The sequence below is a fragment of the Lytechinus variegatus genome, chromosome 18 (genome assembly GCF_018143015.1).
Source record: "Lytechinus variegatus isolate NC3 chromosome 18, Lvar_3.0, whole genome shotgun sequence".
NCBI classification, from domain to species: Eukaryota; Metazoa; Echinodermata; class Echinoidea; order Temnopleuroida; family Toxopneustidae; genus Lytechinus; species Lytechinus variegatus.
The window spans coordinates 7,088,394-7,232,547 of NC_054757.1; the positions used below are offsets into that span (position 1 = coordinate 7,088,394).

Here is a 144,154-nt window from a genome sequence, read left to right on the forward strand (position 1 = left end):
CTGAGGACATAACCGAATCTGAACAAAAGTTTATATCAAACGTCTCTAAACTTTCATCATTAAAAGTGGGTTTAATTTCATTTTTCCTTTCATATTTGTTTTTCCACACTTTTCCCAAGCTTGACAAAGATTAAAAAAATCAAGCCTAAGCCATTTCATGTAAATCACAGCTCAGTGTAAAGCAAACATCGTCACGATGGCTTCGTGACAGTTTCGACAGTTATATAATTTGCTGATCCATTTTGCTTAAATGGATCAGTACCAATGTTAAAATGTGGAAAAATCTTCAGGATATTACAAATGTATAATTTTACAGGATTTTTTCTGAGTGTAAAATTTTTTTGATACGCACTGTATAACACACTTACTTGATTGGTTTTACTTCACTGCTACAGAAAGTAAGATTGTGCTTTTCACTAAGCAACAATATTGCCAACAGCTTTTGAAGAAAATAATTCTACATAATGAATCAAAATCATACTCTACATGTGGAATGTCTGTGTATTTCACAACCATATCGATCACCTTACAAAATATATTACACCAATGTTGTATGCAAAAATACTCCATTCCAAAAAATACCTTATCTATCCCAGAACTGCAAATAAAAGACAGTCAGAAATGGCAAAAATAGTTATATTAGTGAGTGAACATATATTTTCACCGATGAATAAATAATTTACAAATATATTTACATTCTCACTCACAGCCGATGAAGTAGACAGTGCTAGTACAATAAGGCATGTATCACAAACATCAGTACTTTGGTAAATACTTGTGAAAGACATACACCTACATTAGTATAAAAAGTTCCTTCTGTGTCTTCTTTGTAGCATGAAGGGTATATAGCATCCTAAAAGATTTTGTGATATTTTGTGGTCCATGAAGGGGGGGAGGTGGTACAAGATGCCACTTTCCCACTTTCCCTATTCGAAAAAAATCAAAATTCCAGGACAGCCCTCACACCATCATGATCACAGAGAAACGACTTAATTTCAAAATCTAGTGCAGCTAATTTCCCTTAAAGCCACAAGAAAAAAAAATAACAGTACCATAGACTGAATAAGTTGATAGAACACCGTTTGCAAAATATGCTGAATTTTGATTGAGGCAAGAACTTACATTAGATAGTGAGTAAATACATGGGCGGATAATGTTACAAAGTTGTTTGGAATGAAATATTCATATTCAAGAGTGAGTAATAGGATAATAATAAAATGATATATTAAGACGTGTTAATATATCTGGACTTATTGAAATGAATGGGTAGCACACTTCAATATACAATATAATAATACTTGTTTCATATATAAGTTAACCTTACATTTCTCATATGATACTAATGATCAATGCATGAAACACCAGTGTAGGGGGTGATATTTAATACACATATTTGACAATATTTGTCAAAATGATTACATACACAAACATGGCCAAAATTTACATTTACTTTCATTCTTCTATTTCAAATAGTCACTTCTATAAAAAGATCCTTATTGCACTAAAATGAATGGCACTAAAATGTGAACAATGCAAACTTGAATGTAATTATTCCTCATAGGAAATGTCTACTTTTCATTTACATCTGGAAGGGTAAAATGAAAAAAAAATGGATGGTTCATAACCATGTTTATAGTTAACCCACTAGCTGTTGTATCATATGTACAACATCTAAGCATTTTACTTAAGCAAATAATAATACCAATACTTCCTTAAACACAGAAGAAATTTTTAGTTCATATGGTGATAAAGCATTTGCTAATTTTATGCCCAAATTATGGAATAAACTGCCTGTAACAGTAAAATCTCCTGACAAGTTAAAAACCTTTAAATCTCTGCTTAAAACACATTTATTTGCTCACTGATTTTTTTTCTCCTTATAAGATTTTTTTGTGTAACTATAGGTTTAAATATTCATGTTTAGTTCTCTTTCGTAAGTTGTTTCTTTGTTAGGGTTTAGTTTAGGCCTGGTGTTTTTAGAGCCCTTGTGAGATATGTACCTGCCAGATTGCCTTCTGGGCAAGTTCCTTAAACTGCGGGTGAGCAGGGCATTAGGATCAGGCACCAGTCCCGTAGATATATTTAAATTGTTGTTTAATGTAATTATTATTATTAGTTATTTATTGTATAGCGCTTTGATCATATTTTTGGTAAACCACTTTTATAAGTACCTGTTATGTATGTATGTATGCATGTATGTGCGTGTGTATGTATGTATGTAAGGGTGCGTATGTATGTATGTATGCATGTATGTATGTGTGTATGTATGTATGTTTGGGTGTATGTATGTATACACAGAGCAAAAATATTACTGCTTTAAACATGAACTTCTCTACTAGTTTCTCTTTACGAGAGGAGGTATAATTACGTGTAACATCTGATTAAATAAAATGATTTTTTTCCCCTCACACCATGCATACAGATTATCACTCTGGCCATTCCTTATAAATCAAGTACTTCTGGGGAGCGTTTCATGAAAGGACTTGTCAGACATTTTATCCGACAAGTACTGTTTTATCCGACAGTTACCATAGTAACAGTGCTTCTCAGCCAATCAGAATCAAGGAAAGTTGTAAGATCTGACGACTTTTCGGACAAAAATGTTGATGAAAAGCTCCCCTGAAGTTTGGATGTGAATGAGGAAAGTCTTATCAGAGTTCACAAACATGTGTATTTGCAACATTGCAAAAATAACTATAATTGTTGACGACCCTGTGTCAATATTCACCACAAAATATGCAGAGTTGTCCATATTGTAAGTGTGTAGTGTGCCAATGTTGGCAAGGATAATGCCAAGTCATGCGATCGTGCTAATATTTCATGAATAACAATATTTGCGACTGGCGACTAGTCTCCAATCTCTCGATTGAGGTATATGCAGTGGTGCCAATATTTGCAACTGTGGATTTTCAATCATGAATATTAGTGAGAACTATTGTCCTATTTAGGTCATCATGTGTCATGTACTCTACAAAGAAATAAACTAATTTTCAGGCACTCTGACCAATGTCCTTTAATCATCAGGGCCTCCGTTTCAGCAAATAAAGAGCCAACTTTATCCAGAGTTGCTTAGAATGTATTAAGATTAGATCTTTTGAATTGCTGCATTTCAAGGATTCTGTTAAAAGAGCATTTCCCCATGAACGTGCAGCATATTTGACAGGTAACAACTAGAACATTTGGCTTTTTTTATAAAATTGTTGTCATGACATCACTGGCTTCCCAATGCTCAGACGAAAGATCATTCTCTTGGGATCCGCTCGTTCCAGAAATCCCCGAAACATCAATGTCTGCATGATTCACACCATGTGGAGCAAGCATGGGTGCTGCCCTCTTGGGGTTCGGGGGTGTACTGGATGGCGAGTTAGTGTAGGAGTAGGAGGAGATCTCAGACGCTGGGACGGGCGGGATGGACAGGTCGTCTTGCATTCCGTTCAGGATCTCATCACTGACATTCTCCTCATCGCTGTTTGGAGGGATGTTCCCGAAGGCACTTGGAGTGGCGATCTTTGGGGCAACCGGAGGGGGCACTTTGATGGGAGTCCCGGATGCACTACCCGTCTTGGCCCTGCGATCTAGAGACTGGTGTCCACTGTCGATGGAGCCTGGTCGGGAGTCTGCCCGTCCCATTCGTAGGAGGTGGACTTCGTTGGTGTAGGAATCGGCGAGACTGCTAGGGTATGGCTTGCGAGGGTCAAAGCTTCCTGATGGGGAGGTTGACTTAGATGGGTTAGATGAAGCCTCAGATTGTGTGTAGGACTTGTCCTAGTTAAATAAAAAATGAAAAAAGGAAATTCATAGGATTAGAAATATATTGAACAGCCTTGTGCTGTTGATTCTTCAAAATATTTTATCATAGATAAAAATTATGTTCTGCTCTCAAATACTGTCTGAAAAGTAGATCAGGACAAAATATTTAAAGTGCTTTCTTTTTCTTTCATCTTTCATAATGGTTGAAATCCCAAACATTATCTACTATTTGAAAAGCACCCTATTCGATTGATGAACTGATTACAAATATATTGCACAAAAAAGCATGACATAATTTGAGTGTATGTGAGACAATTGTTACTCGATCCACACAAATCAGCTACAGATGGTAGAACAGAGCAAGTGCAAACACAACTGTATAGTCTATTTCCATCCTTTTTTCTACAATTCTTATTAAAAAAGTTGATGGAATGAAGGATCAAAGATCACTCTGCAGAAAATGTAAGAGCTGAAATTTATAGAAATTATGAATTTAAAGTATTAAAATTGAAGAAATATAGATACTTGAGTAATAAATCACAAGTGTTAGTTTAAGGTAAAAAAGATCTGACTTAAAGATACAAATATAAATCATAGTAATAGTAGTGAAATTGAAACTGGAAATTGCTAAAGAGATGCAAGAAATGGGTCTCAATGTATGACATTAAAATTGATTTGTACTCTGCAATTTCTTTTCATGATACTTGGTCACCTCATATTTCAATGAAATAAGTTGCGATAAGGAGAATATTATCTTTCCCAAATATTGTTGTCTTCATAAATATCTGACTTAAACTAGCCTACTATTTTAAAAAATGTATTACCTTAAATTGTTTCTGTCTGAAGGCTTTGTGATTCATAAATTTTTTTCTCAATTATTGGAAAAGATATGCTGTAATACATGCTTCAGTAATACCTTCTACAGATTTTTTTTAATACATCTTTGTTTTATATGTATACTTTACTCATAGTTAGATAATAGTTTATAGCTTCCAAATATTGGAGAACTCAAGAATGGGTAAGAATTATTTCTGCAACCCCCCCCAAAAAAAAAAACAGATGAATATTGCCAGAATTGATAAAACCACATTCCCAAATGGATCTGAAATACGACTGTAGCTTTTTATTGAGACATGGTGTAGTAGTACATGAAAGTGCAGAAAACTTACAAAAACAGAAAGTTGAAGCTAAAAGATCAAGATGATGGGAGGTAGTTGACCTAGATCAGCTGACACGTGAATGACCCCCAGAGAATGACGATGAAAGGTCAGAGGGTGGGTATGTGTGTAAGATTAATTTTTTGGTGTGATTCATATTTTTAGCAAATTTAACATATTTTTATTTGTGATGATGATGAAATTAAAACAAAAGATTTAAAAAAAGAAAAAAAATGAAATGTCAAAGGTCATTGGGCAAAGTAAATTTAAAATTGAAATATTTACAGTATAAGTAAATGTGAAATATAAGTTTCAAATATTTTCATTAGGAGAGTTTATCAATGATAAAGATGTAGTAAAAAAATTTGAATGAGTAAGAAATGACAAGTTATAATAAGCAGAATAGATGGAAGTTACATGATAGAAGAGAGAGTAATTATGTTAAATTATTAGCAGAAATGTCAAAGTTGCATTATGTAAATTCAGATTGAATCAAATATTTCGAATAATACAAGAGAGAGAAATAGATAAAAAAGAATTGTATGCAGAAACAATGATTTGTGTATGTGAGTGAGAATGCAGGATGGTATTAGGGAAGGATGGGAAAATAAGAGAGAGGAAAAAATAGACAAGATTAGCAAATTTCCCCAAATGCCCAAAGAACCAGAAAAACATGGATCATTATAACAGAGCTCTGTACATACCAATTACAATTTCACAACATGGATATTATGCATGTAATACATATATTTTACCCGGCCATCTACAAATATATTGCACATATATTTTTTCACAGTGCTTCTATACATATTATAATATATGTAATAATTGAATAGTAATATTCAAAGGGTACGTTATTTCACTATCAAATATCTGAAATCTGTTTCTTAATTCACTGGTTGATTCTTAAGATTACAGCACCCAACTAACTCCAATACACAATATACTGTAAGTCCAAAGAATGCACACATTTAAGATCTTGATCCAAGACATTCAGAGTGAGTGAATTATAACTACACAGAATGATGTTATCATTGCACATATGTATAAAGCCAAAGATATAAAGCAGAACAAATGCAAGATACAAGAACAAAGGATACATATATGGACAACCCCAACTAACTTCAGTAGAGTTAAAGACTAATTTGATGAATATATATACATGTATGATCTCTTACTACATATTATCAGATTGAATAAAATGCAGAAAATCTGAAGTTTTTTAATAGTTACAGAAGAAGATTAACAAGAAAAGACATTCTAAACAATCCATGATATTTGCTCAACATTATCATTACCATTTGTCACAATTGAAATCAGATCATCTAGCATTTTAACTTCTGAAAGTGTTTGTCAAAACTATTTCACCTTTAAGATCTACCCCATACTCAAAGTAGATTTAAATTGCATGCCCTCATCAATAAACACATTTTCTTTTAAATGAAATTATTGTTTTTCTATAGAAAAAAAGAAAGAAATGAGTGAGAGAAACAATGAAAAAGTAAGAGAAAAAGGAAAGAATAGATGGACCTTTTGGGTGAGATTGAGGTTAGGGTACAAAATAGGTTAGGCTAGACTAGGCAAGAATAATACTAAACTACACTATACTACTCTAGGAAGGTCTCCATTAGGATCGACTACACAAGAACCTGGCCTACCTCATCCCTTCCCATTAAGGGATTAGACTTGGTCATGTACGGAGAGGAGGAGAGCTCCCTCTTGAGGTCTGGTTCATCATCGACAGAGAGGGCGTGGTTCGTGTACCCGGTCCCGGGGGTGAAGAAGGTTGAGGGGAGTTCATCAGTCCTGGAGTAGGCCGGGAGGGTTCCTTGGTTGCTGTAGGACGGGGAGGATTCAAGATCAGCACTGCCGGGTAGAGTGGCTGTCATAGATCTAGAACAAGAAACATGGGAGATATGGTACAAGATTTAGATAAGTCTGCCAAACCTTAGTGAGAAAAAAAAAATTTGAAGGAACTTTGTTGGGCTACGGATTTTTAAAATTGATTTTAACCATAAGTAAATCACCTCTCGGATACCTATCACCATGCAATTTAAAGTTTAAACAGGATGATTTCAAGTTTGGTGCTAACCTTTTGGCGTTGTTGTTAACTGGTCCAGGAATGAATCTCAATAGGTGTTGTGCTATTAATGTGATTTAGCTCAAATTTGTAAACTAAGATTTGGGGTTGGAGCTTGGGAAGGTGATCTCCATTGTGCTTCTACACTGAGTTATACTTTCAGCTAATGTTTCATTATTCTGAGTCATACTAATTTGAGATCTGTGTCACTTGAACTGTGAAGAACTGTTGCCCTACTGAGCCAAATTTGACACCACACAAAAAAGAGTGTAACACTAACACTGAACTTAAGATTAAAGAGAATCTACCTCATGAGATTATCTTCAGGCATGGTACTGGTTCCAGCTAGGATGCTGTCGGCTACAGCTTGGGCTTCCTCATCTTCAGGCCCAAACTCAAGGGTACGTTCCTAAAGGGAAGAGCAACAAATTAAGTTTGGATGTTCAAATATTAAAATAATTACAGTAAACAAATATATCAGGCTTTGCCTGAGAGAGAGAGCTCGCTGGCCAGTGTGCCCGAGAGTTTATACAGTTTTCTGAAATAATGACGTCAGAATATTAGTAGGGCGAAAAATATATCGAGGTCTGACTTCACGCAACATCATATTTGAAATATATTCGGTCACATGATGCTATTTGAACCAATTACTATACAGGATTCAATCTAATCTATCTTATCATTTAAATAAATGTATGTCAATAACTTTAAAAATCATACATAGAATATTACCCAAAACACAAATCAACCAATAGATATTCTTATTTTGATAATATATCATAAATTTTTGACAGATTGTTTGTTCATTGCAAAAGATTGCTTTTATAACTCAGTCTATCAATTTCAACCCAACACATAATCCACCCACTGATCCACACACCAACTCAACTAATCAATCATTTATCCAACCTCTCCCTCTCCCCCTCTCAGCTAACCAACCAGGCGACTAGTAAAACAACACATCCCATCCACAGACACACCATCCAGACAACTAGCCTATCAACTCAGACATGTACCCACCATCCTTCTTGCCAACTGTCACCACTTTCTATCTGACCAACTACCCAACCCACCCCATCCACCCACATAAGGTTCAACCCACCAACTCTCAAATAAACCCACTCAGGAACTCATCTCATTTTCTTATCCTACTAACTACCCAAAGCACCCAGCAACTCACACCACCATACTAACCAATCCACACCATGTTAACATAATAACCATCAAATAAACCCACTCAGGAACTCATCTCATCCCTTCTTATCCTAATAACTACCCAAAGCACCCAGCAACTCACACCACCATACTAACCAATCCACACCATGTTAACATACTAACCATCAAATAAACCCACTCAGGAACTCATCTCATCCCTTCTTATCCTAACTTCGCAAACCACACAGCAACTCACACCATACTAACCAATCCACACCATGTTAACATACTAACCATCAAATAAACCCACTCAGGAACTCATCTCATCCCTTCTTATCCTACTAACTACCCAAACCACCCAGCAACTCACACCACCATACTAACCAATCCACACCATGTTAACATACTAACCATCAAATAAACCCACTCACGAACTCACGTCATCACTTACTATCCAGCCCAGCTTCCCAACCAATCCATCCACACCATCCTACCAACTAACATCAGGTTTACTCAACAATGGCAACCCACACATAAACTCACCACACCACTTACTTATCATGCCAACTACCCGATCCACACCACCAAAACTTCAATCCCACATCAGGTCAACCCACCAACAACCAAAGAAACCCACTCACAAACTCACAAACTCACATGACCACTTATCCTATCTAGTAATCATCCCACCCACACTACACACCCACATCAGGTTACCCCACCAACCGTCAAACAAACACACTCAGAAACTCTATCACCTGACCACTGACTGTCCAGCCTATCCACCAACCCATCCATCCGGCCACTCACACCCACCCCCAACCCACACAACAACATCAGGTTAACCAACCGCCTGTCAAATAAACCCACTCACACAATCACCTCACAACTTACTATCCTGCCAACTACCCAACTCACCCCCATCCACTCACACCCCACCCCAACAAACATATTGGTTATATACAACACCTGTCAAATAAACACACTCACAAACTCACCTAACCACTTATCCTACCTAGTCGTCATCCCACCCATCCACCCACACTACACACCCACATCATTTTCCCTACCAACCGTCAAATAAACACACTCAAAAACTTGATCACGTGACCACTTACTATCCAGCCTATTCACGGACCCATCCATCCAGCTACCCACTCCCAACCCGCACAACCACATCAGGTTAACCAACCGCCTATCAAATAAACCCACTCACACAATCACCTCACAACTTACTATCCTGCCAACTACCCAACCCACCCCCATCCACCCACACCCCCTCCCCCACAAACATATTGGTTAAACACACCACCTGTCAAATAAACCCACTCACAAACTCATCTAACCACTTATCCTACCTAGTCGTCATCCCACCCATCCATCCCACACCACACACCCACATCAGGTTACCCCACCAACCGTCAAATAAAGACTCACAAACTCACCTGACCACTTTCTATCCAGCCTCTCCACCAACCCATCCATCCAATCAAACCCCCCTCCCACACACATACTCATCAGATGAACCCACCACCATACCCACACACCCACATCACGGTAACCCACCTACTGTCATAGAACCCCACTCGGGGACTCGACCACCACTTACCACTTACTATCCTACCAACACACAAACCCACCAATCCACCCACACCACCTTCCCAATTAAACCACACACACACACACATCATATTACCTCACCAAACAATAAATGCACTAATCAATAACCACCTACTCACCCACTAACACTCCCACCCACCTGTTACCTTACACACTCATCGACCACACACCAATTCACAAACACCTGGGGCCCGTAACACAAAGCTATAGCAATGATCGTAGAACATTTTCTTACGATCGATTACATTGACTACACTGTACAATCGATCGTGAAAATCAAGCGTACGATTAATCACTAACCTTTGTGTTACGGGACCCAGATCACCAAATTACTATTTCAATCCTTTTCTTTTCTATCATATTAATATAAAAAGTAAAAATGTAAACAAAAAAGGGACATACATAAAAATAGGAGTAGATTGTGAAGTACTTCCTCCAAACTAAACATACCTGTGTTTCCCCGTCAAACTGCCCATCAAGCTGATCACTGGCTAGGAAGCTGGGAGTACCACTAAAATTAAGAAATAACATTAAATGTTCTAACCAATTGTCATTCTATATATATATCCAAATACTTACATCAACAATTATAAAACATAAGATTGATTTATGAATCAAATAATATATTGTTCATACATTTTGAACTCCAATATTATGGTCATGATTTACTTTCTAGGGCATGGTAACCCCCCCTCAAAAAAAAAAAATCAACATACCTTGCCATTTCTCATAACATTTTAATAAATGAACTATATTACACCCTTCCCATAAAATCAATCATATTCATAATCAACCAAATGAAACAATATATAAATGCCATAAAATCACTACGCTTTATAAGATCCACATATGTACACATAATATATGATGATCAGAACTTCACTGCAATACAATGATTAAGAACGGGGATTGGACAGGATGAAAGGGCAGTTCATGCACATGCTCCAAAGCCTATTAGATTAAAATATTACTTAGTATTAATTTCATAATAAACTATGATAAAAATATTAAACTAAAATTTGGCTGATAAGTGTAAACTATGTTTTCCACCTATGACAATTAGCTTTGTCAAAAAAAACTCACAATTTCTTGATATAGCTCTGCATTACCATATTTAATACCTGCATTTGGACAACTTGGATTCTATTATCAAAGTAAAGTAAAACTTATAATTATCTAATATAATTACAAAACAACTCTCAGCAGCAATTATAGATGCAGAATATGTATTGCCAGCAGAGTATATTTTTGGTAATTTGTTTGAATGGTGCACTTACTTTGGAAACATATCATCACCGCTGCAAACCAGAAAAGATCAAAGAAAGCAAATATCTTGTTTAGAAAGAGCACAATAATTCCATTTCATAACATTTTAAAAGTTTTAAGGAATAAAAAAAAAATGCTGTAAAAACAGATAACCACTGCCCCCTTTTATCAACCATATCAACCATCTCATCTTGAAAATTAATGCTTTCAATTCATTTACAATCATCCATTTGAGTGCAATATTTGAGGAAACAATGGAAAAACAAACATTTATTGGGGAAAAGAACGTACACAAGAGAATCATTAATTTCAGAAAATAATGTGGGAGCAATCATATATCACAAAAGATTTATAGGCATGCATTTATATAGATTTGCAAGAAAATGCAGGAAGATTGATACATGGGAGAGATGATACCATAAACATACATCATAAACTATCTACCATGGTCATATGAGAAGCAGAAGGTCATATGGGAAGCAGAAGGTAATTAGACAGCATGCTTATTATTATTATATAGAAGGGACAGATTATCTCTTATACCAGGAGGAAATATCATGCATACATTGAAAGAAATCCATTTAGATAACACTACCCTTAACTACACTTCATTCAATCATGCATTTTCTGTGGTATCTAATACAGGCCTTCCCTTTTATCTATTCTCCATTTTTCAATGAAATATCGCGGCAACCACTATACTAGTGCTTAGCAAAATATTAGGCCTACATATTAGAGGTATGTATTTTTTAATGTTTCCTAACTTGGGTTCTGAGCTTTGGGTCAAGCAATGCATAACTAGGTAGTGTCACGCTACTGAATGCATTTGGGAATATCTCCAGGCTTCTACTATTTTTGTTCAAACAAACCTTTTCTTCGAACCCTTGGAATTCTTTTGCTTTTTGAATCGTCCTCCTCCTGGTTTCTCACTTTGGTTATATGATAAATAATACAATTTTCTTTATTTTTTCAACATTATTAATAATTAGTTATAATCACTGTTTGAATCATATTCTATTAATGGACCATTATAATACCAAAATACTATTTCCATGTTACAGTCCAGTAAGTGCCATAAAGTTTGTTGCCACTTGGAATTAAAATCTCTCATGAACAATTTTGTAAGTTTTGGTTAAATGTTAAATACCAATCATCTCTGAATAACCAGACTGTTAATTGATGAATATTAATGAATAAATGATTTATGACAAGCTCAATAATGAAATGATATGAGCTTAACCCATCTAAAATAATTTATATCCCATAATGAAAGAAAGAAAAGGAAAAGTTAAAACCTTTTGGAAAAGATGTTCATGTTAGTAGTAAAACACTGAAGGTGAAAATGATTTCAGTTCCACACGTTATGGATGAAAAGTACATCAAATGAAAAGATAAAAAACAAAAACAATTTGGAAAATATATTAATAAATGCCTACTCACGCTTGAATTGACTGATCATCATAATATACAGGATTTGATCTGTGAAAATTATACAAAATTCATTTTATGTTTTATATGAAAAAAATATGATGAAGAAAAAATGCTCCCAGGCCGGTTTCTGTGGATGCAGCTGTAAGCAGATTTTTTTATACATGAATTACTAACTGAATGCAGGAATGAATGAATAAATCAATGAATGTATGGATGGATGAATGAATTAATGAACGAGTGGTTGAGTGAGTGAATGATTGAATGAATAAATGAATGAATGAATATGTGAGTACAAGTGAATGAATGAATAAATGAATATGTGAGTGCAAGTGGATGATTGATTGATTTATTGATTGATTGTATGAATGAATGGCTAAAAGAATGATTGAATGAATGAATGGATGGATAAATGAGTAAGAGTGGGTGAGTGAATGAATGAATGGATGGATAAATGAGTAAGAGTGAATGAATGAATGAATGAATAAATGAATGAATGAATGGCTGAACAAATGATTGAATTAATGAATGGATGAATAAATGAGTAAGAGTGGGCGAGTGAGTGAGTGAGTGAATGAATGAATGGATGGATAGATGACTGGATAAATGAATAAATAAGGAAATGAATTAACTATTTGATAATTGAATGAATAAATTGATGGACGAACTCATTATATGAGAAATAATAGAAAAGTATAAATGTGTAATCAATAACTTCATGCTTCATGGATATACAGTGTAATGGATTAATAAAGGGTTTAAAATATGATGTCACTTGAAGAGAATCTTGAATTTCCCATTGGAAGATCAAGTAATAATATATTCTCTAAAATTTTAAAGAAAGAAGATAAAAGAGTTGTGGTCTTTATTATTCTACTATGATTTCGGCACAAATGACTGTATCATCGAAAACATTTTCATCTCAAATAAAATTCGAAAAAAATTACTCGACACATAAACATGCATTGGATATCACAGTCAAGCTCCTATGTGCTTTATACAGAACCATTTGAACAATATTGGCCCAAAAACGTTTTTTAAAAAATGCTGAAGAGTATACACAGTTATAATTGTGTATAAGTGCATATTGAAATGATATTGTGAAAAATAGAGAAATATACCATACGAAGATTGCACAAAGACAATATGCAATAAAGGAAAAAAAACATAGATCTATGCAGCTACAATATACGATATGGTCTGGAATCACAAAGGAGATTTTGAATCTGTGTTTCAAATCATACTTTATGCAGATTTCATTAATTTTTTAAAATTTAGAGCAATTGGAAAGGTTTCAATAATGTAAACACACTTTTATAAAGATAATTTCATATTTCCTAAACTCATGCTCCTTTCTCTTGGTAAGAGTCTAGTGTCTATGTAAATTGATGCAAACAAAGAACAGGCTCATTAATTCAAAACATGTGGGCACTTTGATACCCAAACCACAGTTTGAGCTTAGCACACTGTGACTTAAGTGCACTATCGTCATTAGACCCCTTTTCAATATTTGTGCTGCATAAATCAATCTCATGATATCAGAACACAAAATCAAAATTCCATTTGTGTTTTTCAGCTAATATGCATGTATATATTGCAAATCACAATCATAAGTTTGGAAGAATATACAGTATATTAATATCAAAGATTGTTGCTTCATCCACACAATCTTTCACAGATTAAAATACATATAAATATAACAAAATAGTGTATACAGACTGACAGCACAGTATGAATGATATGGACACTTGCATGCAGATGAAAGAAATAATGACCAAAAGAAAATGAGTATAAAAATAGAAGTGATGAAAATAAAAATCAATGAATAATATCTAACAGGCAACGAACACCTTACGACTGGTCCACGATCCCATTTTGGAACAAATTGCATTTTGTTCATTTTCTGAAAATGTAAATGAAAATTATCTTTTTATTTGAGGCTCAAATTAACTGAAGGAATACTAAAATAACAATTTTGGATGATTGCAAGCCTTTACTTTGAAGTAAAGTCCAAAATAGTTTCAAGTTGTAGCCAATCGTGCGATTGCTATGACGTCAATACTACTGGATATTAGATTCACCTTTATTCTAATGGATGATAAAAGGATGATAGCATAGTCACAGATTTGAAAATAGGTATTTGTACCATGATGTACTGTAGAACATTACACAGAAACATTTTCCATGTTTCAATATTAGTATCAAATTCTATGGTTTATTCCAAAATCAAGTCGCAGGACAATCATAAGGTGTGCGGTGGCCTTTATTATAACAGATATTTTTTATCCATTTCAAAAAGATCAATGATGGTAAATTTCCAAGGTTCCTGGAACAATTATACAAATGAATGATGAAGCATTAAACTACACTACAATATTCAAGAAGTTAATATACATGTATCTCTTTCATTTGTTTTGGATAATCCCATTTTCATAGAAGATAGTAAGGGAATGCGGGGGATAGGGGAATAAAACTTGGGCTGATTACAAATAAGACAGCCAAATAAAATAATGAAAAACATGGGAAAATGTGAATTCAAAAAGATAACTTGAATACACACTATACTACAGACAAAGGTCCATTCAGAATGTCCTTGTATTAAACAAGATTATATTTTCAATATATTCATTTTGAAACATGACAACACTTTCATGAACATGTTGTGCAACCATAATCGTGACTACTTTTCATTGAATTTTAAGAATCCAGGAAAAGTAAAGGAAAACACTGAAAAGAAATTACGCATATCTGAAGTTGTTCATTATGTATTACCACTATAAAATTACACATCTATATGAATATATCATTTATTAGATGAAATAAATCCTGGATTTCAGTGCCAAATGGAATGAACAGAAAACTTGACACATGATCAGAATAAGCTTCAGTAACAAATTATTAATAATTTGTTCTGGGGTCCGTTGCAGACAGAGTTGAAGTAAAAAAATCAATTGCAAGTCCCAAATACGCGCTGTTGATTGGTTGAAAATCAAGTTGCGCATGATTTTTAGAGTTGCGATCGATTGTAACTCTTTCTGCAACGGGCCCTGAACAGGTAATATACAAACATGTAAATAAGCAATGAAATTACACAATACTTAATTCACAAAGACTTCACATTGGCCAACAGATGTGCATTGGTGTGAAATGATGTTGACAGAATATAAGGTGAAAGGGAATAAAAGGACTTTACTCGTGACAGAGAGACTTACGTGGAAGGCAGAAAGGCTTTATCAGGACACTGGGCCCTGAATATCATGAAGCAAGCAGAAGAAGTGAAGATATGCAGAAAGCAAAATAAGATACTCAACCAGTCCCTCCAATACAAACTACTCTAGAACTACCCTACAACTCTTATGGAATGATCAAATCTATCACACATTAATATTAACAGAGTTGATTCCAATGAAGAGAAGTGGGGAACAAAATTTCACTTTATCAGGACACTTTTCCCTGAGTTTGAATCAAGCAGAAGAAGTGATCAATGTGCAGCGAGCAGAGGATACGCAATTAGTCAATTCGATATGAAAAAAACTTAGAATTACCCTATTACTCTCATGGAATGGTCTAATTTATCCCACAAATGAATATCACAAGAGATGATTCCAATATATATGTAGGCCGGACTCAAATTTCAATTCATTGGGACACTATGCTCTGAGTATCAGCAAGCAACACTAGTAAATATAGCAGATGGCAATGAGATACTTCACCAGTAAAAGTCCCTCCCTACAGCATACACAAATGACCCTACAAGCACCTCTAATGGAATGGTCCAAATTGCAACACAGAGGAACAGCTAGTCCCTTTGATATAGATGACCCTTAAGACTCAAATGGAATGGTCGAGTTCACAACAAAAACTTGTCTGGACCCAAGTAAAGATTATTATTTCGTATTGGCCTGAAATGATATTAACAGGATGGTAATAATGTAGAAGTATATGAAAGAAACACATACCAATGTTTACTGATTTCCGTAATAATGCATAAACCCAAACTCAAATTTTCCTTTTCCTCAAGTTCTCTTTCGTGCAATGATATTTAATCAAGGCAATGTTTTGTTTATTTACAATATGATGTTACTTTGTATATTTATGCACTTCTAAATTTCTAATTATTTGCATTGTTCATATATTTTCTTTTGTTTGAATGAATAAAGAATTTAACTGAAGAATTGAAAAAACTTATATAGAGTTCTTCAAATAGACAGACATTCATAAGAGGTAAATATTAGAGGAAGTAGATTTAACTGCATGATCTTTGGAAAAGGGATAATCAGTCACTTAAGATGTTGTAATCACTTCTAATAATTTAATCATTTCTTTTGACAGGTGTTGAAATATGAAATACATCATTGCTGCAAGGCCACAATTAGTACTAATTGACATAACTACTAGAACTGGTCGTTAAATCTTATTTTATTTTATTTGAGTAGTTTGATCAGATTCCAGTTTATCTAAGAAATAAATTTTTAACATCAGGCAAAAGTATTAATTTCTTCTAAGATTGCCTGCAGATTTCTACAAAATAATATTCAAGTCATATAACGATGATTATATAAAATGAATAGAATATGCTTACAAAAATTTTCTCTATATATATACATATTAAAGCAGGAGTGCTAGGATAGCTGCAGAGAATCATAGGAAAACTCAGTTTATTGATCTCAAAGATGATGAGCGGCATAGGGCAGAGAAAGTGCATAGAAATATCAAAAGATAGACAAAGTGTGTCTATTTTGCTGTGCTACAAATAAACACTACTCAAGAAAATAAATTTCCTTCAAAATGCTTACAGAAAATTATATAGAGATTTATAAGATCTTTAATGAGTACATGATTACCCTAATCATTTTCTTGTATACATTAATTTATTCAATTCTAATTTCCAACCTGCATATGCTAATCGAATTCCGTAGATAAACCCCTTCAACCAAGCATGATGCCATCATGGATACTCAACATTTAAAAAAATCAGGTGGTATAAATTTATGCTCTCTATGTCAATGATAGAATTGTTTTTGCTATGAATAGAAGCAATATGATTCAATTAAAGTGAAATAAAATATGTATACTACTTGGTTGAAAACATTATTGCTTGAAATGAAAAGGCATTTTCTGCCCAAATCAACATAATTAACTTCATATGGCAGGGAACCTAGAGAAATTTTCATGAGAATTTTATGTGTTCTTGTAAAATTCTGTACTAAATGTATATATAACTATGAACCTGTGAGTCATGCTCTTTAGACTCAGTTAAATATGAATCATACAAGTCAATCTTAGTGCTATGTATCCAACATTACAGAGGTTTTCTAAAAGATTAAATAAAAAGAAAAAATCAACTTACATTTCTAAGTCTTCCCCATTTCCATACGGATTGAAGGTGTTATACATTGCTGGGAGATACATTCGGCCTGCCTTCTCCTTCTCCATTTCTCGTCTAGAATACAGAGGACAAAATGTTTAAATGAATGATATGTTAAAATTGCTGTGCAAAATCTAACTTTATTTGCTTAATAATTATTATCATCATCATCATTATAATTGGTATCATCATTAGCATCATCAGTAACATCATCATAATATAATCATCATCATCATCATAATTTTCTGATTATCTGATGATCATTATCATCATCATCATCATTATATTATTATTATTATTGTATCCTCATCATCAAAATCATCGCATCATCATCATCATTAAATTCATCATTTTAATCACGACATCAGCAAAATAATTAATATTATCATCACTATCACTTACATCATCAACATCATCATTATCATCATGATCATGATCATCATCATCACCATCATCATCATCATCATCACCACCATCATCATCATCATCCTCACCATCATCATAATCATCATCATCTTGATTGTCATCACCATCATCATCATCACCACCACCACCACCATCACCATCATCATCATCATCATTATGACCATTTTTACCACCTTCATCACCACCTCCATCAAAACCAACGTCCAATACCTTACTTCTTCCCAAATTACATATCCTTCCCTCTACTTTCTCGCCACACTCCATCCTCTACCTATATTACCATTCTCAACTTACTTCTTCCACGATATGATGACCACACCTATGGCTATGACCACACAGACGAACAGCACACAAGCGAGGCATATAAGAGCGATGGCTTCCACCGTAGGTCCACTGGAGCCAGGGAAGACACCAGGGCCCGTGCTTGTACCGGTGGGTGTCCTGATATCAGTGATGGTCTTATTACCCACGATGGAGGAATAACGCTCGTTGAGTGAGGTATTTTGCGAACGCAAGATTCTAAAATAAATTAGGGAGCAAAAATTGATATAATCTCTGAAAAAGGATAATTTAAGAATGAATCAGCAACTTGTATCATCTTGTAGTTCTAGTTAAATAGCACATTTACTGTGAATTTCATCATCACTACCATGTCCTATCCTACATAACCATATATAAAACTTTGCAATCATAACCCTAAGTTTCAGAAAATTGAATACGGTTAAGTTACAAGCTCTTCTTTTAAGCTACTTTCCTGTCATTTGAATTGTGAGAGCAAATCTCTGCATAATATTTCAACAGTCTATCCAAGAAAACCTTATGAAATAGGGTACCAGTTTGAATAACTCATTTTTAATTTCTCAAATTAAAAACTTTGCACTTTACTTTTCGTAATTTGACAATCTATCATACAATTCTGTATGATATATTAACAGAAATAATGTTCATCAGTATGTTAAGATTATGGTGTTCTAGCGATGCATTAAAAACGCATATTTTGGTCTGCATCAATTGCCTGTGCAGTATCAGAGCGTATCCCTGAAAGGGACAGAAATCAGACAAATATCCCATAGGCTCCTGTAAAAAACTAACTATTGAATATGAGAGCATATTCAACAGTTTAGGGCACGTGAAATATACAACGGGTACAACAATATGAAAGCAATGCAATGCGCAGCATAGAACACAACGCTCAATGACATCATAATGAACTATATGCAACTCGAACGTCAAGGACCAAAATTGATCCCATGAAGTGATAATGCCATAATGTGATAGGTTATATGACTATTTAAATCAAATTGCTCCCTCTTTTGGGAGGAGGGGGTGGGATAGATGATAATAAATATTAGATGGCTTTATTTCATGAAATACCAGAAATGTTCCACTCATTAGGGCCAATATTCCACACATCTGCGATTCGTGGGATATTTTCCTGAACTCTTGGAATATTTCTGGTATTCAATTCTATGCCATCCAATATAATATAAATATTTCATCGCATGAAGGATATAACACTGCTTCCTAATCATCCATTGTTTTTCATACTCCAGAATAATGGATAAGAAGGAAAAGGCACGGTAATGAATTCTTGCTAAAAAAAAACAGCGAATAGTGGCTCACAATTTGTCAATGCTCCTAACCAACAAAGTCTAATAAATCAATTCAATTAAATTTAATACATCCATAAGACAGTTTGTATTGGGATTTACAAATTAATGCATGCATTAAATGACAATATTAAAAAAATACATGAATGAAAGACATATGTATGGAAAATAATCATACATAAATGGTGCATCATTAAAAAAAACATGTAAGCAGGACACCAAGAAAGTGAATTTCATACATATGCATTCGCTTCACTCCTCCTCCACCAAAGGTCACGTATACTTACTCAACCATGTTTTTCCCCGGTATGGGGTTCCCTTCAGCGTCCAAGGCATAGAAGAGAACGTCTGATCCCGTTGTGTCCAGACTGTTCTCGACCTCTCTTGGGCTCACATACTCGATGGTCACGTCTGCGTTGAGGACGTCTGATAGGATTTCACTAAGAGCGTTCTGGTTCTCTCTCATGACGTCTGGATCGATATCACCCGCCAAGATGGCACGATGAGAGTTGTCGATCAAAGATATCTAAACAATAGGATAGGAGATATAATTCGCTATGGTTAGATTTTATATTTTGTATTTCAGTGTGGCTGTGACCAATAATTCTATAAATTTGTCTTGATTAAAATAAATGTATAAAACATAAAATATTATTGGGATATCTACATTACAGTATTATAATTTATAGTTCGTAGGCATAACCAGGAAAAAAGAGAGCAAACTTAATGAAACTTGATTACCTTTGTTCTCTGTCTCGACTAAATATTGCACCATGAGAACTGGTTACGAATGTCAGGTAGGGGTGTATTTGACTTCCAAAGCAAAACGCGGTACTAATAAAATCTACCAATCTTCCTTTAAAATTTTCAGGAGGATTCTACTTAGAGCATAAATCTAAATCGAGGCATGACTAAGTATGAAAAAAATGAAAATGAATTACATGAACGTCATACCTTGAGCATCGTCGTATTTGTTTGGAAGCTATTGCTTGGATCATCGGCAGTGACAACGTATTCAAATTGGCTCCCAGCGGCTTCTCCCTCAAGACTCTGGTTGGTAACGATCATGCCTGTCCTTTGGTCTATCCTGAACAACCATTTTCCTTCTTCCGTAGGAACGATGGAATGATTCGATATAGCGTACTCTCCCTCGTCATCATCAAAGGCCTATCAGGAGACAAATTGAATTGATTTATTTTTCCATGCACTTATGTTGTCATGGGGATTATACTTCACATATTTAGAATCTTGCTGTCCGATTGGAGAAAAGATAATCATGTGATGAATTGTAAATTAAGTCACCAAACACAAGGTGGTTTTCTGCCTTTCACATGTGGAATATCCCAAATAGATTTGAAATATATTGTCTACTTTAATTGTTGTAACAAGTATCATAAGATCATCATAGAAACTACTCTAAAATAATATTTCCTTTATTACTATCGTGTACAGGAAAAGCATACATTTTATGTTGAAATGTGAAATTTTGTTAAATTCAAGGTCTCACAAAAGGGGAACATTTTCATGAAATAGAGAGTGATTTTCCCTTAGTATTATCATCATTACAAGCTACTGAAATCCTAGCATCTGATTGGCTGAGAACAGATTGGTCATTGAATATCGCTGTTTCATGAAACACCCCCCTGGTGCCCGTTTCATAAAGAGTTACAACTGTTGTAACTTTGCCATTATGTCAACTACCATGGTATAACCTTGATTGTGATTGGCTGCTGAGCCCTGTTACAACAGTTGTAACTCTTTATGAAACGGGCCCCAGTTTGTCTATTTTATATTGTTTTTACCTCGACTTGAATGACTTGTGTCCCAACCCTGGCTACAGTGGAGACTCCAGCATAATAATTTGTCTTTGGAAAGTAAGGTCCGTTATCATTGATGTCAGCAACATTGACGTAGATATAGACAACGTTGGGTTCCGAAGGCTCCGCTACTTCAGAGTTCTCTGTGATATCAAAGAAATGAAAAGCCAAAGATCAAAACACTTTTATATCAATTTATGCCACAATCCGGCTTAACAGTAGTAAAGAAGGCAATGTATAAAATCTTCTTATGTACTAATCAAAATGTGTTATGATGCAGAAAACTGTTACTAAAATTGCACAACGCAAATAAGGACTCATTCACAGCCACTCTGACATGAAAAGATATTGCAAATGCATGAAAAGTTGAAGGCAAAGGAAGAAAAAATTTATATGGGGGATCAATATGCATGGAAATATATTCTTTAGCAGCTACAGGTGTATGTACAAATAGTAATCTAATACTGCTAATAACATGCAACATGTTTATCATGCTTACTACACTTTTTAGGTGCTACATGTACTACCTAGCTTAATTTAGCCCTCCTACGCCAATCAGGTGCTTGAGCATTCATGGAATAACTTCCTACACTGTTAGAAAATTTATCCCTAAAATAAAAGAAGTGCCTGCAGCAGAGTCTCGAGAACACCTGTAATCTTACCAGATTGCGTAATCTTACAGGAAATTGGTATTTGGTGTATGAAACCTTACAAATTTCTTTTAATAAAACACTCTTTTCCCCTTTTTAAACAGACCAGGGTCCCGTTGCAGAAAGAGTTGCAATCAATCGCAAATCTAAAAAGCATGCGCAACTTGATTTTCAACCAATCAACAGCGCGCATTTGGGACTTGCGATTGATTTTTTGACCTGCGTTTGATTTTTTGACTTGCGTTTAAACACAACTCTTTCTGCAACGGACCCCTGTTCTGTTAAATTGCAAAAACATTCCTGTTTTATGAATTCACAGAATGATTCTGTTACTGCTTTTCGCAAAATCTTCTTTCATTTTTCTGTAAAATCAGGTTTTTTTCAACGGTGTACCTGCTTGGCGCTTCCGTCTCCTGTTGGTCTCCTCCGGTAGGGTGTTTTCATCAGGCTCAGCCCCCTGTATGTCGGCCTGGACCTTGATAGAGTAGTTGTTCACCTGCTCACGGTCCAGAGTCTTGGCGGTGTAGATCGTAGCCACGTTGTTACTTGCATTCATCGTGAAGGCACCTTGAGAGGAATTTAACAGGATGAAGGAGAGTACATGTGACGAAGTATGAGAACATCAATGGTAATAATAACTGGTAACCGAAGCAGAACAATAGACCAGTTCGTAGTTACTTCATGGACAATTTTGGTCAAATGACCTTTCATTTCTTTCATCATGATAGGCAGATTTCAAAGCAAGATATTACGTAAGCTTGCCTTACATAGCAGGATGAAGAAATTGAATAGACCAGGTGACTAGAATAGCACACCGATGAACACTTTATGAAGGTATTTGTTGCATTCCTACTTTGAATGCATAGCATGTTGCACAATGTATTTGGCAAACTGTGAAATACCAGTCGTTCGTGGGCGCATTGTTGTTTTTTGTGTAATGTAAATGAAAACCCCAATTCAAAAGAATATATAAATAATCAAGACATCAAAGTTGGTGCTTATCTCATCAGATTTTAAAGCACCATGTCACTTTAGTACAAATGACCTTCCTCTGATCATGCGTAGAATATTTTGATCATGCACAGAAAGGAACTACGAACTGGCTAATAAATTCATAGCCATGTTTTTTAAATACCAAGTGTCGCTATATCAAATTATCACTTACTTTCAGCATGAGGGTACCTGAAAACCCAAATATAAACACATGCATCAAATTTTTTATACATCAATTGCTTTTGAAATCTCATGCTGATGTTGACTTATTCGAGTTACATTTTGTGCGGACTCCAATAGAGCATTTATCTTTTTGCTTGACACCTGTAGTCAAAATATTTTGATTATTTAGATGTGTTTGTTGAAGCATTGCATTAGTTGAAATTTGGCTACTGGATTCTTGAATTCTCTTAGCTCCATTGATCCAGAACATGACAATCCAGCTGGGTGGATCCAGGATGGGGGGTCTTTTTCTTCCAGATAATTTGTCAACCACCCCCCCAAAAAAATAAAGGGTTATAACCATTTATGGGGAGCATTTCCCCCTAAAAAAGTTTTGGACAAGCAAAAAACAAAACAGAAGGGTTGGGGGTTGCCATTGCAAGGTTGGCCCCTTTGGATCCATGCACGCCTGAAATGATTTGAAACCTTGTATTTAATCGTCGTTTGGAGTGCTGTTACTTATTAATCCACTATAATTTGTCTTTCAGTCTTAATAGAAGTAGCAGATATCAAGCAAGGCCAAGGCACTTGCAAAACAGTGTCATAATGACTTACTAGGGTCAGTTGAGTTGACTATGGTGTATACAATGACATCTCCAACATTGGCCTGGGCTTCGATGACAGCCACTAGTGCACCAGGTTCCTCTTCCTCCATCACATCATCCACACTGTACAATGGACATAATATGACAAAACAACTGGTTACAAACCTACAAGATATTTCTTGTGAATTTTTCTATACTATAGGCTGCACAGGCCTAATCACAACTGGAAGGCAAAAGATATTCATTCGACTTAACCCATTGCTCAATTTTTGAATTTTATATTGCTGATTGACAAAAATTAATGAATATGACAGACAATCTAACACTGATTCTAAGTGCCACTTTAACACACGAGTCTATGAGAAATTAATTAGGCCTGTGAGCCCTATATCTGCATTTGCATGTATCTTATCTATTTTCATTTACTTCACATTTAATTTTTGGATAGACATTATACATGTATGAAAAACTTCATTCTCTAACTTGACTAGAACTGATCTTTTGGGCAATGCATCAATGCACACTTTGCCGCTCTCCACCCAGGTGTTAACTAAATATACCCAGCCAACTGCTCATTGCTGGAATACTCCCAAGGGAGCGGAGATTGTGCATACATGGGCAAGACAGATACCAATATCTGGGGTAATATTATATCTCTAAAGAGTAAAGAGACTTTGTTCCAATGTGAAAAGCACTGTATAAAAGATGATTTTTATTTTTATCATTTATTTTCTTAGATTAAATGCAGAGCTGCCAAGTTGTATTTTGCATTTTCAGTATTCTTATCTCCCAAAATCAGTATTTTGACAAAAAAATCAGTATTTTTACCGTGAGATAAATATGCATGCATAATGGCAAAGTTCGATCACTTCTTACATTATTTTGCGCCCCACACCGTCGCACACGAGACCAAAAGCTTCAGTCTAGATTTTGGTTGTTCCGCTGAACTGCGTTGGCTCATTCACCAATACATAGACTGAAGAATTAGGAGGCCCGTACGTACAGACAACGTATTAGCAGTAACGTTAGATCTAACATTCGACGGAAACCTGATTTTTTTCCGATCGTTTTTGCACATAAAATCATAAAATGTCACTTAATGAAAAAGAAATTGCATCCATATTTACGGAAAAATGTATGAAATTCAGAAATATCGTACCTTAGACCGCAGTTACCGCTAATTCCTTTCAAATGATGATCGAAACATCGTCATCTTCGATCCTTCCGTCGGTCAACGTAAGTTGTCATCTTGGATGACGTCATCATCCTTACAGACGTATTTACCAGTCGCAAAATATCGCGATTTGAGCTGCTGCTTTGCGCTTACACACTTCGTGCGTGCGCTCAGAATTTGTCACCCGCATTGATTCGCCAGGATATCGAAAATTCTAATCGGAAAGCCTTGATGAAAGCACAACTCATTGAACGTAGAGGGCAGCAACACACGGCTGCCATTTTTTCATCTCCGCCCGAAAGCTCCCAGACAGGTCTCACGGGCCTAATTACTAGTGGTAGGCCATAGATATTCATTCGAGCCAACCCATTGCTATTTTTTTTATTTTGATATGGCTGATTGACAAAGTGTATGCATATGATTGTACATCTAACACTGATTCTATTTTTGGTAATTACTGAACTTCCTTTTCCCTAATTGGGAAGAAATATCACCAATTTTGGACTATATTTTGACTGGCGGAAGGATTAGGGCCATTTTGCTGTTTGAGTTGATGAATCTGCTCCCCCCGACGGTGTCTTCAAACACGCCAATTTATTTTTGAAATGAGCCGGTCGAGGGACCCTTTTCTGGTCAGATATGGATTGCCAGATATAAATCCTATCCACTGGTAGTAAACATTCGACCCCCGAATTTCATCCTTATTTTTTATGAATTTTTTAAAGTGCCAATTTAACACATGAGTCTATGGGGAATGAATTAGGCCTGTGAGACCCAGATGCTATAGTGGGGAGAACAATACCTTTTCTTATCTAATTTGTTTTTTCCGTATTTTATCATGAAAAAGCGTAGTGCCGTATTTTAAATTGATTTCCGTATGAAATACGGAAAAATCGTACTACTTGGCAGCTCTGTAAATGGTATGCATTGCAAAATGAGAAAAAAATGATATACTTACATAATGACATTTTGTGAAAATATAGGTTTTTCCACTCTGAGAAGGATTGAGAGAGGAACTGTTGCTATGTTGGCTGGATCACCATTATCACTAACTACTATCGTCAACTGAAATAGAATATATTGAAAAAACATAATAATAATTATAGTCACCATTGTGTTACAATGTTATGTTCATCTACTACTATTCTTAATAGCAACAACAACAATTGCAACAATGACAATAATAAAAATATCAATGATTATCAATTATTATATCAATGATGATAGCAATAACAATATGATTAAAATGATAATAAACATAATGTTAAGCCCAAATGTACAGATAAGTTGGTTCTTTTGTAGAATACAAGCCTGGAATTGAGAATAATAAAAGAACATGTCACAATAGTTAAACTGAAAACAAAATCCAAAAAGAAAACAAAAGTAATAAGGAAACAAGCTAAGAACTGGACACTGAATAAACTTGGCCCATCTCACAAAGAATTGGGATACATTGAAATCAAACTAATTGCAATAAATCTAAATTTGTGGCATTAAGAAAATTGTCAATATACTGCCATTTGATATACTTAATAAGCACTTGACCCAGGTGAGGTGAATGGGTATATGGTAGGATTTATTCCTTGAACGCTTATAGCGCGTATTAATATGGTGGCTCAGCTGCAGCCGGTGTAATAATATGTATCCGAGTATATGCACATAATTACTGTGCTATATAAATGGACATATCATTTATTTTTATTATCAAGCAGGATTACAGTGATACATGAAGTATTAATAATAGTAATAAGAATAATACAGGGTATTTATATTGCGCACATATCTACCTTGCTAGGTGCTCAAGGCGCTCCTATATTACCCGGCTAAGCTAGGCATTCAGAGCGCACACAGCTTCTTAAGGAATACTTTCTACCGGTACCCATTTACCTCACCTGGGTTGAGTGCAGCACATTGTGGATCAGTTTTTTGCTGAAGGAAATTACGTCATGGCTGGGATTCTAACCCAAGACCCTCTGTTTCAAAGTACGGAGACTAATCCATTGGGCCACAACGCTCCACAAGCAGAATAAACAAAATTATTACAGCAGAATAAACAAAAAAATGTTCACACTACTTACATTATGCCACATTGATGTATTGCTAATATCACCTGTGACGTAAAGATTTCCTTGGGTTGGGTCTATGAATTCAAATAACTGTGATGGTGGTTCAAGTCGGAAGGTTAACTGTGAATTAGGTGTATTCTGCAGAGTGGTGAAAAACAATGAAATCCATGGTAACCATTCTATGTATGATGATGATAATTATCAATATAATATTATTTTTTACTATTCTTATTATCACCTCAATAATTATCAATTCAATCATCATCACTGTACCACTATCAATATCATCATCACCATCATCATTACTATCAAACATCACCAACATCAGCAGCACTAACATCATCATCATTATCACTGTCATCATCATCATCGTCGTCGTCATCATCATCAACACCATCATCACCACCATCATCATCATCATCATCTCATCTCATCATCATTATCCATTATCATCATCATCATCACCATCATCATCATCATCATTATCCATTATCATCATCACCATCAACATCACTATCACAGTAATCATCATTATCATCATTATCATCACCATCATTATCATCATCACCATCATCATCATCAATAACATCATTATAAACAGCATCACCATATCACCATAGTGTAATTTTTTTAGGATTCTAGGTAAATTTGTAGTTTGTTCATATTCCTACATGTATTTGTTTATATAAAAGAAAATTGTCGCTGAGCAAGTTTCAAGAGTGTCTTTGAATGGTCTACAAATCTACACCATTATTACTATTATCAATATAATCATCACCTTCCACATCAGCAGCATCACCATCAATTTCATCTCCACAAGTTTTGCAACAAAATTAGACTGATGCACATGTTGTCAATACCAAGTTTCTGTTTGTTATAAAAGTGAATTGCAGTCATTTTATTGTAGTGCCTATTTAGCCTTTTATCCATAATTGTTATCAGAAAGAGTGATGTAAACCAAAATTATGCCACAGCCCCTTACTATACATTCAATTACAGAACAATTGCAAAACTCTCTTGAATGACTTACTTCAAGATCTTCGTCTATGACAGTAATGTTTGCAAGGACTATATCTCCTATTTGGTACTCTCGTAGAGCGATGACATCATAACGAGGCTGTTCAAACTCTGGAACGTTGTCATTCACATCCTACACATCAACATCAAAGGTGAAAGACTTCTTGATAAACATCATTCTAAATTTCATAAAGTTTGAGATTAACTTGGATTGTACTTGCTAAAATCATGTTATAGTTGAATTTCATTCTAGAAAGAAGAATTCCATATCTTAAGTTCAATATTCCTCTGATGATATTCGCTTGGAGGCAAATATATAATGACCTAGCCCCTTCTTCACAAACCTTCGCATAAATATTAAACACAACTTGTTGATGTAAATTCAGTTATTTTGCAACATGATAAATATATTCTGCCATGATATAAATTAAAAACACAAACTCTTTCCGGAGAGAGAGATTCATAATCTGTGTGATGTGACTTCATCATACAGATTTTACATCCCACTGCTACAATCAAAAGAATGAAATACAAAAACAACCAAAAAACATATCACTTGGAAATATTTGAGGCATCTGCATATCCATAAACTCACCGTAACTAAAATTGTAACATTGGTGACATCGGTCAAATTTTCACCATTGACATCGACGTCTGTGACGGTCACCTGCAGAAAGAATGACCTAGCCCCATTCTCAAAGTCCAGCGGGATAATGAGGGAGAGGTTTCCAGTCACGGGATCTATGCTGAAGATGTTGGTGTCCCCAAGGGTGATTTCATAGAGAAGAGGGGCGTCACTGTCCCTATCCAATGCCTGTTTATAAGGCAAAAATAAAGAGAACATTGTAATACTGTAAATGGAAGCTGTTTTGAGGTAATATAACCTCATCAGCATAAATTCATTAACAGAGTAATTGGTACACTTTGGATATCAAGCAAATTTGAAGAATGCAGTTACATAAACAGCTATAAAAAATTTCTTATTGATGCCTATATATAAATCTGAAAGTTATAGGTTATAATTGCCTCATTTACTCCCACACACTTTACATTATCTCTCTCTCTCTCTCTCTCTCCCATCTACGATTATTATGATTTTATTATGGTCTTGGGAGCCCAGCCTTAGAAAGGCCTTTGGCCTATGCTGGCTCCCTCAGATTCCCATTTATTCTGTTGTTATTCTATTTTTGTATCCTTATCTGTATATACATGTAGTGTATTCTTTGATTTGTATGTTGTATGTTTTTTAATGAGAATTTGAAATAAATGAAATGAAAAAAAAAATGAAATAAGACTATGGGTATGTGATAAGGTGTGAATTGATAAAAGATGGGGTGAAAGTAAAAACTATTATGTCCATATTGATCCCCCATAAGTAAGGAGTAAATAAATAAGGGGTAAGGTGAATTAAATGGATATCATTATTTTGTATTTGTACACCTGTTGGTTGGGTTGTGGTTGTCTCCATTAATCAAACTCCCTTCTTTGATTTGTTACTTGAAAAGCAGTTTGAGCAGTATTAAAGAGAAATTCCAGGAGTTGCAGTAAACAATGATTTCATGAGAAAGTCTGTAAACAAGGCTTAATTGTCAGTATATCATCGAGGATCTAGATCTGGTACAGTTACATTAACTGAACATTGTGAAATCTTGAAATCTACGCTGAAAAATGTTCCCACTAAAGTCCCCAACACAGATAAGCGCACGTGGGACAATGTATAATTATTGCTTAGATTGTCGGGCCCGACGCTCTACCTGAATCCTGTGCTTATTTGCTGATTTCTCATCAATTACCCAATTTCTTCCAGAATCCTTTGGCACATGCGTTTTATTTATACAATCAGACACTTTGGTGGTCATTTCATTGGATTCTGTACGAACTCATTTTGATATCTTTACCAAAACTAGCATTTACCTTTAAAGGACAAGTCCATTCCAACAAAAAAAAATATTTGAAGAAAAAAAATAAATATCCAAAAATCATAACACTGAAAATTTCATCAAAATCGGATGTAAAATAAGAAAGTTATGACATTTTCAAGTTTCGCTTAATTTCACAAAACAGTTATATGCACATCCTGGTTGGTACCTACCACTCACTTTTTCTTTTGCATTCTATTATATGAAATATTCTAATTTTCTCCACATTGTCAAGTGAAACAGTGATTACTTCCACCCTATACATGTGGAATAAGCATTGTTTAATACTGTATGGTTCAATCAATTTAGTCCCTATGGTCAAATCTGTAAAAAGTGAAATATTGTATAATTAAAACAATAAAAAACAAATAGTGTGTGATGGACATCATTGACTGACTCATTTGCATGTCACTGAGTTGTGCATACCACTGTTTTGTGAAAAATAAGAGAAACTTTAAAATGCCATAACTTTATTAATTTACATCCGATTTTGATGAAATTTTCAGTGTTATGGTTGTTAAATTTTCTCTTTTTATTTAAATAAACTTTTTGTTGGGGTGGACTTGTCCTTTAAGAATTTTCAAAGAATGGGTGCATTCTGACAAGCATTGGGTGATGATTGTAGGTGTTTCCAGATATGGGGTCTAATTTGTATCCAGTTGGTCAATAAGCAGATAGGGTGTAATTCTCAGATCATGTAACATCAAGGCTAAATACATTTAGTGTACAATTTCACTGGTCTAATTACCGATTGGACAAACTATCACTTATTCTAATACTCACTGGCCTGTATTCTGAACTCGGGTCTAACTTAAACTCAGGTTTTAAAGTTGTGGTTTAAGTATGGGAAGCCAAAAGTATCAAAATTTTTATCAAGTTGTATGTTTCTTATGTTTACGGTGCTCTTTCCTGATTCATTGCCGGTGTAGACAATCATCTATTTATACTTCCAAGACAATTATGAATGATTTGAGAGCCAAATGAGCTGAAGTATGATATCTCTACTGTTAGTGATTATGTAACAATTGGCTATCCATACTTAAACCACAACTTTAAACCTGGGTTTAAGTTAAACCTGACTTCAGAATACGAGCCATTATGTCTATTGTTTAGCTGATTTTCCTGATGGTTTAATTTCCCCTTCCTTAAAATACTAAGCAATATTACAACGTGACTTTGCATGAAAGCCTACAGGGAACTTGTCTGATTTTAGTACATCATGCAATATACATTCTGATAGTGCACAAACGACCATGCAGACGAAAAAATTCATTTTTTAATGCACTGTTAAAAGACCCTATATAAATGTAGAAGAATAATCTACCTGAATTGCATAAAATCCTTGCAGAAGAGACTCCTCTGGCACCTCAATGATGTATTCATCAGTCTCAAAAATTGGCCGGTTATCGTTGGTATCCTGCACGATGATCGTGATCGGAATGCTGGCTTCGAGGGGATCAGAAGTCGTATCAGTGGCCACAACAGTCACCATGTAAACATCCTGTTGCTCCCGGTCTAGAGCCATTATCGTGAAGATGCGGCCGGTTGCGGGCTCGATGCGGAACTGAGGCACGTCGGGAACGAAGAAGAATCGGATGGCAGAGTTGGCTGTGCCAGGTTGATCTGCGTCAGTGGCCTATATAGTCAAAGAAACAGTCATTGCTTATGAATACAGATTAAATACTCTTTATTTCATACTGTAATATCACACGGATGCACCCAGGTGAACGCAGGTAATCTGCCTAGTGTGAAAGGAGCATTACTCACCATTATTTGTCCAACTAATTCATTGCTGACGCCTTCAACAATCAAGAACGTATCCTGGCCAGTGAAGACAGGTGGCTCGTCGTTGACATCATTTATAGTGATGAGGACATTGACAGAAGCTGTTAAATTCCCATCAGAAGCTTCAAAGATGAGTGAATAGGTATCAAGGACTTCTCGATCTAAGGAGCCCTGGACCCGAATTTCTCCATTGCTGTAAATAAAGAATTAATTCTTTAACTAGCTCGTCATCACTGTCATCATTATCATTATCTTTATCATCACTGTAATTGTCATCATTGTAGTATCGTCATCACCATCATAATCGATCCACCACTGTAAAAAAGTACTGCTCCATACAGTACCATGGTATTACTATGGTACTTCTGTATTTTCAAATAGTACTTTCCGATTCTGTATGGTACTTCTGTGGTAGTACTATAGTACTAATGAATTTACCATGGATACTATGGTAATACCATAGTAATACCATGGTACTGTATGGTACTTTTTTACAGAGGCACCACCACCATCATCATCATTACCACAATCTTGTTTACAAAAATGTTATCATTTTAAATGCTTGATAAACATAGCTATTACCATCATTATCATCATAATCATCATCACCACCACCATCATCATCACTGCCGTTACCACCACCATCATCATCATCATCCTTATCATCATGATCATCACCATCATCATAAACATCCTTATAATCATCACTATCATCATCACCATCATCATCATCACCATCATTATCATCATCATCATCACCATCATCATCATCATCATCACTGCTACCATCGTCTTCCTTATAACCATCATCATCACAATGTAAACTATGTTAATTAAAAATGCTATCAACATTTAAATGTATGATAAACATACCTAGCACCACCAGTCGTCATGAATGCATTGTTGATGTTCCCTGATGTGATGCTGTATGTTATCAACTCTCCATCAGGATCAGAAGCCTGAGGTAAAAAGAAAAAAATAATTATTATAATAACAAGAAGAACAAATAAGAACAAAAAAAAAACAAGAACACAAAAAAAAGATCGAGAGGGAGAAAAAAGGAAGAACAAATTGGCATAATGGAATAAATTTGGAGAAAACAAGAAGAAATTGAAGAGGAAGATAGGAAGGCGGAAGAGGTGGAAGAGAAGAAGAAGTAGAAGAAAAGAAAACTCTTAATTAATAGATGAGGAATCATCACTGAAAACATCAAGTACTTGATTAACAATTCTAACTTCAGAGCACTATATCTTACGGCAACCAAAACTGGGGGCTTCCAAAAAAAGTATAAAAAAGTAATATCGATGGGTTATGCAATGGGCTAGGTATGTTGCTATGTCAGTCAATTAATTACCTTTTGTAAAGCATACTTCATGCCTTCCAGTTTGGAATAACCTTTCAAGTAAAACACTTAAACAAGAGTCACAAGCACCACCTAACACACCTCGATTGAAAACTATTGAAATCAAGAAATACACTGCAAAAAATATCAAATTCATTCCAAGACTCCCCGAACTGATAAGAACAGTATTTCCGGAAATCAACTTTGCCCGATTACGCAAAGAAACACATTAAATATCTCACTTGAATTGTAGCGACGAGAGCGTTATAAGGTAGATTTTCGTTAGCACTGGTTGGGTATGTTGTTTGACTAAACTCTGGTGGTCTGTTATTTACTCCTAAGATGATGTTGATATAAACGGATGCAGTAGATCTGTTGGAGAAAATAAATAAAAGGGTGAAAAATTACCGATATCACTCCATGACAAAAACCTCCATTTGAGAACACTATACTCCTATTCCCTCTGCATCAATTCTCTGCTCCAAGTACAACAAACCCTTACTGCCCCAAGCACACCTGTGTCTTGACCTCGATCCGAAGATAACACAACAGCCCGGTATATACAGTGATAGTTGGGGGCCACACACGATAGATATACATGTATGGCAGTGCATAGAGCTCTCTGGGCAATGTGTGAGCGCGGTAGCATCCCTGCAAACTATGCCGTCATTTTATCCCCTTACTTTCCTTATTTCGAGGTCGATTTTCTTCGTTCGAAATTGAAAGTGGACTAACATTGGATTTCTGAATACAATATGCCTTTAAAAACGTGATTAAATATCGAATACAATAATTTCATTCTGAAGGTCCTACTACAGGCAGAGAAGTCTTACGCAATAGCAAAGCTGTTGTTTATTATTTCATCCTTGGCTCAACGCTCATATACTGGCCTGTGGAGGTGAAATTGAGACAGCTGGATTACCTGGTCAATCAGGGTCGATCGGCGCTTGGAAATGAGTTTTTCAAATTCCAAACAGAAAAAGGGGTATAGAACCACAGTTTGCAATCTGAACTGCTGTCTTTCTCCAAACGGGGGTTTGACGTAATGCATATCATCAATTTTCAATAATATTTAGAGGAAGCCATTGTAAAGTGCCATGCAAAACATCATCCCCATTATCAAGATGGTCAACTTAAAACTCCACCTATTCTCTTTCCTCCTCCACCACTTCGTCCTCCCCCTTCTCCTTTTTTCTTCTCCCCCTCCTTCCTCTGCTTCTTCTCCTCCTTTACCTTCTCCAACTTCTCCTCATCATCACCATCACCTTCATCTTCATCGTTACTACCCACACTAAATCATTATCATCCACTGATGCATACAAGACCATCTACCCAATCATCACCATCCACATCAATATCAGGGCCCCGTCTTACAAAGAGTTACAATTGATCCGATCAATTGCAACTATGGACGGCCAGCAACGTCAACATCTATTATGCATGTTTAATTGTTCAAAATATTTTCTAGCTGTGATGTATATTCATGCATCCATTTTTTTCTTGAAAATTCACTACGTTCCGCTTTGCATACAAAGGACATTGTGCAAATTTTTCGTAGAAAAAATTATGACACTGTTGGATTTCCATAGAGTTACGATTGATTGGATCAATTGTAAACCTTTGTAAAACAGGGCCCAGATGACATCTTTTACACCATGATCATTCAATTATCCGTACTCCTATACATCATCATTTCTCATTCCGCCCCTTCCCCCTTCCTCACCGTTTATTCGCATCCTGCCTGTCCGTGGCATGAAGCCGGATGATATACTCTCTGTCTGCAATCAAAGACCCAGCAGAGACCAGACGGATGACGACATTATTCCCCTCCGTTACCACCGAGAACAATGAGCTTGCTTGCGAGGATACAAATTCATGATCGACAATTGGTGGCAGGGATGTTGCATCAGGATCAATGACTGGAATCTAATGATGAGAAATAATTACATTTGGTAAAATAATATTTGACATGCTGACAAAATATTTTACTCAACTACACTATTTATATAACATTTGCAAATATAATTTTGTGTTTGCTTAAATTTGTTAACATGCTGTGAAGTGAAATGAGGTTTTATGAAGTATTCATGTCATGTGCATCAGCAATTCTTGCATGTTTGAAGTAAAATGTATACTAATCATGCTTTGAAACAGAATTTGAACTCAATCAAAATAAATCAATGGCTACATATCTCCTAAATATGTTCTAATCTTTCTCACAACATAATACTGCAAAGAAAGAAAGAACTGAATGATTATTCATCATATTCATTGATATTACCACTGCCTAGCAGTTTTCACTTTAAATTGGCCACTCCATGTGATAAATAAAATGATTTTCAATAAAAAAAAATGGTAAACTTTGTACCTTTACCATGATTTATCCCATTTTAACACAATGGGAGTGTATCTCATATAAATGTAATCAATCTTTTTCTAAAATATTGTATTTTCCAGTCCAATGCTTGCTAAATATAAGAACTTGGTAAATATAAGAACAAAGATTGAAATGAACTTCAACGGTCGCTGACCGGACTTGAAATTAATTAGAATCTGATTTAGCACCAAAGAAACATCGCAAGTCATGCATAGTTGTACATAACAGTCAAAAACCAAAATGGTGTCATGCTACCCCTCTTCTAAATGAACTACATTGGCTACCTGTTTCTGATAGCATACATTATCGAATACTTGTTCAAACCTATAAATCTCTGTCAACCACACTACCTTCTTACATTTCTTCATTATTTCAGCAACAAAGATCTACATACTCTCTTCGTTCTGCAGCTGCTCCTTCCGATGTCATTTCAAAATTCAGAAAACAGGCCGGTTTCAACTCCTTTCAATCTCTTGCCCCCCGTCTTTGGAACAAACTCACTCCATCTCTTCGAAACCTCTCTTCTCTTGACCTCTTCAAAAAACATCTCAAAACACACTTATATAACTATAAACCTTAACTTGTCCTTTGCAATCAACAGCACTTTGTATCCTCAGGATACAAGTGCTATATTTAAATTCAATTATAATTATTATTATTAACTTACAATTTTATGAAACCCAACCCAATGAATGTAGAGAATGACTTACTGAGATGACTTCAGTATTGACCACAGCATTGTCCTTGAGATTGACGGTATATCTGTCAGTCTGGGAATTATAGAACTGATTTCGGTGAAATTGTGGTGGGTCTTCGTTCAGATCCTTGACCAGTACTGTGACAAACAGGGTTGGTAACTGCTGAGAAGCTGTGAAATAAATCAACAAAGAAATGTTTGTTATTTTAAAAATGATACATCTATAGCGATTTGGAATATATAAGTAACACATAATGAAATGGTATCACATATTTTTTTAAAGAAATAATTCTAATGATGATACTAGTAATAATAATACTAATAACAGTAAAGAAATAGCAGAATGTATTTAGTGCTTTTTTCCCAGAGGATACAAATTTCAAATATTATTACTCTTTAATAGCACATTTTTTCTGTAATAATCATTACATAATCAAAGCACAAGTTATAGAGATGAATGATAACATATTTATTGCATGTAGCACTTGGAGCATTAGGAAGGTTAAGGTGGTATGTTGAAATAGGACGGGAAATCCGTGTGTTATTTCAAAAGTAACAAGTATAACTTTGAAAGGTAATTGCATAGTATTTAGAAAGAAAATGTGTAGTATTTGGAAGGTAAGAATAGAATATTTAAAGGTAAATGTGTAGTATTTGGAAAGTAAGAATAGAATATTTGAAAGTAAATGTGTAGTATTTGGAAAGTAAAATCAAAGAATTTGGATGATGAAGGAGCATCCATCTTGCAGGTGAAGCGTTTGGAATGAACAAACTTACGATCAAATTGCCCAGATTCGTTGCTTGGCCTTGCTACGATCTGAACAAAAGCAAACAAGTATTTGAAAATATTGTAAATAAATACATTTATGACACAGTCATGTTGGGTAATAAAGGTAATGAAAGCAAGTTATGATAGCACTTAAAGTAATGATAATCAATATAAATGATAATAACTGTAAACAGCAATTATAATGATGTATATGATAAAAATACAGATGGTATTAATGGTATTAATGATAAAAACAATGTCAATAATAACAAGAATAATATGACAATGAATAAAGGATAAAATTGATAAAAATTAATATTATTGATTTGTACATATATTTTTTAGAGATACTTTCAATTTTGTATTTATATGTCACTTTTCCATTGTTTGAATGGAACCTTCCTAAACAAGCATGCGTTCAGGAGTGTACCACTTCATTCACTATGATTTCTCATATTTCTCCTTACGCTGTAAATTTTTTTGTATTGTTGAAAATTGGAGGCAAATTCTTGATCAATCAAAAATAAACAAAAGATAAATGATGCAATAATCATGAATATCAAATTCTTGTCCTGCACAGACTGTACAGTGTATATTACAATTATCAATCAAAGTCTGCAGCAAGTATGTAATCAAGAATTGATAATGAATGTAACATTTATCGGTGCTAGAGCACTAAACTGAATTTTCAACCGAAGTTTACACCCTACATACTTACCGAGACATTGTGGCTGTCTTGTGTTTCCGCATCCAGATCAGGTACACCACTGTATGCAAGATACACTCCATTTCCTGGGGCAAGGTTTGTGGTAAAAATGGAGTTGTCCCTCAGCAGGTAGTTGAGAGTGGAATCTTCATCCTGTTTAAAAAAAACATCAAAAGGATTTACAGTTATTCATTCAGCATTCTCTCTTCACCAATTCTTATCAAAACATTTTGGTGTTTATCTTCTTCTTCTTATGACACTCATTACAGATCCCATGTTCTTTTTAAAGTCCTGTCTTCTTTATCTTCTAAACACGTAACCCATCAACTAATCGATTCTCTGATTCCATCTCAATATGGCAGCTCATTTCATGCAAAACGCTCTATAAAGAGCAAATTTGTGTTTCTACTAACCTATTTGTAGTTTTACACCTTCATTCTGAAATAAATAGACCAATTCGTAGTTACTTCATGGACAATTTTGGTCAAATGACCTTTCATTTCTTCCATTATGATAGGCAGATTTTAAAGCAAGATATTACGTAAGCATGCCTTACATAGCAGGATGAAGAAATTGAACAGACCAGGTGAATAGAATATAGCAATTCAATGAACACTTTACGAAGGTATTTGTTGCATTTCTACTTTGAATGCATATTATAGCATGTTGCGCAATGTACTTGGCAAACTGTGAAATAGCAGTCGTTCGTGGACGCATTGTTGTTTTGTGGATGTGAATGAAAACACAATTCAAAAGATTATATGAATAATCAAGACATCAAAGTTGGTTCTTATCTCATTAAATTTTGAACCACCATGTCACTTTAGTACCAATGACCTTCTTCTGATCATGTGCAGAACTTTTTGATCATGCGCAGAAAGGAACTACAAACTGGCTTATTCAGTCATTACAATATGAATATAAATTCAAAAAGAAGATACTACTGTTGACACCAATTTAAAGGAGAAATGCTATTTTTTAATCAACTTTCCGAATTAAATTCAAAGGGTCAATATTCTGTCTTGAATATTTGAATTCGATTCAAATAAACAATTATTTTTCTTTCAATTGACATACCTCATATAGGTATACAAATTAAAAATATAGTACAAAACATTGTGAATATGAATACAGTATATAACTTGTGTGTGAGGAAGAAGGCGTAAACCCAGAAAGCAGGGGCTTGTGTCGGGATACACTTGTAATATTACATAACTAAACAACTATAATACCTGGTCCAGGTCTGGATCAAAAGCTTGGATGAGCAGAGGCACAGTTCCGTCCCTGTCGCTGGTTACCTGAGTTCCGGGTACTACATTCTCAGAAATATAACCAATCAGAGTCTGACTCTGAAAGTAAGGCGGGGCCTCATTGATGGGTATAATCTCGATCCTCAATGTGGCTGTAGTGCTGCTCACACCTTTGGTAGCCTATAGAGTGTTAACACAAAAACTAAGTTTTAAAGGACAAGTCCACCCCAACAAAAAGTTGATTTGAATAAAAAGAGAAAAAACCAAGAAGCACAACACTGAAAATTTCATCAAAATCGGATGTAAAATAGGAAAGTTTTGACTTTCGTTTTATTTCACAAAACAGTTATATGGACATCCTGGCTGGTATGCAAATGAGGAGACTATGACGTCATCCAATCACTATTTCTTTTGTATTTTATTACATGAAATATTCTAATTTTCTCCTCATTGTCAAGTGATGCAACGATTAATTCCTCCCTGAACATGTGGCATAAGCATTGTTTAATACTATATATTTCAGCCAAGTTGGTCCTTATTGTCAAATCTATAAACAATGAAATATTGTATAATTCAAACAATAAAAAAACAAAATAGTGAGTGATGGACATCATCGACTGACTCACCTTGTTTGGCATATCACTGTTTTGTGAAAAATAAGTGAAACTTTAAAATGTTATAACTTTCGTAATTTTTTTTTTATTTCTTTAAGGCATGGTCTGTCCTGAAAATATTTATATCTAAATAAATAGAGTAAAATTCACTGAGCAAAATGCTGAAAATTTCATCAAAATCCGCGAACAAATATAGAAGTTATTGAATTTTAAAATTTATCAATAATTTGTGATAACAGTGATATGCACATTGTCATGAATATTCAATAGGTAGTTTGATGATGTCACATCCCCAGTTTCCCCGTTTATTCTTATGTTATTACATGAAATCATATATGTTTAATATCTTCATTCATGTGTAAATGATGCCTCTCCATTATAATGAAATAAGTCGCAGCAGTAAATAACTAATGCACTTAATCAGTTGTCAATCCAATTGTTTTAGTTCTTGGTAGAAAAATTTTTAATACACCTAATTTCATATAATATAATACAAAAAGAACAAGTGGGGAAATGACATCATCAGCCCACCTAATGAATTGTTGTTATCCAATTTTAATCGAATTTTCAGCAGTTTGCTCTGTGAATTTTACTCGATTGAAATGTAAATATCTCTAGCCTGGACCAACCCTTTAATATTAATAATAATGATAATTAGTGCAACAATATTGTTCTTTACGGTACACCGTGTGGGGAGTGATAGACGGACTAAGGAAAGTGTATAGGGAATCGTTCTTTCTGGGAAGTTATACAATAATGCCAATGAAATGTGGACTTACTGTGACATTCAAGACAAAGACAGCATACTCTGTTCGACGAACCTGCTGGACAAGCATTACATCACCAGTAGATGGGTTGATTGAAAAGAAAGTTGAATACGCTGGAGGTTCCCCTAAGATATAAAAAAATAAAAATATATCAACTTATGTACAGAGCATAATATACACATGAGGTGCTATCATAAAAGCCATATTTTGTTGAAATTTCAATAAGCCTATATAATATGAATCACTACATAACATTTCATTTATTCAATTCATGAAGAGATGCTTGATTTACAAACAACTTTTGAAATATATAATAGCTCCACAATAAATCTAATCTTCATAAGAAAATAATATGTTCATCTCAAACAATCATGCACTCAGACTAACCATCAATTTTTTAAAAGTAACTTCATCCTACTCCTAATCCAATACACTAAATTAAACCAAATCATAAAATCAAAGATTTAACATCATGCTAGACCAAATTCTAAAACTAATCTTATTCAGTCTTATGGCATGGACCTGCAGTCCAAACCCATATAGAAGTTACAAACTGACTACAGGTCCAACGTTTGAGCCCAGTGTCACATCTTTTATTTGATGACAAAAAATTGCTCACCAGACATAAATAATCACATCTATAAAAAAAAAAAAGCCTAAGTCACTTCCAGAACTGATAAAATATCCCAAATCTTGAAATTCCAATCTTAACCTTATCCAAAACTTATCACAAAGAAGTATATTAACACTGAAACTAAGATATATTCTTACACCTCTGAATTACAACCTAAATTCACAAAGTTAGTTTCAACTGCACCATGGCACAAGACCATGGACTATGCATGTTTTATCTACATGATTATGCTTAAATTTCATCCCAAATACTCAAGAAAATACTCATCTCTTTCTCAAGAAAAGTCCAATTTAAAATGCAGGTTTGGGCAAATGGCACTAAACTCATGCTTGAACAAAGAGCGATAAAATTCAGAATCTGCATAGGGCAGGTTTTTGTACCATGATACAATTAAATCTGTGTGAATTTTGGTCTATATTTTAATTGGTCTATAAGCAGTTGTGGCATATTTTTAAGATACCAAATAGAATAAACTCATTGGTCTATTATCAATTACATCAATTGTCATTTGGTTTACATTAGACCTGGTCTAATACCACTTTAAGTCTAATTATCATTTCATCCGATGGCCTGATGGTCTAATTTCCACTTAGTCTACTTATCATTCTGCACTTTGTCAAATGAAAAATTGATATGAACATAGTTCCTCTAACCATATAGACTAAGCGGTGTTTAATAGACCAAGTGGATATTAGACCAAATGGGTATAGCCCAACTCGAAATCAGACAAAATGGTAAATGGGAAAGATGTTTAGTTGGAGAGCTGGTTGCAGATGAAATACAGTTAAACCAGAGCGGATCAGATCAAATGGAATATAGACAGAACAGATGTAGACCAAATGGTCATTTTCAGACTAAAGTACCTACCTCCTGTGAAAGAGAATATTACAGATTGGGGATCTACTGTTCCTCCAGAACTATTGACAACCATGATTTGGTTTGGAAAGAACTCTAATGGTGTTGCTCTTGACTGTAGGGAGAATGAATAGATTGATTTAAAGATGGAATCAGCGATGATCAAAGTAAGCCCCATCATTGATACTTTGTATGCAATATTCATTTTTCAGAATATTTGTGTCATTTTATCCGTGCTTCATGGCTTTCATAACAGCTATCTATAATTTGATGTTCTCAGAAATGAAGAGAAAACATACACATCTACATGCCTATTTTTTTAACTGTTATGATATTGAATTGAGCTTCTTTGTAATTTGATTTGAAAAGAAAACAAAATCTTACTATGAAATTATCATAGCATATAGGCCGAACTTATTGATCATCATGTAACACATGACCCATTTTCTCTTTTTCATTGGTAATCTGTTAAATTCTTGTCATATTCTGATGAAGTACTCCTGTGCTAGTCAGATATGACATGTTCACATTGACATATAAGTTAATAATACCACTTAAAAGTGGGAAGGTTCTTTCCTGTTGTGTCTCATACAAATTGGTGGCAGCGGTGGGATTTGAACCAACTCAATCAAGCCATTTCAGTCCATCAACATCATCTGACTCCCACCCCTTCCCCCTCTTGTCTACCCCCTCCTTACTCTCTCCCTTCCCCCTGTTACATGTTGCAAATGCACATTCAAAGGTATGTGATTGATCCATATTCAACATCAGGAATTTATTCTTAACATTTTTATAAACATGAAAAAAATAAATATTTCTTTGAACTTGTACTACATAATGAACAGATGTCAGCATTTCTCTCCCTGGTCCCGATTTGCTATTTTGCATTTTCACTTCATGAACCTGACCTTGAAATCGGTTTAGCAATAGGGTATTAATTTGGAAAAAAGCACAGGTACTCTTGAATAGTCTACTTGTACCAAATTTATGCAAAGAGGGGTGAAAAAGGCTGGAAATGTAGCTAAAACACCCCTTTAATAAGGGTAAAATTAAAGTATGTGGAATGATCATGGCTACTACTTTGAATAGAGTACCCGGTAATAACAACAGGGGTCCGTAACACAAAGGTTAGTGATTGATCATACGCTTGATTTTCAAAATTAAATGTACATTGCAGGCAATACTATCAATCGTAAAGATATTCTTCTATGATGGTTGCTAAGCTTTGTTTTACGGGCCCCTGGCCACCAAACATTTAACCTTTGTTTCCTATATAATAACATTTAATATATAAATCTTACTGTTTTCTCCAGTATTGATGAGGTGTATTCCATGTCTTGGCATCTGGTAGTGTTGCATCCTACAAACACTGGAGCTTGGTCGTCAACATTCAACACGTTGACGGTTAGCGTTGTTGTGTCATTTAATGAAGGCGTACCTCGATCCTGAAAAGATAAGTCGTTGACTTAACCATTGCAAAATAATGTATTGCCAACCATATCCCGCAGTTTAACCCACTTTTCTGGAGGACCTAGGAGCATTTCATGAAAAGACTTTTCAGACATTTTATCCTAAAAATGTTTTATCCAGCAGTTACCATAGGAATGGTGCTTTTTCTACCAGTCAAAATCATGGAAAGTTGTCAGACCTGACAAGCTGTTTAATGTTGATGAAATGCTCTCTGGAATCAACTGTGCAGGATACACACACAAAGAGATGATCTACAACTAAGTTTAAGTGATCTATACGATGTGATTTATAGTGTTACACCATAAAAAGATACAGCAGCTAAATCTTTCATCTATCAATGAAAAACATGAGGTAAAAACAAATATGGATGTGTTCACATAAATGAAAATATGGCTATGCCCTCTGAGTTGTTCATACAGACAGTATTAATACAAATACCTTCTTTTTGGTTTATCATGTTTATCAATGCCCCTGATTAAAATAAGTCTCTGATGCTTTTTAACCAACAGGAGTTATAAGATCCTAAAATTCTGGCTTTCTTCATTGCACTTTCCAAAAAATAATGGGGAGGAGCTTTTGCTCATGCCGGACCAACTGTGGGGATGTTGATTCCACAGGGTCTCAAAAATGCAAACTTTGTAATTTGCTTTAAGGAGCAAGAGCGACCTTCACATGTATTGCTTTGAAGACATTAGCATTTCCAAGACAGTTCTCTCTCTCTTTCTTCTTCCCTCTCTGTCTTTTTAAAGTACCTTGAGCATTTTTTTTTCAAAGAATAAACAGTGCTATTAACATATCCAGGGATTTTTTTCCGGGGCTACTTAAGAGCTTACAAGACCAAATTTGCCACATTGTATTAAAGTTTACATTGGACCCTATGTGAATTTCAGGGGCTCCTTTTTTTAGTTTTCCAGGGCTTTGCAGGGCATTTCGCCCCGAGCCCCCTAGTAATTTTTTCCCCTGAACATATTAGTACTATAATTATCATGAATTTACATTACTTACTCTGACTTCGATAAGAACGACCCACTGCTGCTTTTCCTCAAAGTCCAGTGTTCCATCAAAAGTCACTTCCCCTTTTCCAGTATTCGGTATGTCAAAATACAACACTGACAACTGCATGGAAAATAATGTAAAAATAAAGAAACACATAGGATGAATGTTAGCTTATATGAATGGTATTATTCTAGCAGGTGAAGACAAAGGTCATAAGACTTGAGGTTTGGTGACTGTGATAACTCTTGATAGAGTGCTAAATCACCAGTGATAATTTAGGGTATATAATTTAACACAATGATGAAAACTACATGTCATTTATTATCATTATTAGTAGTAGTAATTTGTTTAACAAATTTTCGGCATTACTCCTATTTGTTTAAGATCAGTATGCTCGATCTGTATGAAAATCATAAATCATAAGTCAGAAAAAATTGGAACCAGTTGGATTCGAACCTGCCATCTACTGCTTTCCGGGCAGCAACTCAACCACCAGGCTATTCTGGTTCACAGTTAAGCCACGATGAACTGGAATTCAAATACCCTCGATCCTCTTCTTTCTGACTCATTACTATTCAAATGCCGTCCGCCGTGGACAATCGATAGTAAATTAAGAGGCTTTTATAGATTATAATTTGTTTAACAAATTTTCGGCATTACTCCTATTTGTTTAAGATCAGTATGCTCGATCTGTAATGAAAATCATAAGATCAGTATGCTCGATCTGTAAGAAAATCATAAGTCAGAAAAAATTGGAACCAGTGGGATTCGAACCTGCCATCTACTGCTTTCCGGGCAGCGACTCAACCACCAGGCTATTCTGGTTCACGGTTAAGCCACGATGAACTGGAATTCAAATACCCTCGATCCTCTTCTTTCTGACTCATTACTATTCAAATGTCGTCCGCCGTGGACAATAGATAGTAATTAAGAGGCTTTTATAGGAGATTATAATTTGTTTAAAAAATTTTCGGCATTACTTCTGTTTGTTTAAGATCAGTATGATCGATCTGCAATGAACATTTTTTCTGACTTATGATTTATGATTTTCATACAGATTGAGCATACTGATCTTATGATTTTCATTACAGATCGAGCATACTGATCTTAAATAAATAGGAGTAATGCCGAAAATTTGTTAAACAAATTAAAATCTCCTATAAAAGCCTCTTAATTTAGTAGTAATTATTATTATTATTATCATTATGAAGCCTAGTAGAAGTACTATTCCCATACTAATAACTATACTGGTAGTAGAAGTAGTAGTAGAAGTAGTAGTAGTAGTAGTAGTAGAAGTAGTAGTAGTAGGAGTAGCAGCAGCAGCAGCAGCAGTAGCATTAGTAGTAGTAGCAGCATTTTTGGTTTATCATTTACCACAAGGAAGGGTCCCAGTGAAAAATTTTCAAGTATATTTTTGCCCTTTTGTAAAATATGATTATATGAAAAACAATGAAATCATACTCTCCTAAAATGTATATCAAAACATTTGGTTCTTATTATGCACTTTATATGTCAGGCATACTGAAACTTCATAACAGCTTTATAAAATGCCATCGTTGGTAATGACTTCTAACATAGATCCAACACTTGATCGATTCAAAAGATATGTAGCAATTTTAATGAAGTGTTAAAGAGGAACAAATGTTTTAGATATTAAAAAAAGGTTGTTTGGTGGGAGGACTTCTTTTTCTCCTTTGGTAACATTGAATGCAATGTTTTTAGACAACCATTCCTCTTTTATATGCATCATGTTCTATAATGAATGACCGCCCCCCCACCAAAAAAAATGCAAAGATTGCACATAAGCTTATATAGATCAAGCAAATTACCGGATCAGCTGGATAAAAGAGAACATCAAACTCTATCTGGCCGTTGACTGTGTTACCGTCATTATCATCACCTTCTATACCATTAAAGATTACTTCGTTGTTGTACATGCCCTGGAGAAAGAAATCATAATTCATTCCAAATACATAAAGTGGATTTTATGAGAAAGAGAACCATTCAACAATGTGAATTGTTGACTTGAACAAATAGAGAAGAATCCAAGAAGCACGACACTGAAATTTTCATCAAAATCGGATGTAAAATAGGAAAGTTATGACATTTTAAAGTTTTGCTAAATTTCACAAAACAGTTTTATGCACATCCTGGCTGGTATGCTAATGAGGGACCTGATGATGTCACTCACTCACTATTTCTTTTGTATTCTATTATAAGAAATATGAAATATCTTAATTTTCTCCTCATTGGAAGGTGAAATAAGTTTTCTTCTTCCATGAACGTGGGGTATTACAATTGTTCTAACATTTTATGGTTCAATAAAACTGGTCCTTATTGTCAAATCTGTAAAAATGGAAATATTGTATAATTCAAACAATAAAAAACAAAAGAAATAGTCAGTGGAGAACATCACCGACTCTCTAATTTATGTGTCACCGAGTTGTGCATATAATTGCTTTGTGAAAAATAAGCGAAATTTTAAGATGTCATAACTTTCTTATTTTACATCCGATTTTGATGAAATTTTCAATGTTATTCTTGTTTGATTTTTCTCTATTTATTCAAGTCAACATTTTTCTGGGGTGGACTGGACCTTTAAGGAATTTGAAGATAAATAAATTGCATGCTTTGTCTCTATACCCTGCTCCCAGCTCCCCAACCACTTGTCTGCAGGCACAGACATTTTGGTTTCACATTGTGCATAATGCAGAGTCTGAAGTTAGAGACTATGACTGTACTATGGTTGGCACAGACAGAGTTTTGATCTAGTCCACACTCTGGACATGGTATAAATTCTTACAGTGACAAATTCGAGTCTGTACTTGAAAACTAAACCATCCACTTCTGGCATCACACCCAATTAATTTTTTGCTTAATTTTTCATTTCTTTGGACACTCCTCTCCCCTTCTCATTACCAATTACCATACAAAGACAAATATTTTTTAGAAATATAATTACAAACAATATCTATATTTAAATATAAAAATTACAATATCTTCTCCTAGTAAATTCTGATTCAGATATTCCATTTGCCTCATAATATCTGAAAGATAAGAAAATCAATTTATTTTCTTTTTCAAATATAAATTTCAAACAAGCGCATTTACCAACAATATTGACATGTTACAATATCACATAGAAATTACACATATGATCATTATTACATCATCATCATATCATCATCACCATCATCACCATGACCACCAACATCATAACCACCACTATTGGTACTTCTAACATTAGAGAGAAGAAAATACACAGCAAAAAGGAGAGAAAGAAGAAAAATGAACGAAATTTAGGGGAACAATCAGAAGAACATTCAGCACAGACATTCATCCTACCTCTGGTACATTTACTGTGTATGGTGCTCCAATGAAAAACGGTGTATTGTCATTAACGTCATCCACTATAATATTAACAATCCATGTTGGAGATAGCTAAACAATTGATTTGTGAGAGAATGAAAAAGAGGGAAGGAAAAATAAGGATTTATGAATGCATAGAATATACAGCATATAGCTACAGATAGATATAATTTCAAGCAATGCAATTGCTAAAAAAGAGCATATAACATTAAATTTTTGCGCATTGTACTCCAGTGTAGTAATTAACTTAATTGGATGAGCCTGCGCTATGATTGTATTAAACAGAAATATGGTGCAATATAAATGCTGCGGATCATCAACATCATCATCAGAGCATAAAAAATGCACATTACAAATTTTGATACACACAATTGGTCAATAACATTACAAACGAGCACCAGAAATTACTGTGAAACTTCTTTAAACTTTATGTAACTATGTCACTATTTGATAAAACAAATAATGCACTGGCAATGTTGAGTGTAAATGTAAATGCAGTGAAAGAATGGTTTCTTCTGGTGGTCCACACATGGGCAGTGCACCCACCTGACATCTCATGCACATTACAGTATCTATCTAAAGAAACCTTGCTTCACTGCATTTCCAATCAAACACTAAATTCTATGCATTATTTGTATTATTCTGCCAAAAATTATTCAGATTGTATCTCTCATTGGGTAGCATCTTCTAATTTCCTTTGAATACTGCAAAATGCTGAAGTTAAAATCCAAATAATGAAAAAACGTGTATTGACAAATAATAGGAATATGGTGGGAGTTTTATTTCCATAGGTTCTTACACATCATTTGATACTTTTGAAACACTACTGAAAGATTAAAACAAAAGTTTAGAGTTTTGTTTATGCTCTCAACAAAAATAGTATTTTTTTAATGAATAGAGAATAGGAAGTAACTTACTGAACTTGAAGTAGTCTGACATCTTATCTGTAATGTAATGAATTTCTCATTCACATTCTGCAATAGAGAAGAAAAGTGAGAAGAATAAATTTTCGAATCGAATTTGAAATTATTCAAAATTTTCATCATCTGACATTTTCATAAGAAGCAACGACACTTAAAATCAAAACCAATTAGATATCAACTTATCTTCTTTATTTACAAGCCAATCTTCTAGAGTCATTTGGTACATATATTTTACTTAAAAGAAAAGTCCACCCCAACAAAAACTTGATTTGAATAAAAAGAGAAAAATTCAACAAGCATATCACTAAAAATTTCATCAAAAATCGGATGTAAAATAAGAAAGTCATTTTAAGGTTTCGCTTATTTTCAAAAATATAGTTATATGAACGAGCCAGTTACATCCAAATGAGAGAGTTGATGACATCACCCACCTACTATTTCTTTTGTATTTTATTATATGAAATATGAAATATTTTAATTTTATTGTCATTCCCCTGCAGAAATTTAAGCGTGCCGCTTGCTAGTAACTAGCATGCGACTAGCAGGGCGCTCGCTTAATAAGCGAGTGCATGCTAGCGAACAGTCCCTGCTCGCTAAAAGATCGCTTAACTATTACTCTGCACGCATATCACACGCTTATTAAGCTAGCCGCATGCTAGTTACTAGCAAGCTAGTCGCACGCTTCCCGCAAGCTTGGAAATTTCTGTAGGGGTTGTCATGTAAAAGGAAGTTTCATTCCTCCCTGAACACGTGGAATTCCATTATTTTAACATTTTGTGCTTCAGGCAAGGAGGTCCTAATCGTCAAATTCGTAAAAATTGAAATATTGTATAATTCAAACAGTAAAAAAACAAAAGAAATAGTGAGTGACATCATCGACTCTCTCATTTGGATGTAACTGGCTCGTTCATATAACTATTTTGTTGAAAATAAGCGAAACTTTGAAATGTCATAACTTTCTTATTTTACATCCGATTTTGATGAAAATTTCAGCATTGTGCTTGTCTGATTTTTACTCTATTGATTCAAATCAACATTTTTCTGAGGTGGACTTGACCTTTAAATATACCAACACATGGGTAGTCATTTGATTGGATTCTGTTCGAACTCATTTTGAGACTGTTACCATACCTGGGGGTGTTTCACAAAGATTTAAGTATGACTTAGAGTCGCACTTAAATACCGAGTTGCGTACGATATGAAAGGATTGACTGCATTGGTCAGATCGTGTCATGGGGACACGCACTACTGCGTATCTATCAATAAGATTGCGTGTTGCATATCAAGTACGCATCAGAATTTAAGTGCAATTCAAGTCATACTTAAATCTTTCTGAAACACCCCCCTGGCATAATATCTTTATAATGTTTAATGAAAAACAAATCCAAATTCAAACCTACATCTACATCTGCATCAACGCTCTGGATGAGTATTATTTGCTTGGTGAGCACGTTGACGGAAACTCTGTCATTGTCTTGAACAACAGTTAGAGTAATAGTTCCTGAACTCCCAGTGGTCCCGGTGATTGGTAAAACACCTATGACTGTCCCTACAAAAAAGGATGTGGAAACAATAAGGAAAATTAAAATTTACAGCAGCTCTACTAATATCTCCTACATTATCACAATCATTGGGCCTTTTCATGATAATGGCAATCATGATTACTATCCATGAGTGAAGTTATCATCACCATTACCCTAATCTGATTCAATTAAATTTATTCCAATTATCGATCATACAAAAAGTAGGCCTACTGTCTTAATGATAAACATTGATCGTTTTTATGAACATGGTAATATTTTTGCCATACCCACCAAATTCAATTGCAACTCGATTATCAGCCCCCACCCCACTTTTTTTGTTTGAGGCGGTTTTGAGACCAGTGTGTCCATAGACTAAGTGATATAGTAAAATGGGTACCAAGCAGGGTATATTCTTATAATAAAGTAGCTCAAGCCTGGTCTCATCTCAAGGCAGAAACATTTACTCAAAACATGATAGTGAAAAACAAGATCAATATATTATTACTAATATCAAGATCATTGCAATTATCATAATTACCAGGAATAGCTGATTCACGAACTGTTAAATCGATAACTGTATCAGAAATATCATCATTTCTCCAGCAATCTAGAATACAAACGAAAAGATAAAATATCACACAATCAAAGCGCATTATTTGATATTCATTATCATCATTATTTATTCTGCAAAGAAAATTACAAAGAACAATACATCTTAGTAGAAACAATACAAGACAAGAAATATCAATCATAGGAACGCCAGGGACAGAATAAGAAAAATTACTGTGGCATAAATCCACCTGTCTCAATTCCAATGGTTGATTTCCAATATATATAAATTATATAATAATATTGCAATCAAAACTACCAGTAGGTAACTGTTATATCTAAAAAGATTACATATAAAATAAAAATAACAAATAGATTTCTTATGTTTTGCATCCAAGTGTACCATATCTGTAACAAAAACATCCCAATTAAGCCAAATTATCTCCAGACTATAAAATGCGTTATCATGGTAACAGTTCAGCTAGTAGATATGAACAGTCAGTTTGATCAGATCGCACTTAAAATTACCAAATGATGCGATGTCTTCTGCTCATTTTCTTTATTCCAAAATTAAATTTATTAGTACTGTGTAATACATTGCCTTATGTTTTAACGATCTTTCATCTTTTTTAATCTTTTTTTTAATATAATCACAGAGCCCAGAGGAAGACCAGCTTTTAATGTTAATATTTTGCATATTTATATCATGTATCTTGCCATCTGTATCTTGTAACATATTCTCTTATTTTAACTTTGTATTTGTTCCTTTTTTCTCTATCTCATAATGTCCTGTTACTATGTTTTCGTATATTGTATGTTTTTTATGCTGATCAGGCCACCCTGTTTAAATATTCAAGAATAAATAAATAAATCTAAATGTTAAGCTCATCAGGGGCTAAATTGAATTGCTTATAGTTCAAGTGAGTAGGGTGCCCCTAAAAGCAGAAGCTTGATGAGTGGGACACCCAATACATGATATATAGAAATACAGAAAAGTTAAAAAGGAACAATAATAAATACCAGCAATACATAAGAAATGAGACGGTAAACCTTCAGAGAAGGGGGGTGGGGTAAGGAAAATGTGTAAAATTGAATTATGTGATTATTTGGCATACATAATTAGAAGTAAACTTTTGAGTTTGATTTTAAATGTAGTAATATTCGTGCTAGAAATTACATTGGATAGGAGGGAATACCATATTCGAGGACCAGTGGATTTAAATACATAAAGGGTTGTATTGATGGAAGTCTTTACTATATTGAAATAGAATTATTATTTGATGGAGTGCTGAGATGTGATTTACGTAGTACATTAGAATTGCAATTTGAAAGTTATGAATATCAAAAACAGTCAACATGTTAATCTAAAAAGATAATAGGCATGATGGAGCTAAGTAGTGGGTGTTAGAACAGATACCTAAGACTTTTTTGGAGTATGTGCATGGGATTTAGTTTTGTAGTGCCACAACTCGCCAAAATGATATCACCATAGTAAATATCAGAAAGTAAAGAATTGTAAAGCATTAGCAATTCTTTTTCTGTAAGACTGTTACATAATTTAGCTAATATATCTATATTTTTTACATCTTTTTACTAACAAAATAGCGCTGTTCATTGTAAGATAATTTGTCATTAAATACAAATCCTAAGAATTTTACAGAATTAACTAATTTTAAAGTTACATTTCTAATTTTGATATCAAAGAGATACATTATGGGATAAATGGGGTTTTTTGATAATGATATAAAATTGGTTTCGTCATAAATAACAAGTTTTTTGCATCAAATCAATCACAGATCTTACATAATTAATCATTTGTATTTTTCCAGTAAATATATAAATTTTCTATGGGAGAAGTAATAGTAGTATCATCAGAAGCAGCAAATAAAACATAATTAAAGAATGAAGATGCTGAACATAAATTATTTATACACATAAGGAAAAGAAGCGGGCCCAGTACGATGCCTTGGGGACTACTTACTGGGCAATCAAATATTGAGAATTATGATTGTTAAATGACGTATAGTTTTGTCAATCAAGTAAGTAGCTCAGGAACCATTCCTCTATATACTATGCCACTAATACCATAATAAGATAATTTATATAAGAGTATGTTATGGTCTATGTTCTAAATTGAAGTAAGGGAAAAAATTATGATTGGTCTTGATTAAATCCCACTGCTGCCACCATAAATCATGATGTATGAAAGCAAAAGTGTAAATCAGCTATAAGAAACCAATATTAGTAAATTCAACTGTTACCGAACTTTATGTTAATGTTTATGTAGTTTCAGTCAGTGATTCCTGTATATAAGCCTGAATTTATGGAGAACATTTGTGTGATATGCTACAGTTTTAATGAAACAGTATTTGGTGGGAAAAAAATGCATGAAGCAATTACAGTGTGATTTAAAGAAATACAGTTTGAGAGATGATAGTTAAGAAATCCAATAAATATTAGAAACTTTACAATGCCCAATTATTCCTGGAATTTTGAAGCATAAAGCGAATAGCTATAAAGGCAGTTGATTTTTTTAAATTACATGCAGAAATACATACAGTAGTGAGTGTAGAGCAATTTTGAAAAGCTGAACAAACACAGAGATACAAAATAGGAGTACAAAAAAAGAAAATGGATCCTCAAAAGATCAGACTATCAAATGGACAAGGTATAATGTTGGCAAATAGGTTGTTAGAAGGTATAGCTGCAAGGGGTCTGTTTCAAGAGACTACTAAGTGTTCAACATCTCATTGAGACATGATGTAAACTTACAGGCCACAAAACAGGAAAAATTACTGTAAAAGCTATATTACTTCACTGAGGATCTTTGTGAATTTCAAAACTAAACAACCGTAATATAATGTTTGTGGAATGTATTATCACAGAAAAAGAAGGAGTAGCTGGTAAGGGGGAAGAAGAAAAATATGATGGATGAGTAATTATTTGGCAAAAACTACAACATTTGTTGGAACTTACCAGTGTCTGATTGAACGACGAACAGGTGAAGACAAGGGAATGCAAACACAAATACAAACATCAAAATTAAACACATTAATGACAAAAGACAATTAGCGTATGCATTGATCAACAATAAGCATTCTAAAACCAACTGACTTTAATGGAATTACCAATTTAAAAGACATAAATGTTACAGTCCCACCAAAGAAAATGACTCCAAACTGACCAAAGATATGCAATTTAATACCCCTTTCATAAACCCAATTATGCGGATAATATCCGCGTAATTTGGTCGTAAAATCGGAGTGGGACCAGCCTTATCCGCATTATTTCGATGCTGCAATTATCCGCATAATAGCGGCATCGGGACCAGATTTTTACTTTATGAACGCATTTCCAAAGTAATGCGGATAATTGCCATGGTGCGGTCACAAGGTCACCCTTTTCGAACACAATCCCATTGGAGGGGGTGTGTGAAGCTGCCATGACAATTATCCGCCTTTTTCAGGTCGGGCGCTCGTAAAAAGTAGTGCAGATTATTTTCGGAGTTTGTGAATGCAATTTTTATTGAATTATCCGCATTACTCTTAGGCGGATAATTGGAGGATGGGTTTATGAAAGGGGTATAATATAACACAATAGCTTTCATCGGTCTGGTGGGTGTTTCATAAAGCTGTTTATAAGGCGCAAGCGACTTTACGAATGACTGGTGATCATTTCTTTAAGTGTTGAATCCACACCAATGACAATGTGGTCACATAATATACACTGAGAAATGGTCACCAGTGGTTCTTTAGTCACTGATAACTAATTAAGAACAGCTTTAAAAAACACCAACCTAGGACCCGTTGCAAAAAACTTTGCCAAAAAATTCTGGCATTTTTTTTGCAAGAGTTTTTTAATGTTTAAGTTTCAATAGCATACTTTTGTTTGCCAGAGTTTTGTTCGTTTGCCAGAGTTTTTTATGGCAAAAGTTTTAAGCAATGAGTACGTCCCTGGAGTCATTGGTTTGACTGTAATATCATACACAATACAATATCAAAGACAGTGACAAAAAGTGAATAAAACATAACTGATAACTATCATTTGTAAAATCACCCATTTTAAGGGAATAATTATTTCAACATACTTTGATAATTAATAACAAAGACATTGGTAATGTTCTAATCAAACCCATAGTCACTAACAAAGAGTGACATGTGACTTAAAGTCATGAGTAACTTGAATGAAAATTTTTGTTTTCATCAGAATTTGAAAACTGAAGTTCAAATGCTCCCGCGTATAAAAATCATGTAATTAGTGATTTTCCTTTAAAGGAATTGTTGTCTTTTTACATGTGGATATAGGAATATACTACACTTTTTATCTGTTTTTTTTTTCAAATCATAAGTTATAAATTCAAACACAAATCATAATGAATCCTCTAAAAAAATATGGGTGAGGGACTTTGTGAAGTGATATCACAATCCACAACTGCATGTTTCATTAGAATGAAACAAAGTTTTCTTTTCACTCCCCAATTGTGTATATTTTCATGGAAAATTTATTTCATGGTGGAGTGTAAACACATTTCTTTCTTTGCAAGGATACATTCCTCATTAGTGACCTACTTGAACAACAGTGAAACATAATACATCAAGTTAATGCGAAATTACTGGACAACATGCACACAGCTTGCAATTTTCATGAAAATATTTATCTATCTACCTAGTATTTGAAACAAAATATAAATTTCTTCATAATTATTATTGTAATGCAAATTAAAATGTTTCTTTTGACTAAATGAGACCAATTGCATTTTTATTTAGCTGCAACTACAATCAAATTGTCAAAATTGAGTGTTTTACAAGGTTATACATTTAAAAATGATTTTATTTCTTATTGAAAATGGCAATGCTTGCAGGTGTATTTTTGTTTTTTGCAGTGTTTATCATGCATTAGGTGTTGGCTCTCCTATACAAACGTGTTGGCAATGATTTCTATATTCATTCATGCAAGCATAATTATTATTCCTATAAACTTTCTGTTCTATTTGTATACCTCAGGATGAGAAAAAATCTTAAGCAATTCAGCTGGAATAAAACTTGAATGCAGATGCTTTTTTTTTATATTTCTTGGATTTGGGTACTCAAACATTTTTCAGAGTTCAATTCATGCAAAAAAAAAGATGAACAAAAGCATGACTAAGGTCTTGTTAAAAAGACTGTTCAGAATGCATCAATTCAGAATGAATTAATCCAACCTTATTGAATCTCAACACGTTTATCCACTTGCTATAGCCTAAACTCACATAGATTCAAAAGACATTTTATTTCTTTCAAAATTCATTTTGTCTATCACACTTCAAAAACAGCAGTTTTAATCCAACTCCAGTCCTGTATCTATACGTAAAATGTGTTGAACAACACCACTTTTCAATTAAACCAATGTAGTTTTAAAACTGACTGGTGTTTTTTTAACCCATTGGAGACTGACTTTGCCGCATGCATTTGTAATTCCGAAGGTTCGTATTTCCGAAGGTTCGTAATTCCGCAGGTTCGTTAGTCCGAAAACGAAATGAGGTTCGTTAGTCCAAAAACGAAGTGAGGTTTGTAATTCCCAAGGCTCATAAGTCCGAAAACGAAATGATTAACGAACCTTATTTCGTTTTTGGACTAACAAACCTTCGGAACAACAAACCTTATTTTGTTTTCAGATCAAGGAACCTTCGGAACGAACCTTATTTCGTTTTCGGATTAACGAAACTTTGGTACATCGAACCTTTTTTTGTTTTATCGAACCATCGGAGTAACGAACCTTCGGAATAACACCACAAATGTTCGGATTAATGAACCTTTTAACATTTTCGGATAAACAAACATCGAGAAATAGGCAATTTACGTGTTTCGGAATTGTGAAGCTTCAGAATAAAGAACCTTCGGAATTACGAAGTGTAACCGATTTTGCTATAACATGCTTTTTCAATAGACACCAGCTAGCAGATATGCAGGCTCAGGTTTAGCCCAAATCCAAACTGCTGCTGTTTCAACACATCTCCACCGTGTGTCTCTTAAGTTTCCTGGTGTTAAATTAACAACTGTGTTTTAGCACTGGTGCATCATCATAAAAATAACAACCCTTCATAAATTAATTATTATTCAGTCTTACCAGGCCCAGGAAGTGATTGCCTCTTTTGACGATCTGTTAGAACACAATATCAACAAAATCAACGTAATAATAATTGGTTAGTACAATAAAGTATACAGAGCATACTACATGTACACTGTAGCTTATAAAATGAAATAAGTACATTAAACAATTTACACAATTGATATTCAGACAAGCACTTATAAAAATATTGAATTAGTTCACATAGATTATTACTATTTCAATTTACCAAAACAACTGAAACTGAAAAAGTTCAATTTACCTTTGAAGGATTTAGTGACAATATATATGGGTTATATACGACCAATTTTAGAATATTGTGCTCCAGTTTTCCACAGCAGTCTTACAGCAAAACAAAATAATACTATTGAAAGAATACAACGGAGGGTATGTAAAATTATCTTAGGACATAATTACATTACATACTCAAATGCATGTCAGGTATGTAATTTACCAACACTTGAGGAGAGAAGACTGACACTAAGTAAAAAATTTGCAAAATCTCTTTCAACTCATCCATTGTGTAAGACATGGCTACCTCGAAAAAAACATACAAACATATCTCTTCGTCGTACAAACAACTATCAACAGTTTCCAATAAGAACAACAAGATTTAAAAACAGTCCATTGCCTTTTTTGGTAGACATACTCAACAAAAGATGAGTGTGTAGACTAAGAAAGGCAATGCAAATGGTCATCCTCACCCCATTATAAAATTATTTTTGTCATTTAAATAAGTGTCAGTCTCCTCTCCTTCAAGTCTGCCATTATCATATTACATTCACTCGTTCATCATGTTCATTGTCTTTTATGCCTTATTTAAAATATTAGTACTTTTAAATAACCGTTTTTAATGCATTTTACTATGTATTTAATAATGTGCCAAAACCAACTTGTAAGCATGATCTTTCCAGCTTTTGCTGTTTTTTCATGTATGATTGTTAACATGTTTGATTATCAATAAAGACCATTTTTGAATTGAATTGAATTGAATGAACTGTTAGGCCTACAGCAATTTTACTTCCACCATAACTTACAATGGCCATATCAATATCAAATTTAAATCAATTTTCAGTGAATAATCATTTGACGAAATCAATGAAATGACATTATTCAAAGCAGGTTGCTTTAGGGAGTCCACAAATTATAACAAAATTAATAGGCATTTAGAAATCCACTTTTCACATTTACAGGTGAAGGTTGACAAAATATAAACATAATTTGTTCTCACTTTAGACAATGGTGTTAAACCAATAAATACAATTTACAATGAAGATCTAGAAATTTCTATAAAGATGAATTGTTGACCATTGTAATTCTATGAAATATGTTAGAATATCAAACATGTAGATGGAAACCCACAGAATAAAAAGCAAAATGAAAACCTATACTCACCTATAGCTATTGGAGTCCATGGCAAAAAGGAGGAAGGGAAAGAAAAGGGAATGAAATGAAATAAAGATTTTAATATTTGAATTCTGTGGTTATTCTGATTAACATTATAAAGCACATTTATACCAGGAGTCTATGCAATCAATGATATTTCTATACCTACATAAATCTAGAATAAATAGGAAAAACAATATCACTGTAGGTAATATTCAAAAGAGTGAAAATCAAATCAAAACTGCTGCAGGCCTCCAACTAACGAATTATTTCATCGTGGCAATGAAAGCAGATGATTGAGATATTACCTTATAATTACTAATGGTTTGACTTAGATCCTTAAAAATAAAAGAGTTATGAATTTCTAACAGTCTATTACAGGCGGGCAACTCCCCCATATGGAAAATAGCATGAAATCTGTAAATTCCCTTTTGGCTAGTATTATGAATGGGGTAGGAATTTTGAAAACATCTTTCTCGTCATTATCCCCCCCCCCCCCCATAGTAGAAGCATAAATGACAGGTAAAAATAATTCTTTATTTTCTTTCGAAAGCGGCATTTTATGGATTTTTTCATCATGTGACATGTTGGAAAGCTGTTAGCATAGTGATGTTACTTAAAAAAATAATAACCCTGTCATTTTTTGAAAGGTTCTTGCCAAACTTTCACTGAATTGTTTCTCTCAGTTTTATGTCTATAATAAAAACCAATCTACCTTGCACAGGGATCACCTGGGGAGTGTTTCATGAAAGAAAACAGTCGGTGAATTTCAATGACAAGTTGCTCTGAGCCAATCAGCTGCAAGGATTTCAATAGCTTATAACAATATTTAGTGACTATTTGTTTCCCCAGATTCCAGTTAGCAATGGGTTAATAAAAATTCTGTTCATGTATTGATCAATACTAATCTCTCCCAATGCCCACGAGACAAGGTAATGGCCTATATCATTAACAGCAACACAGGCTCACAGAAGCAGCTGTGATTGGATAATATTGATCCACCCATAATGCAATGCATGATCAATATTCAAATGAGCAGTTAACAAAATACACTAGGTAAATATTACATTGGTGTTGGAATACACACAAAGAGTATCATGAAACTGATAGTAAAACCTAAGGGGTTCAAGCAATGCGATGTTGCAGGCAGAGCATACTGGTACAGAAATGGTGCTTGGTGGTATCAATGCAGATGGGTACTCTGGACCGTATTCTGAAGTCAGGTTTAACTTAATTTCAGGTTTAAAGTTGTGGTTTAAGTATGGATAGCCATTTGTTACATAAATTACTAACAGTGGAGATATCATATTTCAGCTCATTTGGCTCTCAAATCATTCATAATTGTCTAGGAAGCATAGATGATTGTTTTTACCATTGAAAGATCAGGAAAGAGCACAGTAAATAAAAGAAACATATAACATTATATAAATGTTGACACATTTGGCTTCCCATAATTTTAGCACAGAGTTAGACCATGGTCTAATTTAAACCTGACTTCAGAATACGGGCCTATAGATTATATACTGTTCAGAGAAATTAATTAAAGATCAAAGCGAGAACTACAAAGAGCAGAGTTAACTAAACTAGTTGAGATTACATATATATTTACAATTGGACGGTCTGTCATATAAAAAAGTGTTGTTTCAGTAAACTATATTTTTTAAGACCAAAGAACTACACTCTAATGAATGTAAAATAAATCCAGATAGTCGTTAGGGACCAATCATGTTCTTGATTTTATTTGAATCCAAAAGATTTACCTTTAATTCTCAAGAATTTTATTTTAAATGTCCCCCTCTCTTCCTCTTCTCTTCTCTCAGTCCCCCCCCCCCCCCTTAATTCTTTTTTACTATCTCCTTCTTCTTGCCCTTTTCTTTACTCTTGTCTATCACATTCTCTTTAAAATATTTTTTCTCTCAAATATTCTTTCTCTTCCTCATTTCCACTTGTTTGTGTCCACAGAATCTCTCCTCCAATCAGCTTTGTATCCTGAAGTCAAGAATGTAAAATCAATCAGTTTCTGACATGTCTCTGCACTTCAAGGTCTATTTTGACGCATCGCATCGCAGTACTTCAGACTTAAGTGGCCCTCAAGTCATCCACTGGGTCAATCCACATCGCGATGGCCCCATAGACAGACGAACATGCATGTAACAGTGATATTTTTAATTATCTGACTGGAACAAGTTCAATGATTTAAGAAAGATGAATATTCAAGCCAACATTGATAAAGGATTTGGTACACATTTTATTTTAGAAAAAAAATCTTATACTGTATATGATTAAATGTATTTGTATTTTACAATATGTAAAGTTTTTTGTTTTTGTTTGTTTTGTTAATTATTTATATTCTATGTCCAGGGTATTGAAATTCACTTGTATTGCAACCATCTTGTTTAGGATGTTCTTGCAATATCAATGGAAAACATGCTGCTTTTTTTTTTTTTGAACATAGAAAATTATTCAATGTTTATTAGAAGTAGAAACATACATGTACTATTTCTTTATTTGCTGATTGATCATTGGTGGGCTAAAGTAAACTACAGGCAATATACAGGCTTAAACCATTAATACATCTATATTGTCACCACTGAATAAATCAATAGTACAAAATAAAAATTTCGATTAATATTTCTGCCTAATCAATGTACAATACAATTATCATTAAAAGAAGAGAGATATAATCAATAGGAATGAGCTTTATTATGTCAAACCAAATGGAAATGTACATACCTTTTACCATTTCATGATTTCAAATATTGTATTCTGTTCTTTATCAATACATGACATATATTATTTCCTTCTCATTTTATCCCTCTCCTTACTTTTTATTCATATGACCCCCTTTCTCTAAAACCCTAATTACCCTTAAAATTGACATACTTTTCCTGAAATCTAAATAATAAAGAATCCTAGCCGAAAATCATTATATTTGTATGCATGGGCTACTTTTCATGCATGCTTCCACTCATTTCAAATTGCCTTACATCTATATGTTTAGCATCTAGTGGGAATGATGGCTATTTAGCAAATTCCTTAGACTATTTTAGACATTTTGCACTCTTTAAAAAAAAGTGTGACTGGAACCCTTTTGTCCCGTATTTGGAACCCTTAAGAAAAAGGGTTCCCATAAAGGCTCTTCATGTGCTCAAGAACCAGTGGTTTTTATAAAGAAACAAAAAAGATTCCAAAAAATAGTTGTTTAAAGTCAGAATCTTTTAGAGAACCTATAAAGGTTCAAAAAATACAGGACAAGCATCTAAGAACCATTTTCTTCTAAGAGTTGGAGGGGTGCAAATCGGGGGGGGGGGGTTAATTATACGTGCATGCAGCTAGCCCGGCGGCATGGGCGCCAGGTGCGCTAGTGCAGAGGTGAAAGTCGAACAGCGCTCTGCAGCCACTTTTCACCAAAATTGCAGCTCATTGTATCAGATCAATGCCGACAGAACAACGTAGCGGAAAATGTCTGTCTTTCTTGTTTTTCCACGATAAGAAGAAAATGCTATGCTTTGGAGCGGCTTTCTTTGTTCTTTTTCTGAATAAGACAAAAATGCTACGCCTTGGAACGGGAATTTGAGTGTAAAAATGGGGTACCCTCCACGGCACATACCCACTATGCATTATATACTGAGTGCCCCCCCCCCCCCCGTGGGGTGCTAATTCACTTTCATTCCCTTTCTAGTTCCCATCCACTGTCTCCATGTGGTCCCATAGCCATAAAGTCATGTAGGGTATTTATATTAAAGTCCCGTTCTTTTAGGCCCTTGGATCAATATTTCATCCACAGAGGAAGGCTGGACGGCTATGACAATAGACTAGGATCAATAAATTAAAGATTGGTATGCTGCATTGATGAAAGCCACCTGATTGCTATAAAAGTAAGAGGATAAATCAATATTTAATGACTAGCACATCATTATAGCTGCGGGCATTGCTGAGTCTGAATGTCATTTTACATTACGAGGCCACGATGATCTGTCAGAGGGAGATTAAACATGTACAGGAGCCTGTTTCATTAAAACGTGTTATAATTACAAATTTGCAGTAGCAGTTAAAAGCTACTGAAATTCTTAAATCTGATTGGCCGATGGTAAATTTGTTAAAGAAACTGTTCATTTGTTATCATTATCACAGGTCTTTATGAAACTGAATCCTATAATGAAAAGTCAAATTAAAAATGTAACGCGGGTCGTGTGGTCCAGTGGTTAGAGCATGGACTTATAATCGCAAGGTTGTGGGTTCGAATCCCCACTCTGCCATTGTCTCCACTTTAATAAGAGAAATATCTGTCTATAAGGTCAGCCTCTATGACTATAGGTAATTGGTTAGACACAAGCTTGGCGTTTACCAGCAAAATGCTGCCCTGTCGAGTTCCTTTGGGAGTTACCATCAACAGAAACAAAATCAGAAACGCCACAGTCACACTGCCGAAACCACTTCCCAACCAACAAAAGCAATGATTATGTTACCTCCAATGACAAATCAATGGTCTGTTTGGAGCCATTGGTGTGATGTTTGTATAATATATTTTGATTATTCAGTTTGAGAAAAAAAATGAAAGAAATATATGGTGAAATGTGACCGCTTTAATAATGAATTAAAGTGTCACAAATTTATAGGGGGAAATATTGGGGATTTTCAATACTGTTAACTAATCAACCAAAGCTGAAGACAGAATTTGTACGGAAAAGCTCTAGACATAGTCTCCAAAATATTTCGTTTTATCTCTGTTTGGTTCAAACCAAATGAAATTTAGCTATCTCACCACCAGTTGGAACCTAATTCTGATTATTTCGAAATCACTTTCATTTTGTTAAGTAAAACATATATCTTTTACATTTCTTATTATAACTTGATAATTTCAGGATGAAACTCTATAGATCAGTGGAGTATTGCAAGAAACATATATCTTATCAGTAATTTTTACTGATAAAGTTGCTATCAGCCAATCAGATGCATGTATTTCAGTAGCTTGCAACATTTTTGCCAGTTTTGACTGAGTCAGTTGTTCACAAAATGCAACCCAGTTTTCATTTTTGTATGAACTATCTTTTATTACATATTAATGAGTATGTGTATTTATTGCGCTGTAATCAGGTCTAACTTCCCCTTACATTTCGAGACCTCCATCAAATTCAAGCTCTTTATATCATATCATATGGCTGTCTCCCACATTTCTATTGATTAGATATAGGCCTATATGGATATTTTTCCAGTTCATATGCAAGTTTCAATGATTTAAAAAAAGAATTTTTTTCCAAAGTATAATATATAACTTATATTTGAATTAAAATAATGCTATGCATTTTAATCATAATGTAAAATGCTGCTTATTCAAATGTTATTTTGAACAAAAAAATTATTATATCATATGTTAGTTATTGAAATGTGGAAGTTAAATTTAAAAAAATAAAAATATGTTACTGAGACAATGAAATGCTGAACTCATTTCTTAAAAAAAATTAAATAACCCTGTGAATTTCCCATCCAAAAATACCTAGTATCTCCAACATACACAGCATACTTGGTCATTCATCCGGTATAAATAACATAATATTTCCTCCACATGTGGTTTCTTTTCAACACAATTCAGTCTAATTACATGCTTCATTACAAGGTTGAATGATTTCACGGACTGATGACAAATAACACTAAAAACTCAACCATTCTTTATGCGTTAAATAGAATTCACGGATAATACCCATCAAAATCATTCACGAATTATTTGGAATACCGAACAATCTACTGAATTGTTATGACAATCAATGAAAGAATTAATAATGATGGCAAAGGAAAACCATTTAGTATTTATTTTGTGTTTGTAATTAGGAAGAATGGTGTTTTACAAACACCTTTCTTGCTAACACGCTAATAGTTAATCACATATATAAATAATGCCATGCTTCAGTGTTAATGAGTTGTCATATGCATTTAATATCATATTCTTGTCTCCTTGTCTTGTCTAGTAACCTGTGTGTCCCTGTTCTTTGTAACGTTCTCTGTTTTTGTCCTTGTCCAGTTTCTGTAACTTTCTCCGAGCTCAGCTCTATTTTTTCTATAATTATTTGTAGCTATCAATGATTACACATCAATTATTTTTGAAGGGCCTATTCACAACAAGCTTTTGCTTTAGTTTAGGTCCATCCACTTAGAATCTGCATTTATATTGTAATTATGCATACTATTTCGGAATGAGTTGTATGTTTTTCTTTGTATTTTGATTGATTTGTGGAAAATAAATGAAATGAAAATAAATAGAAATATTGTAAATTATGTATTAGAAAATCCTAGTAACTTATCACATGAAAATCATTAAAATTTTAGTTGTGATTTGCTCACAACTATCATTCAAACTTCACTTTCTGCCTACTGATACAGCACAATGCTATCAATATAATCGGTATACATCATGTACATGTATGTATTTTAATTACAAAATGCTACAAGTGTCGTCAAGCTAATATTGGTTGGTACTACATGTAAACATGATGATACATACATAGGTGGATAGAAGGTTCATACACTGTCTTATGCATGAGTGCAAAGATACACGTAATGAGATGTAGAAATGAAATGTTTAATTAGAAATGTCAATAATTATGCATGTCTGCATTTCCTTAATATAGATAGTCAATCGATATTTCATGTCTGATGTAAATAAGCCTGCATTTTTTTTGGAGGGGGGTTAAGATGAGTAAAGTATGATTTATAATTGATAATATTTGATATAAGGCAAGCATATTACTTCACATTTTGAACATGGAATTGATAATTTTTTTCAATAACATTTGATATTAATTCTCATGGAGATAATGATGATGATAGTGATATTCTTACAGTTCTCAGTTGATGGAGTCTTCTTTATGTTTACAATAAGGTAAATCTATACTTGAAAGGATATCTTGAGATGGTTCAATAATTTGTGATTAAAAGCCAGTCTCACTTGTCATCGAAACTATAAAATACACCTTTGCAAAGAAAGATGTTAGCTTAAAGGGAAAGTTCACCCTGACAAAAAGTTAATTGTAAAAATAGCAGAAAAAAATAATAAAAAATATTGCTGAAGGTTTGAGAAAAATTCATCAAATAATTAAAAAGTTATTAGAATTTCAATTATTTGATTTGTGACATCATATGCGAGCAGCATTCCTACATAGCGAATGGTAAAAAAATCAATGAAATGTCATTTTCTCAGAAAATTGAAAATGGTTTTCACTGTACCTTTTGTATATCAATAGACAAATCATTTCACATCCGATCATGAATAGAAAACAAAATTAAGTCATCAGGAACCATACAAAATTTGAAATTCATGCATTTTATATTACATTACACATGGGGCAGCTGCTCGTTTATGACGTCACAAATCCAAAACTTTGAACTTGAATAACTTTCTTATTCTTTAACAGATTTTCCTTAAACCTTCACCAATATTTTTTACTATTTTTACAACTAAGTTTTCTTCAGGGGGATCTTCCCCTTTAATGCCACAATACAGATCACTCTTCCTCCAAGTGTTATTGACCCAGAGACTGTCAGTTTTATTTGCCATTGTATTTTTGTGTAATATTTGTTCATCTCTATTGTTAGAACACAATGAATTCAATTACTGTTTACTCAATAACACCACAGTGAGGGTTTTATATCATTGACTTTTGACTCTGTCATATAATGGTTTTAGAGCAAGTAAATTGAATCAGATGACAAGAACAAAACGAAGAATGGGCATGGAGTGAAAATGACAGATAGGGGGGTCAGTGACAAAAACAGATAATAATAAGAGGAGAAAGGGGGAATGGGCCTTCCAGGCCAATTCAGAGTGTCCAATTCCTGAACTATCACTTTTTTTTTATTAAATGATAAAACTGTTTAAAAATGAATTTAATTTTCATGAAGGAAATAATCTATCAAAATATACACATAAAATGTGAAGCACACCAAAATAATTACATGTAGATCTTTCTTGCCTTTACCAAATATTTGCATCATAAATTTTTATATATGATATTCCACTCAAAAACTTGTATATTTCAATTAATTGTGGCTTGCATGACAATTTTAATGGTATATCATCCCCCGTTATAAATGCATCTCTCCTTATCTATGTTCCATCTATCTTTCCAGCCTTATCTCTTTTCCTCTGTCCATCTCTACTCCTTCCCTCACTCTCTTCTCCTCCCCTTATTTCCCCCTCCTTCCCTCCATCTCTCATTCTTCATCTTTCTCTCTCTCCCGATGCTTGCTGCTCCCAAATTATTTTCTGCCTACAGCCTATCGATAAGTCTGCCTCCAAAACTCTTCCCTCCCCAGAGATGACACATTAGTGATATTTTAGACCGGTTCCAAATTATTTCTGTGTGACTAAATCAATTTAACCCAACAAGATTGATCTGAACATATATATGTTCTCTTTTCTCGGCCAAAGTATCATATCCCTCTGGTGTCATCATATTGATTTGTTAGGGTAAACATAGAACAAACTCATTAATGTAGCCATCATACAGCCCAAACATATCAATACGATGGATATAACATTAATGTTGCCCTCACCAGAAAGCCGCAACATGTGAAGCTGATCTCTGAGGGTAAAACATTTCCTTGCCTAAACTCATCAATGTAACCATTAGGAAGCTGTAACACATCAATACAATGGATTTTACATTAATGTTGCATTAACCCTGAAGCAATATTAACTAAACTAGAAAGACATAACATGGAAAGCAACATTGCCTTGATCAGGTTTTAAAAGGAAGACATCGACCAAACTCATAAATATGTCCATTAGAAAGCTGAAATGTATACATACAATGGATATAACATTAATGTTGCATTAATCAGGAAGCCATAATATGAAAAGCTATACCACTTCTATTGTAATAGAAAAGAAAACCATTGACCAAAATGATAATATAATTGAATCTCTGAAATCTTAGACAAGGGAACACACTCTATCATGCTATCTACATATGATATAGAAGTAGTAACCCAAACACAAATGCATCTTAGGGGGGAACAAAGTTACTTTTTTGTACTTATAATATATATATACCTATATCCAGATAATCAATTAAAAGATGTCTATCCCAATCCCAGACATCTACCCCCCCCCCCTCTTTTTACTTCACTTCATCACACACAACTATATAACACTGATCTGTAAAAATGCATTTTCTCTGAAAATACAAAATTTGACTGAACCCCTTTTGACGGAAAATAACTCTTCCTGATACAGACAATTAATTAACTATATGAGTTGAGGCGGGTTTCCATGTTATGCATGTCAGCAATTTCCTTAACCATGAAGGCCTGAAGTTTACAGTTAAGGTTTTATAGCAGTGTTTTTGTGCTATTGGGGGTGGTAAAGAGCGTATCATGCATGGGAGCAGACTAATCTATGGGCGCCATATAATAAAAAATAATCAATACCTTATCATCTTAGTCTTATCAAAAAGGAAGCTGATACCGGAAAAAGTTGAACATTATATACCAATAATTTGAAATTTCATTTCGTATAATAATAGGGCCTTAGTTCTGACTGACAATAAGACACCATTTTAATTATACTTTCTAAAACTGGTTTACTGGAAACCAGTTTGGAAGATCGCTTTAATAGCGTTCCCATTTGACAACCCGAAAGTGGTTTTTAAAACCACTTCACGAAAAGCGTTTTTATTGCAATGGGAACACTCTCAGCGGGGTGAAATTTTTCGCGCGAAATTAGAAACCGCAGCCTAGGCATTCCACATACAGTGTGTGGAGTGGTGCGCTCGAAATGTGTGAAAATCCCTTCCCGAAGAATGATTGGGTCCTCACTTAGGCTAAAACCAAAACTACATCATGAGGTGGTTTTCTGAAGCGGTTTGGAAGATCGCTTCCAAGACCATTTCGACCGTTCTCATTACACGTTAAACTAGTTTCCAGTAAACTTGTTTTAGGACGGTAGTGAGAATGGTGTCTTACTAGAGATCAGCACACCCCCCTTAACATTCATAAAATTTCCCTTTGCATCCCATGATGGTCTGAGAGATGCAGTTGTTAATTAATTCTAATTAGATTTACACTAGACAGACAATAGATCAAATTAGTCATTGTGCAAATCTCTTTTATTTTTTCATTACTGCATGTACCTATCTATTGATCCATCCATTCGTCTCTCTATAGTTCTATAGATCTATCTATCTTTCTTTCAATAGAAATATGGCACAATATAAATGTTGTGGGTCATCAAGGTTAGTGAACTGACCAACTTGGGAGCAAGCTATAGAAAGCTGATATAATAAAGGAGATCATTAGAGTCAATAAATGATTAAGTATGCAAGTAATTTAGTAATTAAATGAATATGAATTTTGTTAAAGGTCTAGTCCACCTCAGAAAAATGTTGATTTGAATCAATAGAGAAAAATCAGACAAGCACAATGCTGAAAATTCATCAAAATCGGATGTAAAATAAGAAAGTTATGACATTTCCAAGATTCGCTTATTTTTAACAAAATAGTTATATGAACGAGCCAGTTATATTCAAATGAGAGAGTCGATGATGTCACTCACTCACTATTTCTTTTGTTTTTTATTGTTTGAATTATACAATATTTCAAGTTTTAAGAATTTGACTTTTAGGACCTCCTTGCCTGAAGCACAAAATGTTAAAATAATGGAATTCCACACGTTCAGGGAGGAATGAAACTTCATTTCACATGACAATGACAAGAAAATAGAAATATTTCATATTTCATATAATAAAATACAAAAGAAATAGTGAGTGAGTGATGTCATCAGTTCCTCATTTGCATACCGACTGAGATGTGTATATAACTGTTTTTTGAAATGAAGCAAAACTTTAAAATGCCATAACTTTCTTATTTTACATCCGATTTTGATGAAATTTTCAGTGTTATGCTTGTTGAATTTTTCTCTTTTTATTCAAATCAAGTTTTTGTTGGGGTGGACTTGTCCATTAAGTTTATATAGGCACGTAAAGTTTAAAAATGCATAAAGGAAGTATAAGTAAGACATTATTTTTTAAGAATTGGTAATCATAAGGAGTATTAGTAATAATTCAGTATCATTAACTTGATTTCAAGTAAGAATATGATAACAATAATAATAATATTCCGCATTTATATGCGCTTAACACATCAGAACGACGTCTCTAAGCGCTTTACAGACATATTATTACCCCGGTCATCAAATCTTTGCATGCCCGCATACAATGTATGCACCTTCACCACTCCCTGGGAGCATTCTAACAAGAGTTCCATGACTCAATTGCTAGGCATACTATGTAGGCTTTCGCATCCTACTGTGTACCCATTTAACACCTGGGTGGAGAGTGGCAAATTGTGGATTGACGCCTTGCCAAAGGATGCTAGGCCATATAGTGGGATTCGAACACGACCCTCTGAGTGTCAGAACTGCTACACTGCCGTGCTATACAGTGCTAAGCTGGGATCCACATCCAACAATGAAACAAATATCAGGTGATTGAACCTTGTTACCACTTCACTGATCTTACCTGTGGAGTGACCACTCGCAGTGACCACTTAACTGACCTTGCATACCATCTATTGACCTTTCACTGGTTAACATACCCCTTCGATGGTGATATTGATTGGATGCTTGACATTCCATTAGAATCACTTGAAATTTTAATGTAACCTTAATGTGCTCGGCTCCTACATTAACGAGGTCCCAATAATAATCAATTCCCATGTCTCCTATATAGTCAGACTCCATCTACACCTTGTTTAAGCCTGTCACTCTAACAAGTTGTTTAAACTTTTTAAGCAACTTATTTTAAAGTTTAAACAGTTGTTTAAAAGGTTTTAACAGTTGTTTAAAAAGTTTAAACAGCGTTTTTACAGTGCAGTGGTAAGAAAATATTTTTCTGGGCTTTGGGTAACACACACACATGGTGATATTATATGAATTTGCTATTAATTGCTCAATTTCATATTACCAATAAATTAATATACTTACTTTAGAATAGAGTGGCAATCACTTACAATACTTATGATTAATTTGGAACCTGAAACTCATTTATTGCTCCCCAAAATTAACCCATGTCTCTTATAATAGTCAAAATGTAATTAGACTGTGTTCACTGGTCAGAAAAAATATTTCAGGGACTGAAATTTTAATCATAGGATGCAGCAAGAGTCCTATTTTTGCAATCAATTACAAATTTAAAGTTTGAATTCCATCTAAAAAATTCAAATTGATATTTGCAACTGATTGATCAGTTTATACTTTTGAGAGAATTGATTGCTCAATTTCAACTATTACCAATAAATTAATATACTTTCTTTAGAATAGAGTGGCAATCACTTACAATACTTATGATTGATTTGGAACCTGAAACTCATTTATTGCTCCCCAAACTTAACCCATGTCTCCTATAATAGTCAAAGTGCAATTAGACTGTGTTCACTGGTCAGGAAAAATATTTCAGGGACTGGGGTTATAATCAGAGGATGCAGCAAGAGTCCTATTTTTGCAATCAATTACAAATTCAAAGTTTGAATTCCATCTGAAAATTTCAAATTTATATTTGCAATTGATGGATCATTGACTTAAGCCAATCAGTTTATAATTTCTTGAACAAGTAACAGACCTTTAATCACTTGCAAAATCAAAATCAATGGCAAACTCATGATTTAGTCTGGCATCTATGAAACTGACTTGGGCTTGATTTCGAGTTTTTTGGGAAAGCCCCCCACCCCTGGACCACACAGTCCAGACAGTTAAAGCAATAAAAACAAGTATCCAATCACAAAGTCCCTCATTATCACCAATAACTAATTCAATCACTATTTTTTCTTCACAGAAAAATAGCCCTAGGCATTATATCATAGGTGGCCAACTACATTCACTCTGGCCGCTGACCATCATGAATAATCAATAACTGACCACAGTGATATGATGAAGCCTTCAATGAATACAATTATGATGAACCCATGCATATCATTCTTGTCTGTATTAAATAAGAGTGTGGTTTCCAGTAGGTGATGTGAAGGAGAAGAAATCAATAGCTTTGATTTGAATTAAGTACCATTTATGCAAATGAATTATCAGACTGTTTATTGTTTAGTACCCTGCTCGTATAAACTTTGAATGTTCATATCATTTCCATAGAATAGATTAGTGCAGAATTTGTAAAAACACACTTAAGGATTGAAGATACACATGTATGTCAAGTTTATCTCTGACTAGGGACCATTTGAACTCTAGATTTAATTTGAATCCTTGACACTTTTTTTATCATTAGGGCTATTCCACGGTTACTCACGTTACATTTGGAGACACCTTGACTCATACTTGGAGCTGTAACTCCATTATTATTGATAGGAACTAAACATCTCCGTATCACAACAAAGTACACAGTCTGACTATCCTTTGTATGAAAACAAAACTTGGGAAATTCTATTATGCTCCTGGCAAATCTTTGGAATGTGTCGGTTACTCACGTTACAGATTTGTCCCAACCTGTGGAATTGCCCATTATCATTATTCACTATCACTGCCAATATCACTATCCTCATTATCATCATCTTTATCATCATTGTCATTATTATCATCATTAGCATCATCAACATCATCATTATCATCATCATCATCATCATCGTCATCATCATCATCATCACCATCATCATCACCACCATTATCATTGTCATCATCAATAACAACAATAATAACACTATCACTAATATCATTATCATCATAATTATTGCTATACTATCAGCATCACTATCCCCTTCCTCCTCAGTATCATCATCATCATCATCATCATTATCATCATCATAATCACCATCATCACCAACATCACCAACATCATCATCATCATTATCATCATCACTAACATCATCACTATCACCATCACCATCATCATCATTATTACCATCATCATCATCATCACCACCATCACCACCATCACCATCATCACCATCATCACTATCATCATCAAGATCACTTTTAATATCATCAACATTATAATTATCAATATCATTAACATTATCATTATTACTATTATCATCATCATTATTACTATTATCATCATTATCATCATCATTATTACTATTATCATCATTATCATCATCATTAATACTATTATCATCATTATCATCATTATTACAGTCAGCATAATGATAAACACAGCATTTATTATGCGCCATCGATCTATCAAGTAAACTATTCCAAGGTGCAATCATAATTGTCATTTTTAATTTTAGTATTCACTAAACCTCTCTTTTTCATTGTGAATGGGAGAAAAATATTGGATGCGGTGATCTCATGTCAAATTTGGTAAATTGTGATTGTTTTTATCCAGCTGCAGAGCTCTGAGAAATGTCATGTTTTCACACAGAATAATATCCCTGTTAGCATTCAATAGCTCTGTTATCATGGTTATAACAGAGGTAAAATAAACAGGCAACTCCTTATCAAACCTGTTGCACATATTAAAAATACATCAGTCAATTTCATTTTGGATGCCACATCTTGTGTGTCCATGAAGCATCATTTAAATTTTCTTTTTTTAGGGGGTGTTGCAAGAAAATATTTGCGATCAATTGCAAGATAGATCGATGTTAGCTGTAGCAAATCAGATTAAACTTCTTGCTTCAAGGAGCAGAGTAGCAATAAATCACTAATTTGCAATTATCTGCAAGATATATGATTTAGGGACCAAAAATGAACTTGCAACTGATCGCAAGTTTCTTGCAACACCCAAATAGTAGCATTATTATAATAATCAATATGGAAGAAAATAAATGTTTTATTTGAATTGAATTTAATTTAATTTAATAACAACTTTATTAAAATCATAGCCTATTCATTTCTGCAGTCTGCATGAATGATGTATAATATTTGACATAGTAATTTACATTCACATCAGGTAAAATGCAATTTCATTTATACAGAATGACCAGCTACAGGGAAATTCCCTTCTTTTCTACAGAATTAGGCCTATATTTCGCACAGCACTTAGATGAACATTTAAGCTGAGGTTGAGAAAAAGAAACTTCCCCTTTATCAAACATGTTGACCATAATATTAAAAATGCATGAACTACCATTTTACATTAATTCACCTTATATATCTAAATTATATAACATCACACGTGAAGAAAACATGTTTTTGTTTTTAATGAGATTGTTATCTGACAGAGATATCTCGTCATGGTTTTCTACCTTCTCTGACCTTAACAACACCAATTTCCATGGCAACCCCTGCATTGGTATTGTAAATAATGCTCAGGTCTCGTGTGAGGTTTTTCCAACATCGTAATTATCAGCAAGCTGTGTTACCATGCCACAAGCTGGTGTGCAGTGTGAGCTTTTTTTCAACAAACATGTAATTTTCAAAAGCTCCTCACGAAAATCTATATTCAAGACTTGTCTAAATTATTGGACAACATTTTTAGAAGACCTGTTGATATTCATAGGGACTACAGGGACTATGATATGATCTAGATGAATTCCACATTCTAAAGGAAAATTAGTATATATGTAGGAAGCACATTATAAGGGAATGGGGGATACAGTATGAGATATACTTCAATAAAGTAAGACAAAATGGGGAAGATTGAGAGAAAAAAATCATTGGCAGTTAGGAGAAGAGAAAGAGAGGCAGAGAGAGAGACAGAGGGAGAAAGAAAGAGTGAAAAAGAAATAGAATAAGAAAGTTATAGAGAAAATGAGAAACAGAAAGAAGGTGAGAGAGGGGATGGAGAGTTATAGAACGAGAGTTTAATGAGTGATAGAGAGAGACAGAAATAGAGATTGAGCGAGGCAGAGATAGATAAAAGTCAGATAGAGGAACAGACAGAGAAAAGGAGATAAAGACAAGTGGACAGGGAATAAGGAGATAAAAAGAAATAGTTTTCATGACATTATGTTTTTTAGAGTAGCCAATATCTTCAATTTGAGAAACTAGACAAGAGGAATCAAATGGATGATATAAAACCATTGAAAGTGAATGTGTTTGGGAGAGAGAACAAGAGGGAAGACAAAAGGAGATAGACAGAAGGGGGGGGTCAGGAGGGAGATCTCCGAGAACTCAAGAACAACTGATGTTGAAAAAATCCCATAATAATAGAGTATGGTTTCAAGGAAATGGAACTCACTAATATCAACTTTACACTCAGTAAACAAAGCGTCACTTTCCTTTTTTTATGGATGAGTTGGTGGCCATAATGGCACACTTCCAATGGTACCAAATCTGAGTTACCCCTCCCCAATGGTATCGATACACAGATGCACATCTTTCTCCGCAGTTGGGCGATGGAAAGTATGTATTGATTAATTTGAGTGCAAGGGTGTGATATGGTTCGAGGTGAGTATAAAATCATTACATGCTCATTCCCTATCTGCTTGTGGGTATGGCGTATGAAGCCATGATGAATTATGATTCATGCACAACCATACACAGGCGATTCCATGCTAGAAAAAATCAACCATTTTCATTTAGCTTTTACTTGCATAAGGAGCACTTCCATTGACGGGTGGATAGTGGATACCATGCGCAACCATTGGGTCTCGAAAAGCACCCTTAACACGTATTTTCCATATTCTGAAAATGCACCCCTTAACAAGTATTGGCGTATGAAACCCTACCCTTAACAAGTATTGGAAACAAAACGATACTCTTGGCAAGTATTCCCTGAATTGACCCCCTAAACAAGTACAACAATATTTTTATTGTTATGTGTCACTGTCGTCGGTTACACCTTTACCTGATTGGGTTTAGTACAGCCCCACCTCCCACATCTCGCGCAAAATCATACCCTAAACATGTAGTGTAGTACATCCTTCATAAAACTTTTTAGTCGTAATTATTTACACCGTCGCAAATTTGATCCTAAACGCATAGCTTTCCTAGCAAAAATAGATACCCTTTTTTCATTATTTTAGTGTTTTTGACACCCTTACGTTACGTACATAACGTGCCCTATCTTGAAAAAGACATCCTTTACATGTTTTCTTGGTCGCGCATGGTATCCAAACGTCAATGTAAGTGGCCCCCCGAGCTACTGACATGGGTCCATGCTCTCAATCAATTTCTCTTTCTCTCTGTCTGTCACTTTAATTACAATAATTTCTTTGTTATTTCCAAAATAAAATATCTAGAATACTACCACAATTTTTTCCATCAAACTTTTCTTAAACACATATTCGGGGAACAATTCATCTTTGACAGAAATATCATTATTTTCACAAACTTTCAATTGATTATTATTCATCAGACATTTAAAGTTGATAATTGATTTCTTACCTTGTGTTGGTGTCGGTCCTATAAAAGATAGTACTGCCAGCAGTACTAATATATGCATATTTAGTCCCTGTATTCTCCTCTGGGTAGTCATTTTGCTAAAAAGAGTTCTCGTAAAGCGACAGTTCGCTGTGCTTAGACCATCCCCGGTCCTCTCCCTGAACCGATCTGGTCTCTGGTTGGGGGGTACAGAGAAACGTTCTCCATGGCATCTGGAACAGACACAGCTGCACGGGAGATTTTCACGCCCCATCATTGTTACGTGTCACACGTTTCTCACAATCCAGTCGGTTGTTTTTCCCCAAATTCTCTCTAAACTACCATCGTATCATCTGGAGATGAATAGAGAGAAAAAAAGAACAAAAGAAATTGTTATGACAGTTGAATTCAATTTGTTTTGTCCATAGATGAGACAGGCATATAAATATTTGGACAGATGGGGAAAATGTGATAAAGACATTTAAAAGGTTTTGAGATGCTCATGTTAATCATTCAAGCACTTCTTTCAGTTTCAATGTCCTTTGTCCTACATGTAGGTTTATTCATTTTTAATGCATTTTCGTCATTTTAGCGTGTTTCCTTGATCTACGATAATTTTTTACATGGCAATTCAAGCATTCTCTTACAAATTATGACAAGATGAATTAAGATTAATCTTAATGATAACAGCTTGCATGATATCGTCAAAGGTTGCCAAAGGCAAGAAAAGATGAAAGAAATAGAACGATTCCTTTCTATACTACCATACACATGGATCTTTTGGGCTAATGGGGCATATTCCAAGAAACTTGCTATCAATTGCAAGTCTATTTTTGTTTCGGAAATCAAGCATATGCCGTGCAATCAATTGCAAATTTGGGATTGATTGCTAATCTGCTCCATGAAACAAGGAGCGTAATCTGATTTGCTAAAGTTAAGTGATAAATCAACTGTAAAATTGTAACAGAATATTGTGATTAATTGCAAATATTTATCTTGCAACACCCCCTAAGACTTCCTTATTATTTGCAGGCTTGTCAGGAGTCTGAGTGGGACGGAATAATGGAAATACTAAAATAAATGAATGAATTAAATACATTATTTTGGGTTGGACATTTGAAGTTCATTTGTGATTCAACCAATGACTTATTGATTGAATGAATGAATAAAACATGAATAGATTGAATGGATTGGAAATAAAAGTATAATGAATAAATAAGAAATGTTTGACTCATTCTCAGACATGAATAAATATTCAGATCTCATATGAAGTCACTTTAATATGATTCCGTCATTATTTGACACAAAATAAAGATCAAGAGAGGAGATGGTGTGAAATTCACAACTAAATTTTATGTTTTAAGCCTATAATTTGTCACATAATTTGTCACTTCTCATTAATCATCACATTGATAGCAACACTCAATACACTTTCATCCATGGACTATAGTACATAAACAGAATTATAGTATTCATAAAGATATCAACGGTTTTATGTACTACGTAGTGTTGTCTCTGTCATTATTATAACAACAATAAAGCTTTCAATTATAGGACATTCAAAAGTGTCAATTAAAAGTCGCCCCCTAGGGCTTGCCAAAATGTTGTGTTCCTTTTTTCAAACACAACTAGGGAGTTCACAGGTAACAAGAGTTCACAATACGAAAGTTCATTATATGCTCTGTTTCATAAAAAGATGATCCTTCAAACCTGACTATGCCAACTATAAACATGAATTCTCAGTCTGAAGTGAGCAACTCAAGAACCAACAGTTATACATCCTTTCTGAAGGACCGGACAATAACCATGAATGAGCCAATGCCACCATTTAGCATCAAATCTAAATCACATTGAGCAATATCTCTTGCATATCAAGTATAAATCACTATACTGAAGAGCACTCTTGCACCGGTTCCTTTAGAAACCAAGCTTTTGTGATACTCAAATTCGTACATAATCTATCATCTCCAGCTAAAAGACTTTTTTTATAAACTTTCAAAGGAATTCTTGAATATTCTCCCATATTCTTTTAACATCACTTAGGTCCTACAAGTAACTACCGGGTAATCTCTAAAGTTTAAACCTTTGCTTAGATTAACATCCTCATTTTTAATATGTAATGATAATACCAACATGCTTAATATATACTAGTAGCGCATATCACTGCCAAATGTGTCCCTATGCGCTTCATTGGATATTATTACCTTGACTTTAGCCCCGCAGCCTTTTACAGCGCAGTGGCATTTCAAGGAATAAATTCCTGCCAGGTACCCATTTACCTCACCTGGGGCGAGTGCAGCACAATGTGGATAAATTTTCTTGCCGAAGGAAATTACGCCATGGCTGGGATTCGAACCCACAACCCTCTGTTTCAAAGTTCGAAGACTAATCCACTGGGCCACAGCGATCCACAATAATAATATATGTAATATATAATCAACCAGGACTCCTAACCCATGAACCTGTTAAATGTGGACACAGTTTTACTAATCTTAATTTGTGATAATCAACTTTTGTAGTCAATAGTGTATACCTCTGAAATGTTTCATTCTCATCTACAAAAACACAGCACATGTAACTTAGAAATCAGAATATATATACCTCACTTATGTATTAAAGATACTGTAGCTTGCCTGGGGGCCAATACATGTAATGTGGATGTATATATTCTGAGAATGTGAATTCACATAGTCAAGCAGTAACAAAATGATATCATAAATTCTAACAAACAAATTCAAACATCTGGTTTCAAAGTATAAAGCTGAAACAGCTATTAATCGATAGGCCTACCCCCGTGGGAGGTCTTAATAAATGTAATAGAGGGTGGGGATCAACAATGGAATCGTGATATGCTATGCTGCAATTATGGTTTCCTTGTTTGCGAGGCATAGACTGAAACTACACACCCATTCTGTGGATGACTAATATCTTTAATAACATTGGCCCGAATACACAAAGGAGGTTTTGAAAACCCACGGTTGAGTCCATGGTTTAAGCAGATTTCCTGCATAAATTACGCTTAATTAATTACGCTTTGTCACTATGCGCCACATTGAGTCCACTGTTTGAAGAGTGAACTTATGAATAAAAACAGTGGACTCATGAATAAAATAGCGTTGATAACCACGGCAACAGGCGTCAATTTGGCGCACTGTGACAAAAGCGCGCATCAGGAGTGGACATTTTTCATACACGCGCCCGATACGCCCTAAATTAAGCGTAATATATACAGGAAATCTGCATAAACCATGGACTCAACCGTGGGTTTTCAAAACCACCTTTGTGAATTCAGGCCATTGTGTCTTCAGGAAATTAAGTTTTAACAGCAAAGATGTTGGATATAAGCACAAATGTTTTCAAGAGTATCATGATGTAAGAGAGCTCTGTTTCCTATACCTGCACTCACTGTTACATGTTGGAATACTTTACAACTTATTTTGCTCTTTTCCATATAATAATGGCAGCTGGTACATATTCTTCATAAATTTCAACCATACAACAATATGTAAAACTGGTAGATGTGAAATATATTTGGGAGACCAGATACCACCTTACAAACTACATTGGGGATATAGGTAATTTGCCCCCCCCCCCCCTTGAAACAACAAAAAATGAGATTGCATTTGTAAAAACTTTAGCAAGAGCACTCACATTAACTATTGGGAATTATGAAAATAGTTTTGCATGAGCAGAAGGAGAAAAATATTGAGAACAGTGTCCTTTTCCTGTCAGGTATTAACAGATTTCTTATTATCACTTAAATGTTTATAAATCATAGTTTCGCTTTGCTTTATCTACATTTGTTGCTGACAACCTAAAATTAAAGGTGGCTGTTTCAGTTGAAAATCAATACACAGTGGAGGTCCTTACGCTAAAATAAATGGGTGGGGCTTCAGAGAACATATGCGGTGTACACTATGGAAAATTCACACGTTAAAAATCTAATCAATTTCAACAGAGAATCAAGAATAATCTTTATTATTCACACTGCTCTATGGATAATTATGGAGTATCTAATACTTTGAGTCATTAATAAAATATTGAACATAACCTTTCATAATGTGATTTTTTTTGGTATTATCAAAATTCTTAATATCCACAAATGGGATAATCATGACAAACTTTAGAGCAAATATAATTTTATATTGTGGAAAATAATATAGGGCCAAAATACTTTATATTCCACTTGAGAAACAAGTATATTTATCTTCATTGCATTTCTATAATGATGGAGCATACAGCCCCCATTTCCCAAATAAATAACTCATAATCATCAACACTTTGTCTTTATGTTAACTGCCATAGAAACCTTCCTCTTAATTGGTTGCTAAGCCCTGTCTAAATGGAGATACCATAATGGAAGACAAATAAATAACTTGTTAAAATGATGGAGCACTGGAGATAGGAAATTAATAGCATTGCAATGGGGCTTGCTAAAGATGTGTTTTTATGCAGTTAGAAACGATATGGGCAATGGGGAAGACTATTTTTTTCTTTAAAAAGAAAACAGAAGAAAAGAAAAGAAAAATAACAAGAAAAGAAAAGGAAAAAATAAATGAAAAAAAAAGAAAAGGATGGAAAAAGAAAAAGAGAGAGAAGAAATAAAAAGGAATGGAAAAGGAAAAAATAATGATAAGCTATTGAAAATGAACAAAAGCTGTGGCAAAAATAGTCAATCCTGACTGGTTGCCAACCAAGGAAAGAAGAAGTCGGTAGCCAATTTTATTAAAGCAAAATACATTGTGAGATCATATATACTTTTGTAATTGAGAAATACCTGTGATGATGCATATTCATAATGTATGCAATTATTTTTTTTATTTTTTTTTTAAAGCACCGACATCTCATAGCATTTGACTATCTAATCAATAGGATGTCTTGTTTTGGGGTGAAACAAACCAAATTTGACAATACAACATTGAAGGATTCAAGCTTATCGAATGGATTCAAATAAAAATAGTTAAGAGTTTCCTAATCCTATATATGGCAAGCCCTTTGAAACAGTTCTCCCCTTTTTTATAATGTAAATTTGTACATGGAAAGGGGTATCAAATTTGATTGTGGCATATACTAGAAATTTAACTTCAAAACAAATTTCAAGGCGTGGTATGAGATAAGAAAAATAAATGCTGAAATGACTAACAATGAGCTAAATTTTGTTTTTGAGAAATGAACTGCAACTATTCCATAATTGCAAATCCCATTTATACCAAGAACATGTTTGCAGATGTTGGAAACAATTGAGCTTTGAAAAATATCAAACAAAGAGGAAACCTTGTATAGATTTCTTTGATCAGAAAGGCGAAAAATATCTTACATGATATCATATGAGCTGAACTTGTTTCCATAGAAACACTTGCATCACTCTCGAGACAGCTAATATGTAATATGGAAATAGTAAATTTAGCATTTCCGAAAACCTCTCAGCCAGGAACACACAGTGGGAATTTGGCATTTAGAATGGATACTTTGTAAACATTAAGTATTATTAACTGAAAAAGATGTATAAAACTATGATGATTATAATTTTCCAAGAGAAGAAAAAAAATCACATAATTTTGCAATCTAAAATATCTGCATTACTCTGCTTTTGTGAAATCAATAATTTTGAACAGTACTAACAATATGACAGCAATTACTTTAAGAGAAAAAAATGCAATTTGATTTTTTAAAATATATATTTTTCACAATGCAAAGCTGTAACCTACCTTTTTCACAGTGTCATTATAAATCTAGCATAGTACCCAAATGACTTATTTACATCAAATCATTCTGCATAACATACCAAAGTCCATAGCTCCTGCAATGAGCAATAATTCATGAAATTTCATAATTGCACAGAATTTCTAATTAATTCATTTTCATAATAAGTTACCTCATTTTCATCAGTATTCAATTGGTGTTCAATATTGTATGACTACAATATAATGTGCAATGGTGCAGCACTCTTTCCTCATTTACAAAGAGGAAATATAGGCTAGGCCTACAAATTACAAATTTATTATGTGCAATAATTGGAAGATCTTCAATTTCAATTCAATTCAATTCAATTTATTTTTTCATTCTTCAACATAATACAAATAAGTACAAGATAAATTAATTCAATTCATAAAAGCATGAACAAAATTCAACATTGAATAAATGATATGCATATTCAGTAAGTGATTCAAATATGAATTAATATGCATGTCAAATCTAAATCAATATAATCAGTATAATTAAATATAATTAAATCAATATAATTATATATTATGAGAAGCATGGAGGGGTCCACTGAAAAGCAAAGCTTGTAAAATGTGGACCCCTCAAAAGTTAGAATAGAAAGAATATTAAAATACCTGAAGGAAATCATTGTATAGAACAGTTGAAGAAAATACAAAACGGTTTCTGCATCTTAAAGTTTCAACTGATTTCACCTTTGGATGTGGGCCTTATTTGTTTGAGAAGGCTCATTCCATCTTTTTGCCAGAACATGCTGCATAAAACTTTTTTTTTCGGTATGGAAATTTAAAAATCTCTCAACTTCTAGAGAGGAAGAAACATATTATCTTTAATACACTTTTGGATACAAATTCACAGTGTATTTGCATGTATTATGAATTATGAAGAGATTGCATCGGCACAATTTTTCAATGACGCATAAACAAATTCAGCGAGAGTTCAGTTGGAAGTGTGCACAACCAGATAAATATCTCCACGATTGACTTTCGCACCTAAATCTAGACGAGGTGATAAAGGAATTGGGTTATCTCTATTAGGATACTTATGTAATTCAGTTACCAATGAATAATTATATTACAGATTGCAGATACAAATGACATGCTACCAGAGAAGCTTCTGTGAGTTTGAGCACATACGGAAATGAGATTGAACATGCTCTGGATTTTAACTTTCTTACAAATGACATGTTACCAGAGAAGCTTCTGTGAGTTTGAGCACATTCGGAAATGAGATTGAACATGCTCTGGGTTTTAACTTTCTTTCCTCTAAAATCTTTGAAATTGAAAAAAAAGGAAATACTGGATGTTTTTCTGTATATTTTTAGTTAGATTCTGATAACTGAAAATTGTACTTTGTAATGTATTTAACTATCATGAGCCAAATCATCCACTTTGTACAAATGCAAAGGGTTTATTACTTTATTTATCAATAAATTTAATACCACCAGAATCCTGTAAAATCAAAGCAGAAAGGTTTTGAAAATTCACTACTTCATGAAACACTGCTTTGCTGATTTCCCACAGACATATCCATTAATTTGTCACGCGCACCACGAACTGTCCTCTCTGAGCACTTCAATGCGAAAGTTAGTTTTGCAGAAAATGCATTTAAATAAAAGCTTTTTTAAAACCAGCAATAAGTGCACCTACAAGGAGAGCAAATTATTTACCGGTGTCTTCGTTCAAAAGTTCAGGATCCAAAGTTTTATCCCATATCTTTATATTTACTTGAAGTGAATTATTTACGCTACAGTGGGCACCGAATCAGAGCAGACAGTTGGTGGTGAAATCGCGACGCGCGATAGCGCACTGTATCTATTCCACAAACCGTCCTCTCTGTTACAATGCCCACTGTGGCGTAAATAATGAAGTTGAAGAAAATATATAGATACGGGATGAAACTTTGCACAGAGAGGACGGTTCGTGGTGTGTGCGACGAATTGTCCAGTGTGTTAGCCCCAAAAAAAAGATCAAGGAACTATGATGATTTAACCCTTCTGGAAAGAACACTGTGTCCAAGTGCATGCTACAGTGTGGAACACAATGTAAATTCACCTACACACTGTTAAATGTAAGCATTTCAACAGTGTGAATCACATAGTCGACCATGTGAGTTTACACGCTGTGAACAGCCACACTGTCGAGGTTTCCACAGTGTGAAAATATCTCCACACTATTGAATTAGAGCATTTTAACAGTGTGAATGCATATTCAAATAGTCGACCATGTGAACACGCTGTGAACAGCCACACTGTCGAGGTTTCCACAGTGTGAAAACATCTCCACACTATTGAATTAGAGCATTTTAAATATATTCAAATAGACGACCATGTGTACACGCTGTAAACATTCACACTGTCAAGGTTTCCACAGTGTGAAAATGTCTTCCACTGTTGAATGTGAGCATTTTAATAGTGTGAACCACATGTTCAAATAGTTGACCATGTGTACACGCTGTAAACATTCACACTGTCAAGGTTTCCACAGTGTAAAAATGTCTTCCACTGTTGAATGTGAGCATTTTAATAGTGTGAACCACATGTTCAAATAGTTGACCATGTGTACATGCTGTAAACATTCACACTGTTGAGGTTTTCAGTGTGAAAATATCTTCACACTATTGAATAAGAGCATTTTAACAGTGTGAATGCATATTCAAATAGTCGACCATGTGAACACGCTGTGAACAGCCACACTGTCGAGTTTTCCACAGTGTGAAAACATCTCCACACTATTGAATTAGAGCATTTTAACAGTGTGAATGTTTTCACATAGTCCACTATGTGAACACACTGTGATCACACTATGTGACACTGTTTTTTTCCAGTGGGACAAATACAGAGACATCCTGCCTAACCACAAAGCAGTGAATTGACTCACTTACAATCCCCTACATAGAGCCCGGCCTGAAAAGAGGCTCTCATTAGTGTTTGGCGTTTAATTGAGCAAAGAAAGCGTTAGCGTGTAAATACAAACTCCATCAAAAAGGCAGTAACTCACTCAGCTCTTTGTGTACATAAAAACATCCCCTTTTGTTGGAAAACAATTATGAATGTTTCTCAGCATCAATAGAGGTTTGGGTTGGGATGAGTTTGGGAGATGCACTTTTGTTCAGAGCCTAGAGCAATTGGTGTCAAAGCAAAGTCATCCGCCTTTTGTCTGGCTTATATCTCATGGTATGGATCAGAATACTCTATTGAAAGACCTATTAAATGGATTGAACATTTTAATTGTGAAATTGGATATTACTGCAGATATATGTTCAATAACATATAAATTTACAACCTTCAACCTTAAAGAGTAATCCCTTTCAGCAGCTTTGAACAAAGCTATCCCAGGATGGAAACATTCTGTGTATCAGTGCGAGGTGCCGTGGTGAAGTAATTTTTAATTTCACTTATATTCCATTAAAAGTGAGTTTGCACCATGCAAATAAAAAAAGTAATACTAGGATTTTCCCTTCCAAAAAGTCTGTAAAACATCCTTACATCAAACTTCATTGATGTTGTGGTCTTCAGTGGTGTACAGCCTTGTAAGAAAGATAACCAATTTATTAGCTTTTAAAATAATGATGTACTTAAATGAATTGCATTCAAATTGGATGTTATCTGTTCAATTATGATTACTCATTATACAATAGCAATAAATTGTCCATGTAATGATAAAAACAGTTTCTCATTATTCCTCAGTAAAATATAAGCAATGAAGGATAAAGGTTCTAATTAGAGTGGGGGCAGATAATATAATTCATTGTAAATGATACATAAACAATTCCTTTTAAGATATATTCAACTACCAAAATGACTCATCCACTTTGAGGTATTCCTTGCCTTGATCAAAATGACATAAATTCAGTTGATAAATCTAATGATAAGACTAGAATAACTTCCATTAGGGGGGGCAAGATTTTCTGCATTTACTGGAATAATATACAAAACAAATTTACAATGCTTGACATAATCATAATATAGCATAATGTACTACATAACCAAGTGACAATCTTATATGTAAAGACTGGGGAAAGACATAAATACAATATAGAAAAATGTATATATAATGCGTAAAATGCAGAGGCAAACTATATAGCATATAGGGCCTATATGCTTGAAGCATAGCAGCTTTTATTTCTATACCATAGAGCAAGATGTAATAAATCCCCTGCCCCAAGAAATTATAATAAAATGAAGGGGGTGAAAATGATACCGTGTTTACACATTGACTCGGCTCAGGGGTTGAACAGGAGAGCCGTGCTCAACACGGCAATTTTATGCTGTGTAAACACGATCAGAGTGATCCGCGAGCCGTGTCGAACACGGCTTTATCGATCCTACAAAATCGAAGGTTTCAACCCGCGACCCGAGTCAGACTCGGCAATTATTTCGTGTGTAAACAGATAGCCGTGTTGAACTCTCTTGACCTAGGTCACTGCGCGCGCTTTCACTTTTGGCATTGTTGTTGTTCGCAAGGACAAGATTCGATTCCAGCGGTGAATTTCCCGCCTTTAACTTGCGACGTCATAATTCTTCCGTTCGAGATCCGCGAGCCGTGTTGAACTCGCCTTTTCATATGTACGTATGAACGCGATCTCTGATCCCTTCTTCGCAGTCTTCAACCCGGCTCGCGGATTCAACACGCGAGCCGAGTCAATGTGTAAACACGGTATGAGTGACCAGACTGAACCTCACCTTACAAACCCTGACAATTCTATAGACATGGGATTATGTTGACTTTCCTTTTCATTGAAAATTAATGACATATTCATAGATTTAGTGGGCGTCTTTGTGAGGCATAAAAAGACCACTTATTGTTGTTGAAAGGGCTCAGAACCCTGGGGGTCATTATATATACTGACCCCTTTCAGACAAAAAAAATCATCTTGAATAAGCCAAAATCTACATAACTTAAACGCTAAAGCTTTATTTGAGAGGTTGCATGACACCGTAAATGTTTAAAGGTTTTAATCAACTGTTTGACTATCAAAAAGTATAAAACTTTTCAGAGGGAAAAAGGTACAGTAAAATAAACAGACTATCATATTCAAACAATTATGATTGAGAATAAGGTGATATTGAAAATAATTTGTGGCCTTTTTCAAAAGAATTTTTGGCTGGATGCTGCCTACCCCAAGACACTGTTGGTATATGCTAATTATGCACATTGCTGCATATAGGATTTCTATTGCAGTTCCCTATTTGTTTTCCCTTTCTTCCTTTTAGTTAATTATGAAAACAAATTACTCTTAAACTTAGTTTTGTTTTGGAAAACAAAAGTCCATCTTGGTAAAACAAGTATTTTGCTTTAAATGCCCTCAATGATATTGATATCATCTGTGCATATGCAAGAACTCTCCATGAAAAATGGTGTACTGTGATTTGATGCAATTCTTTCCAAATTGTGACAAACTGCATGCCCATCTGACCAAAATCGGAATACAGGTCCTCTGTGCAAATACAATCATAGACACCATTTTCATTATACTTTCTAAAACTAGTTTGCTGGAAATCGGTTCAGGAAACCAGTTTGGAAGATTGCTTTGCTAGTGTTCCCATTTGATCAGCCGAAAGTGGTTTTCAAAACCACCTCACATAAAGTGGCCTTGTGGCTATAGAAATGTACTCAGTGGGCGTGACATGTTTCTACACACAGTGTGTAGAGAAGCACGCTCAAAATGCGTGAAGATCGCTTCCCGAAGAATGATTGTGTCCTCACGCTATAACCAGTTTAACGAGGCAAAGCAATCTTGAAAACTACATCCCGAGGTGGTTTTCTGAACTGGTTTAAAAGATCGCTTCCAAGGCAGCTTTGACCATTCTCTTTAGACGTTAAACTAGTTTCCACTAAACTAGTTTGAGGGTAGTAATGAGAACGGGGTCATATATTCCGTCTACGCTGAATGAAGAAAGGAGAGATGAAAGTGTAAAGAAAGGATGGTGACCTCAGCTTAAATCAATCCCTGAAGGTGATTTGATGAGTAACATATCTTCCAGACATACAGGCATTTTTTTATGCTTTTTTAATTAAAAATGGCAACCGAGGAAAAATTGGTGCTTTCAGTAGGCAGTTGTGGTGAGAACATGCATATGCTCTTGATCTATAGACATTGGGTTCAATCGATCCATGCATATCACAAGTACAGTCACATTCTATTTATGAGGAAGGAATATGAATTGTAAATAATGTCAACTTTGTTTAAAATATGGCAAGGTGGATCAAATAAGGGAGAAATGGAATAACCCTGCCTCCTCCATCTACAAGAATTCCCCCTCTCCCAAAGTTGAATTTTCATCATCTTCAGGAACCGGTGTTGAAAATTTAAACATATCATGATTCCCATTGGATTGTTTGTATGTTTATATATAGCTATTAGGTAATAACAGATTTTCAAATCAATTCCCTAAATCTATGACACTGTAAGATCATACTTTTGCTAGTCTTAAAGGAGAATGAAACCTTTGGAACAGGATAGCTTGTGTGAAAACAGAATAATCAAAGAAACATATCAACGAAAGTTTGAGAAATATCTGACAAATAACGAGAAAGTTATGAGCATTTGAATATTGAGATCACTAATGCTATGGAGATCCTCATATTGGCAATGCAACAAAGCTGCGTGATGTCACTTGTGAACACTCTCAGCATTTCTTTAGTACATATTCCCTTTTATCACATCTTTCTTTAGATCATGTATTCTTTCTTTAGGAGAGCATGTAATACAGATTTTTAAAGAATAAATCATGGATAAAGAGTTTGTATCACCTGAAGAAAAAGCAAAAAGAGACATTATGGGGGTATTTTATAGTCCATCAAAGGGAAAGTTGTTCTCATGTGACATCACATATCCTTGTCGCATTGCCAATGGCAGGATCTCCATAGCATTAGTGATTGCAATATACAAATGCTCATAACTTTCTCATTATTTGTCCGATTTTTCTCAAACTTTCTTTGTTTTTATTCTTTGATTTTTCTGTTTCGACACAAGCCTAATTGTTCCAAAGATTTCATTCCCATTTAAAAGTGATGAAATACTGGATTATATAAATGCTCTGCATCACTCCTACTGGAATGATAAAAGCATAAGAGTATCAACAGCAAAAAAAAAGAACAGTCCCTAAGATGTGTCCATGTGAACCAATCTTCATAAAAATAAATACTGTACAACATCAAAGGGCTTCACATGCAATGAACGGTTGAATCGCACAAAGCATTATACATCACCTGCTATATCCCCTATGACATTTTCCGTCAACAGCGGCACTTTCGGTTTTCGATTTCCAACATCAAATATTTGCTAAGCTGAGCCCAGCTTGTATAGATATCACTCTTATTTCCACTATATGCCCCATGGATTTTTTTTCCCCTTTACTCAATGTAGCCTTACCAAACTACTGAACAATTTTTTGATAGAAATTATGCATCCTATTTTTGTGGTACGTGTTTATTCACAGCAGGCTTTTTCAAATTTCAGTGTTGTAAAAAATGTTAGTTCATCTTAAAAGTTGGGTTTGTGAAAAGTGTTTGAGTTTAGTCATTCATCCAGAGATTTTATTTAATGTCATCCTGTGTATTAAAAACAAACACCTTTTCAAGTATTTTTTGTAATCCAAAAATAAACATTAAATCTTACACATGAAGTGCATTATGGTCTTAATTCATAACAAAATTTAGCAAGAATTAAGACAAAATAATCTACACCATTACACAGATCTTATATCTTTGAAATATACATTAGGGTCAGATTTCAAGGTTCTCATAATATGTAAAGGAAAATTACTTTAGGATTACCAAGTAACATACATAAAAAAAAAATACTTTATAAATCCTGCTCAATATTTATTCAGTGGATCAGTACCGTAAAAAAGGGCATCTGAATTAGATTAAAATATACAGATCTAGACATTTTTAATCAAAGTAGAGCCTAGGTATGATTAAAATTTGCGAAGAAATTAATATTTTAACAAAAGAAGTATATTAGCATTGACTAAAATATATAGCACAAAAAGGATATTATGAAGTGAAATGAATAGAAAGGGTGGCTATTCCCAAACACATACACAAAGCAACTTGTTAAAAGTCCTTTTCAAGATTGCTGACATGAATCCATGCTTGCCTTCCAAATTGTTTCATGCTATGAATTGCTGACCAAACAAATTATACATTCACCATATTGCTATAACCACAATAGAAGGTCTTTTAAAGAATACTAAATATTCACTGACCGTAAGAGATGATGGGCATCTGCCCTAAGCTTGCGTTGCCATGGGAACTCCTCCTATTGACAATGGGAGAAGCCATGGCATGGATTGCATCGACTAGTCTACAGCATCAGACACAGCTTTGTTCATTTTCATTACCGGTTATACATTTGTGGTTTCCTTATCATAATATTTCTATGCAACAGTTATTGCAATATTTGAAATTAAGTATATCTCAAATCACTGGTTTCTCAATTTTAATATTTTTATGAAAATTTGAAAACGAGGAAATATCTAAAAGGAAGTCCCCCTGAATGTGAATCAAAGATATGACATAAGAAATGATGCAATATAGAATAGATAATCTTAAAGATTTTTTCAAAACACTTAAAAACTTGACAGTTACTCATATATGTTATAATGCAATTAATAACTATAAGCTGACATATTTTACTTTTTTTCATTTTCAAACCATACAGTATCTAAATATGGAAAGGAATCCCTACATGTACACATAAAATACAACTGAATCACTCTTCAGTTACAAATAACACATTCAAATAACAATAATACCATCAATTCAACTCAATTAACAATACTTACACTTATCTCTCTACATGTTTATCTTCCCCTTCAGCTCGCTATATCATGCAAGACTAGCTATTGAAGCACACAACATTTGTTTTATACCCGCACACGAATAATTCCTCCCCACGAACTGCCATTTGCCTGCCTTTAATGAATCTCAAAAGGGCGATGGCAAATGCGACACAAAGAGGTTCGGGAAATTAAATGGTTAACTATGGTGTGATGTATAGCATACGGTCAGCTGGGAGATAGGCTTTACTAATGCCTTGTTGATAATGACTTGTGCCCGTCCAAAACAAGAAGATGGATTGATATTTAATTCACACCCATTTGGAGAGGGGTTTCATTTACAATGACTGATAACACTTCTTGAATTCCGTACAGGTACACGTACATCATTTATTTCTGATGATTGTGTGTGAAATGGCTTCTAAATGCAGGAACTCTAAAATAATTAATGCATTGAGAGTCAAAGATCTCTGTCTTATCAATATATATGAACTCTATACTGCAGCACTTCATTTTGCTAAAAACATCAGATCAGTGGATATAATGATTTATGTTATTGCAGCCAGTAAGAAATCAACATATATTTTGTTCATTTTTAAATTACAATCAATGAAGAGTACATGCCAATAGAAATTGCATCAAAATTACTTTTGCTGCACTTGAACAGTGAAGGTATATTAACATATAGGTAGAGTATAGGCCTATATATTAATTTGTCATAAAGAAAATAAATTGACTTTCAGTATCAATACATATTTCTTCTGATTCTGATAATATCTCGGTTGAAAATTCAGCAATATTACATTTAGAGATAGATGTTTTCAATACTGATTCAACAATGGAACCGAAAAACATGATTTCAACTAAAAGTCTGTTGAATCATGATTCCAAAGTGAAATGCTGTTGATTGAGCACAACTGAATTCATTCAAATGACTGGTTTGTTTGTATTAAGTCACATCTTGTCACAAATCAAATAAAACTGCTTTCCATTTCTGTACAATTGTTCTGATAATATCTCGGTTTAAAAACCAGCATTGCATGGTACATTTCTTCTAAATACTAATTTAACTAAAAATCGCATGATCACAAACTCACAACATTATTTCAACTCAAAGTCTGTCAAATCAAAATTCTCTGGCGAAATGTTACGGTTTACAGTGCAACCTGAATTCATGTGACTTCTGATAAAGGTTTTGAATATATTCTCACATCCTGACGGCACTTCGGAAATGTCAAAATTTCTTTGGCGCGTGCCTGGACAACATGAAAGGTGGTTACAGGAAGCCATGGTGGCTGCAATGCACAAAGTAAGAATCAAATTCTGCAATTAGTGCTTCTACCTGGAAAATTATGCAACTGAAGTATCACAATCAACTTATGTACACCTGAAGGAACTCAGTAGTGATTCTGTAATGATATAAAACCGTGTATTAGATTCTTAGTAAAACCTGTTGAATAAGATCTGCATTTTGGGGGGTGATTTTATTTTCACATACTTTGGAAGACCCTAATCACCAAGATTTTTACTTAGTTACATGTAAAAAAATGAATTTGTATATATGGCCATGGCTTACCAATTTGCAGAATCACAACTCATATTTTAGCTGAATTATCATAAAAAATTTTTTTTTATCCAACACAAGGTTATTGGCTTATTCACATGCAGATATTGATATTCTTAAGGTAATTTGATTTCAAAAAGTTTGCCGGAACCGTATTATAAAAAATGACCACTTCAATTGGAAATGAATATGGCCATGGACACACATTGCAAAATCTAAATGGATTATCCGACAACTCAAACTGAATAATCATAAACTTATTATCATTTTCATCTTTACACAGAAACATTGGCTTTTTCACAGGCAGACACATATATTTCAATATTGATTTCACATATACCTATTTGTAAGACCCTCATCACCAAAAATTTCTAGTTGAACTGGAAATGAATATCGTGCATGGATACATATTGCAAATTCTGAATTGTTCATCCCACAACCCATGATTAACCTGATATAAAGTGATTAAAAATGCTTTATCTGGGAACATTGGCTTTATTACAGGCAGACACATATCCGATTAGCGTAGAATCAGACCGGATCCAGATCATTTTCAAGATGAAGTCACTCACCGAAAGTCAACCAGATGAAAGTGCTTTACCCTCTAAAATTGATCAATATAGTTATAGATAACGGTGGATGAATTGATAAGGGGGCATCCCAATGGAGGGGGGATACCATTTATTCATGAATTTTTAAAATAGCAATCTGTTAATGCTCTGTAAATTTCACCTGATGTGCCCATGCTACTTTTCAGCTTTTAAATTAATTGCTAAATTCGACATCGCTGTTGCAATGGATTCTTGGTAATCAGGGTGGACTGATGTATTGAAATTATTGCAGTCCTCCATCCATATTTGGAAGTACTAATTTACCAGACATAGTGAAATAGTTAAAAGCAACGCAACAATATCCTTGTTGCTGAGCTGAACATAATATGAAATTGATTAAATACAAAACTTGACATATTTAGTTTCACCTCCTTTCCCTAAATGACAGGAATACACTTTAGATAGCATCGTGTAAAGGGTTTAGGTAATCACAATTTTTAATTTCTTGGTTTACATATAATATTTCAACTTTTTAACAACAAAGAAAATATAATGCTGAAATGTTCTAGTTCTGTTTTCACTTTACTGAAAGTATACAGTATATTATATCATTACAGGTTAAAAAATAATCATGAATACACAAATCTTCAGAAACATCTAATAAAACTGTAATTACTTACAATATAAAGGTGTGTAATTACTTACAATATAGAGGTGCACAATATGTATATAATTCTTTTAACGCAAATTCAAAAAAGCATCGTGTTTCCTTGCTTAAAATAAAGTACACCAGACTAAAGTATATCAAATCATAACAATTATTTTTAAAGGTCAACTCTTACACACTCAAATATGCCTTACTGTTTATGTAAACAGATACTCCTTGCGATTAAAATCAGAATGCTTTTCAATGGAATAAAGAATACCTAATTTTGTTGTGGCACGCATTAAACCTACATACGGTAATTATATGTTTGCAGATAAACAGGGCAGGCGCCTGAGTCGACAGCATGGTATACAGGGCACTACTGGACAAACACTGTTGCCATGGAAATCCTCTTTTTTGCAATTCTAAACTGGTTAACAGGTAGAGTGTGAGAGCATGAATATGTGGTTGGTACGGTTTCAGATTCATTGGGTGTGACTCATTGACATGATTATGCATGGAATTTGATGATGAGAAAGAGATAACAACAAAAAGGGTAAAATAATAAACACATCTGTTGATGATTTTTAATGCCATAAAATGAATCATCATACTCTAAAAATGAGACAAAGGTGAGAAAGGGGAAAGGAAAAGGGATGGAGAAGAGAGGATAAGAAAGAAGAGTCACGATGCAAATATGAGAAGGTGAAAGAGAAGGGATAGTACAAGTGAGAGAGAGAAAAAAAAACAGAGATAAGGGGAAATGGAGATAAAAAAGAAAAAAGAAAGAAAGAGGCTGAAAAGAAAGAGAAGCAGGAAACTGGAGAAAGGGAGAGTAAGAGAGAGATAAAAAGATCGATGAGAGAAAAAAAAGAAAAAGATGGTTACTTAGAAGATGAGAAAGAGAATTGAGAGATGACATAGGGATTGAGAGAAATAAAAGAGAGATGCAAATAAAGAAATGAGGGGGAAGAGAAAGAGAGGAAGAAACAGAGAGAGAGAGAAGAGCAATAATTGAGAGTAAAGAAAAAACCTATGTCATTCTAGCATGTAAACCATCATTTTGTAAGAAGAATGACAATAAATTCAAGCCATATCTAAAAACACCACAGTCAACAAGTTGATATCTTATGAAGATAACACATTACTGGCACAAAGTCAGTATGAAACCTAAGTTTTGACTCTGTATCTTCCAATTTATTTATTTTTTGTTACAAATGATTCTAATTAAAACTTATAAATGATGCAAGCAATAAGAAATAGATAGTCCAAACTGGGGTAAGTGTAAAAATAAGATTTGCTTAAATTCATTCTTGATCATTTAGGTGTAAGTGATAAAAAAAACAAGCATGACCAAAATATAACGGTGAGAGCATATACACCTTGAAATCTTTATAACAATGCTTTGTAGTAAAATTCACTATCCCCAAAATAATACGACATTTGAGAGAGGAACTTTTTAACAAATATAATTCAAAGGATCATGAAATTACTATAATTTCCAATTTCAAAAAGAGCTACTAATCTGTTTTGTAATTTTGACTACATCCTAACATTTGTCAGTCTTTGTGTTTAAAATAAAATATGTAATGTATATTATCTAAGAAATTCATAGAAATCAAATGAGAACAGGAGATAATAAAAAGATATAAACATCCACCCCCCCCAAAAAAAAAATAATAATAATAAATAAAAAGAAAAAAATCTATGGCTCAAATGCCACATAAAATGATAAATAGAAATGCATACATGCAGTTGAAAGAAAGTGCTTATTATCATCCCTACCTATCCTAATTCTATCGATATTGGCTTTATACACAGAAACAGAAAGCAGGTCTGTATGCTATTGATTTGATGTAGATTGCATAGTCAAGGCCATATGACAAAATTCAAAATGGCTGCCAATTAGCATCTCCATAGTGCTGGAATGGCTAATTAGAATCCACCAACTGACATTAAAATCTCCAATGCATCTCATTAATTGTGTATCTTTCATGCATAGCTTTAAAAATAGTTATTCCTAATGTATGACTCAAATTAGCATTTTCCCATCAAGTTCACAATCACATCTTCTACAATGCAATGTATATTATGTAAATAGTTCTTGCAAATATTGTTTGGCTGATTTGCTTCATTTGGTTGGGACAACTACTAGTATCATACGCATTCAGCAAGAGATAAAGCCATGTTTATTAAATGCAGACTTGGTTTATGTATGTTTTTCTCGACTGCTATACTCATTTTCAATTCATAGAGATATTCATCCTGAAACATTTTAGTTGAAAGAACTCAATATAGGCAGGATTATGTATCAATGAATGAACACAATACCTTCTCTTCAATCACTAAGGCTTTTTAAATGGATTTCTGATATCATATACCAGCTGAATTCACCGATTTATAGCAGCACAATGTACCGTTTAATTGACTTTTGCAGCACTGGTTTCGATGACGAACAACCCCCCCCCCCCACACACACACTCTCTCGCCCCATATCCCCTACTGTCCCTTTCCCCTTTAGCTACCCCTCCCTTTCCTTCCCCTTTTCCATTTCCCCTTCCCCACTCCTGCATCATTGCATCCAATTTCAAAGTGATTTTTTTTTCAGGGCTGAATGAACGATTTGAGCATCATCTTACTTTCCTAAACATTCTGCTTCATGAGTTTGATTCCACTTTATCATTCTCCTCTCCCTAATTTCTTCATTTCCATGACAACAATAACATGAATAGCCACAGTAGTGGAAATTTAAAAAAAATTAATGATTATCTATCACAATGATTGAAAAAAAAATGACAAGCTTTTTTAGAAAAAAATACTTTCTCTCAATCGATGAATTTAAAGTTCAAGCATCCTGTGAAATATTTGGGAGGAAATTGAATTCATCTCCATACTGCATTCAGCACTGTCAGTGCTACTCATTAAAAACAGAATCTCACATGTTTTTAGACTAAGCCTCAAATATTTTCTATACTGTACTCAGTGATTTTCTCTCACACTCCTAGCCTAGCTAACCTGGAAATATTCACACCAAAGAGAAAAAGGGGTCGGCATAGCAATACAACAAATTTACGTCATACTACAGATGTGACAAATGGCATAGTAACAGGAAATGCTAAACAGGGGGTGTTGTTCAGATTCATGTAAACAAGAAAATCATAGTTCAATAGAAAAACAAAATCTCATAGATCATTTGATAATAATAATAACGGTTATTTATATGCGCTACACACAAAAAGTATCACAGCGCTTACAATTGTCAGAAATGAAATATAAATATAAATCTTAAGTAACAAAAAAGTATAGAATTATATACATTAAATTGTATCAACTATTAGTGTTCTCAACTGCGCCAGATGAGGCCTGGTGGCCTCTTGCTTGCTGCTTCGGTCACCAACAATTTAAGGGACATTTAGTGGTTTGCTAAAATATGTCTCATTTGATTTTGATGCATTTCTTGGCAGTGATTTCCGCTAACAACAGTGAAATATTTATCAATTTTGGTTGAGAGATTGGATTGTGTGAAAGATATTGTCTAAATGTGATGAGAAAATGTTGACCATAATGCCTCTGAGAATTAATGTATGCTGTCACATTCACTGCACATTAAATGCAGAGTAAAAAATTAAGATGCAACCTTGAAATTGCAAAATGCTTGTACACATACACGCAAACACGACTTTTGCATGTAAAGAGAAATGTTAATTTGTTAATGGTAATAGTTAAGTTGTCAATAAAAATATGTGAGTATATTTCTTGGGATCTATGCCCCAATGAAAATATGATTTCACTCAGCAAATGTATATGGAAGTCTGTGCTTTCATTTTCTTACCAAAAGAAATGTAATTGCAACTAAAACATAAAATGATTTTGATAAAAGTTACACACACAGAAAAAAAAATCTGTAATTAGATTTTTTTTTTACTTTACAACCACTTCAATCTATTGATTTTTCTTACCTTTTCAATTGATCAGGGTTTTTTTCACTAACTCTGTCAAGTACAATATTGAAATATCACTTCACAAAAAAAAAATCACCAAAGCTTGAATAAACACAGGTACAGTTTGCCCTTCCTTTGCACCCCCCCCCCCATTTTCCCTCTCTTTTCCCCTCAATTTCGTAGCAGCTGGCATCCAGGGCCAGTACTACGGAAAGTTTTTGAGGCACGTGTCAAATCAATATATACACACACCCAGTGCAGTTGAGCAGTTCAATGTCATTGAAAGAGCTCTAAAGCCTATCTCATGGATTATTTTTTGTGATGGTTGGATGCACACGACAGATGCTCGTAAGGGAATTCTAGGTCCGAAGTGAGAACCAACATGGAAACTATTGTCCAGACTTGAGAGGTCGGATTGATCTGAGGTTGATATGGAAATAAAGATTGATGACATAATAGCAAACTTAGGGGTGTGTCTCTAGTGGGTACTGAGGATATGCTTTGTCGAGTCAAGCCCCCAACCCTGAAAAATTGTTATTATAAAATGCTTCTGGAACTTCTCTGCTTAAGTGCTTCAAACGATTCTTGTCTACATCTTTTAGTTCTACTGATATTAAAGAGGAATCACAAGGATCAATTCTATTTATTGCAACAAGAATAATAGAATAATTTTTTTTTCAAGAAACATTAATAACCCCAACATTTTCCCCATAAATGCCAGCCACAATTATCATAAGCAACCTCATGTTATTAATATTCCCACTCTTTGGGCAAGGCCACTTGTCCTCAGGGCACATTATCTACTAGTACACCATAAATATGGAATTAAAAAGGGGGCTAACAATAAAAAAAAGAGAGAAAAAAGGGGGCACAACAAATCTAAAAGGCCAATGAGAAGGGCAGCAAGGCTAGTAAACAGTGCATCCACTCCAAGTCATGGTGTTTGAGGACTTTGGTATAATTTCAGTCCTGAATCATGATCACCATCACCAGCACGGCAATAAATATAGGGATTGAAGCGAACTGGCCCCAAAAATGCCCCAATAGCCCTGCAAAAATTAAAAACATCCCCTATATCCCTCTAGAGTCCAATGAACACTGAGGCAAATTTCATGTGTCAAACTTACTAGGGCTGGTGAGCTAAAAAAAAGTAACTCCAGAAGATTCACGATTCATACCTAAAAAACAGTAATCAATATATTCATGTTTGTTATACAATAAATACACATTTTTGCCAACCAACTTTGTTTAGCATTTATCATAAGAGAAAAGCTCTCAGTTAAGTCCTGTACAGTGTAAAAATTGGCTACATAAAAAAAAATCCTTTTCTGTTTCAGTCTATAAAAAAATTTGAAGCAAAATGCAATTTGATAACAGGAAAATTATTCACAATATACTATAACCACCAGCATTGGCGGCGGAGCAGAGGATTATCGTTTGTGTTTGGGGGGACGGCTATTGTTTGGCCCCCCCAAAAAAAGATAATCCTCTGCTCTGCCGCCTATGACCACCAGCACCACAATAATAAAAAATATCAGAATGATTTGCACCATCATAATCATCATAACAACTAATCATCATTATCATCACCACCACCACCACCACCACTATCATCATCATCACTACCACTGCTATCATCATAACCATAATCATCATTATCATCAACAATCACTGTCATCATCATCACCGATCACCACCACCACAATCATCACCGTAACATTTCATCTTCACCATCATCATTTTGGTACAATCTCCGAAATGCCAGGAGTTCAATCACTTTGCCATCATATTCTCAGCTTAAACCTCTCAAATTGTGTTGGACTTCCCAATTTTCAAACATGAACATCAGTGTTTAGAATTGGAAATTACCATTTTCGCTATGCGCAGCGCGGCGTGTGGGTAGAGCGGAAGAAAGAATATCACCTGTGTATCTCCACAACGCTAAGACCGACAACCCCGGAGTTCTCCTCGGAGTGCATCCCGACCCGCATCACATGCACTGCATTATTAACCTCCGAATTAACTTTCGAAGCAACATCATATTTATAAACTTAAAAACAACGAACTGCAACAAAAAAGTTACTCACTGAATCATCAGCATTCGTTTATATGTCAAGATGGATCTCTTCCTCTGTCACATGCACAGTTTTCAGATGTTTGATATCTTATTTCAGCGTAATTAAAGATAAAAGTTCACCGAATACAAAATTGGCTAAAGTGACTCCATGACTTCCAGCTTCTACACATAGCAGACGATAGACAACCTGCGATATCGTCATCAGAGAGGCTATATCGCGATTTGCCTGCGTTGAGGGCGTAAGTGCAATGGATTCGAATAGAACATTCAATAGGCTTCATTGCTTTTGATTTTCATGGGGGATGGTCCACGCTGAAAATATTCATATCTAAATAAATAGTGTAAAATTCACAGAGCAAAATGCTGAAAATTTCATCAAAATCGGATTATAAAGTAACAAAGTTATTGAATTTTAAACTTTATAAATATTTAGTGAAAACGGTTATACGCACATCGTCATGAATATTCATTATATGGGCTGATGATTACACATCTCCACTTTTCTTTTTCTTATGCTATTACATGAAAACATAAATGTTTCATTTTTTCATACATTTGTAAATGACGTGTCTCCATTATGATGAAATAAGCCTGCGGCAATAAATACCTATAATGCACTTAATCCGTTGTCGATCCACTTGTTTTAGTTCTTGGTAGAACATTTTTTGAATAAACCTAATTTCATATAATATTACAAAAGAACAAGTTGGGATATGACATCACGAGCCCACCCAATGAATGTTCATAAAGACTTGCCTAGAACTGTTTCACCGGAATAATGCAAATGTTTAAAATTCAATAACTTTGTTATATGTTATCCGATTTTGATCAAATTTTCAGCATGTTGCTCTGAAAATTTTACTCTATTTATCGAGATAGAAATATCTCCAGCCTAGACCATCCCTATAATATCTTTTGAAAACTTGAAATTGACGAGCAAAATCAGTCGAATTATCTTTCGAGACACTCCTAGAAAGGGTCTTCTACTTGTAATAATGAATAACAATAATATTAATGATAAGAAGAAGGAGGAGGAGAAGGAGCCAGGAGGGGTAAAAGGATCGAGGAGGAGATTAAGAAGAAGAAGAAGAAGAAGAATGATAATAATAATAATGATAATAATAATAATGATAATAATAATAATAATGATAATGATAATAATGATAATAATGATAACAATAATAATAATAATGATAACAATAATTATAATAATTATACTCTGGTCTTTTGCTTCAGTGTTTAGCAGTTAAGTCAGCTATGCGATATCGGCCTATACACTGCCGACATTGACAAATTCATCAGACTGTCATGTGTACTATGCCCATACTCATAGCCCTCGGAGACCGAGGCTCTTGAAAATGAAACAAAAAGAATGACAGTCGATCTTCACAGGAATAATACACACACAAAAGAAAATATTTTTTTATTTTCCACCGTGCACCTGCATGCTTTTGTGTGAGTGTTGTGGTGGACAATCAGCACTGCATATGCTCGAAATAAGATATTTCATTTTTTTTTATTGTTACACCTCTAGCCCTGAGCTAAACTTATTATTTATGTGATGCCATTAAGAATTAGACAGGGAGAGTGGGAGACACAACAGTGTCCCTTTTTTCCTAGGCTTTTTTATGAGGCGGGTGTTTAATTTCACTCAAAATTGTGAGGAGTAGACCTACATGTGCCATTCTGAATTCTAAACGAAACCCATCACATCGGAGACCTCAGATAAAAACTAAACCTATGTTATTTTGGTTTCATAAATGCATTCAATACATTCCAGTCCCGAAGCTAACAAATTGTGCTCTTCGAGTTATTTTTTTAGGTTATGGGCCTATATTATTCCTATAGGGCAGGGGTTCTCAAACTTTTTCTTTGAAGGGCCAGATTAGACTCCAAGTGAACCTGAAAGGGCCAGGGTGAAGTGGATACTTGGGAAAGAAAATGTGCGCGAAGTGCAAAGACCCTTCCGGTCGGGGTCCTAGATGCTCTCTTGTGCAATCTTGCCCTTGTTTTTAGAACATTCAATCCAACAAATTTGTAACAGTTTCATATGTTTTGACTGTCATTAATTTTATTATGGTTAGGTCTAACATGGATACCCAATGTAATCATATTGAGCTATGTTTCATATTGTGACTTAAAAATTATTTTTAAAAACCCAGAAGAGTATCGCGGGCCGGATTGAGAAGCTCCAAGGGCCGGATCCGGCCCGCGGGCCGTAGTTTGAGAACTCCTGCTATAGGGAGTGTTGCAAGAAAATATTTGCAATCACGTTTAAATGTTACAAGTGATAGATCAATTTTAAGAAAAGAAAATCAACGGTATTCTTGTTATACAAGGAGAAGAATTGCAAATTTGCAATTAATTTCAACTGATTAATACTGACATGCAATCGATTGCAAGTTTCTTGCAACATCCCATTAGAATCGCTCATTAGAAATACAAATAATGAAAGAAGCTTCCAACTGGTTATCCTGTTCAAGCCTATGATTTTAACTTCTTCTTCTTAGATTGGTTTGAGTGGCAATTAGTCATATTTGACTATTGTCGCCATTTACTCTATTAATAAAAAATCTCACTTCTCACATAATAAAATTATTACCAATACATATGTGAAATATTTTTCATGTGCATCCTTCTAATATGAAAAAGGGATAATTATGATATAGTTTGCCTTAACTGGCGTAACTCTAATCAAAATGGCATATAAACAAATCTTCACCAAAAACAAACCGCTAGCTTCAGCTCAGTTCCAACTAGTTGCGCTTGCCCTGTCCTTTCAAGATGCAATCATACCGGTCAGCACGGTACATTGTGCCGATTTTTCGGACGTAAATGCCTAGGTCACCCATGCATAGACGAGGGGGCGCTAGTGTACCTGTGCTTACAGATGGGTTAAACATTAAAATAATTTGTTTCTTTTTTTAAAAAACACAACATCAACAAGGCGGAAACACTTGTGGGCTTTGTAAGTTATATGTGCAGAACATATTGTACATATTATATCATACATTATTATGCATATATATTTTTTTTTTCTTTTCACATTAGACTTGTACAATCATATCCTTTCATATTTCTTAATAAACAATACAATATAAAAAATAGTACATCACTCCTTACTGAAACGTTTCGTTCTTGAAACGAAACGTAAAAGTGCTTTCTGTATCCCTGGATCATCTTTTTTTAAATACTCCATTATTTGTCCAGGCTGTGATTCATTCAAATCTACAAGGAGCATTGATCTTTCAATTATATATTTTGGACAATGTAAAAGATAATGTCTGACAGTTTCTACCTCACGACATGTATCACAAAACCCTGTTTGATGGATCCCTAATCTATGTAGATCTTGGTTAAGACCAGCGACTCCAAAACGGAGACGATGGAGCACAGTTTCCTGTCTCCCTAGATTACATTTATATGTGGGTAACACTGATGGTTGCAACTCTTTCAGTGCTGAGTTAGTTTTATTCCATCTTTCTTGCCAAACTATCTTACAACTTTTTGAAATAAGTTGCATAATCTCTGATAATGTTATTTGATTATGAATTTCTATTTTGTTTGATAAAGCTTTTTTTGCGCAGGAGTCTGCTATTTCATTTCCTTTTATTCCACAGTGACCAGGGATCCACTCTAGGTATATATCTAAACCTTTATATTTGAGTCTTGTAGTAATAGTCAGAATTTCTGTGATAATAGGATCGTCTTTCCGATTCTGTAAAGATAAAAGTGCACTTAATGAATCACTGAAAATAACAACACCTGTATATATATCTAAATATTCTATCCATTCCAGTGCAAGAATAATCGCAATCAATTCCGCCCTGTAGGAGGAGGTGAAATTAGATAACCTTTTGCCTTGGTGAAAAGAAAAATAAGGTACATAGAAAGCGGCTGAACTAATTCCCTTTTCAGGAGCTTTGGATCCATCAGTGTATATATGGAGTTGGTGTGACCATTTTGTATGTATCAGTTCCAAACTCAGTTGTTGCAATTGTATTGGATGGTCCGATTTCTTAATTTGTGAACTTAATTCAGTAGATATAACTGGTGGACAAAATAACCAAGGGGGAAAGGCTGGAGAAATAATATTTTCAATACTAATTTCTTTTCCTATCTTGGATTGAAGCCTATAACCAAACGGTTTACTAACGTTCTTACCTTTAAGATAATTGAACTGCCAACATGGTTTGATACGTGTTATTAATGGGTGATTACTATGTCTTTCTATATTTTGTCTGTACTTGCTTGATAACATTTGCCTTCTTAAATCTAAAGGAGGTTCTCCCATTTCCACCTGCAGTGAAACTAGCGATGTCAACGGCAGCCCGCCAGCACATATTCTGAGTGCTTGATATTGCACCGAGTCTAACAACTTTTTTGTAGTTACTGGAGCACTATCATAAGCTTGACAACCATAATCAAAAATTGATCTAATAATTGCCCTGTAAACCATGAGTAAGGACTTAGATGAACTTCCCCATTTAGTTCCTGTTAAACTTCGCAATATATTTAGTTTCCTTTTACTTCTTGAAACTACGTTCTCTATATGGGGAAGCCAAGACAATTTGCTATCAAATATCATTCCTAGGAAACGGTGATTATTTTTATAAGTGAGTATACTCCCTTCAAACTTGACTGTTGGAGGTGTAACGTTTGTAAGCTTAGTGAAAAATACCGGAACAGTCTTCTCAATAGAAAAATTGAATTCCCAGTCTTTAAACCAGGTACATAATATATCTAGATAAGTTTGTATCCTTAATCTAATATTCTCTACATTTTTTCCAGAAAACCATATTGCACAATCATCAGCATATATGGATATTGTCACTTCAGGATCAATTGGAATATCTCTCATCATGACATTATATAAAAGGGGGCTCAGAACACTCCCCTGGGGGAGTCCGTTATGGATTTGGAATGTTCTGGATTCAGTATTTGTAACTCTTACCTGAAAGGTACGTTCTGTTAAATAATTTTCTAAAAAATGTAACATATTTCCTCCTATACCACATTGAGCTAGTTTGTACAGTAATCCATCAATCCAAAGACTGTCATAAGCCTTTTCGACATCCAAAAATACTGCAAGAGTGTGCTCACTGCAATTGATAGATTTTTGAATGTCATTTTCTAATAAAACAATATTGTCAGTTGTACTACGACCTTTTCTAAAACCGCTGATGAAATTAGGCAATAAGTTATTTTTATCTATGTACCACTGCAATCTATTTTTTATCATACGCTCTATAACTTTGACAAAACAAGATGTAAGTGATATTGGTCTGTAAGAGATAACGTTTTTTGAGTCCTTACCAGATTTCAAGATTGGCACTAAAATTGAGTGTTTTAGAGAACTCGGGATATCCCCGGATTCCCATATTCTATTAATAATGTTCAACATTATTTCTTTTGTGTTTTTTGGCATATTTTCGTATACAATGTATGGAATATTATCTTTTCCTGGAGCAGCAAATTTAGTAGATTTAACTGCTTTCTCAAATTCATTCATCGAGAAAGGTTCATTAATGACATGTTCATTTTGGTAGAAAGAGTTTTGTACTTCCTTTGTTAATGTTTTATTGATATCTTGTTTTTTGTGTCCTAAGGATTGGAAAAAAGTTCCAAAAATCTCTACTCTCTCTGGTAAGGACGTAATGGCTTTACCTTTCTCAATCAAAATAGGCATATTTTGTGATTTTTTGACAGGTACGCCATTTAAACGTTTTATACATGACCATATCTTTGTCTCTGGCATGAATCTGTCTAGTCTTCTGCAAAAAGCTTGCCAGTATTCTCTTTCCGCTTTCCGGAGAACTCGTTGGGCTTCTGCCTTCTTTTTTTTGTATTCGTTAATTCTATCAAGTGTAATTTTTCTTGCTAGATGGTTTCTTATTCTATTTCTTTCTTTAATCTTTTCAGTACATTCCTTGTTCCACCATGGGACAGGATTTTTTCCTGTCTTTCTTTTTTTTGGAATTGCTTCATGAATACATTCTTTCAAGCGTTCCATAAATGTATGAAAAATGTTCTGAATATCATCTTCAGAATTAATTATTTCATTTTTTATAATATTTTCACATTTGTATGCAAATATAGGCCAGTTAACATTCTTAAAAGAGATATGTTCATGAGACATGTTATCTTTGGCCTGATTACTTAGATTTACATGATTTTTTCCTTTCTTTCCAAGTGTTATTTGAATAATAATTGGAAAATGATCACTCCCAAAAGAATCTTCCATAACCTTCCATATCGCCTTACCGGCCAGTGATGGGGAGGAAATACTCAGATCTAAGCACGAAAGTTTTCCAGTACAAGGATCAAGTCTAGTTCCTGTTTTATCATTCAATACTATGAAGTTATTCTCATATATAAATTGCTCAATGGCTTGTCCATTTCTGTCGGTTTTGTCACTGCCCCAGAGGGTACTATGGGCGTTGAAATCACCTAAGATTATTAGGTTATCTGTTTCATTAACATTCTTCAACAATATGTTTAGAATTGATTCGTTTAATCTTTTGCATGGATTATAAAAGTTGATAATAGATATTATTTTATTGGTGACATATATGTTAACTTGTTGTAATTCTAGACTTGGATCATTGATTGGATCTTCGTACTTAATCCTATCGTGGATATATATTGCACAACCCCCTCTTCGCTGACCTTCCCTATTTCTTGGAAGGCATGTATAATTTGGAATACAAAGTGAACTATTATCATAAAACCACGTTTCTTGAACACAAATTAAATCATATTCTTTATTTGTTTTTAAATGATTAAGTAGCTCTTGTCCATGCCCTAATAAGCCCTGAGAATTCCATTGAAGGATGGAAAGTAGGGCAAAGAAAGCGTTAGTTCCTGCGTTGTTGAGTTATGATTTCCTTTTTTTGTTGCCGCAATCTTCTTGCAGCAGTTAAAATTAAAGCATTTATTTCTTCTTCTTCTCTCCCTTCAGTTAATGACATAATTAATTGACATATAAAAACAACAATTTGCTCATCACTGGCTAGACTTATGAAATTAGGTGTGGTATTCTTTGCCGATGTACCGGCTGACCTGGTAGCCTGATCTTTAACTTCAGACAGTGGTGTATCCCTTTGTTGGGTGTTGACAGGAAAGTTAGTCTCCATAGGTAGTTCGCTTGGAACCGTTGCTACCTGTGGATTTGTAACTTTACTCTGGTTATCTGTTACATAGGTTTTTACTCTTACCTTAGGTACTGATTGGGAAAATTCCTTAGCATCATCAGTGACTGTCTGTGTGACTTTTTGTTCACTTTGTGTTTTCCAGACCTGGGATGCTTCAGCATATGTTAGCTTTCTTATTATCTTTATTTCTTGAACTTCTTTTGCTTTTTTGGCCTGCTGGCATCCTTTGAATGCAGCGGAGTGTTCACCTCCACAATTGGCACATATTGGTGTCAATTTCTTCTGGCACTGATCAAAATTATGATGATCTCCACATCTAACACACCTAATCTGAGATCTGCATATGTCAGCAGTGTGACCATACCTTTGACACTTAAAACATCTGGATACAGGAGGGATATATGGTTTTACTGTAAACATCTGGTAGCCTAGATTGATATTATGAGGGAGATCTGCCAGACTGAAAGTAAGAATCACACTCCTCATAGGAATAAAAATAGGCTGATTATTATCAGCACCTTCTCTTTCTTTGTCATTTTTGTTTCTTTGGTCTTTCTTTACTATTCTTTTTACTGCTGTCACTTTCTGGTCTCTCAATTCTTCAAGAATATCCTCTTCTGATGTTTCAGTTGGGACACCATATATCACTCCTTTAGTTCCCGACCTACTTTCCGTGACCTTTACTGGTATATTGCCTATGTTTTGAATCTGTGAGATGGATTTCATTTGCTTTAGGTTGATACATTTTACCAGCAACCCAGTGCTAATGGGTTTAATAAACTCTACTGGTTGTGAAGTCACATCTCTGATCGCTTTTTTTACTTTTAAAGGATCAATATTCCTTAAATTCAATTTCTTCTGTCTATCTATAGGTGCTTTAAATAGCTTGAAATCAGACAATCTTTTGGTAGAAGTAAAACCTGGAGTACGATATGATGTATTCGAGTCAGAGTCTGATGATGCGTTTTGATTGATATTTTCAATTGTAATATCATCACTCTTTTCTCTTTTTCTTTTTTCTGGTTGGTAAGAAGTGCTTTTTTTTCGACGTGGTCTTTGTATCATCCAGATTTCTTCATCCGTACTCGTTATTGTATGGTCCGGCTCGGATGCCGCCGGCCCAGTCGCCATGATTGGCCTTTGGTAAAAGGGCGGGAAATTTGAATGTTAGTACGGTACGTATATAGGTGCGACCTACGACATAAAGTAAGTGTGAAGTGCTCAAAAAAGCCCACAAATGCTCGCTTACCCTGTCACTTGACCATAGGAAGGATGTTCCAAATGCACAATTTAGTCTATAACAGCGCGATATTGGTAATTTATAGAAATTTTCTGATATTTTCGGAGATAGTGAGTTGCACGTCCTACTAATTGCACGTCCTATTAATCGATTCGCTACTGTAGGCCCTATACATGTATGGTGACTTGGAAAATGGAATCAATCAATCAATCAGTGGTCCAAGGCGCCTGACTATAGGCCCTACATGGAAAATCTGGGGTTCGATCCCCGGCCGCGGCACCTATGCCCGTGAGCAAGGCATTCATTGGCGGCGGAAGCCACAAATTTTAGGAGGGGACAACCCAAAAAATTTTGACAAGCAAAAAAAAAAAAAAAATTAAGGGGGGACGTAGGAAAATAAATTGACAAGCAAAAAAAAAAAAAAAAAAAAAAAAGGTCATCAACAACAAATTTAGGGGGGGACACGTCATGAAGGCATTTAATCTACAGTGCTGTTTTATCCTGCTTTCAAATAAATAGAAATGCTCTATTCATCATTGGTAACTAGGTGTACAATTGTTTAAAAAAAATCGATGATAAAAGTATGGGTGAGGAAAGATGATAAGAATAGCGGGATGAAAACTTGAAGTCATCAAAAACCTGAAGAGCTAGCTTTGATTCAATCTTACTCTGAAAGTACATGTAATCCTACAAAGTAAGTTAGATGTTCAGAGAATTCTAAAAAACACAAACAAAAAACGTATTCAATAGCAAATCATAATTGTAAAAATTAACCAAAAAGCACTATAAAAATTAAGTTGAAAAATGAGAAAGATAAATATTTTTACCAACAACTAAACTGACTAATTATAAGCGATACCGTATGCCTTTATCGCCTTGCTACTTTTATTTTCGGTCGGTAATTTCAGTTTAAGAAAGCAGCACAAGCGATGGCGGTGAGCAAAAGCGCAAACACATATAATCGACTGAATTGGGAAGAAGCTGTAAGTATTTTACGAATTAATTTTATCTTATTTGTGTCTTTATTTGAATCTTCGTTATTCCCTCAAGAATTTCACCAACATTCTGTTTGATTTCATGTAAGATTTACAAAGATCCGTGCTATTTTGCAATCTCATGTTGCGGAGTAAATTTTGGTTGTATTGTCCCACCTGTTGGTATTCGTGTATTGGTGTGTGTGATGACGAGAAAAGAAGAAAAAAGGTGGACGTGTGTAACTCATTGAAGCTAATTGACAGAAATGTCGGTGCGAAAGCCTAATTTTTGTTTGAATGTAACCATGAATATGGATGGAATATGAATGTCAACTGTGTGATAGGAATCTCATTGTCAGCTGAGCTTGCTCAATCAGTACACAACGGCAAATTGTCCATAGACTGTGTACAACGGATAGATTGTCTCCGCACAGCGATTCTAAGACCGCTGATTGGTCAATCGCGCAGATCACGTCATGATCACGTGGTCCGAAAAATAATTCCTTCGGACTGCGTGCGGAAGTATCGATAGCGATAACGATATCCGGTCACGATGTGTACGCGGTAAATGGTCTTGGTTCGTGATCGGATCGCTCCGGTATCCATCAAAAATTATCGAAACTGCAATTTCATGCATATTCACGCGACGCTCTGAAACCCGGAAGCCAATTGACTTTGTGCACGTTGCGATAGACTCTACAAATTCCAACGAACACGATGACATATAGACGCTAATTTGTAAGATTTTGACGGAAAAGCAAAAAGTAATCGAAATTCTCTTACCTGTGCGGTATCGGTGAGAAAATAGATCCTCCGAGAATACATTTCATAATTCATATAAAATACGCGAAAGTGAAATTCTAGGTCGATTTTGGTACGAGGTGATAGAGAATTGCACACTTGTTTTGGTGGAATTCTGTGTAGGGAAATAAAAGGCTTGCACTGCGCATGCTTACTATATTTTCATTCATAAATTGGTTCTCGGCAGTGGCTGGATGACGTCATGTAATAAGCAAAAATGTACACGACCGCTACGTTCACGCTCCGCTATCCGTTGTACACAATTTGTCGCTGTGCAGTAGTCATGTCAATAGTCAATTTTGCTTTCGCTTTCGTTTTGGCATCAACAACATGAAATGCAGTTCAGCATGAGCAGTTAGGCCTACATGAACATGATTTAGTTTGAGATGCACAAGTCTTGAGTAGCCATTCGGCTCCTAGAGAGTAAAAATCATTCACTAATATGTGTGCCCTTTAATCGTGTGCATAGAGGAAGGGAAAAATTGCAATTTCAAGTTCAACCCCGAGATTTCTACTTTCCCATTTAAACTTAAAGTTCTAGCACTGAATTATGTAAATGCACTAGAACTTCATTTCCAACATTTAAACATTATTGATTACATATTTAAAACAGTACATATTTAAAAAACCCAGAAATTTATTTCGAGAAGATGCGATGTAATGTACTGATGAGTGATGTTGAAGTCACCATCTTGCCCTCTTTGTTAGTACATGTAGCTAAGCTACGACACGTGTATAGAATCTCCAACATTATTTGGCTTTGCACCTGTACTGGCAAGTTACCTCAGTCTTTGTCAAGGTTATTTTCTCCCAGATTCAGAATACATACAGCCTGAAATTATGTTTAAACAAATTTTTATCTTTTATTCTTTTCTACATAGGATTTCCCTATTCTGTGTCAAACATGCCTTGGTGATAACCCATACGTTCGCATGGTAAGTATACAGTTTCTGCACTTATTAAATCTTATTTCTGTAACCATATTACAATATACCAGATAGTGTCCTTTAATTACCGTCACCTGGAGAAAAATAAGAAATACTAGGTAGAAGATAGAAGAGAAAAGACTATTAGGACCGCCATCCTACTCCTTTGCCTCATTTTACTATCATCATTATGATCATCTATTTGTAAGGAAACAAAAAGCAAAGAACTAAATCAAGAAGTACATTATATTCTTAATTGTTATATATTTATTTTAGCCCAAAGAACAATGTACACATATCATTACTGAAAAAAAGAAGAAAATATGAATATCCAATGAAAGAAATTAGCCTCCATATATATTCTTGAAACATAAACTGAGACCTGATTTTGCATCTACTTGTCAGACCAAGGAGAAGTTCGGACGAGAGTGTAAGATATGTCAGCGTCCCTTCACCATATTCCGTTGGTGCCCTGGTGCTCGGATGAGGTTCAAGAAGACAGAAGTCTGCCAAACTTGTAGTAAGCTGAAGAACGTCTGTCAGACGTGCCTGCTTGATCTAGAGTATGGTGAGTATGGTACTAAGTAAAGCTATTACAGGCCAAGTCAGGCCAATCAGCAAGTTAGGTTTGATATAAAGTGAGAGATATTGATCGGGTATATCCGAGTAGCCTGTTCCTGTCTTGTACTGTTTTCCAGGGGAAATTTTTTTATTTCTTATAACTTTCAGAATTTCCTCTATTGTTATGCTGATTGAAATCTAGATGAATTAACGTTATTCCCTACATTGTACTCGTGTACCATCATCTTTTTTCCATGTATTCTCTTTAGATTATTTTGGATGTTCTGTTTGTTATTCCCTTATGTAATTTGTTTGTTTGTTATATTGTAAATATTTGTGAACAGGGTCCCCTGGAAAACAGTACAAGACTACTGATGAGGCTATCCTGTATAGATAAAATGAATTGAATATATAAATAAAATTCCATCTTGATGATAATAAATGGACCAGAGGCCATGGTATGAAAGTTAGGAAATACAGATGTAGATTACAGCATCAATAACTGGAATGCTTTACCAGAGGAAGCAGTTTCTGCCACTAGTGTAAACGCATTTGAATCTGCAATTGAGGGGCACCGGAAATCCCATCCATTAAATTATTCACTGTACCAGAGACAACCCAACATGACAAGGGAAAAATAAGCTTCCAGCTTTATGTCTCTACATCCAAGTAAATGCAAGTAAATAGTGAAATTGGTGTATCATTGAAGGTTTCATCAACATTTGATTTCAAATTTTATTTACAAATTTCTCCCCCTGTGTACTTACGAATGAACTCAATGTTAATATTAACTCAGCTTATATATAAGGAAATTGCTAATGATTGGAAGCTTATTTTAAATATTTTTCTGAATCCATGTTGCATTATGACGTTTGACCTTGCTTTTACAAATTTATGTGATAGCGAGAGTTGAACAACAATGTAAGGACATACAAGTCAACCCCTTGCTTTATTTTTTATATCAGGTTTACCGATTCAAGTCCGTGATGCTGCCCTCAATGTCAAAGATGAAATGCCCAAGTCTGATGTCAACAAAGAGTACTACTCACAGAACATGGAAAGAGAGGTAGGAAATAACAGTCTTATTATCTTGCTTGCCTACTAGCTGCCTTGTTTTTTTTTCTTCTATGCACCTGCAAGAGGGGTGTGAGAGTTCAGATTTTTTCATTTTGATTTTCAGCTGAATTTCAGCTTATATTTGGCTTTCCTCTGTACAAAAAAATCTGTGAGCTCTTTCTATTTCAGACTTTTTCAATACTCTTCAGCTTTTTTCAGATCTTTTTATTTGTAACCACTCACACCCCTCACCTGCATTCTGTTTGGATTTTGTTTGTAATGAAAATTGACTAGCACTCTTGCCCATTATTTGCTGTAAAAACAATTTTCTTGAAATCATGTCCGAACAAAAATATCTTAAGCCTTCTCCCAGGATTTTTAAAAAATCAATATTCTGTTTGAATTGTCCACCCAATTGTGTGAAATCTGCATTCAATGCATGAATTTTAAGCAATAATTTTATAATCAACTGTCTTGTTGACAATTGCTGGAAAACAATCTGACCTGCCATGCAGTTCAATTTGCTGCCCTCTTCTAACAACTGTTTGTTTTTCAATCAAAAATATTCAAATGCTTCTGTTATAAGCATTCTTCACTGTATACGGTGAGTATCTGTAGAGCTTTGTTTGTGGAAAGTGGATGAGTTGACAGAAAAGAAATGATTATGAAATGAGAGCGAAGTTGGTTCAGTAGGTAAAGCGTCTGCCTGTCGAACCAAAGGTTTTGGGTTCGAATTCACCCCGGGTGGATGACTGAAGCTAGTGCATTGTGTGTAAACGTCTCTCCCCTGTTTTGATGCAGGTTATGTTACAGTGGAAAACACTCTGTCCCTCGGATAGGACGTTAAATGGAGGCCCCGTGTAGAGGAGAATCACCACCTTTGCACGTTAAGAACCCACTGCACTATTCGAATATGAGTAGGGGGAAATCCTGGTGTAGTGGTCCACCTGCATTCCCCCAACCAGGAGGAGAGACCTGCGGGTCGCAGTTCTGTGTGCGCGCCCTTGTAGGCGACCCAGATTGGCTGGCTCCTCCAATGCGCCTTTGAATGTGTTTGACAGATATATGGCGCTTGACAAATGCTGTGCATCATCATCATCATCATCATGATTACTTGACTTTTATTATTATTTCACAGTTGGCCAATGTGGAGGGTAACCAGCCACTGGGTGCAGTAGGGAAGGCCCAAGCCCCTAGCGATCTCCTTCTCAAGTTGGCTCGGACCACACCCTACTACAAGAGGAACAGGCCTCATATATGTTCTTTCTGGGTCAAGGGAGAGTGTAAGAGAGGAGAAGAGTGCCCATACAGGTAAGATGAATGTTTCTGTTTCTGTTTATGGTTACTCCCGTAGGAACTCGGCAGGAGAGCATTTTTTGCTGGTAATAGCCAAGCTGGTATATAACCAATTACCTAGGAAATAATTTTACGTCTAGGTTAATCAGTCACAGTGGCTGACGTTATAGACGACAGATATTACTCTCGGGCTTTTTTATCAAAGTGGAGGCAATGGCAGAGTGAGGATTCAAACTCACAACCTTGCGATCATGAGTCCAATGCTCTAACCACTGGACCACACAACCCGTAAGATGAATGTTTAGTTTAGAAGTTGGTTCAGTCTAGTTGCAAGTCTACTATTGTGGTTTTACCCTTTACAATCTGCAACATTGGATAAGATTTAATGTTACAGTGAATGGGGAATTTCCGGGCTCCTTTTCTTAATTTCCAGGGGGGTGTTTCACAAAGACTTAAGTATGACTTAAGTTGCCCTTAAATGCCGACGCTTACATGATATACAATGCGCGATCTTATTGATAGATACGCAGTAGTGCGCGTCCTCATGGCACGATCTGACCAATGCGGTCAAGCCTTTCATACCGTACGCAACTCGGCATTTAAGTGCGACTCTAAGTCATACTTAAATCTTTGTGAAACACCCCCCAGGACTGTTTTGAGAATTTTGGGGGTGAAATCGCCCTGAGCCCCGTGTGTCTTTTTTTTTTCCTCTGGAAGTTTTATTACAAGTGTTTTATGCTTGATAGATGAGTGAAACAAATCTCTTTTATATGTAGATTTATGTTGTTGGGATTGGGCATGAAACATTTTTATCATGATCACATGGATAGTGGCTGTGATCAGGAGGTGGGGGTGAGGGGCAATGATTGTCCCCCAATCTGCAACACCTCTGAAATACCCCGTCCTTTTTGTGTTAGATTGTAGGGTTTAAGATGGTAACCCAGGGGAGGATTATTGTTATCCCCTCCCCCCCTATACTCATATCAACTTTTAATCCCAATGCTAGTCAACAAGAAATTTATCACAGAAAGACGAACAAGTTGTTGATAAGTTAATAATGTCAGCCCTTACCTTGGCTCAATTTTTTAGTACTGTAAAAAGGAGACCATTCTTAAATTTAATCCCATGTTTCATTATTTAGTACATCCTTTTCATTTATCCTATACATTTCTTCCTTCAATATTTCTATATTTGTGTATCCTAGGCACGAGAAGCCTACAGACCCAGATGACCCCCTGGCCGATCAGAACATCAAGGATCGTTTCTACGGAGTGGATGATCCCGTAGCCGATAAGCTGATGAGACGAGCAGCGGCCATGCCCAAGCTAGAGTCCCCTGAAGATCGGATGATCACTACGCTCTATGTCGGTGGACTTGGAGACAAGGTCACAGAGGAAGATCTCAAGTGAGTGTTGCAAAATTCTTTAAGATTATCAACATTTGTATGTCCGATTCCCACATTTCCCCCAATTTTGCTTCCCTTCATGAACTGTTCAAGCCATAACTTGAAAGCATTACCAATTTTTATGAACTAGATAACAGAGAGAGATCATTTCTGTATGGTACCTCATAAAGGGGGTCACATATACCTACATTAAGGATTGTCCTATCATTAATCTCATCTTCCTGAAGTAACAACTTTAAAATCAAGAAAAGAAATTGAGATAGATTGGAAAGCGAACAGGTATTACATGCATGCTAGTGAGCTGCTTTCAGAGATATTATGTATATTGTGATGACAGCCAGCATCTATTAATTCTCCATCAAGGAAGTTAATAATAGCTGGATTTATAAAGCGCCTTTTGACAGAGGATACAAATCACTGCTATTATCACCCCGGCTTTAGCTCAAGCTACAATCAATGCAAGGAATTACTCCTGCTGGATTTCCACTAGTCTCACCTGGGTCGAGTGCAGCACAGTGTGGATAAATTTCTTTGCTGAAGGAAAACACGCCATGGCTACAATACGAACCCACGACCCTCTGTTTCAAAGGCAATAGTCAGAACCACTAGACCACGACGCACCCACAACTTGGAAGTATGTTTACGAAACCAGGTGCCATTCTTTTACTCTTTGACTTTGCTCAGCAGCTTTGTATTTTTTTTACATTTTAATCCATTTCTGAATTCTTTGCAGGGGTCACTTCTATCAGTTTGGTGAGCTACGGAGCATCAACGTAGTCCCCAAGCAGCAGTGTGCTTTCGTCACCTTCACCAACAGGCAAGGGGCCGAGGCGGCTGCAGAGAACTCCTTCCAGAAGCTCATCATCAAAGGTCGAAGGTTAAACATCAAGTGGGGGAAGCCCCAAGCCCAGCAGGGGTCAGGGAAGAAAGATGAGGAAGGGGTGAAGGAACAGCACTATGAACCGGTTCCGGGACTGCCTGGAGGTAAGAGCTCTAAATCTCTTGAAAGTGGGTTTGATCCATGGGAAAGGTTGAACACTGTCATGGTGTCCTTTCAAGTCTTCAGCGTTAAACTTTTTCATGTATGCATTGAGCAGATTGTAAAAAAAATTATGTGAGGGGGACGATGGGTCATTTGGAAATGGACATACACAGAGAGTTTGTTTCTTGCCATAACAAGAGCTTGTAGATCCAATAGATAGTGGAATTTTAGTAATTCAAATTATATATATATTAAACACTCAATGTTACATTATAAATGTATTCTTAACAAGGTATTAAGTTTTGTTTTCTCTCTTTTTCCCTTTGCAGTATTACCACATCCACCCCAAATGAACCAAGACCACGGCAATGCACCTTTCCCTCCCCCGATGCTCCCTCCCCCTCCAATGAACAACCCTCCCCATCCCCACCCCCAGTTCCGACCTCCTCCCGGGTACGGCATGGGTATGCCCCCACCCCCACGGTTACCCCCTCCCCCTCATCACATGCCCCCGGGCAACAGGGCACGGTTCCCCCCTCCCCCTCCAGGTGGGCCTCCCCCGAGGATGCCCAGGTTCCCTCCACCCCCTCCCTTCGGGGGCAGGAGGGATGGTCCCATGCCGCCGCACATGCGACACAGAATGCCCCTGCCCCCTCCCCCCAATGTGCCCCCACCCCCAAGGTCACAGCAGGGTAGCGCAAAGCCCCCAGCCGTACATTACCCCTCACAGGATCCGCAGAGGATGGGGACGGGTGTCGAGGAAACGTCTACAAAATCTTAGCATTCCCCTTCTTTTGTTGATGACGGGGGGGGGGGGGGGGATTTCATAAACAGTTCTGTCAGGTGAATTTCACCAAATAATTTGCTTCCAGCCAATCAGATGAGAGGGTTTTCAGTAGCTTCTTACATCTGTCCGTAAAAATTACTGACAAAACTCTTCATGAAATGCTCCCCAGGATCCAACCTCATCTTCAAATAATTCCTTATTATGAGAAGTAATATAGAATAATTGTAAGGTGTCCTCAAAGTTTTTTTTAAAGCAAGATCAGGAACAATCAAATCAAAATGAAGTGTATTATTTCCTCATCAGGGGCCCGTGACATAAAGTTTAGTGATTGATCATGGGGCCTCATTCCGTTATTGATTGTATTGATTATTGTGTATGATCAATCGTAAAAATCAGCCCAACGATCAGTCGCTAAGCTTTATGCTACCGGGCCATGCTCACCGCTCACCACTTGTTTTGTCCCAAGCACATGCAGAGATTTTCATTCCATATGCAACCAAAATTTAAAAGAAATAATGAAATTGGAGGGGATATGAAACAGACAAATCATTTGCTTGGATAATTGTGAAAGATTGATCTTTATCATGTTGTGAAACTCTACTCTGAGACTTGATGTACATGCATTACTTCCTACTCATCGTTTGTTGACATGGGCTTTTCCATGATTAGATCACAATTAGATTCGTAGCATGACTTCTAAATACATATCGGAATCCCAATTCTCTGTTAAAAAATGTGTGGAATATAGACCAAATACTTCCTTTTGTTTCCATAAAGGCATTAATGGAAACTTAGTATAATGAGAACTGATGAGGTGTTGCTGATATGTGAGGGATAATTATTGAATGTTCTGTGTTGCATCACTTGATATTTTATTCTGAAAAACCTAATATAAGATTCCTGTAATATTGATTATTGTTAGGGATCTAATTACACTGGCCCGTATTCAAAAGTCGGTTTTAAGTTAAACTCTGGGTCTATGGATAGCCAATTGTTACATAAATCACTGACAGTAGATATATCACATTTCAGCTCATTTGGCTCTCAAATCATTCATAATTGTCTTGGAAGTATAAATAGATGATTGTCTTCACCATCGATGAATCAGGATAGAGCACAGTAAACATAAGAAACATACAACTTAATACATATTTTGACACGTTTGGCTTCCCATAATTTTAACACAGAGTTAGACCATGGTCTAAGTTAAACCTGACTTTAGAATACGAGCCACTGAGTTTTCACTGTACTTTCCTTTTTATTGTCCAATGGCATACAGGTATACATACTATATTTTTTTATGAAGGAAATGTACAGGTCAAATCCGTCACAACAATAATTTGAGATGAATGAATAGAGAAATATCAGACATATCACTGAAATTCCATTAAAAATATAAGATGTAAAGTTGAAAAATGTCACATTTCCATTTTTGCTTACCGGTATTTAAAAAGAAAGAAAACATGATATGCACATCATGGGCAGATGTAAAGAGTGAACTGATATCACACAATTACTCTATCTTTTGTATTTTACTTGAAATTTAATCATTTGATATCACTTATACATGAAGTAAAATACATAAGAAATAGTGTTTTGAAATGAGCACATCTTTTAAAGATTTCAAATAATTCTTTTTGCATCCCATTTTAGTGATTGAATTTTTTCTCTATTCATTTAAATCAACATGTTGAGGTAGACTTGACCTGTAATAATTTTATTAAATTTACTCAATAATATTAACCATCGCACATTGTGGTGGTCGTATTATAGTGTACAGTAACAACAGCACACCTTACGACCCGACCGGTCGCCGACTGGCTTGCGACTGGGTGAGGGGAGATGTGACGTCACAGCTCTTGTCAGCTTGAACGTCGCAGACCGGTCAGAGACAAGTCGCAAGGAAAATCGGAAGGATTTGACATGTCGAATCCTTATGACTGGATCGCAAGCTTAATCCAACCCCCAGCCAATCAGACAGCAGAGTTGCATAATGCGTATTTATGATAAACAATGAGCATACGCAGTAGTAAGCGCAATTTCTCATATGCTATGCCAAAAAGCGATGCGTGAGTCGCAGATCGGATCGCAAGGTGTGCGGTGTCGAGGCTTATGACTGCCTTGCAATTCATCTCCTCTCATTCAGTCGCAAGCCAGTCACCGACCAGTCTGGTCGTAAGGTGTGCGGTGGCCTTTAGATAATTTTTCCAGACATTCATACAATGGGATATGCCTCTATTCATTCTTAAAGGGATGCTCCGGGCTGAAGATACTAATATCTAAATAAATAGCATAAAATTCACAGAGCAAAATGCTGAAGATTTCATCAAAATCAGATAAATTCAATAAAGAAGTTATTGAATTTTAAACTTTAGCAATATTTTTTTAACAGTTATATGCATGTCGTTATGAATGTTCATTAGATGAGCTGATGATGTTACATCCCCACTTTCCCTTTTCTTATGTTATTACATGAAATATGATTGCTTTATTTTTTTTTATACATGTGTAAATGATGTGTCTCTCTCTTATTATAAAATAATTTGCGGCAATGCATAACTAATGCACTTAATCAGTTGTCAATCCAACTGCTTTAGATCTTGGTAGAAATTTTTTTGATAAACTTTATTTCATATAATAAAATACTAAAGAACAAGTGGGGATATGACATCATCAGCCCACTTAATGAATATTCATGAAGACATGCCTAGAACTGTTTCACCAGAATAATGCAAATATTTAAAATTCAATAACTGTTATTTGTTATCCAATTTTGATCAAATTTTCAGCATATTGCTCTGTGAATTTTATTCTATTTATTGAGATATGAATATCTTCAGCCTGGATTATCCCTTTAATGCCATTGTTAGTTTGTTTGGGTATTTATTATTAGTATTTCTGATATCTGACTGATCAGTGTTAATGTAACGGCATCTTGATGGGAAAAAATTTTATTTTTACTTCTCCAAGGAGGGGTGAAGAAAATTTCATTTCTGTGATAACTATTATGCTTGGTGGGGGGGGGGGGGGTGGGAGGGTAGGTGACATAAAATTGTGGCATGTTGTATGGCTTAGTGAGTGGAGTAGGTAAGCCTAAAGTTGGGTTCCCATTCAGTTTTAATTGTATTGATAAAGATTAAATACTATTCAGATTTCGATCTGCACTCTTATTGCTGAACCACATTTCTAATATTTTCTTGTCATACACATTTTCCTTGTACATGAAATAGTGCTTAGTTTTGTTTGGAAAAAAATAGGGCTGTAAGGGATACCTCCTTCATTGGTTCATGTGCTGGTATCATTACAAACTTTACTAAATATCCCCTGTAGTTTGCTTTTATGACTCCTTATAAAAATACAGGAAAGTCTCTTTATGAAATAAAGTTGTTAGTGTAATTTAGAACTTGTAAATAAATGTCAGTTTTAAGACCAGTTGTACAAACCAAACAGTGTTGTGTGTATATATTTATTGGTGATTACTTGTGCTTATTCAAGACAAAATAAAGTTGCAGAGGCAATGGTGGCATAGGAGAACAGCAGGGGATATAATGGATAGAAGTGTGCAGAGGAAGAGACAGAAAAGAGAGGGTGATGGAGGGAAGAGAAATTTTGGCAAAAAGAAAAAAACCTAAGATAATCAGGGTAGTGCTTCATCAATATTTGCCTTCCAACAAGTTATCGGATCCGACAACCTTGCTTGATTTTGATTTGGCTTAAAAGCACTGTTCCTATGGTAACCGTTGCATAAAACAGGAACCGTTGGATAAAAGGTTTCACAAGCCCTTTCATGAAAAGCTTCTCACGGGAGAAAGAGGGGATCTGCCGAGATAGCAAGGTAGAGAGAAGAGACTGGAATGGAGAGCATAAGGTAAAGGAAAAAGAAGGGGGAGACACGGATAAGGGGAAGGAAAAAGGGAGGGAGGAGATAACAAGATGAGACAATAATTACAAGGGCAACAAGAGAGGAAAAGGGAATCATTCTTGGTAGTCACCCATCACTTTACCTTAATCCATCCTACACCTATAAATTGATCCATCTTGGAAAAGATTACCATACTTCATTTCACAAATCAACAAGTCACTCATATATATATATATATATATGAAACCAGAGACCGTAATGGTTTGACTCACATTCTTTAATATATTCCCTTCTCACCCAATAATTGTCTTCCAACCAAATTAAGTGTTGTTCATCCCCCCCTCCCTGTCTAGCTTCCCAATCTACCAATTTCTTTCACACGTACACCCCCCCCTCTTTCCCTTTCAATCCCACTTCTCACCACCTCTTCTTTTCTCTTCATCCCTCTCTCTCACCAATCTCTTTCCCTCTCATTCCTATCCCATGCCCTCCCTACTTCTTCCCCAGTCTTTACTCCTCTGTCTTTCCTACCATCACTCCCCCCTCACACTCTTCCTCTCTATATCCCCCTCACTCCTCTTTCTTTCTCTATCCCCTCACTCTTTGTCTATCCCCCACAATCACCCCCCTCACTCTTTCTCTCTCCCATCATTCTTTCTCTATCCATATCTCTCTCCCCCTCACTTTTTCTCTATCCATATCTCCCTCTCTCTATCTCTATCCATATCTTCCTCTCCCCCTCACTCTCTCTCTCCTCACTTTTTCTCCCCCCCCCCCCCTCACTCCTCTCTCTCCCCCTCACTCCCCCCCCCCTCTCTTGCCCTCTTTGTCATGAAACCATCTAGAAAATGCCCATACAAAAATAAATAGAGCTTGAAACTTGAGAATTCTAGAAAAACAGGTTCATTTACACAAAACTGGAACAAAGCAGAAGGGAATGACATTTACAATTAACACTTCAACATCACACAATAAATGTGTATCACGGGCAACTGATGACATTACTAAGATCATTAAGATGAATCATGGACGTTAGAATGACACTTTTCTCAGCAATCATATAAATTCCATTTCTTGCTGTAATTGGGCATGTGACATGCAATTTAAACCCAACACAATGAAATCAACAATTTGAATTGATTGTGTCAACTGTAACTTGTGTTTCAATTCAGATATGAATTCATCTAACCTACCGCAGTGTGTGATTTACAAATACCTATACAGTTGCATTTAACTTCAAGTAGAAGATGCTGATATCACCTTTATCAAACTAAAAATTGAACAAAGTAAGAAAAAAGTTGACAACTTACACTGACATTTACAATACGTTCATGTACATGAAAGTCTACCAACAATTGATGTCCATGCAGAAAAGAATACACATCAATTATAGCACTTTGACAAGCCATCTCAAGATCAACTAATGAAAGTCAGAACATGATTAAGAAATATTTACAAACTATTCTTGATCCATTCAATAAGGTTAATCCAGAATACAGTAAGGGTTATTTGGATTTTCATATTTTTTTTAATTAATTAGCCTCTAATTTAAATACATGCATCAATATGGGCTGTCTAGATGTGAGGCATCAATCTGTCTATTAGGAGAGCATTTCACAGAGCATTTTGTGGTTGATTTTCACTTACAGCTGTTGAAAGCTACTGAAATCCTTGCACATGATTGGTCAAAGATGCATTTGTCAGAGAATATCATTTATTGACACATCGCTTCAAGAAATGCCCGCTGACATTGTTTTTTTTCTCGAGGACACAATCATAATTGATTCTAATTGTATGCTTCATTGGATAACACGTAAGCTGGGTTAGATTTGGTTAGATTTGATGCCTTAACATTAGAAAAACACATTAGGTACTCTGTACATGGTTAAAAACAACTCAAACTCTTTGGCCAATACCATTAACATAGAAAACATTCAAACCAATTTTCCAATCTAATACAAAAAAGTTTTGAATGACGTTGTATTGGGCGAAATCATTGAGGATTTTGATTATCTTCCATCTTCTGTTGTGATTTACTATCAAAATCAACAACCTACATGGGTAGGCAATTCATTATTACATGGTTTTTCCAAAGGGGACTAAAAAATACGCAAATCGTGCAACATCCTCGTAACAAATGCCAGTTAAAAATTTCTTGAACATAATTCTTATAAAGAATATAAAACAGAGGGTTTTTAAAGAAAATTCATGTCTTGCAGAAAATCTGAATTTTGTTGATGCATACATGCGGGTTCAAATATAATGCAATTTCTGATTTCAACTTGATAATCTATCATGATATGTGAGGAGATCTACATCTAGGGTGCAGCACCCGACAACGTAAAGATAAGAAATATGGCAATTGCATCAAACAGAGAGGATTCCACCTCCGTATTGATTCATGTACGTGTGGTAAAAGGGCTTGAAAGAAATGTTGACTGTAGAATGAAGCTTGACGTCGGAGGTCACTGATAGCCCCCACCATAGTTGTTTCCACCTCCACCTCCTCCGCCCATTGAATCGTAGTAGCCACCGCTACCACCACCACCGCCACCACCTGGTAAAAGAAAGCAAAAAAGTAAAGTAAAATAGTGGGTTGAGGGAAAAAAAAAGAAGCTCTGATCTTTTGGGTATAGATATCACAATAACAGGTTTTGAACAAGTTTTAAAATAAAACAGAAAGAGCTCTGCATGCTTTTGTTACAGATAAACACTAGCTGTTGAGTGAATTGGGGCAAGACAATTATACTTGATTAAGCTCTAGCAATAACATTTCCCTCATTAATGCCACAATCACAATTATTCTGACATAGTTCACACAATTTATAAATTTCAAAGTAAAGATTCCAAGGATAAATTGGGAGGGTTTTCTTTTTTTTTGGGGGGGGGTGAAAATGTTGGAGAGCTAGGTGGGTGGGAACTTTGTGAAGCTCCAACATAATTGTAAAGCAGCAGCGGACCATACCATGTGTAAGAGATTCTTCAAGGGGTCAAAATGGCTCCTAAATTACTCGTATGAGAGAAGGGATTAGTGTGATTTTCATGTATCAAAGACAGCAGGAAACGTTCTTGAATAGTTTGTGAATGAATATGTACAGTACATGAAAAGTTGGCAATATATAGCATGCATTGAATTTCAATTTTTTTTCAAGGCATTGCCACTTTTTTATCTCATGCACATTTCTTTATTACAGCACAATTTGGAAAATATTGAAGGCAAATGAGAGGGAAAATGAGGCTGATCAAAAGGGCTTCCCAGACCGTTAGATAATAACAAGCCCTGAATAGAGTTCTGTTCTTGTCTTTAGAGCAACTAGAACTTAAAATAAAGGGTAATGGATAAGGGGAAGAGGATATCAATTGAAGAATACACCATAAAACAGAGGGAAAAAAAAGAATACGGAAAATAGAGCATTATAGACAATTCTAGATAAGTTCTGAAATGCACATGCTTATGTAATACTGTGTAATTACACAGAAATATTATACAAATCACAGTTGTTTCGAGTGTAATTATCCATGTTTTCATGTGGTGATATTGGTACCAATAGAAACAGAAAAGGCAATAGATATGCAATATACTAACGCATGCATTCATATACATATATATTCAACCAATTTCATTTGACATCCACACATACATGCAGTACAGCACACGCACATGTAACACCAGAAAATGTTCAACAAATCAGGATTAAAATCTTATGCATTCTGGATTTAACACCATATTTTTTTAAGGAACAAGGAAACTTACTATAATACATGCTAAATATAGATATTATATATACAAATAATTAGATGCATACTTGAGAAAGGTAAAAACCAGGGGTAGTATTCTTAAAATTGTCTTAACTTTTCTTGTAAGTCAGATTTTTACGGACTTTATTGTAACTCTAAAGATACAAGACAATTTTCAGAATATTGCCCCAGTGTCACTAATCCCACTGTGTAATTGTACATGATTAAAGTGATTCAACTTCATGCATAGTTGAAAAAAGATATTGGAAGTCACATAATTAGTCACAATTCTCTGCTAATTTATAAATAAAATCCACTAACTATGGCAAAGCAAGCAAAGGATTATTACACCAGGAAGGCGGGATTACATATGTAGTATCTTACCGTAACCACCACCACCTCCACCACCACTACCGCCGCCGTAACCACCCATTTGGCTATCCCTGTAGCCACCACCACCGCGACCGCCCCTTCCACCGAAACCACCTACAACAAATACAGGAACAAGACGTCTTTGAGAGCAAGTTCAGAGACTCTCCTACTTCCCACCACAAAAAGCCCACCAGTACATAGATGTAACCTGTAACTATCACAACTACCATGATCATCACATTCAAAATCATTTTCATCATCACCATCTAACTTAACATAATTATCACCACCATCATCGCCATCACTATTGCCCCGCCCTTGTGTTAAAGTGATGTTTAAAAATAATTAACATCAATCATTAATAATTTCCTCTTAGACGCTTTCAATTTCGCATGAAAAATTGCAGCTACACACCTGAGTATCCACCGCCGCTTCCTCGTCCTCCTCCAGAGCCGAACCCTCTTCCACCTCCACCTCCGCCGCCTTCATTAGAATGGAGGAAAAGCTCGATGTAACGTGTGCCAATGTTGTTCTTATCCTTCTTCATGGCTGCCTGGGCCTCTTCATGACTTCCGAAGTCAACGTCGCCTAAACCGGTTCGCTTGCCGTTGATATCGTGGATGACAATATTGCAGGGCATGGCGCTTCCATGAAAGAACTGGAATAGAATACAAAGTTTATAAAAGTTCAATTTCCACCAGAGCAGAAAATGCAAAGTTCGATGAATAATAGGTCATATGTGATATGAAACTGACATGAAAATTACTGGTTACAAAATAGACTGTCTGATATGCGCCAGGCTATAGTGGGCAAGTTACTGGTCGCGCAAAGCATGCATCATTCATAAGATAACCCTTATATGGCGATCAACTGTTATTTTTTAACCAATCAAATATCATTGCAGTCTACGTCTCATACAAGCCTTGGCACTTATTGGTCCGTGTTTGCGGACGGTTATATTTATATTGAAGCTTAGCTGGGGGTTCGTAGAATTTCTACGAACAGAACATGGTAAATAACCAGTGATGATAGGCGCTCGGGCTGCACCCTCGCCTGTCAGTAGTTTGCCCACTAGCCTGAGACATATCGGATAGGCTAGTTACAAAAGTGATGTTATATATAGATGCTGATTTTGAAGATTTTCTATCATAACATTACAGACAATATTTACAAATACTTTTCATCTTACATCTTTCCCCAAGTTTCTATATGTTCTGGGAAAAGGATTTTCTTATTTCAAGATATTCAGAAATGCACTGACCCATATCAGTATGACATCAGGGTAAGCCAATCATCTGGATGGTATAGCCATATTAATAAAACTAGAGATAAATGACGGTCGACAAGTCAAATATATACAGTTGAGGTCAAAAATTTGCATACACCCATAGAATTCAGTGAAATTTGTTCGCTTGCCAAAGATAGTAAAATTTATCATATCTTCAGACATATACATACTACCATGATGAATTAGGTATCAAACGAAAGATCATATTAAGCTCTTTCACATGATTGGGATTCCGTTGGGATTAAAGTATATTACAGTTGGAATTTTCTTTGAAGAAAAAGGTAATATCTGTTCCAAATGTAATATAGTGTTAATTATTATATGATTTTATACTGTTAAACAATTGAAACCTCTTTAGGAATACGAACAAATGTGTGTTGAAAAAATATGAAACAACAGAGCAGAGAGTGAAAAATACAGGTTTACATAAATACAAAAGAAAATCAGATTTTTTTAAAAGACTCACTTCTCTGATATCTTGCTCTGTGACATTGAACGGTAACCCTCTCATATGAACATAATGGCCCGTTGAAGATGTGAAGTCTCCGCCCCCTCCCATATCACCTCTGCCTCCTCCTCCTCCACCTCGTCTTCCACCTGTTGAAGGAAAACAAGGAAAGGGGATTGATTTATCCACCATGAAAAAAGCAAACAGATACATCACTGGAGGAGATTACATATAAATGAATGAGAAATGGCATTATTCCTGATTCAATGCCATATACCAAACACAATCAAAGAATGATAGCATTTCTCCACACTGAGATCAATCAGTTTCCTGGAAGTGTCATGGGCGAAAAAACTGAGGAAATAGTTTGCTACGCAAAATTGGTCCAATCTGTTATCATAATATACCATTATCAATGCAGTACAAACCCATTACAAAATGTGTCTTGCATGCCTTCACTGTAATACCAATACTAATGTGCATTGCAACAAGTCTTATTTACATTGGCAGCAAATGACAGATTGATTTGCCACTTACCAAAACTGACCATGACACTTTTGATATCAATTTTGATCATCATGAATAACATAACTCCATTAATCACTACATCAATGATACAGATGCTCTGCTGCATAGGCAGTACAACATCACATATCATGCACAACCTTCAAAAGTTTGATTTAAGAGCCAAAATTGAGTTTTAACGTATAACCATTCAAGATCATTCATCCCCCTGACTTTATTGGTGTGTATTTTCTACAATCCTAAATCAACAATACCTATCAATGGCTAATTCCAAAGGTCTTAATTGAATGGAGATGGTTCTTATGACAGGGAATCATCTCATGAAAGTTTTGTGATTTTCATTGACCGATTTTATAACCTGTTCTGCAAATCCTTGCATCTGACTGGCAGAGAGGATATTAAGTCCGTGAAAATCTGTGACAAAGATTTTCATGAAAGGCTCTCCAAGGCTCCGTAACACAAAAGTTTGCAATCAATCGTTAAACACCGATGACCAATCAAGATCATCAGACCTTCATTTTTGAGGAGCGCGATCGCGCTGGCGCTCCTACCACGCTCCTTAAAAAAATGAGAGCAAAAAATCGCGCTCCTCAAAAAAAAAAAAAAAGATTGAAAAAATTTCACATTTCACATCTTTAAATCCATGAAATAGCCTTCTTTTTTCCATAATTCCTTGAAATTACTTTGATTTAGTTGAAATCTATCAGAAAAATGAAGAATATTTATCTCTTTCCCGACTCTGATTTTAATTTAATCTCGGTAAATATTGCAGTCCCATGTAGTCCCATATGTAGACTTTCATGGCAACACCATGGAAGTCTACATGTGGGACTACAATATTTACCGAGGTAAGTTCAAATCAGAGTTGGGAAAGTGGTGAATATTCTTCATTTTTTTGATAGTTTTCAATCAAATCAAAGTAATTTCAAGGAATTATGGAAAAAAGAAGGCCATTTCATGGATTTAAAGATGTAAAATGTGAAATTTTTCAATTTTTTTTTTTTTATTTTTAATTTTTTTTTGGCAGGAGCACGTACGACATCTTGTAAACATATTGACGTGACCCAGGCCTATACAATGTTAAGAAAAATCTACAATTCATCATACATGTATTGTAATGAATTGATTTGGGCTCCTCACGGAGAGCTAAAGCCGGGGTAATAATAATAATTTAAAAAACGCGCCTCGGAATAGAATATTTCTAGATAGATGGCGCTATATAAATGCCTATTATTATTATTATTATTATTAATCTGAGGGGCTCAATTGAGCTCCTCAAAAAAAATTAGGAGAGCGATTTATTGAGCTCCACGAAATTATAAACGTGAAGGCCTGGATCATCGTTGCATGTGCACTGTTTGAAATACTGACCGGGAGCCAATCAGAGCGGCTCTTTCATATTTGCAATTCATCGCAAACCTTTGTGTTACGGAGCCCAGGGTTAATTGCACCAATAGAAGACCCCTTACCTCTTCCTCCTCTTGAGAACAATGGCTGGGGGCTTCCACCCCATCCTCCTCCCCCTCCTCCTCCTCCTCTACCACTCCTTCCACCGCCACCATACCCTCCTCCACCTCCACCGTAACCTCCTCCTCCACCGCCACCATAGCCTCCATACCCAAAGTCATTGTCGTAACCTGAAAAAATTGTGAGAAGACAATTTTCAGCATGAGTTTGCCCTGTTTCTTTGCAAATTTATACACGGATATGGACAGTTTTTCTTTATTTGGGGCTTCAGACCGATGACAAATTTTTCTTTCTGATTATCTTGTTCTAACTAAACTAAAAAGGGTATTTTCAAGAATTTCTAGGAAACTTGTTATTTTATGACATACTCCTGTCGGAGATATGTATACAAAGGATACTTGTTTGGTTGGTAGTCAATATGCCTCAATGCCACCCTTACCGAGAGAAAGTAGGCTCAAACATAGAATTTTATAAGAAATACCTCACCTCCGTAACTGCTTCCACCGCCACCACCTCCGTATCTCCTCTCAAAACCAGAGTTCCGTGCGCGACCGCGAGAAAAGCCACCTCCCCCGCCAGAGTTCCTGTCATAGGGGCCGGGTCTGTTCATGCCACGCCCACGGGATGGGTTGGTCGCCCTTCCGAGCTCATCCCGTTGACACTTGAAGATCTCAATGTACCTGTGTGTTCAAGAGATACCCACAATACATTATTAGAACAGCTTCAATATAAATGTGAAGTACATGTATTCTATTTACACAAAATGTGTAGTTTTAATGAAAAGTACGGAGTGAGTCAATAACAGTTGTCTAATGGGGCATTGCAAGAAACTTGCGATCAATTGCAAGTGTATTTTGTTCCCAAAATCAAGAATATGCCCTGCAATCAATTGCAAATTTGAGATTGATTGCTAATCTGCTCCATGAAACAAGGAGTGTAATCTGATTTGCTATAGTTAAAAGTGATCAATCAATTGTAAAATTGCAACAGAATATTTGCGATTGATTGCAAATATTTTCTTGCAACACCCCCTAGGCCAACACATAGTTGATCTTTTCGATGAATTTTCTGTGAACTTATTCAATAAAATGAAAAAAAATTTTTTTCAAAATTTTGCTAAAAATTAAAATGTGCTCATGCTATTTAAGTTTGTCTTTTGAACACATGACAGACCCCCCCCAAAAAAAAATAATCATAATAATAGGAAGAAATGCTATCTTAATCTGAGGGTAGTATGTAAACAGGTGACAAATTTTGACTTTTTGTTTATTTGTTTTTCATTTTTACCTTTGATCAACAATCAATATTTCAACGCTGCTTCGACTTAAAATGAAAAACTATTCACTGACTAAAAATATTGACTATATCAGCACTTTTTGACACAAGATCATAGGAATGTTTGTTGGTTTAACTATTACAACAAGCATTTAAAAAACCTTGCACTCGCAAGAAAACTTAGACTAGTTGCTGAACTTTATGATGTAATAATCTGGTTCAACAAAGGAAACTACATGTATGCTGTGAGTAGCTCATGATATTTCTAGGGAACACAGAATAGCAACTTATACCCTTTTCATAAACCTATCCTCCAATTAGCCGCCTAAGAGTAATGAGGATAGTTCAATAAATATTGCGTTCACAAACTCCGAAAATAAGCCGCTTTATTTTTACGAGCGCCTGTCCTGAAAAAGGCGGATAATCGCCATGACAACTGGACACGCCCCCTCCGATGCGGTTGTGTTGGAAAAGGGTGACCTTGTGACCGCACCATGGCAATTATCCGCATTATTTGGAAATGCGTTCATAAACTCAAAATCTTGTCTCGATGCTGCTATTATGCGGATAATAGCAGCATCAGAGTAATGCGGATAACTCTTGTCCTCCTCCAATTTTACGACCAAATTATGCTGCTATTAGCCGCCTAATTCATTTTAATGGGGTTTATGAAAGGGGTATTAGAAATGTCACAAAGTTCAGTCAATTGGCCAAGTTCCCCTAAATTCCAAAGTCTCACCGACAAAAATGACTCCAGACTGAGCAAAACTTTCATGGTATTTCCAATTGCATACCATTGGTCGGTTTGGAGTCTGTTTCGTTGGTGTGACTTTAAAGGACAAGTCCACCCCAACAAAAACTTGATTTGAATAAAAAGAGAAAAATTCAACAAGCATAACACTGAAAATTTCATCAAAATCGGATGTAAAATAAGAGGGTTATGGCATTTTAGTTTTGTTTATTTTCAACAAAATAGTTATATGAACGAGCCAGTTACATCCAAATGAAGAACTGATGACATCACTCACTATTTCTTTTGTATTTTATTATATGAAATATGAAATATTTTTATTTTCTTGTCATTGTCATGTTAAATGAAGTTTCATTCCTCCCTGAACACATGGAATTAAATTATTTTAACATTTTGTGTTTCAGGCAAGGAGGTCCTAATCGTCAAATTCGTAAAAATTGAAATATTGTATAATTCAAACAATAAAAAACGAAAGAAATAGTGAGTGAGTGACATCATCGACTCTCTCATTTGGATGTCACTGGCTCGTTCATATAACTATTTTGTTGAAAATAAGCAAAACTTTGAAATGTCATAACTTTCTTATTTTACATCCGATTGTGATGAAATTTTCAGCATTGTGCTTGTCTGATTTTTCTCTATTGATTCAAATCAACATTTTTCTGAGGTGGACTTGACCTTTAACTTTAACATAAGATATTGCAGTCCCTGAATGCAATTCTCAAATCACTTCCCTCCAAAATAAAAAATAAAAGAAAATTATGCATTCATGAATAAAAATTCAATATTAGCCAAGTCTGAGAGGGCAATTCAACTTTAGATGTTATGGGCTTTGTTTTTATAGCAATCACATAATCCCATATTCTGAAAAATGTTTTTTCTCCCCCCTCCCTATAAAGTGACAGTGGGCAGTTCTTTTAACTCCACCCCCTCATAATGGTGTAACATCAAGATCTTCAAGAAGACAAGAAGGCTCATGAAGTTTTTGTTCCTTCAAAGCCTTGAATAATTGAAAGGTGAAAATGCAGGGCTTAAATGAATCCAAGGTCAAGGCCTTGGATGCCTTACTAACTGGCCTAAATGCAACTCCCATTGCCTTTAAAATATTCAAAAGTATTGCAATTTGAGGCCTGCAAATGTGTGATTTTCCAAATGGGAAAATATTTCTTTTACTTTCAAAGGATAACATGTATTTTTAATCCACAAGTTATTCAGTAATGAAGTATTTTGAATTATGAAAATCAGGTAAAGTCATCGCAGTCTACTGAAAGTGGGAAATACTTTGTCTGAAATCAAAATGACAAAATCCTTAATCTTCACCCAAGTTTATACAAAAAAAAATAGTTATGTGTAACTGTAGGAAAGTGATTACAAAAGAACTTGCTGGATCTTAACACACTGAACATCTATCATTGAACCAACCATACCATACCATACTACATTTCTAGTCCCACCTGTGCCCCATATGCGACTTGTGTTTCTTTAAAGCCTTTTCAGCGATTTCCTTTGATGCAAACAGCACAAAGGCTTCTCCCGTCTTGCGCCCATCGTGGTCCGTAGGTAGCGTAATCCCATTCGCTTGAATCGTCAACCCTGCGTTCGCCATCCATCCCATCATTGTCACCGCAAAAAACACCAACCCCAACGTCGCAGGCCGCCGACCGTCGATAGGGCCCCGGAGAGAGATACCAACACCACACCCCATACGCGGAAGCGAGCCCAACCCGATACAGGGTTAACCAAGGAGTTTGTGTGTGTGTGTGAGAGAGACAGTTGACATGTTGCCCCCGGCAACACCAACCCAAATGGGAGAAGGAATGGGAGAAGAAGGCACAAGGAATGGACATACACAGGTCAGTGACAACATCAGACATCGCAAACAAACACTGTAATAAATTCCTTCCCCCATTAGAACGTCTTAAGAACAAAGCTCATAGGTCAAAACATGTGGGTTTTTTTTTCCTCAACCCTGCCTACATGCAATCCCAAACATTTCTATTCGAGGCTGAAATCTAAAATGACAAGGTTTTTTTTCAAACACAACCCCTCTTAAATGTTGGCCCACCCCCCTCTAAAAAAACCCACAATAAATTGGAGGCTACATTTAGCCTTTTGTCTTTTGCCACTGTCTCGTCATTAAAACAGATTCTGAAATTAAAACTTCATTTCAATGCTTGATTGATTTTCAAACATTACAAACTTGTTATAACGATATGATTCTCCCATTCATAAAGGTTTAGGCATATTCACTTCCATTTTTCAATAAAAAAATAATCTCATCTTTCTGAGGCATACGAGTGTTAAAAAATATGAAAACCTGTCACTATGAAATATTCAAATCTTATTAACCGACAGCACCTCTTTAAATCCCCCATTGAATTATTTATCATTCCTACATACAAACTGTATATCAAGTCATGTCATCAGCTTTTACATCTGCCTTGCAAGATTTTGACTATTCATTTCCAAGTATTCCTGTCCCAGTTTTTTTATTAGAAAAGCAAGAAATGGTAACGCACTGTGAAAGAGAGCATGTTCAGCTCTCTTCTCCGAGATTGAAATTGCACTTAATGATCAATATCATGAACAGGGGTGGTATTCTGAGATCCATCTTATCTCAGATAAAATAAAATATTTTATCTCTGTTAAAATCAGTGAGATAAAATATCCTTAAAATCTCTCCGAATTGGTATTCTGAGAACAATTTTATCTTCATTTTATCTCTGTAAGACACACCTATTCTTATTCAATAGCCAATGAGAAACGAGCTTAAAATTATAGCTCTTTCATCTCACTCAACCACTGGAAATCCATTCTACCAGGTGTGGCAAAGGAGTGAGATTGCATCAATTTATTGACTTCAAAGTTCAAATACGCTTGCACTATACACTTGCGCGTCTTTACAAAGATTTCATTTATAAAAAAGACAATACTCTCATCTTTTTTTCGAGGTCTATATTGCATCTTTACAAGCAGCATGTCAAAGACAATATTAAAGGTCTCATGAAATAATTCCTGGTTGTACAGGAATAAATGTTAAGGTATTTTTCTCAATAGATATATAATTTTTCTTCCTTTTCATGTCAACATATGGAGTTAATTCACCTAGAAACAATGATAAAATAGCCCCTGCCCTCTTTTGACGTGATTTTTTTTTCAAAGTAACATGGGCGCAAGCACAAAATCAGCATCGCAATGGTAAAATATGTGATTGGTAAGTCTACGCAGGCACTGCTCTGTCGCGTATCATCTATAGATACGCAAGATGAAATTTTAAATTTCATACGAGATAAAATGTCATCTCAGAATACCGCCCCTGGTCACTATTTGCATACAAATATAGATGCATATATATATTTTTTTTTATTTTTTTTATTTAAAGGAAATAAAGCAAGCAAACTTGTCGTCTCCTCCCCTTTGTCATTTTCTCCCTCATTCTTATCAAACAGGAAACCAAACGTTACTTCAGACAGCAAGCAACATAAATAAAATGCAATTTTGGATTCGGTATGAAAATGTTTTCAGCTCTCTCCTGCTTTCTGATTTTTTATATTTTTTTTTATAACATGCTTGCTGACAACTGGAAACAAGCAATATTTTGTTATCAAATATGGTAAAATAACGATTGCTTGTGGATAAAAATATTGTACCAACATTCTGAACCAAGATCCACATTGTATAGCAAAAAGAAGGCCCTCCCTTTATCAATCCCTAAATAGTTTTGAACGCATCAATGTTGATACATACCGCTGAAAAACTCTGCGATCTCCTCTTTCGAACAGCTGAAAGGGAGCCCTCTCAGCTTGACAAGACTTTCACCTCCATCACTGTTGCGGTTTGTGACCCATATCATTTCAGTCCTTTTAGATTTGAATACTGAGTATAAACAAACAGAATAAGGATGTATTAAAACATGAATACAGATGTTTCGGGAACAATCTAAAAATTAGTTACAAGGTCCAATGAATGACCACCCAAATGCTTGTATCTATCAAATATTTTTTTAAAAATGTTTCATTTGATTCTGTTAGAAAATGTGTAATACCTAAGAAATGGATGAAATAAACATGGTATTCCAGCTTGTAGCAAATATTTGTTTTGGTGGATTTAAAAAAAAAAGAAATGGGTCGGCCCTCAATACATATTGAAGGTGATTGAATACAGTTAACCAATTTTTATTACCTTATTCAGGACAAGATCCATTTTATCAGGTCAATAACGAATCCATTTTAATATAAAGGAAAAAAGTCACCCTGCATGTGTTACTTACACTGCAAGACAGCTCTCTGACCGTAAAAAAACCCAGACAATAGATTTGGTCCACTGAATCTATTGTTCTCTGTTTTTACAGGTAATAGTAAGAGATAGCCGACTGGAAGTACACACTCCTTGACGTGACTTCTTGCCGAGTATATTGCTTATCACCATGTGATGTTAAAACTTTTTCAACTTACATTCAATATATCTCTTCTGTAGGTAACCCTTGTCTTTCTTCATCGCCTCCTGAAAGTCATCCTCTGTCTCAAACTCTATAAAGCACTCTCCAGAGGGCTTGCCACTGTTGTTGAAGGTGAAGTTGATGCCCTTCTCCCCATCAACGATATTGCAACCTAGGATGAGGGTTAAGCATAATCTTTTTCATACACATATTCTTTTTTTTTAACTTAATCACTCAAATTCAATCATTACTGAACCAATTTTTGTGGTTTCTTCAATCGCAATGGGTCAGGAATCATGTATCCTGACTACATGTAAAAAAAGGTCCTTCTAATTTCAAAGTTGGGTATTAAATATGATGCTTCTACTATTTTTCTTATTATTTCACTAATTCATCTAGCAAATCACCCATCCATTCCCTAATCACTGTTTTATGGTTACTTCAAACCATCAGGTAACCAACCACAATAGGTCATGAATCACATATCCTGACTGCAAGTGTATATTAAATCGGTCTTAAATCGGATGGTGCTTCTATCACAACACAAATGATTGTTAGCGAATATTTTTTTGTTAAAATTTTTTCAAATTAAATGAGATTTCTGGCACATTTACTCTTCAAAATAATCGAAATATCAACGGACAGATTTTTGTTGAATAGAAAGAAGTTTGTATTGAACCTCATTTCAATTGTGCAGACATTGGGACCCCCTTTCATTTAATTAAATATTTCCTTTCAATAGCTTTTCACACATTCTGGACTCGGAAATTTCCACCCTATGAGAACTCGAGACAGACTGCCTTCAAATGCGAATTCCTCTGTAACTAATGACAATTAAAAAATGTTGCTACAGACCTAGGCAGCAATCTTTGATGATAGATTATCCTCAAATTTATACACAGGGTCAGAATGGCTCTCCTTGGTCACACGATTGCTCTGGCACCGAGTGCAATTAGAGTGTATTACAGTCAAAGGCTTGTATTCTGAAGTCAGGTTTAACTTAAAGCCAGGGTCTATCTCTACTAAAATTATGGGGACCCAAAGATTTGAAAAATGTTTACTGCTACTAGGGATTTGTGCCCCAATTGGCTTTCCTTAGTTAAACCACAACTTTACACCAGGGTTTAATTTAAACCCGACTTCTGAATACGGGCCAAAGACTGCCACTGTAGTTGTCCACAAACCTTCAAAGAAGTCCATCACTTCAGCTGCTGTGGTACTCCAGGGTAAACCCCGGGCCCGTATGACGTAACCATCATCTTCAGCCATCTCTGGGTCACTGTTGATATGTTATTGAAGCCTGTTACAAATCAATCCACTGTGAATAGTTGGAATTAAAAAAAAAAGAGATACAAACATGGTAAAATAATATGTGTATCATTTTTTTTTTTTTGGGGGGGGGAATTGTTCTTAGTACATCTGGCACTCTTTTTAATCAATCACACAGAACAGAGCAAGAAATAACTAGAAGGGGGGATTACTGGACCAAAAAAATGGTAGGTATGTGCCATGGGCGAGACAGAAAACAGGGGGCTCTGGAGCGGGCTTATTGTAAAAAGGAGGGTCTTCGGAACTACAAATGTTTGTGAAAACGGGGGTCCTTGGAATGGGTCACCTGCGTGTGAGTGTGTACATGTATGCATCCCTACGGAACGGGCATACGTGCATAAAGCTAGCTAGCCCCGCAGCACGGAACGGCGTAACAAAAAATTTGCAAAGCTTTGGAGCGGATTTGTTTCTTCTTTTTTTACTCGATAAGAAAATGCTATGCTTTGGAGCGGCTTTCTTTGTTCTTTTTCTCAATAAGATAAAAATGTTTGCCTTGGAAAGGAAATTCAGTGTAAAAATGGGGGTCCCCTCCACGACACATACCCACCATGCATCATATACTGAATGCCCCCCCCCCCCCCTTCCCAGGGGAAAACCACTAACCCTTTTAACTCAAACTAGATTATAAGAAATAATCATTCCCAAATCGCGCAATTTGCGTGCTGTCGCCAAGCGGAAGACAAAGAAATCAAGATGACGACGTAAACACGGCCGTAAGCTCTTCCCATCTTTTCATAACAAATTTCTTGTTTTTTAATGAATTCTTCTTTAAAAATAAAATCAATATCGCAGAAATGTTGGAAATGCAGTTGGACCCCATGTACATGTTAGGGCTAGCCTAGACCAAAAGCTTCGGTCTCTGTTTTGTTGGTTGTTCAGCTGAACTTCGTTGGCTTTACTCACCAAATACAGAGACCGAAGTTCTAGCGCGATCTGTACAGGGGACTCAATGGCCATATGTTTATGTACTTAAGATCGGATAAAACGGGGAAGTGAATTTGCGCGACAGCTGAGGTAAGTCACTGTTTTTGTTCCTTTTAACTTCATTTTTCTCCGTTTTTTGGCAATTGATGACAAGAGGGAATATAAATTTGCACTCTGGTCACTATAATTTTCAAACTTTTCAAACTCAAAACCGACGGGGGGATTTTGCATTGCAAGTCCCCTAATGGTGGCTGCACGATAGCGAGCCGTCTGTGTATGAGGAGAAATATCAAAAAAATGTTAAAAAACTCCTCGAAACAGACGGTTGCCAGCTGTCTAGGGCTAGCCTAGATCTTTTAGAGGGAAAGTAGAATTCTCGGGGGCGAAAGTTTCTGGTTTTGTACCCGTACGTGGGGGAATATAGGTATATATTGGGGAGTGACCATACGTATAGTATAGTGACGTATTGTATTACCGGACACTATCATATTTCCGGACGCACATATAACTGCGTAGGAAATCAATTTCGTACCGTAAGACTTCCGCAGTTCAATATCACAGATCAATTCAAAGAACGAGATTGCAAAAACAAGGCGAAAATATAACTTTTACCTTATTTTTCTCTAAAAATGACAGAAAATGCTTGAAATAACATATAACACAGTTTTGGCATTAACAATTGATCCCAATTGATCTATTTTCTGATTGAAATACGGACCTGATTCGCCGAATTTCAATCTCGTACGCTCCATCGATTAAATCATCGACGGCTAGTTCTCAATGTTCCCGGTACCCCGGCCGTGCGCGAGGTTTACCGTGATGGAGAGCCGTCAATGATCGACAGCGCACCGATGGAACTTAACTTGATGACTGAGTCTTACGATATGAACGAGTGCAATATCGAACGCGCAATTAAAAAAAGGAAATTAGTTAGCCAACGCAAATTTATAACAAAGATCTGATCAGAATCGTTATAAGAAAGCAAACAAAAACTTAGAATTTACTCATGAGATGATTAATCTCGAAAAAATCACACCAATTCTTTCTTACATCATTATAATCAAGAATATTTTTACCCATTTTTACCCGTCCGGCGCGCGTCCGGAATTACAATATAATTTGTCACGCACGAAAATAATTGTTTTTCGCGGAGGGGTATGCGGCAAGTGCGGTGCAAAGAAAATGGTTGGAAAATATAAAATAATTTCATCATATTCATAATTTTCAGAATATTTGGAATAGGAAGTGATAATTTTTCTTGATTGTATTTCCTCTAGTTGTCATTTTTAAAGCACTGAAATGAATGTGTCCGGCAATAGGATGCACTGCCATATATGACTTTCACTCCCCAGACGCCTCCAGGCTAGACAGGGCACCAAAACAAAACCACTCTTCCCAGTGAATCCCACAACATTCACACTCACACACGGTCGCAGGCAGAACCATACAAGCCTAACTTAAGTTAGCCAAATCGTGGTTTTGGGAACCACTGATTGATTTGTAATTGTATAAATTTTTAGGCCTAACATTTATGCACACTTTTCTACAATTTTTACAAAGAAAGATAGAAAGATTGAAAGAGTGGAGGTGGAAATTTATAGGGAACCGTGCTCGTGACTGAATAAAGCGCTGCTGTATGTATGAAGTGAATGGTGGTTCCCAATATCACGATATAAATGCCCAACGGCCCCAAGACTGCCACACTTATTCTTTAAAACTTAAAAGGGCCTTAAAACTAATGCCAATGGTTCTGATCGTGAAATTTGTCACCTCTCTGTGTGTGTGCGCTCTTTGTGTACAATCACTCAGTCAATCAATGGGAGTGGAAAGAAGTAACCGCCGATTTGACTAAATAAACGACAGTGAATAGACTGGCATGACTGGTGACAAAAACCACGATTTAACGGTTAGCAAAGCCACTATAGAATGAGTTCGACAAGCATACGGTACCTAATTAAAGACTGTGTAACATCAGTTTATATTTTGGTTTTTTCCGATCCAATGCTTGGAGTGAACAACCTTCCTTCCACCTTTCTTCAACGTTAGTCTGCTTAATGCGATATCGCCGCACAATCGCAGCATAGCCTCGTGTTTCGGGGTCTGTTCACATATATTTTCAGCATGATTCTAATTCTAATTTAAAATGAGGTGCATACTCACAAAAAGGACAGCTATCGAATAAATTGTTTTAAATATTACAATTTTTATTTTTATCCATGCATGATTTCGAACTAACATTAGAGAAGGGATATTTTCATGATTTTTTTTTTTTTAATGTGAACTAAATCCAATTTGATCAAGTTTTCACAATATGTCAATACACCCCCGGAAGCTTACAGTGCGCAATAGGGCTATGCGCAGCTTTGTCGGAGCGCGAGCCTACAATATGGAGCGAGCACGCTGGCCAACGTATAGATTGAGTCGACCCAATACGACGTCAACTCGTCCAATCTTGATTACATGTAGTTATGAATTCGCCCCTCCCATAATTATGTTCTAGCCTGACTTGTCATAGTTTATGACAAAATAAAATGTATGATTTGCGATCCAAGTATATCAATAATATGGCCCCGGGAGTATGGCCTCAAATTAAAGCAATAACAAATATTTCACAAATTATATGATAATTTTGCAGTTGATTCAACCTGTTGCCGGCTTTGGGCTTTACTTTGAGAAGCCGGCTTTCAAGTTTGTACATGAACCAGTAATGGCCCCTGAATTTTTATCCGGATCTGTGTCGGGAGGGAGGGGGGCACAAAATCGGGCACCTATGAGGGCAATCGAGGTCACTTGCAAAAAATTCTGTAGCCGTTGTACCGAGGCGAGAACGAGTGGAACCTCGACTATTACAGGCATGGGTGTCGATCACGGGGGGGGGGGGATGGGGGGATATATCCCCCCAAAATTTCAAGTGGGGGGGGTGGCCTGTATTATCATCCCCCCAATAATTTAGGGTAGAAAAATTTAATAATGATGATGAAAAAATGAAAAGTTTGATCATGATGATTATAGTATGCCATCAATCAGTTTGTTTCCCTCGCAATTTGTGTATATTGTTATTAAATAAAAACATTCTTTTTCAGGACTATTAAACAGATGGGTGGAGGTTCAAGATGAAAAAGAATGAAATGTTTATGTATCTGATATTTTTTAACACATGACATAAAAGGACCCCAACGAAAATCAACTTTTGTTGATAGGGTGTTGCATCCCACCAGTGGTGAATAAATTAATTTAAATAAATCATTAACTCAAAAGGGTGGAAAAATAAACGGGAGTAAAAGGGTGGCAAGATAAATAAAGGAATGACGGTAAGCCCGATGGCGCACGAGAAGCCACACAGGTTGTAATTTGTGCTAGTCTTAATTGGTCCGAATCTGCATTTTATCATCATGCATTAAGAAGAATAAAGATATTGCCAGTCAGGTTAGATTTAAGAGAGAAGTTGTATACACAGAGGCGTCGATCCTGGGTGGGGGGGCAGGGGGCGATCGCCCCACCAATAAAATATTGGGGGGCAAACATATCGTTTTGCCCCCCCCCAATAATTCCGCATGTGCAACTAAAAAATAAAATAAGATTGTAATGCTACACTGAAATCAGCAAGGGAGATCAGCAAGGGAGATCAGCAATCGTGCTCAAAATGTCTGCTTTTCAGATTGGAATATAAAAATTTTCAGCTCGCGCTTCGCGCTCGCATCATGTACCAAAAACCCATACTTTTCATGATTATATAGGTGAATATAATGTCCCGTTCTCAATTCTAAACCTCAAAAGAACTTTGATTTTGCAATAATCTTTTGTTGGATATATATCTTTCATTAAAGTGTCCTTTTTTCCAGATCAAAATATCAAAATTTTCAGCTCGCGCTCGCATCTATTGTTCTTCTAGATACCCATCTTAATCATTGGTACCAAAAATGCTTAGAATATCAAGCTTTCAGGTCAGAATATAAAGAAATTTCAGCTCGCTCTCTAGTGAGATACATGTATCGACCCTCCTCATGAGTTACTACAAACAAACCTAAACAGGTACATTTTTCCTGTTTTCATGACATACTAAAAAGATTTAGCTCGCGCTTCGCGCTCGCATTGTTGGTGAAGGTGAGATATGTGTCTCTTTCTCATGAGTTATATATATATTGTGATCGAGCGCCTTTGGAACGTTGATTCATAATTTTGCCCCCCCCCCTTCTGAAAAATGGATCGACGCCCCTGTGTATACATCATGCTCAATAAACAGATCACTATGTACATGGTCCAGTCAATTTTTGTCATTTTTTTCTCGGTATGAGTTTAGAATAGGCTTACTTGTAACACAAATTGAATTTTCACAAAAAATATACAAGTATAGTACACTACAACAATGAAGGAATTTCCAAGAACACCATGCATATCAACCACTCCCAAATGTCCTAACTTGTTATTTTAGTGGGGGCAATGTTGAAATATCCCCGTCCACAAGAACATTTGTGTCAATCATCCCCCCCAACCAAGAATACCGATCGACACCCATGATTACAGGGGGGGGGGGTCACAGGCCCCCGCACAGGCCCAACCGTATATTTGGCAGCCATGCATGTGAACTTTTGGAAAATGGCGAGTGGCTCCCCCTCCCGCGAGGCAAATATAGGTGCCTTATAATATATGCATGTTGAATTATCTTATTTCATACTCACTTGAAAAGGGGCAATCGAAGGCCACTTTTTAACATGTTTATGAAAAAAATATAAATGAATATATATTATGTTGTCACACTTTTTGAAAAGAATAAATGCGACCAAGCCCCTTTAGGCACTTTGCATGGGGTTTTAACTTCTCATCAGAGCTGTAGACCCTATTTACAATTATGTGAGCAGTAGCTGGTATTTCTTTATCAGTGGCGGATCCAGCTTTTGCTAATAAGCGCCGTGGTGGAAAATATTTTTATCTATATGTTTCCCGATCGGATATAAGCACATTTTGTAACCGAGAACATCATACGTATATTTATAAACAAATGATGCGAGCGCAAAACGCGTGCTGAAAATTTTTTGATTTTTGATATTCTGACCTCAAATTTGGAAAGTCTGTATAAGCACTTCAGGTAACCAAGAACTAAATGGATATCTATCTCAACATTTTATGCAAGCGCAAAGCGCGAGCTGAAAATGTTTGAATTTCCGACCAAAAGACGGACATTTTCAAAGAACTTTTTTGTAACCATAAACATGCAGGATGGGTAAATAATTGATGCGAGAGTGAAGCGCGAGCTGATTTTTTTCATTCAACAGGATGGGTATTGAGATCACAAAGCGCGAGCTTAAATTTTTGAAATTCCGACAACAAACTGGACATTCTATAAGCACATCTAAACAATATTGTGCGACCGGGAAGCGCGAGCTGCAAATTGTGATATTCTTACCTTGAATTTTGATATGCACTCTTGGCGATCATGAACAGAATGGGTATCTATTTTATGCGAGCGCGAAGCGCGAACTAAAATTGTTTGATATTCCGATAAAAAACTGGACATTCCAAGCACATTTTGTATAGCCATGAATAGGTTGGGTATCTCACGTCAATTATGCGAACGCGAAGCGCAAGCTGAAAAATATGATATCTGACCTGAAATTTTGGACATTCGAGTATAAGTATTTTTGGTAATCATGAACAAGATGAATATCTAACAAAACATTTTATTATAGAGCGCTAATTGCGGGATAAAATATTTTGACCCAAAGTTAGACATTCTAAGCACTTATCTAACCATGACCAGGATCGATCGTCACCTTACTAAACAACAGAGATATATGAACGTGAAGAGCGAGATGAAAAATTTTGATACTCTGACCTATAAGATTTGGACTTAAATTCTAAGCACTTTTAAACAGGATGGACATCTAACTATATGCATTTGATGCGAGTGCCAAACTCATGTAAAAATGAATTTGGCGCCCCCGGTCAAACATAAATTTGGCGCCCCAAAGGTCTAATGTGAATTTAGCGCCCATCCCTAAGTTGAATATGAATTTGGCACCCCAGGACAAACACCATATTGGTGCCCAAAAGGTCGAATATCAATTAGGCGCCCCGTCCCTAGGTTGACCATGAATTTGGCACCTAAGGACAAGCATCAAATTGGTTCTCCTATGTCCAACGTCTATTCGGTGCCCCTATGTCGAACATAAATTTTGCACTCCTAGGTCGAACATCAATTCGGCCCCACCCTCGGTTAAACATCAATTGGGTGAACCCATAATGTCGAGCATCAATTGGGCGCCCCCTATATCAAACTCCAATTCAGCGCCCCTATAGGTAGAACATTAATTCGGCGCCCCCTCGGTTGAACATCAATTCGGCGTGCCCTGGTCTAACATGACCATTCGGCGCCCCTTGGTCGAACTTCAATTCTGCACCCCCCCCCTCAGTTAAACATCAATTCGACGCCCCTATATTATGTCGAACATCAATTGCACGCCCCTCAATCAGCGCCCCTTGGTCGAACATCAATTTGGCGCCCTCGGTTGAACATCAATTCGGCGCCAGACCCTTTGCCCCACCCCACGCATTAGGGGCTCTTCGTCTATATAACCTTCAAATGGCTCCATAACGCCCCCTGAAGGGACCCTTCCTACATTTCGCTTTACACACACACACACACTTTATGTTCAATCACTGGCGTACAGGCGGGGGAGGGGGGTCATGGTTCCACACCCAAGAGGAAGTAAAATAAATTATAGGAGACAACGTATAATGAATGGAAACAATGAAATGTGTTATTTGCTGAATATAATGGAAAAATCTATCACAATAATTAGAATTTTATATCAAAGTTAGATTCTCATAAAAAGGTGATTTTTTCTCGCTCGCTTCGCTCGCTCGGGACTTATATCAAGCACCTTTTTAGCACTTGCGCCATGGGGTATATTTTTCACGCTAACTGCCGCAAAGAATCCTGTTCACAGAGGCGTACAGACCACAAAAAAGGGAATGGAAAGAGAAAAGAGTGAAATATATTATTTTCTGGATATCATGACAAAATTGGACTTTTGTATTCAACATGTCAATTTCTTTGTTCACTCGCTTCGCTCGCAACTTTTTTAAAGGATAAATTCTGCCCGATACACAATATCTGGCCCTCTCAAAATCGTCACCTCATTACACTATTACGCCTGTTCATGATATGACTGGGAAATTTTTTGCCCTTGCCCCCCCCTGGTCACCGACCCTGCTGACTAGCCCCCCCCCCATTCTGGGGTCGGAGGGACCGCATGCTGCGCGTTCCCAAAATGTCCGGTAAAGCCGGATACTTTGTCGGGGGACAAGCCCGGCCCGCGAATTGTAGAAAAAAGAAAGGATGTATTTGATTTTTATGGATTTTTATTCACCCGGAGATTTCTTTAAGGGTGTTTTTTTTTCTCCCTCTCTTTGCATTGGACTCCTTATTAGAAAGGGGGTTATAAAATATCTTGAATATCATATAAAAATTGATCAAATTCCTGAAATTTCTGCTAGTTTTGAAAGCTCATTCAGAATTACTTAATTTTGAAAAGTAAAAACATATATAAATGATAGCCTCCCACGATTGACTCGATAATACGGACTTCTCGAAATCTGCGAGAGAGACAACAACAGAACGTAGACAGCTTACCTGAGATGA

General features: G+C 35.4%; 4 protein-coding genes across 8 annotated transcripts; 1 reads left to right on the top strand and 3 right to left on the bottom strand.

The window, feature by feature from the left end:
• Positions 1-2,537: 2,537 nt before the first annotated feature.
• Positions 2,538-43,483, bottom strand: LOC121431760 (protocadherin-15-like). Of its 3 annotated transcripts, none has more exons than XM_041629457.1 (30): positions 43,361-43,483; positions 42,072-42,174; positions 40,583-40,695; positions 39,172-39,369; positions 37,952-38,092; positions 37,242-37,281; positions 36,478-36,635; positions 35,114-35,316; positions 33,633-33,762; positions 32,922-33,007; positions 32,031-32,241; positions 31,588-31,899; positions 28,940-29,158; positions 28,358-28,477; positions 27,340-27,465; positions 26,220-26,326; positions 24,098-24,210; positions 22,721-22,894; positions 21,663-21,820; positions 20,815-21,027; positions 20,148-20,386; positions 18,545-18,769; positions 17,807-17,899; positions 12,469-12,507; positions 11,898-11,957; positions 11,040-11,060; positions 10,213-10,273; positions 7,296-7,396; positions 6,566-6,800; positions 2,538-3,765 (listed from the first exon to the last, which is right to left on the bottom strand). In XM_041629457.1, exons 1-30 carry the CDS (start codon positions 43,391-43,393, stop codon positions 3,190-3,192), a joined length of 4,608 nt encoding a protein of 1,535 aa, XP_041485391.1. In that variant the 5' UTR covers positions 43,394-43,483; the 3' UTR covers positions 2,538-3,189. The 3 variants fall into 3 exon arrangements, with proteins under 3 accessions (XP_041485391.1, XP_041485392.1, XP_041485393.1); XM_041629458.1 differs by lacking the exon at positions 11,898-11,957 and adding an exon at positions 15,669-15,704; XM_041629459.1 differs by lacking the exon at positions 11,898-11,957.
• Positions 43,484-43,815: 332 nt separating this feature from the next.
• LOC121432161 (cadherin-99C-like) lies at positions 43,816-90,626 on the bottom strand. Its single transcript, XM_041630017.1, has 12 exons — positions 90,141-90,626; positions 75,650-75,978; positions 58,390-58,395; positions 56,995-57,027; positions 53,866-53,871; positions 50,879-50,947; positions 50,218-50,366; positions 48,812-48,868; positions 47,871-47,966; positions 46,355-46,465; positions 44,535-44,645; positions 43,816-43,860 (listed from the first exon to the last, which is right to left on the bottom strand). The coding sequence occupies exons 2-12, from the start codon at positions 75,900-75,902 to the stop codon at positions 43,816-43,818; spliced, it is 936 nt and encodes a 311-aa protein (XP_041485951.1). The 5' UTR covers positions 75,903-75,978; positions 90,141-90,626.
• A 17,567-nt stretch (positions 90,627-108,193) lies between these two features.
• On the top strand, positions 108,194-116,629 carry LOC121431973 (pre-mRNA-splicing factor RBM22-like). The gene is made up of 8 exons (XM_041629772.1): positions 108,194-108,290; positions 109,964-110,017; positions 110,414-110,576; positions 111,535-111,635; positions 112,764-112,936; positions 114,126-114,326; positions 115,060-115,310; positions 115,638-116,629. Exons 1-8 carry the CDS (start codon positions 108,237-108,239, stop codon positions 116,087-116,089), a joined length of 1,449 nt encoding a protein of 482 aa, XP_041485706.1. The 5' UTR covers positions 108,194-108,236; the 3' UTR covers positions 116,090-116,629.
• A 4,215-nt stretch (positions 116,630-120,844) lies between these two features.
• On the bottom strand, positions 120,845-138,552 carry LOC121431596 (heterogeneous nuclear ribonucleoprotein H2-like). 3 transcript variants are annotated; one of them, XM_041629155.1, is made up of 11 exons: positions 138,463-138,552; positions 135,444-135,577; positions 134,276-134,431; positions 133,569-133,697; positions 131,276-131,414; positions 128,282-128,475; positions 127,798-127,965; positions 125,822-125,952; positions 124,482-124,725; positions 124,080-124,094; positions 120,845-122,514 (listed from the first exon to the last, which is right to left on the bottom strand). In XM_041629155.1, the coding sequence occupies exons 2-11, from the start codon at positions 135,526-135,528 to the stop codon at positions 122,423-122,425; spliced, it is 1,353 nt and encodes a 450-aa protein (XP_041485089.1). In that variant the 5' UTR covers positions 135,529-135,577; positions 138,463-138,552; the 3' UTR covers positions 120,845-122,422. The 3 variants fall into 3 exon arrangements, with proteins under 3 accessions (XP_041485089.1, XP_041485091.1, XP_041485090.1); XM_041629157.1 differs by lacking the exon at positions 127,798-127,965 and having other exon boundaries at positions 138,463-138,548; XM_041629156.1 differs by lacking the exon at positions 124,080-124,094 and having other exon boundaries at positions 138,463-138,548.
• Between the last annotated feature and the right edge of the window lie 5,602 nt (positions 138,553-144,154).

Coding starts and splice junctions, on each gene's coding strand:
- LOC121431760 (XM_041629457.1), bottom strand. CDS start 43,393: ATGGAATACACCTCATCAATACTGGAGAAAACA. Junction 42,175..43,360: donor CATCAATACTGGAGAAAACA/GTAAGATTTATA, acceptor TTCTCCCTACAG/TCAAGAGCAACACCATTAGA. Junction 21,821..22,720: donor GAGACGGAAGCGCCAAGCAG/GTACACCGTTGA, acceptor TTGATATCACAG/AGAACTCTGAAGTAGCGGAG.
- LOC121431596 (XM_041629155.1), bottom strand. CDS start 135,528: ATGGCTGAAGATGATGGTTACGTCATACGGGCCCGGGGTTTACCCTGG. Junction 133,698..134,275: donor ACAGAAGAGATATATTGAAT/GTAAGTTGAAAA, acceptor GTTTATACTCAG/TATTCAAATCTAAAAGGACT. Junction 125,953..127,797: donor GTTCTCAAGAGGAGGAAGAG/GTAAGGGGTCTT, acceptor TTCCTTCAACAG/GTGGAAGACGAGGTGGAGGA.
- LOC121431973 (XM_041629772.1), top strand. CDS start 108,237: ATGGCGGTGAGCAAAAGCGCAAACACATATAATCGACTGAATTGGGAA. Junction 112,937..114,125: donor GGAGAAGAGTGCCCATACAG/GTAAGATGAATG, acceptor TGTGTATCCTAG/GCACGAGAAGCCTACAGACC. Junction 115,311..115,637: donor GGTTCCGGGACTGCCTGGAG/GTAAGAGCTCTA, acceptor TTCCCTTTGCAG/TATTACCACATCCACCCCAA.
- LOC121432161 (XM_041630017.1), bottom strand. CDS start 75,902: ATGATGGGGCGTGAAAATCTCCCGTGCAGCTGTGTCTGTTCCAGATGC. Junction 48,869..50,217: donor GCGTTGATGCAGATGTAGAT/GTAGGTTTGAAT, acceptor TCTCTATTGCAG/AATGTGAATGAGAAATTCAT. Junction 46,466..47,870: donor ACACAGTAAATGTACCAGAG/GTAGGATGAATG, acceptor TTCTTTCTCCAG/GGCATGTACAACAACGAAGT.